This window comes from Miniopterus natalensis, chromosome 13, assembly GCF_054644295.1.
Source record: "Miniopterus natalensis isolate mMinNat1 chromosome 13, mMinNat1.hap1, whole genome shotgun sequence".
Lineage (NCBI taxonomy): Eukaryota > Metazoa > Chordata > Mammalia > Chiroptera > Miniopteridae > Miniopterus > Miniopterus natalensis.
Window position 1 is genome coordinate 58,062,493 of NC_142093.1, and position 144,179 is coordinate 58,206,671.

The window sequence follows — 144,179 nt, forward strand, 5'->3', positions numbered from 1 at the left end:
AAAAAATTTCTCTCCAAAAACACTTCTTAGTTTTTGGTGCTTGTTTTATTTTTGCTCCAGGGTGGGGTGAGGGACATAAAAGTAAACATACCCAAAATGGTCAGTGGGAAAGGAGCCCTCCGTGTTAATAAGCTTTGTGTTTCTAAATCAGGGAGACCACTTCAGGTGATTAAAAGGGGCTAAAGAAAAAAAAAATCATTGCATGTATTTCAATTTTTCTCAAGTTGCCGTTTCTTCCCTCCACCCAAAGGGGCGCGGGGCGGGGGGTGGCCTCGCAGCTTTCAGGAAAGTCCTGGCTCTGATCCCATCGGTGCAGAGAGCTCCGGGATTGCCCTGCGTCTTGTTGAAGGGAGGCTGCTGGGCCACCGCCACCCAGAGGGCAGGGGCCCTGCTCTGCAGCCCAGGCGCAAACCCCAGCTGCTCAGCCACTAACTGACTTAGCCATCAGGGCAGCTTATCTCGCCTCCCGTTTTCCTCGGGTTTGAACGGTCACAGGTCACACCGCCGCTGGGCAAACCCGGGCGATTGCACAGGTCCAAGCGCTCGGGGAAAAGGCCGCCGCCGCGCGCCCCGCGCTGCGCCCGGGCGCAAGGACGCGCGCCCCCGGGTGGCGCGGCGGCTCCGGCGCTGCGACGCGCCCCCTGCCGCCCAGACCTTGGACCCGGGGGCGCCCAGCTTCTCGCTCTTTTTAGAAACTGGTCTCGGTCCGCGCCCTGCGCCGACGCCTGCTTCTCCTTCGCGTCTCCGCCTCGCAGGAGCCCCCCGAAGCCGTCCTTTACCCCGAATTCACCGCCGCTCCTCCCGCGAAGGCTCCTGAACCTTAGGCTTCGCTACTTCACTGGGGGGCGAGTGCGGTGGTTTGATAGCTAAACGCCGCTCTAGTTGGATCGTAAATTCCGGCGGGAGGGACACTGCCTCTCCCGCCCACGGCTGCACCTGTGTGTGTGGCACACAGTAGGTCCCGCGTGCGCATGTGTGACCAGAATGTGCAGCCCCTGGAGAGCATGCGGGGTTTCGCAGAACCTCCCAGCGGAGCCGCGGCCCACCCTGTGGGCAGTGAGCTGGGGGAGGCCGGAGCTGGGGGGGGCCGGAGCTGGGGGGGGCCGGAGCTGGGGGTGGCGGAGCTGGGGGGGGCCGGGGCTGGGGGAGGGCGGGGCTGGGGGGGGCCGGAGCTGGGGGTGGCCGGAGCTGGGGGTGGCGGAGCTGGGGGGGGCCGGAGCTGGGGGAGGCCGGAGCTGGGGGGGGGCCGGAGCTGGGGGGGGGCCGGGGGGGCTACACGCAGAGCTGCGAGACGGGCGGGAGCCAGCAGCGGCTGCGTGCCCCGGACCTGCGCAGGGCGCCCCGCGCTGCTCTCAGATGCGCGAGTCGTCGGCCTTACTGCAACCCCCAGGCATTAGGAATTAAGGTCACTGCCGCTCTACAGACGAAAAAGAGAGAGAAGTGCAATGAATGTCCAAGGTGTCCCCCCCCCCCCCCCCGCTAGTGAGCCACGGAGCCGTTCACGGGCAAACTTAGGGGACCGCTCTCCTTGTGCGACACCGCCCAGCCCAGGACCCGCAGGGGTGCCCGCATCCGCCGGGCACCTGCAGCTGTGGGCACCTCAGCCACAGGCAGGTAACAGGCCAGAGAACAGGTCCTTTTTCCCTGCGCTGCACTGTGATGCGCGCTCTCTCCCCCTCCTCCCTCTCTCCCCCCCCTCCCTCTCTCTCTCCCCCCCTCTCTCTCTCCCCCCCTCTCTCCCCCCCTCCCCCTCCCTCTCTCCTCTCAGCTTGTAGAACAGGGCTACATGTGGATAAATAATTGTAATGACCAAGCGTAGGCTGCCATCTAATATGCTGGTCAACTGGTTCCTAAAATACATAGGTCCTGGGAAAGATTTCATTAGTTTGAGTACTTCCAGGAGTCCTCTTCTTATCTAATAATAATTCTTATAATTCTTGTAAGAACACTTACTATAAAAATGAAAACAATGCAGCTTTGGAAAAGTTATTTAACTCGTGCGTGCCTCGGTTTCGGCCCCTGGAGAGCGGGGTTCATGAGAGGACCTGCCTCGGCGGTTGCTGTGAGGGGTAAGAGAGAAACTCTTCGAGCGACACTGATTTATGTGCATGTTCACTAAGACGGGCGCTTTAGGACCAGTACCCCAGTGGCCCCCACGGGCCAGGACTCTGAGGACAGGAGAAGGAGGCCCTGTGGCTTTCTAGGGAGCACAGTGTTTGAATGTTCCAGTTCAAAGCCACCCTTCCTCTGCTCACAGAGTGTAAAGCTTCCCTCCTTGGCTCCGAGACCTTGCAGTTTTCCTCCTGGGGGAAGTCGCTGCTCTCCACTTGGTGAGCTGAGCAGCTGTAGCCCAGAGTAACTTTGGGGTCTCCAAAGAAGAGAAACAAGGGCACTCAGAGCAGCAGCATGAGGGTGTAACCGTCAGGGTGGGACACCCTTTTGGTGACTGGACCCTAAGTTAATACCTGAAGAATGGGAAACCCCTATGCCCATCTTCCTCTGCACCCCCACAAAGTCCCCCCAACATGGCAACCAGTGAGAGGGCCTCAGCCTGAGAGGTCAGCAGAAGGCGAGGCAGGCCCACGCTGGAGACAGCCACGAGGAGGAAAAGGAAAAGGCGTTTGTCCCAGGGCCAGGCTGGCTCCAGCCGGAGGGACAGTTCCACCTCCCAGGCAGGAAGGCCTGGTAAGCAAAGCAGGCCTCCCGCCTGGATGCAATTAGCTACCAACTGGCTCTGGGAATCTGTATGCAAATGTTTCCATAATTCAACCTTAGTGATTTTCCATAGCCATAATTTTGTTTTTTAAAAAAACCTCATGCAAGGATAGAAATATCTGAGACAAGGTGGCCTCTGCTGACCACCAGGTCACCATCGAGGTTCCTGGTCACAAACCGCGATTCATTAATCATCCTGACAGGAGCAATTACAAAGCGGACATTCTAGAAAGGAAATTTTGCATTTCCCTCTACATGTGAGCCGATGAGGGAATGGATAATTGGAAGCGTTTTTGGAAAAACAAATACTATACTCCCGAGTTCCCTTTAATTATAAGTATAAGCAGGTAGTACTTCCTTCATTCATTCAATAAATATTTATAAGACATGATATCGTAAGGGACAGACACTTAAACAATGAGAATTTAGTAATAAGAGTGGTAGACAAAGATTTAAGCATTAAGCATTTAACAGAAAAACATTACCAAATTCAAAATGTTTTCTCTGCTTGCAAGTGGGTTGCAACTTTGGGGAGATGTACTAAATACAAGTGAAAAAATAAATGGCACTACAGCCCTCAGTGTGATAACCATTCAGTGAATAGTTTATAGCAACTTGAAGCAAGGAGATGTCATTCACAACCAAAGAACTCTCTGGAAGGGGCTGCTGGGCCATTGGGTTTTGAGACAAACGTAACAAAGAGGAGAGGAAATTCCATGTAGAAAAGGTTGAAATTTATTAGGAGAATCACTTAGTTTTAAAGAAGAAATTTCTCAGGGAATTGTGAGAAATAACATGAATTAGGTATTTGAACTATACCATAAACAGACTAAATCTCCAGTATTTTATCAGATTATGTTCTGTCACTTATTAGCAAGAGGGTTTGACTGGGCAACTTGGATAGAAAGGAAAGAAAGAGTGTCTCTGATGGGGTAGACCTGAGAAGCCAAGGCTCAGGATGGGCAGAACCTGCTTTGTCTGGGACCCTCAGCAACGAGAGTTCTTAAGGGGAGGGGTTACCATTCATGGGACTCAGTTTCCATGACTTCAAATCTTAATGTCTCTCCATTTCAGATTCTTTGGAAATAGCCTTTGTCTGCATGCATTGATCAGAAGCCTGCATTCAACTACGGCCAAGGGACAGTGCCAGTGGCCCTTCTGTTTATCAAGACAGGTCCTAGAGAAGGGGACATTGTTGTGAGCCATACTTATACACAACCTTATTTATACATGGTGGTGATAAATACTTACCAGCTCACAGGCACTTTGCTATGTGATGATGTAGCCTGGCTCTGAAGTTAAATCCATTCCCTGTGAACTGGAAATCAGGAAGACTGCAGCAGGAAAGGGGCCAAATTGAAGTACGACTTTAAGAAGAGCACCCTATCAGTGCCGTGCACTTTTCATTCAAGGACAGAACTGAGTGAGGTCAGAAAAGTATGTGCTGACTCCCGAGTATGTTAAAGCCATGTCGTCCTGCCCCTTCACCCCCAATGTTGATGGTGTGGACCTAGGGTGGGTCCTGGAATTGTGTTTAGGGAAAGCCCCCAGCATACTCAGCAGCCACTGAGGTAGGACACCAGACTTGTAATCCTACCAACAAGATGGGACTGCAGCAGGCCGACAAAGGAGATGGTGCGACATTTGAAGATGACATTGCCAGTTCAGGGGTCTGTTTGGATATAGAAGATGACAAAGCAGAATTTGAGGTGATCCCAACATTTCAAGGCTCAGAGAAAGGGGACAGCACCATCAAACGGAATAAAGAAAGAAGGTGACATTGGACCATAGAGATAATGGTTTTGCTTTTGAGTCCCAGCAGGACATCTGAGCAGAGATGGTTAGTGGGCATTGGGGCCCCGGTAAGATAAGCGGGTTACCGTCCTAGAGGTTATAATTTACACGTGGCCAATAATGTATGAACAGAATCTATTCAAAATGAAATTAAAATATTAAGATAATAATGAAATCTACTGGCATCTCAGTGATGCATCTGGATTTGGATTTAACTAAGCGTTTGAGGTGCTTTCATGACTGCTCCTTTATTTAACCTTAGCAATTACCCCGTCATGGAGCTGAGCTGCAAAGCTCTCAATTATGTAAATTATCTAAAGTAACGTATGCGTGGGGATGGAGAAGGGAGGCTCTCAAGCCAGTTTTTTGGATTCCTGAGTTCTTCCATGACATCATTACCTCCTTAATTAAAAAACAAACAAAAGTTCCTATCCAAACAGTCAGCAAGTAGGACAAAAATTTACATTGCTGTCGACCCTGTGAAATGTAGCTATCCAGCTTCTGAATGCCCCTGTGTATAAAGGTTCTGCTTCTCAAACCTTGAAAATCCAAGTGAACTAGAGTTCAAAGACAGCAGCCCCAGCATGGGAGTCAGCGGAGAGAGCGGTTTTTAATTCCTCCAGGTCACCGCTGCGTAGCCCGTGTGCAGTTTTAATTCAAGGTCTGTTATTTGGGGCTCAGCTACCAAAACGCAGCTCCTTTTTCTCCTTTCCTTGTTGATAATTCCACAGTGACACCTGCTGGGAAGGGGGAGCTGCTCAGCGCGGGGCCCTGCGGGAGAGCGCCACCTGGCGGTGGACAGCGGGGCGCGCGGGCGGCGACGGGCTGCTGGAGGCTGGTGGCTGCCTGTGTGTCACAGGACAGTGGAGCTCTACCAGGATGATCAATCGCCAGACTCCCAGCTCCCCTCCAGCCAGGTCTCTTTTTTTTTAATTATATCTTTATTGATTTCAGAGAGAGGAAAGGAGAGGGAAAGAGAGATAGAAACATCAATGATGAGAGAGCCATTGATCGGCTGCAGACTGCAACCCGGGCATGTGCCCTGACGGGGAATTGAACCCCTATCGCCTGGATCCCAGGTAGACGCTCAATGGCTGAGCCACACCCGGCCAGGCTCCAGCCAGCTCTCAAAGCAGCAAGACCCCCGAGGGACTGGCAGGTGAAGGGGACAGCCACATCCTCCCGTCCCTCTGTGACTCCTCTAGCTCCCTTTTCTGCCCGGGCTTGTGGCCACCAGTTCCCTCCTCCGCAGCGCGTCCCCGACACGCCGTTGGTTTCTCCATGATCTCTGCGACGCTGCTTAATCACAAAGCAAAATTGCAAAAGGTCCCCTGGTGGAACTGAGGAGAAGACGACTTCCGCGGAAAGTGCCAAAATGTTTTAGGAGTAACCGGCAGACGCCGGCGGGGTTGCATAGTTCACGAGGCAGGATAGTCATTTACGTGATGTATTTGTACCTATGAGGCCTGAGTGGGGAACCGCTTGACTAGAACGTGAATGGAAGATTTGTGAGCGATGGGGTCGTGCAGCGAACGATCTGGAAGCTGTTGGGTTGAAGGGCACCAGCCCAGAAAGCCCAAGGTCAGAGCTCTTGGGTTCTGGCGCCCCCTGGCGGTGGGAATTTCCGCTTGCTGGGAATAGTTTGGTTTCTGTGGAAAGAACTGGAGTTCCGCATTGTCTGTCAAATGTGTGTTGTTTTTAATCACTTTTCTTCATTTTTGTCTTTAGCCCTCAGCTCTCTGTTTCAGCCTCTCTGTGATGTTGAAACGGCCCCTATTCTCTGGGCCCAAATATCATTTACCTGACCCAGAAATATCCCAATGGTTACTTTGGTCTCTGCCCCGTTTTAGGTGGACCGGCCCTTGGGAACACAATGGGGCGTTTGTTAAACCTGGATCCCCTCCACAGGAGAGCTGTATGGAGACAAATCATCTCTCATTTCTCTCTGGAATATGTGCTGTGTGTGCTGAGGCCACAGGATCAAAAAAACAGTGTCTTAATCTGTGGGGACTTCACACTTAGTCACACACCTTCCCCTAGCGTTATCCAAAGATACAACTGTCTACCTCATGCCACCTCCCTTCACCCCCTGACCCCCCTAACGCCCCCACCCCCCTCCGGCCCCTCAGTCCCCACCACCCTTTCAGATATGTTCAAAAAAGCCTTTTGGAAAGTTTTCAAGAAACATTTTCTTTATAGGTGGAATGAGCCCTCTGGTGGCCACTTTTGAAGTTACCGCCTCCAGTTTCAGGATTTGAGGACGCTGGTTCAGTTTCCTCTCTCTTCTAAAGACGCACCCAGAGCTAGTAATTCTCACTATGAATTGATGTCAGTCCCACTCCTTGTCTCATCTTTTCCCCAAAAACAATTGTACACTCCTTTTCTCGGTTGGCAGCATCGTGAGGGTCTTTCTCTTGTCGATTGTAATTCGTGCAATTCATTCTCACCGGTTGGCTGCCGGAGAGCCAGTCTCGAGTCTTCATCCTGCTCTCCGGTGGCGGACTTGCTGCCCCCCGACTTCAGCAGCTCCGTGCTGAGAACAGTCTCAGGACACTGGCGGTGGGCAGGGGGACTAGCAAACATCTCTCTCTGAACAGAACTGTAATGCAAACATGGTCCTCCCTACGGGGGGCCCGCTTCACAGTTTGGCCAGGAACTACATCTAGATATAGCTAGAACTATATCTAAATATAGGAACTATATCTGAGTTTCATGGTGTTTCAATATTTACCCAAAAAGTCCTATTGTCTGCCGGGTCTGTCATATGTAACACCTACATCTCTGCTTTTGTAGTGCTCCAAACGAACTAAAAAGGCCATTTTTGACTATTTGTAGGGTGCTGGGAGGGGTGGTAGTTTCCACCTTCACCATGGGCCTCACGTGAAAGGGCTAAACGCAGCCAGAAGCCAGCGCTAACCGCACGCGGGCCGCAGCTGCTGCACGTGGCTCTGGCTCTGTCTCCTCCAAGTGTTTGAGTCAACAGAGAAAACCCACAGCCTTTTAAACAGCTTCAGTGTTCCCTCTGGGATCCTAATCAGCGAGAAGATGGCACAGATCCAGCACCCACTGTTCACACACACATGGAACAAACATGGTTTCAAAGGCAAGACGAAGAATCCTGGTGACGGGAGTGCTCTGGTCAAAGCAAGGAGAGTAAAGCCCGCAGGTGAAAATGGGCCGAGAACCTGTCTGTCGCAAGCAGGGTCACTGCCAGCTCCACGGTGCTATCCGGGTGCCACTGATAAGGAAGGCCTGCTGCACCCTTGGGTGAAATGCAGGGCTTTGTTTGTCGCCTTGAAGAAGACAGAGGGTCCTTACCCATCCTTGGCCAATCTCTCCCCTCCCCCTCATTTTTCACACCTACCGTGTACCATAAATCCATTCCCTCGCTACCCTTCCTCTGCCAATGGCTTGACTGAGGTCTCAAGGTCTCAGCCTGAACAGCTGTGAGACCCTTAAGGGCTCAAATTCCTTACAGTCATTGCTCGTAGGTCCATTCTCCACAGAGCCCAGAACTGGTTCTAAAATGTGCATCTATTCTCTCCCGTTTTAAAGTCATCAGCGGCCTCCTGTTGTCCTCAACAACGGTTCCCAAAGTGTTTCAGGACTTGGATTCCTTGAGATGTTACTACGGGCAAATGAAAAAGGGTCATCGGTCTGGGAAATGGCAAAGGTGCCCTGGGAATTAGCAAGTGGGGGAGCAGGGCCAGATGGAGACGTGCACAGGAGGGTCCACCTGGAGTCTCCGGAGGCCCCTTCCCTGAGCACCTGCAGCTGGGTCAGGAGCCCTCCCTCCTCTTCGCAGGCACATACCACGTGGCATAACACTAGGTATGAGCTCTATACCCTTTATATTTTAAGGGTTAAAACATGAACCCTTGAGAGGAGGAACTAGGTCTAATCATATTTGTAGTCCACTCCACCAGGCAGTGAAACTAAGAAAAAAACAACATCTTTCTTTTATTTTTTTCCAACTTTAAGTTAACTTTAAAAAAAAATCTGTATTGTTGAAAGTATTACAGATGTCCCCTATTTTCCCCTTTGACCCCTTCTACCCTGCACCTCTCCACCCCCCTGCCCCGACCCAGGCCTTCACCTGTGGTCTGTGTCCATGGGGAACAACACCTTTCTTGACTCAACAAAGTTAGACCCTAAGTTCACACTATAGCTATCTGTCAAAAGTGATAACCGAGCTTCCTATTTTCTGTTTTGTAACTTAAGACTTGCCAAACCTAAGTCAAACTGGGGAGAGATAAACACAGCCCGCTTTCGGAGGCAGCACCGGGTGATTAGCTTTATCAATAAAGGGACTAAGGCTTTGTGGATGTGGACATGGCCGTCTGAAAATACTAATTAGTGTCATTAACTAATGTGAAGGGATCTGTAGCCCATGAGTGGAATTCTAGGTATTTTTCTCACTGGAACATAAGAAGCTGAATCAATGTGTCTTTTCCTTTTCACTTAATTGTATTCCGATCAAAGGAAGGGGCGGGTTGGTGAAGGACACTCTCCGCCAGGCCCAGGCGTGTGGGAAGGCAGGCAGAGGCGCCGACCGGGCGGCCGGGCCAGCTTTGGGGTGAGCAGCCTCCACAGGCACACAGGGCCCCTCGCTTAGGAGGGCCCGGATTTGACTTAGAAATTCTCTGTAATTTCCCACAAGGAGCCCTGCATTTTCCTTCTGCACTGGGCCCTGCAGATCATGCAGCCAGTCCTGCCTGGGAGCCCTCAGAAGCTGCTTAGCCTCCCTCGACCAGCAGCTTCTGTGGAAGTCCCCTGCCCAGGGCAGAGGGACCGAAGCCTGCCTGCACCCTTGGGTGTCTGTGTGCACCAAACCACCTGGGCACAAGCAGCCCATCGGCTGCTACCAGCGAGGACGCAGCTCCTGGGTGGGTTCCTCCCGTCCCCACCATTGCCTCTCGCCACCTTTCAGCCACGGGCACTGGGGACTCCTGCAAGGTGGCGTCGCCCCAGCCAGCCCTCTTGCAGCCTCTCCGCATGGGAGATACCACGAGGCCTGCACTGCCTCTTGCTCCCTCACTGTGTCCGTTTTAAGATTCTGATTCCTCAAGAGCCGACCACCCCTATTAACGAAAGCAAATCATCCTCCAGATGCCTGTAGAGGTGGTCGGTGCTATCGTCTGGGCTTTTCTCTAATTCAGGTTACAAGCAAGTCATTTTTCTGAGGCGCTTTCTACTGCTTGGCATTTTCAGAATTATATGTAACCCCTTAAGTTGAAAAAGAAAAGCCACAAACTTCGCCTTCACATGCCTAACTTTTTGTTTCCAAAATTGAATTGGGTTGGAACTTATGTTCTGAGAATTCTCTATTTTGTATGGAAAAAAATGAGAACGCCTTGGGGTTTATAGGACTGGGTGTGAGAACTGCCTAGGAGAACAGTTACCCTTGGGGAGGCCCCACAGAGCCCAGAGCTCCCACCTGCGGCGGGTGCTCCCGCACAGGGCAGGCGACATGTTGCGACTGGATGGCAAGGCCACGCTAAGCTTACATGTTGCACTCGAGAGAGGTGCACTCTGTTTCTAATATAAGCATCAAATCCAGTGAATTTAAAATAAGCACTGGGCCTGAGGAGCTTGGAGTGCCCAGGGGTACCCGGATCAGGATACCTCAGCAGGATGCCAAGGGGCGCATGGCACGCTGGAGACCAGTCCTGACATGACTGATGGCTGCGGAGCTTACGTGCAGAGGGCAAGGCTGAGGGCTCTCTCCCTGCATCTTACTCTAACCAGCATGACGTCCAGTGAGTCCTTCAACAGGTCTGGAATCGACGTCTCCCCCTTAAAAGAGGGGCGAGCATGCCGATCAGCCGCGTCTCAGGAACCTGCTCCACACCGCGAGGAGCTCGCTGAGCACTTGGCTTTGGGCTCAATACCGATGGGATCTTGGGCAAGTTCGGTCCCCCTTCTAAACTCCCCTTTGCTCCTCTGTGAAGTGGAAAGACAAAATCATAGCACCAACCTCACAGGATTTTTGTAAGGATTAAATGAGATTATTGTTTATAGTGCCTACCCCAGTGTCTGGCACACAATTAAGCACTGGAAACTTTTTGCATAATGAGATACCACTGTATACATATTAGCATGGCCCAAATCCAGAAAACCGACACCACCAAATGCTGGAGAGGAGCTGGAGCAACAGGAACACTCATTCGTCGCTGGTGGGGATGCAAAATGGGACAGCCACTGTGGAAACAGATTGGCAGTTCCTTACACAGCTAAACATACTCTTAACATATGATTCAGCAATCCTGCTCCTTGATGTTTACCCGAAGGTGTTGAAAACACGTCCACACAAAAACCTGCACACAGATGTTTATAGAAGTTTTATTCATAATTGCCAAAACTGGGAAGCAACCAAGATGCCCTTCGGTAGGCGAACAGATTAAACAAACCAACAACGTAGGTACATCAGACAAGGGAGCATTCGGTGCTGAAAAGAAATGAGCCAGCAATCTGTGAAAAGATATGGGAGAAACTTAAATGCTTATTACTCAATGAAAGGAGCCAATCTGTAAAGCTAATACTGTGTGATTACCACTATGTACGTGGCATTTTGGAAAAATTAAAACTGTGGAGAGAGTAAAAAGATCTATAGCTGCCAGGGGTTACGCAGGAGGGAGGGCTGAATCGGGGGAGCACAGAGGACTTTTCAGGCAGTGAAACTACTCTGTATGATATGATAATGGTGGATACATGTTATTTTATGTTTACCCAAATCCACAGAGTGTGCAACACCAAGAGTGAACCGTATAGCCCTGGCCGATGTGGCTCAGTTGGTTGGGCATTGCACCAAAAGGTCACCCTGGTCAGGGCACATGCCCAGGTTGCCCGCTTGATCCCCAGTAGGGGGCGTGCGAGAGGCAGCCAATCAATGTTTCTCTCTCTCCCTCTCCCTTCCTCTCTCTCTCAAGTTAATAAAAACATTTTTTTTTTAATGTAAACTACGGACACTGGGTGATGATGATGCATCGATGTAGGTTTATCAGTTGTAGCAAATGTACCATCTGGTGTAAGATGCTGATAACAGGGGGGGCCGGGGGACAAGGGCATATGGGAAAGAAATTTCTGTAGCTCCTGCTTAATAATATTGCTGGGAACCTAAAACTGCTCCAAAAAAAATAAAGTCTATTAAAAATGTTAGCTGTGGTTATTGTTATCTAAAATCCCTCTAGCCTTAGATTCTGACTTATGCAGCCAATATGTATTTGTTGAGTGAAGTTAATGTTTACGGAGCGATTGTGTTACCCTGGCCTCCGGTGGTGAGTGTGCAGAGAAGCTGTAACTCTCCTTCTGCGTTTAGCCTTTCCACAGCACTCTCCCTGGTCTCGGTTTTCCCTACGCGGCTATATTTATCGAGCCTTTTGCACCTCACCCCCCATAACTGCTTTGTGTGCAGCTGGTTACTATTATTACCCTTAATTTCTGAAGGAGGAAACAGGCACAAGGCGCCCTCCTCTGGGAGGTGTTATTTGGGCACAAATGACACCTCAGGTCAGACAGGTGAAGCACAATTTGCATGTTGGCATTAAATCAGAAATAGAGCCCAGGAGGGTTTTATTCCTGAAATCGCCACCACCAAGTGGAAAACCAGAGTGATTAACAAATGTTCCTAGGCTTTTAGAATAACGATAATAAATTCAGAGTTAGAGCCACCTGCTTATAGATCCAACTGCTCTCAGCCAGCAAGGGCCTGAGTCTCTGGGATGAGCCGAGCGTCCAGGCAGTTCAGTGGGCTCAGCATCAGAGAACCTGGACCCTCTAGTGGACTCTGCACTGCCATAGCCATATGACCTTGCCAGTCCTTGAACCTTTCTCAGCATCAGTTCACCCGTTGTTGTTGTTGTTTTGTTTTGTTTTCAATTTGTGGAGATGACACTCTTTCTGATTTTCCCACCTCCAAGGCTAAAGAGACGGAAACATTAATGTGACATATGCAGATAAAAAGACAGCCCCTAAGGCGGCACCTGGGCCAGTGCTTCTTTCTTTAGGTCTCCTCGTGTACAGGCTTCACCAATGGGTGGTCCTTCGGCCTTAGAGTAAGGGCCGAGGCAAAGTGGGGCCTGGGGTTGACTCACTGAGCAAAAGCTACGGTATTGGCAGAGACTTACGTAGACCTTTATATGTCACGATGGCCACAAATGACAGGGCACAGAACTTGAAAACATAAGCCTAATTTTAATCAGTGACTCAAAGGATTGAGTACTTACTCAAAGCACATGCGTAACAGGAGGTCAGCTGTGATGGATTGCTAACTCAGGCCCCACTCCCAAGTGGAATAAGTTGCATGGCACTGACTTAGGAGACCACACAGTGGTCAAGGCCACCGTCACCATTCGTGGACACTGGAATGTCCTGAGCCTCATGATGTGATGCTCTGAGAAGGGTACCTCATTCTTTCCCAAAACCCACATGTCCAATCTGCCCAAACACAGACAAAAACTAAACGAGAGACATTTGACAGGTACTTGATCGGTACTCTTCAAGCGCCAGCATCATGGGGGGCAAGGAAAGACCCAGGGGGTCATGAACTGGAGGAGGCCGAGGGGACATTGCAACTAAATGCAGTGTGGGCTCTTGCATCAGCCCCGGAAACAGAGAAGGGCACTGTAGGAAAGACTGGTGAGATCCAAAGAAGGCGTGTACTTCTAGTTGGAGGTATTGTCCCTGGTTAACATCTTACAAGTCACACTGTAGTTTTATGAGATGTTAACTTTAGAGAAAGCGGGTAGGGGATGGGTGAAAATTCTCTATTTTATCTTTCAACTCTTCTGTAAGTTTAAATTTATTTAAAAATAAAAAATTAAAAAAAAAAAAAAAAAAAGCTTGGTGTGTGATTTTCCAGTCCTGTGCACAGCAACACCAGGGCGATACTAGAGCCAGGGTTAGATGGGTGGGGGGTTATATGTATAGCTCTGCTCTTTGAATTGAGGCAAAGAGCCAAATATAACATGGTTGCTATTCCTACAAAATGTATATCCATAATTGGTCTGATAAGCCCCCACCAGCGCCTCTTTTATCCCTAACCCACCCGTTCCCTCCACCCGCCTGGGAAAGGCGCGCTCCTCTGTGAAATCATCGCTTGCTCCAATTTTTGTGTCAACCCCGCAAAGGCGCCAACTCTCCCTTTCTCTCTTTTACATTGTTCTCGTGACGTCTGCCATTGGGGGTGAAGAATAATGAAACCGCTGTCATAGGCAGGCTCCGGGGTGGGTCTCGGAGACTGGCAGGCCTCGGGGATGCGACAGACCCTGCAGGCCACGCCTGTCTCCCCGCCAGCGCGGAGGGCCCCGTGCGATGAGGCAGATCTGTTGTCAGCTACAAACATTTAAACTATTCAAAGATCACATTGTATAAATTATGATAAAAAGTTTACCTTATTACTGGGCGATTCTTGAGTGGGGAGGGGGGAGTAAGTCATGAATAGCTTCCTAAAAACAGTTACTCTCCTACTTAGAATATATTTTCCAAGGTGCAATGCGGTTATTTCCATTCAGTGTGACAGCCCTGCTGATTGTTATACAAGAGCTGTCTCTCTGCGTCTGATCATTGAAAATTAGCACTGACCCCAGCTGTCCCTCAAATGATATTGTAAATGTGGTTTGCAATAGTTCCAACTGCTTTTGGCTTGTATTCCAGAGCTGGTCCTGAACACAGTTGCAGCGTATGACTGTCTTCGGCTCAGGTATCTAACCCCAAGTCTACGCTCCCCAAGAATGATGCTAGAACAGAACCCTCTAGGCCTTCAAAGTACGAAGCTCAAGCCGTGGTACCTTATGCCGGGTGAGGCCTTTTCCATTCAGGATTGTGAAATGTCCCCGTGTACATATGGATGCATAAACGCGTAAAAATGGCAGCGACAGCTAGAACAATAACAAAGGCGGGAAATACTTTCACTGAGAGGAACTTGGAGGAAGATTGGGGAGAATCATTGAAATGGAAGGGTTAATTCAGAGCCCAGAAATGCATCCTTGGAATATGTTTTGATTATGTACAGAGTGAAAGTTTGGGGGACCACAGGATGTAGGCAGATCTGTCCAGCGAAAGGCATGACAACTGTGCCCATCAGGACCAAGTGCCCACCTGTCACTCCCACGCCCGGGGAACCTGGCCAGGAAGATAAAATGTCAGCATTCTCCACTTTTCTTGAGTTTCTCTACTTGGCATAGACATTTTACTTTTATGTAATACGTAGAAAACGTAGGACTGTGCAAAGAACACTGCAGCGAGACGTGTGCCCAGCCCCTCTGTACAAGCACATCGGGTCTGCAGTAAGTCAGGGCAGAAACTCCTATTAAGGAGCATATCCCAGGAACCAAAAGTTCTGCAACTGAAATTCTTCATCACTCTTCTTTTAACGTGACTGTGTGAAAAATGTATGCAGGCAGGACGCGGTTTATAAATGGGTTGTGTTCCAAAATTTTATCTGTCCGTTGGTTAAGACTCAAATGTACTTCCCCAGAGCTCCAGTGTGGTAAACAACAGCTTACTTCCCAGGGTATCTCACAGTAGCCCCAATATCAGAGCCGTTGTCATGGCCTTGACCACCTCTGGGCACTGAGAGCCCACAGTTCACACACCACCAGGGCCGAGGCCAGCAGGCCGCACTCTGAGTCCAGAGTCTACGGGGTAAGAATGATCATTTGTGTGAAACGGTTGTGAAAAATTGATTATTCATTACATCTGAGGATTATGATGCTGGAAATAATAGGTAAAGGGTCAGACGTGTGAAATTAATAATGGTAACAAGACATCTATGTAATTATAACAACAAATGGGAGGGGCCGATTAGCAATCGAATATTCTGCAAAAGAGAAGAACCTTCGGGCGGAGCGGGGTGGAAGGTAAATTCTCAGCTGCTGCGGCGCTTTTGATTCCCCCAACGGTATACAAGCAGCGGGAACATATGTCTGGTTGCCCTTCAACTAATGACTCTGCAGGTAACATGGGCGCTGATCTATTGGCCTGGAGGGAACTGCCCCTGAATTTTCCTTTTCTGTTTTGGTTTGGCTTTTGGGTTCCAGAGTGTGGACAGCTTCAGTCTAGTTTAAATGGGAGAGGAGGGTGTTCCAACACAGCACATGGCGCAGAGAGGGTCTCACAGAAGCCAAGGACAGGACATATGGAGACCTAGGACCCCTGGTTCCCGGAGCCGGAGGCCACAGCAGCAAAGCCCCTGGGTCTCACGACGGCCACCTGGTACTGATGGGACTCCCTTACACTCTCAGTGGGGTGGCTTTCTGACCTGCTGGCAGAAATCTTCCTGTGCTTTCCAATGGGCTCCGTCTCCCCTTCTTCCTGGCACCTCTGATATATCCCCAATATAAACACTGGGAGGGCAGGAGCCGGAGGAGAGGGGACAATCAAGGAGGAAAGAGGGGAAGGAGCCCGTCTGCCCTGCTTTGCCCTGTGCTATACAGGTCAGAAGCCGTGAGGAGCTGGGTAGACTGGATTGGCTTGGAGTGAATTAGCAACTCTACCTGGTGAGAAACATTAGCTATCCCATCACGTCAGCCTTGCCCTTAAACTTCTCTGCTGGAATTGAAGGACTGACCGGCCCACTGTGTACCTTAGAAGAAAAAGGCAGAATCTAGTATATTCGCTAACTTCTGCTCTGTTGCAACTCCCTAAGGGAATGACTTTTACTTTTCTAAATGACCAGGATACCTGTTTAATATACGCTTTTACATGCTGCTTCAGTTTCTTCTACACCATTAATAAAAGCAATCTTGCTCTGGGCCAAGGCTTCGCAGCAGCTGGATCCAGTCGCTCCATTCAGGCGCCCTGTTAGCCAATGTTCACGAGTAGCTACTGTGGAGACTCAGTCAGAGAGGGGTTCCCAGCAACATCCCCCTTACCCGGGAGATCACTCCTGAGACTGACCGGCAGGTCACCTTGCACCAGAACCAGTGGGGATGTCGAAATCAAGACCAGTTTTCCTGTTGGCTTTTTTTTTTGCAAAGATTACCTGGGGAATGAACTGGCTACCTTGTTTTCCAAGCTCTCTAATTGATTCTTTCAATTTTACAAATAAAAAAATTAAGTGATGTCTTTCCCAAGATTATGACACAGAACAGCCATGAGTGAAGGATATGTCCTCACCACCGCTCTCCTGTACCTACCAGCAATCCTAGCAGTTTACTCCGCCAGGGACTCCCCTACAAGTGACCTGGACACATTTAACAGCTGCGGTCATTGGTAAGGCGGGGATGCGATTCCTCCTCTCTGGTTAAGGCCTGCACGGTCACATTCCAAAGCACTTCCCTGCTCCAATCCTGAAACCACGAGTCACTGTTATCCGGTGTGTGCATCAGCCACATCTTTCTGGGAGTTGCTTGTTTGTCTGCCAAGACTCTTCTGTGAAATGTAAATACTGTGTGATAGTGAGGGGGCGACTTAAGCCTGCTCTTCTGGTGCTCAGCACTCAGCCGCAACTCCCAAACCTTGTCTGGGGCTTCTGAGGTGGGGAGAACGGTTTCCTGCAAGACACAGTCTTCTAAGATCAATGACACACAAAGTACTTTGGTTCAAAAAGAGGAGAAGAGAGGAAAGCAAAGGAAAAAGCTCAGGCTGGAGGGCCTTGAAGCTAGAAAAAAAAAATGTAATCCTCACTCGAGGTTATGTTTAGAGAGAGGAAGGGAGAGAGAGAAAGAGATGTGATAGAGACCCGAGTGCCCTGACTGGGAATCGAACCCGCAACCTTTTGGTGTATGGAATGATGTTCCACCCACTGAGCACCCCGGCCAGAAAGAACCTAGGGGATTTTTTGCCCGCCCTTCAAGCATCTGCCCCCGGGCCATTGCTCTCCACTTAGCACTTTCTGTTCTCTGCACCTAGAAGCTCTTAAGCAACTGGAAAAGGTAGAAAAAGCTAAAACGCCTGATAACAGAGCACAGCAGGCTGACACCCTAACTGAGCTTCCCTGTGTGCGCCCCCCACCCCCCCCAAAAAAAGAAGGAAGGCCTAGGGGCGCACATCTTCACAGTGAATTTCAAAGAGGGCCTGCAGCTGGCGTCTGTTTGAGGCAGTTGTCAGCAGCTGGCACCTGCGGTTTACGTAGCTGGCGGTGGCTGGCGCCTGCCGCTGTGGCCACAAGAGAGACCTGCTTCTGCGTGCGGCCCTGCGACGGGCCGGTGGGGCTGAGGCGCGGGAGCCACTGTTCGTTGTCTCCGCGTTTTCCCTCGTTTACACGTGCACGTGTATTTAAAGGTACTCCCCATTTTAAGGGGCTCTAGTTCCGTTTTTTTGGTTGGCCACCCACATTTGGAATCCCACCTGCATAGTTTCTGAGATCACTCCACGTCGTTGGGGGTCCGTTTTCTCTAAAGGGGACATAATGTTGCTACTGCCACCCATTGCCCTGTTTGTCACACTCTGGGGCAGTGCCACGGGCAGAGGCAGTGCCACGCAAGATGTCCCTAGGATGGGCCTAGGGATGAGGAGAGGGTCCTGGGAAAACCGTACCCACTCATCTTCGACAAAATACGAAATCCTGAATCAGAAGTTATAGAAGCGTGGCAAGTCAGAACGGTGACAGGCACAATAGTAGCAGCAGCGGGGACCACCCATGAGCGCTCGCTCCGTGGCGGGCACCGTCCTGGACATCCGACGGACACTGCGCTGTCCTCGCTCCGTGACCGAGGCACAGAGGAGTTACGTCACTGCTCGGGCCCAAGCGGCTAACGCGGGAACTCGGCTCCCGCCCCTGGCTGTCCCGGCCTCTCTCCCCGGAGCCCTCGCCCTTAACGGGAAGGCCTCCACCCCGCTCCTCCAGCTGCTGTTTCTGGAAACTGCTGACGCCGCGGCAGGAAAGAAGTGAGGACGCTCGGTGGCCAGCTGGAGGGTCTGCAGGTGGGCGTCAGGCGTGGAAGCCCTCTGTCCCTCTGCAAGCGCATGCCTGCGTGTCCTCGCTGACACTGCGGCCCACGGCTCCCAGCCACACCAGCAGGAGCCACTGCTACCAGGCAACGCCTGCTTTCTAGACAGTACGTCTCCTATTTGCCCCCAGAGTGGCACAGCCATTAAAGTGGCTTCAGACGTCTATTGTCTCACAGCAGATTCTGGGTTGCTGGGGTCACTGAGCCCGTCACAGGGACCCTGACATACTGCACCATCCACCCCATTTTATGCCTGAAGCCCAAAGGCCACCTCAAAGTGAGAGTAGTCAATGGAGGATTTTTTGTGTGCAATTTGGTTATTCTTTCATGCGACTAATTCAACATGTAGCCACACACCTATATTATTGTTTTTACTCAAATGTGTTCAAAATATGTTCCCTCCACTGATACGAAGAAGCCAATTGTTATTACAGAAAGAGCATGAATTTTCGAACACTTAGGTGCCCATCTCCAGCCCCTGCTAGCAGTGTAGCCTTACGCAGGGTGCCCGCCCCCGGGTGTCAGCTCCTGGTGGGGCACTGAGGCAGGGTGCCCGCCCCCGGGTGTCAGCTCCTGGTGGGGCGCTGAGGCAGGGTGCCCGCCCCCGGGTGTCAGCTCCTGGTGGGGCGCTGAGGCAGGGTGCCCGCCCCCGGGTGTCAACTCCTGGTGGGGCACTGAGGCAGGGTGCCCGCCCCCGGAGTCAGCTCCTGGTGGGGCACTGAGGCAGGGTGCCCGCCCCTGGGGGTCAGCTCCTGGTGGGGCACTGAGGCAGGGTGCCCGCCCCTGGGGGTCAGCTCCTGGTGGGGCACTGAGGCAGGGTGCCCGCCCCCGGGTGTCAACTCCTGGTGGGGCACTGAGGCAGGGTGCCCGCCCCCGGGGTCAGCTCCTGGTGGGGCACTGAGGCAGGGTGCCCGCCCCTGGGGGTCAGCTCCTGGTGGGGCACTGAGGCAGGGTGCCCGCCCCCGGGTGTCAACTCCTGGTGGGGCACTGAGGCAGGGTGCCCGCCCCCGGGGTCAGCTCCTGGTGGGGCGCTGAGGCAGGGTGCCCGCCCCCGGGGGTCAGCTCCTGGTGGGGCGCTGAGGCAGGGTGCCCGCCCCTGGGGGTCAGCTCCTGGTGGGGCACTGAGGCAGGGTGCCCGCCCCCGGGGTCAGCTCCTGGTGGGGCACTGAGGCAGGGTGCCCGCCCCCGGGGGTCAGCTCCTGGTGGGGCGCTGAGGCAGGGTGCCCGCCCCTGGGGGTCAGCTCCTGGTGGGGCGCTGAGGCAGGGTGCCCGCCCCTGGGGGTCAGCTCCTGGTGGGGCGCTGAGGCAGGGTGCCCGCCCCCGGGTGTCAGCTCCCTCGCCTGCACAGTGGGAATGGAGCCACTGGACAACTGGGAAAAGCTGCTGCACAGAAAGTGCTCACAAGTCAGTCACCACCCTTGTTAGTCTCGTCTTCATTTTCATTCAGTAAAATTTGGAGATCACTCTCGATTATTTTAATATGATTTTCAATGGTCCATAATTATCTAACTCACAATGACCGAGGGGGGGTGGTCACGGGTATTTCTGCACCTAAAAGCATGTCCCCGTGGAGGCCAGCAGTGCCAGCTAAGCCAGCGGGCTCTCTAGAGGACGCGCACAGACCAGCGGCGCTCCGGCTGTGTGGTGTGGCTGCCAGTGAAAGGTTGTAGATATTCTTTGAAATATTTAAAGACACAAAACTCTTAAAGCTATAGTATTACGTAAAATAATTAAGTTTACAAAACTTTGTTCAGGGTGACCCTCTGCTGTTACCTGTTAGAACGATTTATGCTGCGTGACTCTCGGTGGGATTATGGGTGAAATGTGTGTCTTCCTTTCTACCCATTTGTACCTTCTGAATTGTCTAATGAATATGTATTGATTTTGTAAAGAAAAAAACAAAACAGCTTGGAGCATTAAAAGATTTCTTTAACATCTGTTTTTCTGTCCTATTGCGTCTGTGAAGAAGCCTTGGAGACTGTCTTTTTCTGAGTCTGGTAGGTAGTAAAATTGTAGGGTTTGAGGTTCACCATTTTATGATTAAAACCACCACCTTATGAAGCAACCAGTGGTTTCTAGGCACTATCAGGAGCACTGGTAAAAGTATCAGAAATTGAAAGTGTATTGAAAATGTTGTCAATAGATCAAAAACCACAGTATCTACAAAAATATGATGTAGCCCCTATCCCCAGGGCCCTGAGATATTTCACTGGTGGCGCAAGTAGTCACTCAGGCTCATGATACAGAGAGTAAGTAGCAAAGACAGCTCTTCTCTGCATTCCCTTTAAAAACCAAATTCCTCTAACTTTACTACTGATGAATTAATATAAAAATTTTTTAGAATCTAAATGAAGCCAATTTAAAATCCTCTTTCTGGTCATTTTACTTCAACCCCCTCTTTCAAATGCTGTCCTTTTACTTTTATCTTAGGGTATTTCCAAGGTCAGAAATGGATGACTTAAAACAAATAATGCAGAATCCAGACCCAGGGCTCTAGTGCAGCATCTGGTGTCTTCTAATTGTCCTGAAACAGGAAGCTGATGGCTTTCTGACAGTTACGGGGACTGTACTAGGTAGAAAGAAAACTGATGTCGTCAGATATAAGCAAGAAATCTCCTTCTCAAATTCTTCTCTGGGGAAGCAAGTCGGGGAGCATTGACCTTCACTGGCAAGGTGGGATCTTCCAGATAGGCAGGAGCGTCCTGACATCCTGGGTCTGCTGTCATTTTCTATCCTACTCAAAACTGTGTCCGATCTATCTTTCAACTGTGTTGGCTCCCCGGAGTCTTATTTATATGCTCACTTATAAGCAATATATCTGACCTATACAAGGGGACTCGCCAAACTTTCTGTAACCCCAACACCCAGTGTTGGAGCTAGTACATGGTAAATGTACCACAGAATTTTTGTTTGTTTTTGTCACATTTAATGTAACGAGAGCTTTCTGCATTCTGGGTATTTTCAAGTATGTGAGACTTCCTTTAAAGCGAGGCAGGTCCCCCGTCCCTCCATGCACGCGTTAGCAAGCTCCCCCGCTCGGCTCTGGCCATGGTCCTTCTTTGACATCATTAATTCTCTCGACAGAATCATTTTCACAGCACACAAACCCGCTCTCATGTTCCCAGGCCTTACAAATGCCTTCTCTGGACCTCACACCCTCTTCTATCCAGATCCATGGCTCCTTGCGGTCCTTCAGAGACAGCCTTCGTCTAGAAGCTGCGAGAGCTTCCTCCACTTTCTTGCCTCTCATTGACCCCTCAAGCCAATCGAAGCCAACGTCCGTCCTCACCACCGGGCCAAGGCTTCTGTTGTCACCGTAACCAACGGCCTCCAAGCTTCCACAGCCAAGGCTCGCCGTCCCTGCCTGTCTTCCCATCGTCACAGCGGAGCTGGTAAAGATCAAGACTCAGCCCCTCGCCTAAACACGCTCTTCCCTTCCTATGGCATTTCCCGTCAACCCTCCTATGTGTGCTTTTGGCCTCTCTTCAGGCTCCGTCTTCTACTCATCGGCTAAACGCTGGGCGTTCCAGTGCAGAGAGTGCCCCTCTCTGGCCACCCTCCAAAGGTAGCTGGATATTAACAGGAGGGGGGCACAGGGAATCAGACATTAAGGAGCCTAAAAAAGTGGGAGGTGGACCCCACCACCGGGCCTGCTTCTCTGGGAAGCTGCAGCTTCACATGCACCCCAGGGAGCCACTGTCCGTGGGCAGATTACTGGGGGGACGGACAGGACACTGAAGGGGAAACTCCTCTGCTGGGCACATGCCCAGTGGAAGCCAAGACGGGGGGGAGGTGCTTCCACTTTGAGGCCTGCGCAGCGGGACCTGAGATGCGCCTGCAGGCGCGCAGGCTGGCCTGGAAAAAGGATCCCACTGCATGAGGGACACAGGCCTGAAGGTCTGGGGAATGGGGTGGTTGGGAGAATGACCCCTGGGCAGTCCCTGGCGTGTGCTCCGGCCCCCAACAAATCTTACCCTGGAATCTCCGCCTCCCATGAGCGAGGCTCCCCAGTGCTCGCCTCAGGACTCCGGGAAACGACTCCGTTCCCACCGGCAAGCCCCCCCTTCTTCCCCGCGCCTGTAGACTGAGTGTCCAGCTCAGACTGCTCCTGACGGCCCTATCCAGCTGTCTGCCGGATTTCAACTTGGACATTTTAGAGGCATCTCAAATGTGACGTCGTCAAAGGTAACCAGCAGTTCCTTTCACCCCCAAGCCTGCTCCTGGCCTCGCCTACCCCAGGCTTCTCCATCTACCCCTCTGCTCGAGCCAGAGCATCTGGCGGGGGTCTTGAGCGGTCCCTCCCTTCATCCCAGATGGAGCCCACCAGCGAGTTCCCTCAGTGTTTTCCTCTGGAATACACTGTAATGGCCCGAGGGCGCTGGACGATGGGGCCTTTCTTTCTTCTCCGGCTTCCTGGGAAACGTCCCCCCTTCAGTGTCCAGCCGCACAAGCCACCCTGCTGCTCCTAGAACAGGTCAGCCCTTTTCTGTTCCAGGCCGCCGGTCCCACTGCCCCTTCCCGAACAGTTCCTGCTGCCACTTTCCGCCCAGATGCCCTTGGGGTCCCTTGTGTCATAACTCAGAGTGCTTTCCTGCAGTTCAGGACGTTCTCCTCACCCAGAACTTCCCTGACGATCCATCAGTCATGGTTTTATCTGTCCTTGTGCCTCATATTTTACTGTAGAGCACTTGTCACCGTTTATAAATTCCGTTCTCGTGTTTACTTGCTTGTGGTCCGTACCCCTTCCCTGACCCTTAGCTTAAAGAATGGAAACACCGTATCTGTCTTGTTTAGTAAAATATACCCGACACACAGCACCACCACCTGTGACGCAATTACTGCCGTTGAATAAACTGGTAAATATTTTAGACGAAGAAACTGAGCCAAAGCGAGGTGGGATAACTTGTCCAGTTAATAGGTTTAAAATCCAGGGTCAGAATGCAGGTCCTCAGCCACAGGCCTCCCACCTTCCCCACCACAGCACAGGTCCACCCTAAGGTGGCCCAACAGGACTTCGTGGGGACCCACTCGATGACTGCATCAAGCAAGGCATGCTGCTTTAGAAAATAAGAGGCAGGGCCGTTGCCAGTGGCATTCACAGGGTAAGACATGCCCAGTCCGCTGCACGCGCATCACCACATGCGCCCTGGGTGAAAAAGAGGGGCCCTGCCAGCAGTCACCGAGCCTCCCTGCACCTGGCCACCCCCGGGGCACTAGCCTTAGGCACTAGCCTCAGGACGAAATGTGCCCCCATTCGGCCAACCTTCCGAGCCCAGGCATGCCTGAGACAGGCCACTATTGGATATGTGTACATGCCCATGTAATTCAAATGCAGGCATTTCTTATATATACATATCTATAATAGATGTGCAAACTGTGTATATTCAGATGTGTATCTATTGACAATTATACATTTACAGTTTTATCCAAATCTTTATACAGATATGCATACATACCACACAGTACATACATACACACACACACAGGCGTTTGGGTATACATGGGAACACGCACACTTACACACAGAGGTTAATCTGTCTGCCATCTCTCCAAATATTTACATCCACCATACAATTCTTGAGAAAAAAGGGTTTCTTGTATTTGGGGGGGACGAAGACAATATATCGATATTCCGTGTAGTGTCTCTGTGTACACCACACCAAATGGGAGGCAGCGCTTTCTTTACATGCCACTCCGTTAAAAGCTATATTGTTTAAATACCTATTTGTTTAGATAGTTTTCAGTGTCAGTGCTAGCTGCAAGCATTGGCGAATTTTTAAACAGCGGCAGTTTCTTTTTAGGATGAATGGAAAAGAAAATGCTTAAAAGAGAGAGAAAAAAGAATTGCCATATAAAGGGGGGAACCGCCTACATTTTCAGTGAATATGTCACAGTAACTCCCGGACTCCCAGAAGAATGACAATATTAAACTTTCTGCTGTATGTCCTTATGCCAACGAGTCCTCCCCCAACCCTGAATGATCTACATACTGCTCAGGGTTGGTGCAGGACACCAACTGCTCCAGCCACGCTTATTCCAGAGGCCAGTGTAGACTATCCCTGCCATTTGTGTGACCCAGGAAAGGCATCACTACTTAAAGAATTCAACATCACTCTAGCTTACTTATAGATATCTTATAAATTACATGTACACCTATATATGTATATGCAAAATAGTTATTCGACATACCATGTGAGTCTTACATATTCCAAACAAAGTTCAGCCATCCATCTGCCCCTTCAATTTTTCACAGTCATAGTTACATGTTGGAGAGAAAAATGACCCTTCAAAAGCCAGAGTGGGCCCCAGGAGGACTTCTCTGTGGTCATTTTACCTTGTCTCACTCTGAGTTCCCAGCCGACAGGCAGGTCGGGCTGGTCTTACGCTCCTGCCAGCATTGGCCTTGGTTTGCTAGAAACTAGTGGGACATTTCTCTCTTTCCTCTTTCCATGCTAACCAAGCTAACCATTTTTTTAAATCCTCACCTAAGGATATATGTATTTTTTTCATTGCTTTTCAGAGAGTGAAGGGAGAGAGAGAGAGAGAAACATCCATGTGAGAGAGACACATCGATTGGCTGCCCCCCAGGCGGGGCGCAGGGGTCAAGCCTGCAACCAAGGTATGTGCCCTCAACTGGAATTGAACCCGAGACCCTCCAGTTCTAGGGCTGACACTCTAACCACTGAGCCAAACTGGCCAGGGCTGTCTTCCTAAATTTCTGTTGGAATTTTTCTACCTACACTTGATCACTACTGATGAAATGTCTCAATATATTTAATTCCTTCGGAGAATCAACCAAAATTCAGTTTCTACTATTATCTCTTTTGTGTGAGGCCCCAAACTGCTGTTTGAGCCCCACCAAAATCAAGCTGGGGACCCGTCTCCTTACCCATTAATCCATTTCTTGCCACAGAACCCCAACACCGCTGGCCTTTCCCCCCAACGCTCCCACCTGCACACGGGCGCCCAGCTTCCGTTACTGTCACCGCATCTGCCCCGTTCTCTGGGTCCCACTTCTCTGTGAGCCTGATGTAGTCCCTTTCGTGAACATATAAACTGAATTACGTGTTGAACTAAGCAAACCATCCTCAGGGGAGTCAAGCAGTAAAACGGCACTCAGGGAAACACAGCTGTAGCACTGTCACCCAAGAGAAACGGATTTTTAAAAATCTGCTTATCTCAAGTATATTTATCTCCATCATTCACTGCACCTCTTTTTACCCAAACTTATCATTGTAACACACACAGACATTCACGCTCACACACACACGTGCGTTGATGATAGATGACAGATAGATAATTACCAATATTGACACCTCCACCACATACCCTTATAAATGGATTTAATCTTCAAATTCAATAAATACATTTCATAGATTAGTCATAAAAATGACTAAATGACCAGTAAGAGCACACACAGTATTCTCAAGTCCAACCCTCAAGCCCCAAGTTGAACAGCATTATTTAGCTTCTCTGCTTGGTTTTCCGCAGTTCCTGCTGCCCGACCAAACAAAACTCACTGAACAAACACCATACGGGGAGATCACGGCTCTCGCCAGCTCCAGGGGCATGACTCCCTCCCTCTCACTTCACTTCTAGAACGGTCACGAAAATATCTTATTTGTCAAACTGAAAGTTTATGATGCAAAACCAACACTCTTAAGATTTTAACACTTTGCTTGGAATCTTGTGAAAATTATCAATACACCCAATAGAGAAATAAAAGGAAACATACTATCCCAAATCAGACGTAGGAGTGCTACAAGGATAGACCGCATATCTCTATTTTTAAGTATATTTTTCTATGGCAGCAGACACAGCTCACCGCCTTCCTTCGTGGTTGCTGGTGGCAGGTCAGGAAATGCTCTCGAGTTAATGTGATGGACACACTACAGCAGCAGAACACTTCCCGAGCGTGGTCCGTGTGAAAGCGTCACGCACACCAGATAGTCAGCCGTTGTCTCAGCATAAACCTATGCTAGCTGCTTAAGAACGTCAGAAAGCAGGGTGGCCATCTGAAATTTATAAATATTCAAACCCTTACTGAAAACAGCTTGTATGTGAAGTTTAAATGACATAATACACCAGCAAAGGGCTCCATCCCAAATTCCTACAGAAAGGATCTGTATTTACAGGTGATGTGAACTATGGAAATCCACCTAGCGTTGTCCGGAGAACGTAACGGCAGGCTGCAACTTAGCGTCACCGTCAACATGCACGGCAGAGCCCGTGGCTATCTTCCTAATCATCAAGCCGAAAGCAAAGAACAAAACGAAGCCGTATAAAGATGAAACAGAAGGCAAATGAAACTACCACAGCACCGTTTACGATGTCCCTGAAGTGGCCTGAGAAACCAGGTAAACTCCTGAAGCTTTGCTGTATTTTTGTTTTGTGTTTTATTTTTACTCTATGGAAGTAAACTGTCCCCAAACACCTTGCTATTCCTCCAGAAACCCTCCCACTGAAAAGAGACTAGTGGAAAACACGAGCTGTGTGGAGAAGAGCCGGGCAGCCTCTTCGTCACGGGATGGCTCCGTGGGAAGCACGGTCCCCCCATCCCGGAGCACCTCCTAGGCGGCCACTCGGTCTGCTTCCCAGCCCCTCCTTCTGTCCACAGCCGCAGCAGAGCAAACGCTGGCCTGGAGCAAAGCTCACCACCAGGCTGCACCCTGTCCCTTCCCTAACACACGCCTCCCTGGTGCAGGTTCCAAACGCCAATATGATCTAGGCATCTCAGATGGATGCGATTTCAATCAAAATCAGTGCCAAACAAACATCTTTGATATGCAAAACGTCTATGTTGGTCAATAACACAGAATTATTCCCCCACCCCTGGCAAAAAAAGCAAAAGTTTCCTTTGAAGAGATTAAAGGAAATAGGAACTCTGTAAATGTTACAATACCTGTTGTAATGAAGAAAAAATTGAGGGACAATAATTAAGGGGATCAAATGATCAGAAGGACTGCAACCCAAACGATCTTGGAAAAGGTAATATTTCAGTCTTTAATAAGCGAGTCTAGTATCATCCTCATATGGAAGCATTCTGTGCATATTAAAAGCACATTTCATCAATAAACTTTCATAAGCTGAACATATTAGCAATATCATTTTACACGGGAATTTTAAAATATCAAATAGAATTATGTAGTAAGCTAAGTTTCTTGGGTTTTTCATATTTTCAACCATATTAGATATATAATTAGCCCACCTTAAGTTCTCAAAATCCAATCTGCATTATATGCATTTTGGTGTACAGATGTGCTACTTTTAAACATAGCTGGAGGTGATGTAAGCCCGCATAATTAGGTGAGTCAAGCCAGGGAACAAACCACTGCCGATGAGAACTGGGGAGAGTGGACGGTCGTGGCCCGTTGTAGCTCATTTGACTGATGAGTGTGTGAAGCTCCTGCTTCTATTTTTAAATAATGAATAATCTATCTGCTCAAAGGAGTCAGTGAGTGTGGACATGGGTGTGTGTGTGGAGAAGAAATGGAGTAAATTCCCTGATATTTGTTTTCCATTCTTAATTATTCCCCAAAGGTGTTTTTTAAGTAGCAACAGAAGTGAAGGCCAAGAGGGAGCCTCTGAATCTGAGATTTGGCCCCGCTGATGATGTTTCGCTGTCACTGTACCTTTATATGTCCGCAGCCTGCGTGAGCTCTCACGAGTGCAATGAGAGGGGGGCCGTGTCACCTGCTCCCTAAAGAACCAGGTTCTTGAGGGCACTTCAACAGATGAAAACATGTTGGTGTCTGGAGAGATTCTAGAACCTTCTTATTAGAAAAAAAAAATCACAAGGAAAATGGTTAATTCGAATAGCAACTAGAAAGTTACATCAACTAATTCCATGCTAGGATCACTGAAACAAATAAAAATAAAATACGCTGTTTTCAAATCTCTCAAGAAAACACCGGTGGCAACAGTTTGATTAGTGATGTAGCTGTATATGCCGTCCAACAACTAGGAAGAGTAATCCGGAGAGCAAAGAGAAAAACACCCCTGCTGGGGCCAGGAAAAATGACCAGCCGTACAGAACAAAAGGCGTGAAATCCAAGCAGTCTTTCATTTTCATGTTCCTGTAGCTTTCCATGTCAGCCACGGCCTGGACCCAGATGACGTACAGCACCACCACCAGGGAGAACAGGACGCCTGAGAGGGAAGAGCAAAGACCGTGAGCCCCTCCGAAGGTGTTTGCCCAGGAACACTCTCCAATCACTTGCTAATGCTGTTTCCAGCTAAATCACCTACTTTGTGTCAGACCCTTTCTTACAGGCTTTATATGCACCTCGGTTGTGTTTATTTTCAAAGCATTGAGATGAGGGCTACAGCGGCGAGAACCAACAGCTGACGTGGCCTTATTGAGAACCTCCTGTGTGCCAGGCACCGTATTAGGCGCTTGCGAAGGTAAGAGTTAAAGGTCCCCGCCCAGTGGAACTGATTCTAGCATTTGCCCATCTTTACTGATGCGTCGTTTGGGATGAGCATCGTAATGCATCATTTCCTAACATAGGTACTATTAACCCCCAGTTTTAAGTATGTGCAAACATAGCTAGTAGTTTTCAGAGCTGATTTTCAGCTCAGGTCTTTCTAATATTGTTATATTATTATAACACAGATAACTACAGTTAAATATGGCCATGGAAATAAAAGTCAAGGTAAGTACCAGCCAAGAAACAGGTGAAACACTAAACTAATGTAAAAGAATATACATGGTTCTTTAAAACTGAAACACACATGTTGAAGGTGGATTACGGCGTAAAGATACACTGCCTTTTTTTATAACTTCCTTATAAAGTTTGGGTATTAAGCCCTTATCAGATATATCAGCGAATATGTTCTCCCACTCAGTGGGTAGTCTTTTATCTTGTTGATGGCCTCCTTTGGTTTGATGCAGTCCCATTGGCTGATTTTTCCTTGGTCTCCCTCACCTGAAGTGATATATGAGAAAAAATATTGCTACGAGAAATGTCCGAGACTTTACTACCTATGTTTTCTTCTAGGATTTTTATGGTTTAGAGTCTAACATTTAAGTCTTTAATCCACTCTGAGTTTATTCTTGTGTATGGTGTAAGAAGGGGTCTAGTTTCATTTTTTTTGCATGTATCTGTCCAATATTCCCAACACCATTTATTGAGTACACTATCTTTACCCCATTGTATGCTTTTGCCTCCTTTGCCAAAGATTAATTTACTATAAAGGCGAGGGTTTATTCCTGTTCTGTTCCACTGATCTAAACGTCTGTTTTCGTGCCAGTGCCATGCTGTTTTGATTGCTACAGCCTTGTAGTGTAGTTCGATAGCACGTAGTGTGATTTCCCCCATTTTGTTCTTCTTTCTCAAGATTGCTGTGGCTATTTGGGGTCTTTTGTGATTCCATATAAATTTTTGGAATATTTGTCCTAGTTCCATGAAAAATGCCATTTGTATTTGATAGGGACTGCAGTGAATCTATAGGTCGCTTTGGGTGGTATGGACATTGTAATGGTGTGAATTCTCCCTGTCTGTGAGCACGGAATATGCTTCCACTGACTTGTATCTCCTTCCGTTTCTTTCCTCAGTGTCTTACAACTTTCCAAGTACAGGTCTTTTACCTCCTTGGTTATATTTCTTCTTAGGTTTTTTTTTTTTTTTTTTTAAAGCATTGTAAATGGGATTGTTTTCTTAGATTCCTTTTTTAATAGTTTATTATTAGTAGATAAAAATGCAACTGATTTCTGGATATTTATTTGGTATCCTGATACTTTACTGAATTCATTTATCAGTTCTAGTAGAAGTGGAATTGCTGGGTCACTGGGCAGTTGCATTTTAATTTTTTGAGGTAACTCCACACTGCTTTCCACAGGGGCTACACCAGTCTGCATTCCCACCAACAGTTCCCTTTTCACCACACCCCCGCCAACACATGTTACTTGTTGATTTATTGATGATAGCCATTCTGACAGGTGTCAGGTGATACCTTATTATGGTTTTTATTTTCATTTATCTGATGATTAGTAATGATAAACATCCTTTCATGTGTCTGTTGACCATCTGTATGTCCTCTTTGGAGAAGTACCTATTCAGGTCCTCTGCCCATTTTTTAATTGGTTTGGGAATGCAGATTGGTGCAACCACTGTGGAAAGCAGTATGCAGTTACCTGAAAAAATGAAAAATGGAACTGCCTTATGACCCAGCAATTCCACTTCTGAGAATATGTCCAAAGAAACTCACAACACTAATTCAAAAGCATATATGCACCCCTTATGTTCACTGCAATATTCTTTACAGTAGCCAAGATTTGGAAGCTGCCCAAGTGTCCATCAGTAGATGAGTGGATAAAAAAGCTGTGGGACATTTACACAACGGAATACTACTCAGCAGTAAAAAAAGAAGAAAATCTTACCTTTTGCTACAGCATGGATGAACCTGGAGAATATTATGCTAAGTGAAATAAGCCACTCAGAGAAAGACAAGTACCATATGATTTCACTTATATGTGGAATCTAATGAACAAAATAAACTAACAAACAAAGTGGAGACAGACTCATGGATACAGAGAACAGACTGACAGCTGTCAGGGGGGCGGGGTTGGGACTGGATGAGAAGGATGTTGGGATTAAGCAAAGAAAAAACAGAGACTCCAGGACACAGACACAGTATGGTGATTGCCAGAGGGAAGGGGGGTGGGGGAGTTAGAAGAAAGTAAAGGGGGGATAAATGGTGATGGAAGGAGACTTGACTTGGGCAATAAACACACAATACAATATACAGATGATGTACTGTTGAATTGTACACCTGAAACCTATATGATTTTATTAACCAATGTCACTCCAATAAATTCAAATGAACTAAAAGAAAGAAACACTGCCTTGAAAAAATGAGGGAGGGGACTGAAAAGAAAAGATTCTATGGAAGAGAAAACCATAGGTTTGAGATCAAAAGCCTATTAAAGAAAGAAAAGGAGGGAAGGGGAGGGGAGGGGAGGGGAGGGGAGGGGAGGGGAGGGGAGGGGAGGGGAGGGGAGGGGAGGGGAGGGGAGGGGAGGGGAGGGGAGGGAGAAGGGAAAGGAAGGGGGAAGTAAGGTAGGTAAGGTAAAAGGTAAGGTAAGGTAAGGTAAGGTAAGGGGAGGAAGAGAGGGAAGGGGGGAGGAAGGGAAGGGAAGGGGGAGGAAGGGAAGGGGAGAAGATAGGAAGGAAAATGCTTAACCACTGGCTGGAAGGCAACATCAATTATCACAATTTATCAACAATTTCAATGTAACTGTAACCCACCCTGTTCAAAAATACTGTTGGAATCATGAGAGGAGAGAAAATATTAGTGTTGGACACTTGATCTTAACAAGAAATGTGACAGAAGAACTGCATGAACGCTAGAAATGGAGGATACCGCCAGGCACATGCATTTCCATGGCACTGTGACTGCAGTGACAGGAGCGGCAGGGCCACAGATGCAGATCCAGGAGTATCTGCCGAGCTGATTCCCCAGCGAGTGAGTGACAGGTCCCACACACAAACCACACGTCCTGAGGGGATTCAAATTTGTCCTGAAGCAAAAGACACTCGAGGTCACTTGCTATTGGTCCAAAAGTTCAAGCCAAACATGCCAAGGACCTACTTACTCTTTGGTTGAAGGAACTGACCCATCAGGTATCCAGTCTCCATATTCTAAATGCTGGGACGTGTGACAGGGAAACAGAACTCTGTGACCAGGAGTGACTGAGGCGAACTGGCCGGAGAGGGTTGCTTTTAAGAGCCTAGGCCTCAATCTCCCTTCTTGAGCTGATTGTGCTCCTACGGTATTTAGGATGTCCTCTCTCTCGGGCCATCAATTTCGTAACTGATCTTAACAAGTAAATGGAAAGAAAGGCTCCTGAAAACGTCCAGGTGCGTCGGGATCGGAGCTCAGCCTTTGTCGCAGTCAGGGCAGGAGTTGCAGAGCAGGGAGGAGGCCCAGAGATGCTTCCCTAATAAGCAGCATCCTCCACACAGTGGTCTGCGGTCTGTGATGTAAATGCAGACACCGGAGCCCAGAATGGAGCAATTTTCCCACCGAACAACAACACATCACCTGGAAGCAGTGAAGCCGCAGCCTGCGAGGCAACTCCTGCAAAGCCACCTCAGGTTGTGACAACAGGGCCACGCCATGTGTTGTCTGGCAACTCTGTGCCCTCCCATAGGTTTTTTTCAGCAAATACGGAGACAGTGTTCTCTGCTACTGTAGAGGCTGACTTAGTGATTTGCTCTGATTTGCAATGCAAACACATTGCAGACCTTTGTTATCAGTTGTTGACAAGCTTTTTCTCTTCCTTGCGCCACGTGAACCTCCTGAGCTTGCAGATATTTTTATAAAAAGAGAAAACTGTCTCTGTGAAAAACTAGTAGCCTGATACACAGTTTTTTCGAAAGTTGCAAACCCCACTTGTTAATTTGGAGCGTTTAAAAAAACGTGTTGCTGGTAACCACGTAGATGGTTCTCAATAAGGAGGAAGCGCTGATATTTAAACCCTGCTGTTATCTGCAGAGCAAGTACACCCTGGAATCGATGTATCAGTATGACATTTAACTTGTTCACTAACTGAAGATGGAGTCATTTAATTCACTTCAGATCAGCTTATGATTATAGCTTATACACAGGGTAAACCGGTGCGGCCCTGCCTAGGAAACTGTCAGTGTTTTATACATGTGTGTGGGGGTGAGGGGTTCACACAGAGACGGAGAGACATAAAATGAACTAACAAATATAGGGAAGTATCTGCGTCAAAGGCCAGTGGTTTAGCTGACATAGCAGCAAGGTTTCATGACAGGGTCCTGCAAGAGGTATGTGGCCAAGAGAGCAGTCGGGAGACTTAAAGTACAGGAAAACTGATCAAATAGAAGTATACTGAGGTTCACTGGAGCCAGGTTTTTCACTGTCTGAAAAAGGAGTCACAGATTTAAAAGGGGGAAAGCTAGAACCAACTCCATGGTGTTTATTTGGAACTGAATGTATCAGTGTGAGTTTATGGAGATGGATAGATGGGTGAATATAGAAGTGTGTGCGTGTGTGTGTGTGTGTGCGTGTGCGTGTGCGTGTGTGTGTGTGTGTGTGTGTGTGTGTGTGTGTGTGCTGGAACATATCTGTGTGTATATACTAGATACATTTCCTGACTCTGTTCCCTGAGAGGGTCTAGGATCAACAACACCCCAGTAGCATACTGCACATTAGGTGTCCAGATCTTGGCTTCTAAGTACCGGGAACCAGGGCATCTCAAAGAAATAGTTGGATTCAGGTTGGAACAGAAAGTACTAGGTGAATCTGGAACATCTTGTTTTACCAAAAATTAAGATGTGCTCAAAGAACGATGGAGGTGTTTAGGAAGCCAGGTTGATGGGGCCTCCCATAGCCAATCTGAGACAAGCTGTTATCAAACAGATGACAAAAGTGGAACATTATATGTCACTGAATTAAATAAGATCCTGTGCCCACAGTGATATAAGTAAATGAGTGAGAAAACAAGTGGGGAGAAGGGAAAGCACTTCCTTACGAAATGCTAACTTATAAACGTTGACAGAATAGTTGAATTTGAAATCACGACTTGGCATTTATTTAAGTAATAATTCATAATTGAGAAACTAAAAGGGATGCTAAAACGAATGGATGAAATTTAGATGAGTAATAAATATTTACACAGGCTCCAAGTTTCTTCCCACAAAACACTTAATAATTGTAGAGAGAAAAATAGTAACTTTATGCTGAAGAAACCTAGCAAATACCACCTTGGTCAAGTGATCAAGGTTAACATCACCAGTGATATGACAAATTGATGCCACCACCTCATGAGATACAATGAAAAGAACCCAGCATCCCTGCTAGGATATTACAGCCAAAACTAAGAGCCTAAATCCAGCCACGAGGAAATATCAGACAAACCAATTCAAGACATTCTAGAAAATCACAGGCCTGCATGCTTCAAAAGAGTCAAGGTCATGAAGGTCAAAGGCCTTATTCTGGTTTGACGGAGAATCAAATGACACAACAACCAAATGCAGAGCATGTTCCAGGACTGCATCCTTCGGTTACAAAAGACATTCCTGGCACAGCCAGTGAAACTTGAGTGGGTCTGGGCAAAGGGACTTGCAGCTTCTATGTAAATCGGAAAAGATTTCCAAACAAGAAAATCAGAGTGTGGTGGAAGTCTGCGGCCTGTGTTGGGGGATGGGAAGAGGGTGTGTGTGTTCAGACACCTAGAAAGACAGGTCTTCTTTTGGTGGGATACTGTGACTCCTAATGAACAATAATATTATTGACTTGGTCCACCTGCCAAATGGAGAGTCTCTTCTGGAGCAATCTTAACCCTGTGGGAAAATACTAATTATCATCCCAGCAAAAATTCATAAAATAGCTCACTGGAGGCATAATCAAAATGTGGCCCCCAATCCCATGAAGATCTGTGATCATTAAAGAACCACAGATATAGTTACGTCACACCCAAGACACGGTGGGGCTTTGCCTGGTGGCCGTGGTTGGAGAGTCTGGGAGCTGATGGCTGCACTCAGGTTTTCATAGAGTGGAAAACGTTTCCCTCTGAATATCACCAGCTCCATTTGGAAAGCCTTTTTCTGGGACAAAGGTCACATAAAATTCATCCATGAATGGCCATTAGGAACGCAACAGCTAATAATAAACAATATGGAAACAATCACAATATGAAAGCAAAAGTGAGAGAATTTCTCCAATGCCAAGTCAGACTGAGAAATGAAACTGCAGGGCCTTGATAGAAGAAGGCACACCATAAAGATCTTTCACACTATATTTTAAAAGAACAGATTTAAATATGCATTCCTAGGGAAAGTTAGCCACAGAAATGAAAACTTTCTTCTTGAAAAAAACAGTCAAATGTCAAACCTCTCTATTCTTGCCTCTCTATTCTTGTACATATACGTGTATTAAAAATCAAAAACTTTTGGAGCAATAAACTTGATCTTTAACTGCTTGGAAGTAATTGCATTGCCTCTGAAATGTGCTTTAACACCTGGGAGCACAGGCAGTCACTGGGGCAGGCTCCTAAAGCAAGAGGAATCAGTGGCCTCCGTTAGTCAGGCTTCCACAGGAATCCAGCGGCAACTCATTTCAGCTTTCGATGGGTGTGGGAAAGGCCAAAGAATCCCACGGTCCAAAAACTGCATTGCGAGGGCCGTTAAGGTGAATGGCAAATTAGAATCAGAAAAAGTGTCTTTTCTCTATCTGGAGGACACACACTCTAGACACAGGGCGCTAGTCAGCAAGGGCACCTACATAGGCTAGAAAGTGAGTCACAAGATGTCAGGGATCGTAGCTTCACTGCGTCTACTTTCAGAGGATGCAAGTGAGGTCTGCAGTAGGTAACTGTCTACCAAAGCCAAAAGGTTTAGACATAAACTGAAACTGATAGTACGTGTAACACCAGAGGCTGAAGGCATTTAAAAACATGGGACAACGGGATGTATTCCGAGGCAGGGAGGAGACTCGTTTGCATCCCCAGGCCGAGCTCCCCGAAGGCAGGGGGAGAGTTCATGCTAACTAGGGAAAGGAGACCCCGTCTGCAGCCTGCTTGGGAGAGCTAAGGGTGGCAGCAGGGCTGGACTGCTCAGCCTAGATCCCCTACGCCCAGAAGAAAGAACAGAAGGGAAGCTTGATGAACTCTGTATTTGCTATCATTTTCTGAAAGGAAACATAACAATGTCTTCTGCAGATGACAGTGGGCAGCAAGACTGACAGCATCCCCTCGAGGGCTTCTGCGGAAGATACAGACATAGTCTGCAAATAAACGCTCCTTATATTAGACCGCGCAGCAGTAATACGCAACAGTAGCACGTTCAGCTCCAAACGTTTGGAAATTTTCCTAATGGGTAAAAGGCATTCAGGTTTCTCATCCCTTTAAATGAGATAGATTTTACATAAAGCAAAATCTAAGTTTTAAGTGAACGTGTTCATGAGTTTTGAAATATGTAAACATCAGTGTAGCCACAGCCCGTGAGAAACAGAACATACTGATCCCTGCCGCTCCAGAGAGGTTCCCCACGGCCTCCCTCCCCACCCGGAGCACCTGGCGCTGTAGCAGTTCCCTCAGCGCTCCAAGGAAGGGAACTGTACCCACGCAGGCCCTGCTCCGCAGTGCTGCAGGCGCTGGCAGCTTCCTTCCTTTGGCTGCCGAGCAGTATTTCACTGCACGGATACACCACAGCCAGCCTCTCTACTCTTCCATTGTGAATATTGGGGCTCTTTCTAGGTCTTGGCTGTTATGAATTAAGCTACTATGTATGAATAGTTTAATTTGTGATGTTCTAACTCAAATATAGAGTCTTGAAATTATGGATGCCTTTCCTTAGGCAAATGGCAACGAAGTCTTTTTACAAAACATGATCTTGTATCAAACGGATAAAATGGAGCTGGCTGACCACTGAGCCACGCCGGCCAGGGCAGGCAGTGACCTGCTCAAGCTAAGCCGCCAACACCCAGCAGACCTACTAAGAATACAGTTAAACTTAAAAAACCACTGCCCTGCATTATCTTCCTCAAACATCAATTTGTCAACAGACCTTTTGACAGTCACCCAGCAGTGCTCACTGAGCAGTGCTCGCCGAGTGCCCAGAGCACAGGGATTTTTGTGACTGGTTATTTTCATTTCCTTGGTTCTCTTTTTAACCTTCACTAGGTAATATCTGAAGCATATGAAATATGGCAAATAAAGGAATGTTATGAACTCTCATTATAAAATGAACCGCCAACCTAGGAACCAGAACCCCACCCTCGAACCAGTTTTTTCTGGAATTCCTTTGCCAAGAGAGCTGCTCCTCAGATCCTCAGGAAGCACCTCTAGGCTTTAAATCCAAGGACAAAGTTTAGAGGCCTGGAAGAGCTAGCCTCTGAGAGCCGGCAAGGGTGACTCCTTGAGGTGGAGTCACAGTGGCCTCAAGTGATGGATGACACTGGAGTCCATTGGAACTATTTGATCTGAGCCCTACATTCATATGAGGCTTTGGACAACATCTGGAAATTAAGTTATCTATAGGGTCATTACCTTCATGTAGTATTTTAAAAGTACAGAACATTAATGTATTAAATGTAAACACAAAAATGCCACAATATTTGCAGACCAGTTTTGACATGTACTAACTTTCTTTAAATGTATTTTTATTGATTTTTAGAGAGAGAGAGAAAGACAGAAACATCGATGAGAGAAAAACCTCATCGATATCCCGCCTCCCATATGTGCCCTACTGGGGACTGAGCCCGCAACCAGGGCATGTGCCTTGACCGGGAATTGAACCAGCGACCTCTTGATTCTTGGGTCAACACTCAACCACTGAGCCACACCAGCAGGGCAACATGTACTCACTTTTAATAGAGTAGGAATCTTGAAAATGGCAGCATTTGAGGCCTTTCTCAGCTTCCAAGGCGCCCTGCGTGTCATGCTGAAGGAAGGAGCATGGGCGTTCGCGCAGGCTAAATTCACACAGAGGCTAACTTGTATACTTTTTTCCTAAATGTTATATGAAGGGGAACAAAAAATTTGCCAATTCTACATTTCCTAAAGAGTAATACTTGTCCTTATATTATGATATATGTTTTTAAGAAAACAAAAACATTTTTTGTTTAATAAAATTGATGTTATAATTTTTAAAAGTTCTTCTTATGTGAAAAACTGCATTAGGTGACTCATTATGTTCTCTCTTTGTTCCTATAAAAACAATATAAGAATTAATCTAAAAGATGAAAAAAAGCTATTTACTCAAAACCTGTCTTTTTTGACAAAACATTTGAAGTGGCTTACAGGAAATATATATAATAGAAATATAAAATAAAATCTGTTTGAATAGCCACTGAAGTGGGATAAATCTCAAAATACAGATTTATAGGCTTTCTGGACTATGTAATTGCTTAAGGTGGGCAATAAAGTTTGTCCTGAGACTCCCAGCAGACAAAGTTTAAAGAAATACAACAAAAAAAGAAATATTTTTAAAGTTGTTAAATATTTTTATCTCTAGATGAGTGATGACTTCTTTTGAACTTAAAATCAATAGATGAAATCACAATGGAAAATAGATTTGACTACATATAATTTAAATCCATTTTATCGCAAAAATAATAAAAATACAATCCATCTTTAAGGAAACATAACAGGCTCAGAGGACTATTTCTAAAAAATGACAATTGTGGGATTTTTTTTTTTTTTTTTGAGTTTGCAAAAGCTGCTTAAGAACTCAGAAGGATTGTCCTCAGCAGGTTTGGAAGTCTTATCTTTCAAATATTTCAGGTGTTTGACAGAACAGACTTACAACTTACTAAGTGACCCACTTAATTTTTTCCAGGTCCCCTCCCCATTCTGAAGCTTTGTCCTACCATTATTTGGATAAAGTTCTACTTTATACAGAAATATAAAAATCACACTAATATACTTTAAAAGTAGCCTTGTATTTATTCTTTCTTTCATTACAAATTTAGTTTCTCTACGAAAATAAGCTGGAACTACTTAAAAATAATTTAAATTGTGTTTTTGTAATAGTTCTTTTTTCTTTAAATTAATATGCTATTACTTTTTCTTATAGTTAAATCATGCTGTTTTACGTATGGTATTTCAGAAACCTAAAACTAATGCATGCAGCCAACTGTAAGCACACTCAGCTTATCTCCATTCTTCACTTGCTCAGAACCACTTCCCACTAATTTTTCTTCAGTTTTCTAAGATAGCTTGAAGAGTTTATATAGTTATAATTTTATAACTATATATTTTCATTACATTTATCTAATTCTCAAATATTCATTGCTGCCCATACATCATCATTTTACTTTGCAAATATATTAAATGCCTCTTCCCTTTCATTTCCTGGCCTCATGTTCTTACTTAGTCACCAAACCTATATAATATCTACTGGATTTCTCAAATATTCATTATTTTCTTAGATGGGAATAATAATTTTAGGCATTAAATATCCTGTACACTCAATACTCTGTACTCTCTTGAGAAACAATTACTGACAGAGAATGATCATGAGAGTTTATCCATGTCTACAAGTGATGGGATTTAACCTGAAAAGCAGAGTCCCTTTAATGCCAAGGAAGGGTTTGCTCTCAACACTGAGTTTCAAGAAATAGGAGTGGCTGGAGATCACAGGCCTGCCTGGGTTCCGACTGCCCTGGCTCTAGGTTTACTATCTGGAAAGCTGGATACTTCATTGGCTGAAGGACCTTAAGCAAGTTGTTTACTTCTGTTTTTTACTGGAAAAATAGAGCTAGTGCAAGCGCCCACCACAGAAAGCAGCCATGAGGAATTAATGGAAGTAAAGCGCTTCTTAGATGCCTGGCGCCTGGGAGCACATAGTCAACGTTGGCCAGTGTTGTCAACATTGTTATTATTAAGCTTTGGCATGAGAGCCTGCTAATGGCTAGCAAATAGTGTTACCTGAAATATTTTAAAGCATCAGAACTTCTCATTTGACTGGCCTATTTCACGACTGGCCAAGAGGTAAGAGAATAAACTTGCCACTCTGTCTTCCAGTTCTGAGCTTTCATGACAGATGTGCAGGAAAATCTGCTTCGACAGCTGCCAGTGTCTTACTGGAATCCTCCATCAGGTGGCACCAGTCGCCACACAGTCCCATTACTGAACATTTTGGAAAGAGGAACATCAGGTGATTCCAGGCTTGTGCTTACTCATATTAAGGACATTTTCTGCTTCAGGTGTCCAGTCAAGCAAACCTCCTGCCCCTCCCCAACAGCCCCATAGCTACGGGGAGTCAGCGTTCTTTCTAGGATTCAGCTCATGCTGATCTGACCATCCAGATAATCTGCACTTTCTACATGAGAAAGCGTAAAAAGAAAAAAAAGCCCTCAGAAAATGTATAACAAAATTTAGTAAAGAGACCCATGTGCTTTAGCCACTCACTAACAGTTATTTTTGAGCACAGTGACTATCTGGGGGGAGGGTGCGGAATGAAGCGGAGTATTTACAAAGAAACGAAACCCCTCCGTACTGAGCAGGTAGTAGGTGCTCTGGAAAACGCGGGGGCACAAATAGGAGCGCAGGCTGCCTCTTCCCGGACAACCCAGTCCCAACCCAGGGGTCCTATTTATAGGCCAGAAGGAATCTCGTCCCCGCCCAGGCCTGCGAGCTCCCTGGGGCGGAATCAGTTATACCCCTGACGAAGCGAAAGGGCGTGGAAGTAAAAGCATCCCCTTTCCAGGCCTGTCCCTCTAGTTCTCAGAGTGGCGCAGGTACGTTTTTTTAAAAGGGGCAGAGAACGTATTATTCAAGTCGGAAGCTCAAGTTTCTCCAGGGAAGTTCCACCAAGGCTGTTACCGGGCTGGCCTCTCGCTCGCTGGATCTGTCCAGGCAGCAGCTGCACATGACCCAGGATGCCTCCGACAAGGACACACCCGAGGCCAGCAGGGCGGAGGCGCAGGGGGGCCTCCCCCACGGAGGAGCTGCTCTGTCTCCCCTTCCCCTCGCACTGTGGCCTTCATCTGGCTCAGATGCCGAGGACCCGAAGAACTGGGTTGGAAACGTCCCTTTTGATCCCTCCCCCGGGGACATGTCACCTTGTTCTAGTGTCATACATCTGCCATATGGGTGCCCCACTCGACACCATGTCAGGACAAGTCTGAGTCTAACAGCCTGCTCCACGCATTTCCACTGGGCGTTGTGAGGGAGAAGAAACTTGCAAAGATGTATTTGATTAAGAAAGTCATAAGGCTTTAAAATATTTCTGAGACTGAAAACCCTTCACAGCTCCTTCCTATTTACTATTAACCAAGGTTGACTACTCTGCACTTGACCTTTATCTGAATGTCAGGGGAAGGACATTAAAGCTCCGCATGAAAACCCGAAGGAGGGCCTGCCCACATTCCAACACAGCAGCATCCAAAGCAGTCATTTTCCGGGACAAACGCCTAAATGTGACAGCCGGAGGCACAGAGTGCGTGTCGGAAGCCGGCAGGTTCAGAACCCCAGGGGTGGCTGGCCCTCCTGGTCCTGCGTGGAAAGCGGCCGGGGCATGCTCAGCGTGTCCCCAAGCCCACGGGCGCCCAGCCGCCGCTCTCCGGATCATAAAGTCGGACACACTGATTCTGCTACGAGAAGGGCATCTGCTGGTATCTAAGTACCCCGAGTTTGCATGAATCACTCCTTTCTCCCCACTCCCACCTCCAAGGAGCCAGAGAGCTCAGTCCCGGGTGTTGGTGAAATATTCTGGTCCCTACTGGGAGGTTATGCTAGAGATTTTCTTGGGGAAACTTCCTTCCTGCACACAAAGAAAGTCACAGAAGCTTTAGAAAAGCCATTCTGGCCAGAACTCCCTGGGCCTCCAGGCCTGTTGTCCTCGCTCATGTGCCCCTTTGCTCTCCGGGAGCGGCTGTTTATAGCCGGATCTTTCACTTCTGCACAGCAGGTGCAAGCAGGGAGGCGGCTGTAAGTTTAGACCAGACCGCCTGCCTCTGGGCCGTCAGCAGTTCTTTCCTGACCCCTCCAGCTCCTGGTCCCTGCTTCCTCCACACGCTTCCCCTGCTCTCACTGCTGTCCTTCTGCTTCACCTGGAGGAAGAGGGAGGGGCCAGCATGACTCGGGTGCCTCCTGTCGCCTTGTGCTCGGGCTCGGCCAAAGGAAAACGCACGTGGGAAATGCGTCCCTTGGCTCCCGGGAGCTTTTTCTCTGTTGGGAGGGGGCTCTTGTGGTACTCACCCATCCCGTCTGTCTAACTCATGCAGAGATAAATGTGGTTTACTGATGAGCTGCTACTAATTCCATGGGTCTGATCTTTTAAAAGGAAAACGAGAGTAAATTTGATTTACTTCTAAGTCAGTACTACCTGCTAGACAGGAGAATATTCTGTTCCCTTCAGAGCCACTCACCTTTAGGACACTACCTTTTTACGAGGGTTTAGTCTCTATGCTTTTACGAGCAGTGCCCTCTGGGCCAGAAGGGGGCAGCAGTGGCCACAGAAGGATGTGTTTCAGGCTGTTTGTCCCAGGGCAGAGGACTTACAGACTTACGCAGCTCACACCAACTCACTCACGTGTCCCTGGTGACCAACAGTAGCTTGGAAAACAGCCATCTGGGCGAGGAGCACACCCTGCAGACCCAGACGGGGCAGCAGTCAAGCCATGACTTTGCCTGCACCACGCTGGAAGGGCTGATCACACCCCAGAGGCCTGTTCCTCCCACTAATGCATCTGGGGCCCAGAACAAGAGCTGCTGCATCCCCTGACTCACAGACGTCTGTGCAGCCTCAGCAGCCTGAAGGCCTAGCAAGGGAGTTAGCTGAGATTCGGGCTCCTCCTTCCAGACGAGGCTGTCCAGCTGTGCACTCATCGGAGAAGTCTGACCCCAGTTTGTCATTCAGGGGGAGGTGATTTCAGATGTGGAAGAAAAATCTTTCTACCCCGATAGCTGGTAAATAACGATTTCTAGTGTTCGCACCATATCATCCAATGCCAGTGCTCCAAGGGTCCAGACCATGTCGTTACTGTTTCTTGTAACTTAGAATTCCTACTGCACACTAACTCCTACAGATGGCTCTTTGCATAGACGTTAGAAATATTCAGCTTCATAATGACGTTCTCCATATAACTCTCATGCTCTGTAATGCAATGTCCACATTCTACTCCTCCTGCATCTTTCCAATCGCCTCCAAGATCATAGGGTTAGACGACAAGAGTCACCCCCTCTGTACCTAAGACTTCTCCAGGAGTCCACATTAAAATAAATTTGAGGGTAAAGGGGGGATGAATGGAGATGGAAGGAGACGGCTTGGGTGGTAAACACAATATAATATATATATGATGTATTATGAAATTTTAAAAAATTAAAAATGAAAAAAAAAGTCACTAATTGTTTAGGCATTGTGGAGGCGGGTGATGAGACTGACGGGAATGCAGGCTTGGCATCATAGTGCCCTGACAACTCCACACACTCGGTCAGAACTGAACCTCCCCGGGGAGCCGGTGGCCTGGCCTGCCCGAGGAGGCATCCGCCCCGTGCAGGGAGTGGCATCCCACACCCCCCAGAGCCTGCTGTCGGAGCAAGCAGGACACCATGGCCCCCCCTGCACCACCGCTGGAGCACGGGCGTGTCCCCAACATGCATGGAATGCCCCAACAACCTTCTTGCCGATGCCAAAGAGCCATTCTGTGTGTGCTCGCCCCACGGTGCCATCTGGAATCTAGTTCTGCCCTGTCCTAAGGCCATCTGTCCAAATAAAGAGAGAGTGTCCAATCCTGTTTGTGGCATTGACAAAGCAGCCACAGCAACCACGGCCCAGGCTGCACCTGTTCCTAGCTGCCCGTCAGGGCACAGCGCAGTGACACAGGGCGGCGTGGAGGCTCGGTTAGGCAGGGATGACAAAGCAAGGCCCAACACAAGAGCGATTCACTGGGTGCATGGAATGAAACCTCTTCGCTTTTCAAATATAAAATCTGACCAAGAAAAGTATTATAAGTTCAACTTAACTAGCAGTAAATGACTATATGCATGGTGCCGTATTAAATGTGGTACAGCAGAAATTTGGCAGGGCTTAGTCCTAGTGTTTATTTCACGCTTTCCTATTTCACGCTTTGTATAGCATAGCATGTAAGTTCCATTTCCAACTCTGGAAAATGTAAGCTGCCTTTCATCTTATCTGGGCATGTAAATAATAGAGAACCGAAAGATTTTAAAGATTCCTCTGTCAATAATTACTCAAGCTTAAGGCTGAGGTATTGGCCCTAAAACTGCTTTAAAAGTTTGTGTTTTGTGATGAAACTAGACAGTAAACTAGTTACTCCTGAGAACATCATTTTTCCTGTCTGAACTGATAAGATGAACAGTAATATTTTATCTCATCCAGCAGAATACCTCTCTCTGTTCTCGGGAAACAAAGTCCTACATAATCAATAGAGAATTGGGCCATGAAGGAAATAAAGTCAAATTTTAAAGGAACTACTCATAATCATAGTTCGGTGCTTTCAGAATGGGCTCCCAGAACACCCTGAACACCTCTCAGCTCCCAGGGCCTTTTGTATGAAGACCTGAGCAAGGAGGACTTCAGCCCTGTACCCACGTGCAAGAAGATCCACTGAAAATGAAATCCGCTTGTCCCAGGCATATGAGTTCATATCAAATGCTTCTACAAGGTTTCTGGCCAAATGTAATTCTTTTCAAAATTTCTTATTAAAGTATGGTTGGCACATAATATTATATTAGTTTCAGGTGTACAATACAGTGATTTGACATTTATATACCTTATGAAGTAATCACCCGAAAAAGTCTAGTTGGATATACTACTTTCTCACTCAAATATAAAATGACTAAATTTTTTTGAAAGCACTAAACATAAACACACACACACACAATTCCCTAAGACCAAACTCGGGACCAGAATGTTCCTGAGTTTAAATCACTAAACTACTCTATTACACACTACCTTTACTAACAGACTAAAAAAGAAAAATCACAGAATGAGAGCAAATATTTACATATTTTAGCAGGGAGCTGTTATTTCTGCGAAGACCAGGGAAAATGTGCACCTTAACTACAACTTTGAATGAAATGAGGGTAGGTTGTGGTTTGCGGGAGAAAAAATATATAGTAAAAAGATGCTCAGTCTTAAGTCATAAGGAGTTTGGTCTTAAGGGATTGTGAATTAGAGAAATGATGAATTATGAGATCCAAGTGAAAGAAGCCAGACACAAAGGGCCACACATTGTGATTCCATTTACATGAAATATCCAGAAAAGGCAAATCCATAGAGACAGGCAGCAGATTAGTGGTTACTGGGAGTTGCGGGGAGCAGAGGAGAAGATGAAGTTTCTCTGTGGGGTAACAGAAATGTTCTAGAATCAGATTCTGGTGATATTTGAATTACCCTGTAAATGTACTAAAACGCACAGCATTATCCTTTTAAATGGTAAATTCTGTAGTATGTGAATTATATCTTAATTTTTTAACATTATTTTTAAAATTATGAGCTCAAATGGGTAAATGTGGGCCCGATGCGGCCCTTGAAACCCCGTGAAGGAGAGAGTTGAAATGAAACAGGTTGTGCTGGCTCCTGATCTCAGCACTTGCTTTCAGCTCCTGGAGCAGAGGGTCCTTATCTGACTAACCCTTTGATTCCCTGGGCAGAATTCAGCACAATGTCGTTATGTACAATGTGTGATGACACTATTTCTTACCCGGGCACTGATTAAACATGGCCAAGCTCACGAGCTGCCTGCAATGACGATAAAGACCATCAGGCTCTCCATGCTGCTCCCGCCCTTCCCTGGCACCACCATCCCCTGTGGAAACCCTGCCCTGATCCGATGGCACAGTTCAGCACAGCCATGGAAGCTCAGCCTGAGTCACACCGAAGTTCCTCTAATTTTCTGGTATCGTCATCTTTACAGATAACCTTGGGCTCATGTTTTCAAGTTCATGTTCTGGCTTTTACTTCCTCATGAAATGAAAAAGGCCTAAAATTCACAAGACTCGCCTATTCGGCTATGTTTTTATGTGTACTATGATCGTTTCAGTAGGAATTAGAAAGACTAGTTGGAAAGCCGGCTAAAATAACTGTAGGTTTTACAATGAGGGGTCTGTGTTCAGACAATGCACACAAACCACAACCGAGAAAAACGGGATGGGCCGTTGTAGGAGAAGATGCTCTTCTCCTACGGGTGGCTTAGTCAGGGAGCATCATTGGGGGCTGCCCTCGTCAGAGCACACAGGAAAGCTCACCTGCATTCTGCTCTCACAGGGAGACATGCCATGACCCGTTTACAGACAGGACATTAATAGGGTAAGAGATGCTAAGGGCTCTCCAGCAGATTCCCCCTCTATCGTACGATGCACACGCAATGAGCAAGGACAGCTTGCTGACTGTGGCAGCGCATGGCAAACGCAGTCCCTCGACGCGTGTCTGAAGCATAGTTAGCACTCAGAACGATTATATGTGAATATAATTGCATTCCTGAGGCCGGAAGCCTGAGACCTGACACTCTAAATTGGAAATACAATGAGATGAGAAAATCCACGGCTAGAAAGCACACCCGTAGCTCTGTACGTACCTGCAGCAACGTAGAAGCTTCCCCCGGCCTTATAGAGAAGGTGGCTGGCGAAGGGGGCCGCGCAGATGATCAGGAAGCTCGCGGTCACCACGGTGACCACCCCCAGGAGCATCAGGACGGCCCAGAAACCGCGGTAAACTGGAGACCCAGGAGAAAGGGAGAAAAGAAAACACACTGAGATGCGAGCACGGCAGACTGTGACACTCATCTGTTGAACTTCAGCCAAGGCGCTGCGAGGTGGGACCTGGCTGTGGGGCCTGACTTCTCTCCAGGTGGAACCTCCCCAGGTGACCCTGGACTCAGTGAAGTCAGCCCTCACCATGCTCGGGATTTGCACCCTCACGGGCTTCATGTACTCTGGGAGCTCAATTTCCTGACCAGCTGGTCCATTTGGCAGTGGGAACACCTACAGTTCTAGGGAATTCTCTTAAGTGGGTACCCATCGGGTCACACATAGGTGTTACATACCAAATGTACAAAAGACAGGAAAGGGATTCGCAGGTGTAAACTCTGCCAGTTACTTCCTGCTAAGATAATGTTTATAATAAAAACGACAGGCAAAGTCAAAAAGAAACGTTTGTAAACAGACTGAGATTTTAAGTTAGATATATCTAAAGCTTATTACTTTCTATTAATCTTTGTTCTTAAAAAGATTCCAAATGAGAAGTTGTAATGCTCTCTCATTTAAGGACCAGAAAGTCTGAATTAATGGATGCGGCTGGTGACAAATAGATTGTGGGTTTGGTGATGTGTTCACAGTAATCAAATAAACAGGAGTCCTAATGATCAATTTTGAACAGAATAATTACCAATCTATTAAACAAATTTATCACTTCCCAAAGCCTAAGACACTAAAATAAATTCATTTTGGTGTAAACAAAGGAAAGCACAGTGAAACATATTAAAATTTTAATTTTTATGGAAATATAAAAACTTTATAATGAAGCAAAGAATGTTTTTTCTCAACAAGCCCACATGGCAAAGAAATAAACTATGTCTGTCAACTGGAATCTTAGAGAAAAATGGATGGGAAGAGGTGGCTTTGAAGAGTCACTGCAGTGTAATGGGAAAGGAAGCTGGGATGTTCGTGCGAATAATTACCTCACGTACCAACACTGTTGCTTTTCATTCACGTTATTTATTTCATCATCTATCACATGGTAGGTTCTGTGGCAAGTGCTGGGGGTAAAAACATTCAGAAGAGACAGCCCAGGGGATAAGGAGCCCGTTCTGCTCCTCCCCTGATCACACTCAAACTGGACAGATACGGCAAACCACCAGCAGAGACCCCAGGGAGCAAACGGCAGCCAGCGGAGGAAGGAGGGAGCTCCAATCTGGAGCTGAGATCACTCAGCTGCAAAGTCTCTTCCAAGTTTTTCCTTTCTTTCTCTTCCTGGATTTGGCCTGAAGGCAAGTCAAGTTGGGAACTTTGTAAAGGTGCAAACAGAAAAAAAAAAATACCCTAGTTATTCATCACTCTGGTTATAGAAGCAGGGTGAAGGGCCCCTTCAAGGAAAGTATGGGGGAAACCCCCATGTTTGCTTTTCTCCTTGTATTTTCCAGTCCTGCCTCAAGGCCAGCTTCAGAAGTAGGTCTGCACTGCAGCCCCAGGGGAGACTCGGACATTTATGATCCCAAATGATGATTCGATCCCCCAGGCAGAAGAATTTGACACCCATTGTGCAAAGTGGGGGAATAGCTGTTGGGTGTTTTCTCTTTTCCCTGCTGCTTTGCACTGTGGTGAGACTGCATGGAACTGTGCCACAGCAAAGGAGGCCAACTCTGACAGGGCCCACACTTTCTTGCCAGAAACACTGGGTAAAGGGGTCCTAGAAGCCAGAGGATGTGGGGAAAATCCCACAGATAAGAGAGAGCTGGAGACAAGAGTCTGTAATCCTGTGTTTGAACCTACACAAGCTGCTCATTCCTCATGTGTAGAAAATGCCCAGAGAAGTATGACAAAAGCTTTAAGAAAACTGAATTATAGTTCTTGGGTGATAAAATCCTCCAAGTACCAGAGCAAGCCTTGAGTGGTGCATGCCCCCACAGACCCAGAGAGCATAAAAGCAACTGAAAATTGAATTTACATTGAAACTAGTTCCACAGAAGAAAAGAACAGACCATGCAGGTTGATTTCCTCTTCAAACAATAAACCAATATTTGCCAGAGGATTTTAACAGTATGCCTAGTCTGACAATGTAATCTTCAAAATGTCCAGGACACAATCCAAAATCACTCGATATACCAACAACCATGAAAATCTGACCAGTCTTCAAAGGAAGAAGAAATCAGCAGATGCCAACCCAAAGATTCAGATGTGTGAATTAGTAGGCTTTAAATTAGCTATTAGAACCACTTTCTATAAACTAAGGTGAACACTGTTGAAATGCGCAAAAAAGAGAAATTCTTAGCAGGTAAACAGAGTTTATAAAAAAGATTTAAATTAGATTTTAGAGTTGAAATATACAATATCTGAAATTAAACATCTATTATACAAGCTCAATGGCTGACTGGAGATGAGAGAGGAAAGAGCAGGTGAACTTCAAGAATGAGAGACAGAGTTTATCCAATCTGAACAGAAAGAAAAGAGATTGAAAACAAAAATGACTGGAGTCTCAGAGACTTATGGGACCACATCAAGTGATCTCATGTTTGTGTCACTGGAGTCCCTAAAGCACAGGCAAAAGATGTTGGTGCAGAAAGAGTATTCAAAAATAATTCCTACAACTTCCCAAATTTGGTGAAAGATAAATTCACATATACGAGAAATTCAGCAAACTCCAAAGAGGATAAACTTAAAAAAAATCAGCCCAGACACATAATAAAATTACTGAAAACCATGGACAAAGAAAAAGTCCTGAAAGCAGCCAGACTGAGGGTGGGGTGGGGGCGGGGATGCCATATTAAATGTATGGACCAGCAGTGCCAAGGACTGAAAGTGTCTTGTGAGTTAAGGTGCCAGAAGAAAAGGCCTATCAACCTAAACTTCTGCTTCTAGTAAAAATGCCTTTGAGTGGTGAAGGTGAAAGAAAGTCATTTCTTAGGTAGGAAAATAGGGTCTGTCACAGCAGGCCTGCTCTCCAAAGACATGTGAAAGGAACTCTTTTAGGCTGAAGGGAAACGACACCAGAGTTCACTTGAAACTTCAAGAATGAAGTAAGAGATAACAGAAAAGGTGACTATCCGCTAGATATAGTAGACTATTTTCCTCATCTTAATTTAAAATATATTTGGCTGTTGAAATATAAAAATGCACTGTTAGCATAATACAGTAAAGAAATATAGGTTTTGGAATCCGAGTACTCCACGTATTTAACGTTTATTTGTGCATGTAATCTTGAACCAGCTAGGTCCAAAAGAGCCATGGTAAGCCAAGACGCAGGCAAGAGGGCAGGAATTATGAATCAGGCTGTAGAGAAGGCAGAAAAAGCAGGAGGGGCCTCTCCACAGAGAGAAGTAGAGAGACCATAAGGAAGAGAGAAAAGCCCTGGCGAGGGAGAGCAAAAAAGAAAGCCAGACAGAAAGGGGGATACATGTTCCCCGGAGCTGCTGCCACCCCTGCCAGATGCTAATCCGCCCTTTCATTCGCTCTAACAAAATAGTCGGACTCGATTCTGAGTCCCCTGTAAAACGAAGGAGCAGCAGATTTGTGTTTAAGGGAAAGGGGGATCTGGCTGCCTGGAGAGTTGTGACGATACAGAAATAGGTCCCAAGTGAGATTCCTACTGCAGTCACCAAACGTGTGCTTTATTTTCCTGCCTGTGCTTCCGCATTCAAAATTGTATAACTTCAAGGCTACTGAAAAATTTCTTGGAACTTCCTGTTCCTAAGCCAATGATATCTGGTTTGCACATGGGCACGCCTTGATTCGAGAATAAAATGTTCAGTCGTAATGAAAAATCACTGTGGAATTGGGTAGAGTTATTTCACTGTGTGAAGTGAGACTGGGGCCATCAGAGAGTCTTAAGCATGAAGTGAATTATATGATACTGGGGCCCCTCCACTGACTAATTTGTGACTCAGATGCACATCAGTTTTCTAATATGGGAGACAATAGTCTTCATCTAAGTTTATAGTAAGGATTGAGAAAATATATGAAAAGTAGCACGCAGTAAGCACTCAAGTATATTTGCTGTTATTATTACATATCTGCTAATAACATTTTTTTGTTAACAATGCAGTTGACGCTTAAAAGATATCTATTGACCAATCTCATGGATCTAGAATGGGAACAAGGGTTCAGTTCTAACTTATAGAACTGTAAAATCTTGGTGGGAAGAATGTTTTTGTGGTTTATATTTTTTAAGACTCTTAGGTATTAAATGTGTCTCAGAAAACAGTTTCCTTGTTCCTTATGTGAGCCCACTAAAACGGAAAGGCTTTCCCTTTGAAAGCTTTGGACTGTGCCAAGTGAAGCCATCTCTAAAAATCCATTTGTACTATTAAATACAAGTCGATGCTTGACTTATACGATATTGAATTTCTATAGTTCCTATTAGAACATGGAGGAAGATTTACAATCGAAGTGGATTTACATGTACTCTGTATCATCGCAATTTGTATTAATAAAAAGAAAGCGTCATCTGAATCCGTGAAAGGCCAGAACTGATGGCTGTTTTCAAAGAAATGAAGTTCTGTTGATTATCGATAAATTGGTGACTTGACTTAACAAAGTGTTCCTGGGTCAAGTGTGTAAACCTTGAGAAAAAGACATCTACTAAGAAGGGCTCCTGGTTGCTAACCGGGCTCAAACTTGAAACAAGGTTAGCAGCCATTTCTGCACAGAGGCCTCTCCGCCACACTGCACCTCACAGAGAAGCTTGCGCTCACCTGCTGGCCTGCAGCCTTGCTGCCGGCTGAGCCAGCTTACAGCTCCCGCCAATCAGAGCGGCTCTATTCTGACCAATCAGGACAGTGCCTTTTGGACCAATCAAACTTCAAGGATTTGCAGTCCTCATTTGCATGAGGACAGATGAGTCAAGGACCAAGGACAGGAGCTTCTGTCCATATAAACCACCTCCCCTCTGGCCCTGGGAGCACAGATTCCCTTTCCACTTAGGACTAAGGACTGCCTCTCCCTGGCTGAGCCGAACCACTGAAGATGTCTCACCAGAGCAGAGCCATCTAGGCGGAGAGGGGCCTGGCCCCAGGGCTGCCTCACAGCCCTGCTATATCGCAATTGAGCTGTTTTGCACTGAGTAAACCTTCCTTCTTCACCGCACCCCAAATTGGAGATTCCTGTTGGTGTTAAATTGGTGCCAACAACCATTGATTGACAAATGTTGTAACGAGGATGACGACTAGTAATTAGTCTAACGTGCTATAGAAATGGTTATTCCAGAGTCTTGTTTATTTTCCTGAATAAATTTTCATCCTTACAGCATCACTTTTACTACCAATTTGCTTAGTAATTTCATTCTAGTAGATCTAGAATCATCATCCCAAAGCATGCTGAAATTTTGTAACAGTGTATTCCATATAATTATATCATTTCATATTATAATATTTACACTTCTATGCAGTATTTTCTAGTTTTCACTTGAGGACTATCCTGTTGCATTTTTAGTAGAGAAAGACATCAAGTAATTAGAGATTGTCTAGTTGTTAAATAAGTGTGTGTATGGAATGCAAACTATGTTCCTGATGTCTCCACTTTTTGTTTGTTTTTAAATCTTCATTCAAGGATATATTTACTGATTTTTTTAGAGAAAGAGAGAGAGAAAAGCATGGATGTGAAAGAGAAACATTGACGGGTCGCCTCTCATACATTCCCTGACCAGGGATCTAAGCCACAACAACTTAGGTATGTGCCCCAACTGGGAATCAAGCGTGCAACCTTTTGGAGTACGTGACGTTGCTCCAGCCAACTGAGCCACCCAGCCAGGGCCTGATGTCATAGTTTTATTTATAAAATGTACGTAACATAGAGTATTAACTGCACTGCAAATTCAAATTTCAGATTCAAATATATATCAAAGGAGCTCATACCTGGGGTGTACCTAAAAGGTTAAATTCCGAAGTGGCATAAATAGGAAGTGTAGGAAGATGTCCATTAAAAATCCTTCAGGGAAGAAACATAAAAATCATCCCAAACTTCAGGGCTGTGAAGGCCATGAAATAAAGTGGACTGGTAATTATGCACATTATGTGCATGTCTTTGTGTAAATCTGTGCATGTGTGCGGACCACAGACGGAAAGCTAATGCCAGGATTGGCATCTGTTCTTAATTTCATGTAAAGGGCAAAAAAAATAAAACCCAACTGTATTTCTTTTTCCAGCAGAAATGTAATAAGCAAGCAAACACCAAGACCTCATTAATTTAGACAATGGCAAAAGCAGCCTGAAAGTTTAACTGTGGATTATTTGAGAATAAGTTCCATTGCAAACCATTCGCTTCCAGCCAATAGCTCCAACTTGTGTCTCACAAAGGACATCGGAGGGGCCCCCACCAGCTTGCTTGTGAATGGGCACATTGCTGACCACCAGAAGCCATTTAATTTAGCAGACATATATCGATGTCTCTCCAGGTGCCAGGCAGCAAACACTGCTACAGTAAGATGCAATCCTTGCCCCCCAAGCTCAGTCCAGTGAGGGAAAAGCAATAACTTGAACACTGTGCGACAGGTGCCCTAGCAGAGGGATGCACAGAGGAGCATGGAGCCCGATGGCCTGCTGCACAGGGGCCACTATTTGAGGGCTGGTGGGGAGGGGGTGGAGCTGGTCTTACGTCTGCTAGTATTTCACTGGGCAGGAGGCAGAGGAAGGTCATTCCAATCAGAGGAAAGAGTCCCGTGGATGGGGAAGAGAAGTGGCTCCCTGCAACTGTTCCCCAGGTAGATGAGGGGAGGGAAAAACAGGGAACCTAGAAAGGTAGTCAGGGCCTTCTATGCCACCTCTTTATCATTCAGGTCTTCCAGGTATGCTGAAGGTCAGTGATCAGAAATTGTAGCCAATAACCCTCATATAGCCACGTTTGTATCAGAATGTCATTCTTGCAGCTGTGTAAAGAATGAACTGGCAGGAATGAGCACAGGAGGAGGAACACTAGTGAGGCAGTTAGCACAGCACCCACGTGGGGCCTGACACCGGGCATCGAGATACAGAGGAATAAGCTTTAGTGATACTGCTGCTACGGGTGCTGAGAATCCCCAAGAACAAAGCCCGTCTTCATGGGTTTTCATCTGTATGCCAGTTTGTCCCATTAAGATATTAACAACTCTCTTGATTTCATAATAGTATAATTTATGTAACAAACCCTCTTTCATACAAAGTAAAAAAGTCAACCCAAATGATCACAATTCCAAATTCATAGTTTTTGATAAATTATTTTGTTGTGTATATAGCATGTAAATATGACATTAGCAATTTAAAGATAAACTTTATAACATTTTCAAAATGTGTGTCTCCCTGAGACACCTCACAAAGCTAGTTCACGAAGCTAATCCTATTATGTCTCCACACACCCTCAGGCGCACACAGCGTGAAGGGCTAGAAAATGTCCTTAAGAAGCCAAAGCAGAGCAGCCACCCCGCCCCAGCACCTGCTGCTTCAGCTTAGGGGAGGCCTTTCTGCTTCAGGCCAGCGAGCCTGCCCTGCGCCCGCTGCTGGTCCCAGCAGTGCTGGGCAGGTCTCAAAATACATAAGTGCCAACCCAGAGTGACTCCCTGTCCCAGCTCCGTGACTAGGGACGCGCCAAGTCACGTGCCCTGCACAGTCCACCAGTTTTTCAGGACCAAGAGCTCGGAGGAGCAGGATGGAGGTTGCTCACCTCCCACTGTAAACACAGGGGAGTAACTGGAGGAGGAGGGCCCTGGGCAGGGGGCCTGGGCCTTCACCGGCCCTGCTGGCTGTGACCTTGGGAAAGTCCCTGAAGTGGAAAGAGTGGTTTCTTCTCAGGGTAGAGAACTTCCACGGTTTGAGAGGAAACCCATGGTCATGCTCTCCTTTGCTCCATCTGGAGGTGTTGGGGGCTAGGAAGGGAGGTCCAGCAGGTGCTGGGTGGTGCCTTGCAGAGCCCAGGTAGGGGAGGTGGAGGCAGGGAGGTGGGGCAGGGGAGGTGGGGGCTGCCATGGGAGCAGTTTGGCGGGATGCAGCTTGCTGGCAGCAACAGCCAGCATCCTCAAGGTCAAGTAAAGGAGAGAAGGGGGTCTCAGAGTGAGGGGCGGTGGATCAGAACATGCCATTCCAACACTTGCCACTTTGGCCTAAGAATTACCTTAATCTGCTCTAGAAATAGAGTGAATGAGAATCAGCAGGTGCAGAGGACCCCTCCTAGGAGCTCTCCTTAGCTAACCCAAAGCAGAAAATTGAGAGAAAGGAGAAAGCCATACATTTCCTCTTCCGGGAGCTTATGGCTTGAAGACAGAAAGTCGGCATCCAGACAGGTCTGCAAATCACCCTTGTGTGCTCCTCCATGTGTATTTGTAATAACTGCAGGGCCCCAGTCACTGAAACTAAGAGCAGAGGAAAAAGCCCCTTCCTTCCTCACTGGGTTATTGTGTACAGAGCAGCTCGGGTCCTGGTCTAGGGGAGGGGAGACTAGGATGTGGAACCAGGTGAGAACCTCTGCACCCGGGTCTCTCTGGTGCTCCTGGGTTATTGAGAAGGGGCTGTGCCTGTGCCCTGGCTCAGCCCTCACAGGGAGTCTGTGCTCTCTCCACAGCAATCCCTAGTGTGTATTTTACAAATGAAGCTCAAAGAAGTTAAGTTCAAAAATTAAATAGCCAGTAAATGGCTAGGGCAAAACTGGAACTCAGGGCTGTCTGTGCTCAGTCTCAGACACCATCTGTTTGCTGTGTTTCTTCAAATAAACTGTCACTGTTCCATCTGAGTGTTCTATTTTTTTTTTTTTTTATGTCTTTCTAGATTTCAAAGAGAGGCAGAAGGAGAGAGATAAAAACATCAGTGATGAGTGAATCATTGATCTGCTGCCTCCTGCTTGCCCCTTACTGGGGACTGAGCCCGAAACCCGGGCATGTCCCCTGACGGGGAATCGAACCTCGATCTCCTGGATCCTACCTAGGTTGAGGCTCAACTGCTGAGCCACTCCAACAGGGCCCATACGAGTGTTCTAGGCTCACACCCTCTCCTCCAGCTGCTCCTGCTTCATCCTCCTGAGATGCTGACAGCTGCTGAGGGGAAAGGCTGCCATCAGGCTTCTGGCTTCTGCAACATTCTTCTCCTGACTAGAATAAGCAGCCTTCTCACTGTCCTTCAGTGTCCAACCAAGCACCCTTCCCTCCTTGAAGGGACAGAGTGCAGCCAGCCCAGCATCTCCTCCAAAAGGCAGGAGAGCATAGGATGAATGGCAATATAGACTCAAGAGCTAGAATACCTCTTACCAGGCATGTGACCTTGGGGAAGTTACTTAGCTATCTGTGCCTCACCCTAACCTTCCTTAAAATGTGACAATACCATCTTGTAGTGTTGATAAGAGGATCAGAATAGTTAAGGCAGGCCAGCACTGAGCAGAATCCCTGGTCTGCAGACTCAGTCAGTGCTCCAGCTCCCCAGGCCTGGGGCCTAGCTCTCTGGGTTGCCTTTCCTTCTGTACACCCCCCCCCACCTCCACCTCTTCACTCCGAATTCCTTCAGGCAAACACTCGGTCTTGTCCATGCGTCTAACCCCAGGGGCAGTTTTATCCCTGGCATAGAACAGATGCTCAGTAAAATACGAATGAGTGAATAACCGATCATTTATCACTCAGCTCCCACTGAAATCTCAAGGTATACAGCCCAGGTGGGTGGAAGAGTTAATAGACATGGAACAGAATGAATCTAGCTCATTCAAAACAGAAGCAAACCCACAGTCTTGGCCTCATTACTGTAATAGTTGGAGAGTCTTTACCACTTAAATCCTTACTGGGGAAAACCAGGCACTTAGAAGAGAAGAGCTGAGGAACCAAGTGGTGAAGTGCTATCACTGAGTAAGAGTGCCCAGGACAGTCCACACTCCTGAATACCAGCACATGGAAGTGAATTAAGAGCACCAAGGATTTCTGTAAGTGTTCCTGCCCAACTCTGAAATGCCCGAAGACAGACATATTTCCTCATTAACAGGGAATTTTAAGATTCCCTCTGAAAAATCTTATCAGTGCCTGAGAAGACTTGTTATCCTTTATATCAGCCAATGAAAAGAACATTTTGAGGACCATTTTATTTGTATACTTCTTTCACATTAGATTTGAACCTGCTTACCCAAAGCTTTTTTATTTTTATTATTTTTTAATATTTTAATTCATTTTTTTAAAGAAAAAGGGAGAGGGGGAGAGAGACAGAGAGAGACAGACATCAATGTGAGAGTGAAACATCCATTGGCTGCCTCCTCCATACTATGTACCAGGGATCAAGCCGCAACCCAGGCATGTGCCCTGACCGGGAATCGAACCAGCAACTTTTCGGTGCACAGGATGACACCCAACCAACTGGGCTACACTGGTCGGGCTTACCCAAAGCTTTTTTAGAAACCATTGAAAGTAAATACAGCAAAGTCTTGCTCACTTAGTTGTAAGTATTCTATTGTAAGTATTCAAGGCCCCTGAATCTTCATTTTTATATTATTCAAATGATTTGTCTCTGTAAGTTTCTAACACCCTAGAAATCACATTTCTCTGGGGAATTTTATGGTGTTTTATTACAACCCTGCATCCAAGAGTCTTTCTGGTAGGGATGGGACCAAAAGTAGGTTCTACTATTTCTGCATCAGAAAAGTTAGTTTAGGAATTCCATCACATCAACATGATTTGATATTTCTCCCTCTATTTATCGTAAAACACCCAACAAAAGGATGATTAACAACTAAATTGAATTCTACTCTTTCATCTACTTACGTTCAAGTTGGTGGTTGACTGAAAAACATCTACTTTATATCAGGCACTGTGCTAGGTAAGCACTCGCTGGTGATGTGACATAAAAAGTACAATGTGCCCTCAAACAGTCTAATAGGAGAGAAATGAATACAGTCAGATGGCGATCGGCTGTGCCAAGCACAAGGAGAAACTCTATGGTGTATGGCCCAAAAACAGAGAAAGGGCACTTGACCCAGTCTTGGCTTACTACAAAGGCTTCTTGGAGGAGGTGATTCTTAAAATGGAGAACAGAAATGGAGGAAACGCAGGCAGAGCGCAGAGAGCACAGCAGGGACACCAAGGAGGGAAGCAGCGTGTGCGAGCTGCTCAGGGAGGAGGCCCAGCGAGAGCGGAAGCTTTTGAGGGAAAATAAGGGGCAGATCCTGATGGTCCTTGTAGGTCATTTCCCACTGGAACAATTCGCCCGGGTTGTATGAAGCTTTCCCCATAAAACATGAAAAAATCACTGAATAACTGGAGTTAATATTGGCTTTTGATCCACATGGATCTTCAATGTATCAATATTCAAACCACTGGCGAAATGTTTGCAGTCTGATTTGGGGACGGGGGTATTTTCAATGAGAAAGAAATACAAATTAAAATCAGAAAAACACATATTCCGTTTTTTCTTACAGAAATTTACATTTTCCTAATATCGTTTTAAAGGGGTAAAATACTATGAGATAAAGTTACCCAAAAAATCGGACAGAACTTCATAGTTAACTACCCTGCCTTGTGGGGAAAATGAACCGGGCAAAGAAACCTCATCAAACAATAAAAAAGAAAGGAACCAAAGAAGTTTCTAGGGAGCAAATAAAGGCATTAGGATGAGAACAAGCGTGAGCGGCTGGGTGGGAGGGTCCACTGGCGAGCGCTGGCCTGTCCCTGACAAACGCCTTGGGAGGAGGCGGACCTGCGTAATCACACATGCAAGGAGTGCTAGCTCAGCCCACGTGGGGACAGACAGGAGAGCTGGGACATAGCTGGCATCTCTGGCAGGGCAAGCACGCCCCACTTAATCCAGAACAGACATTCTCACTTTGCTTACTCACAAACAGATAGAGAGTCACAGTTTCCCACTTTGCAGGAAACGGCCCTGCTGCTCGGAGTCAGTATTCACCAAGTACAGCCCCTGAAGCCTTCCTGGGCATCTCCATTCACCTGGCCTCTGCTCAGGACAATCTGAAAGTCTGCGGTAGAAATGCCTCCTGGCAGCCTGGAGTTCTCACTGACCTGCCAGCTGTTTGCTGTGAGTTTTAGTTTCTGTTTGTTTCTTGACAAAAAGGTAGAACCAGAAGTCTCAGGAGTAACTGAGACTCTAACTCTTCTGGTTAGAGTCCCAGCAAGTGCATGGTCAATATTTCCCTTTGAAAATGAACTGAACTTCCAGGTCTCTGCTCGAAAGAAGCAGCCTCCTAAAGCTGCCCATTTTAACCGTAAAATCACTGACGAGGTCAAACAGCATTCCCATGGCTACTCTGTACATGGTCTAGTGGGTGATTTGTTTTTGTTGGTGGTGGTGGTTTAATCCCCACCCAAGGGTATGTTTTATTAATTTTTAGAGAGAGGAAGGGGGAGAGAGGGAGAGAGAGAGAAACATCATTGATGTGAGCGAGAACATCAATCAGTTGCCTCCCATGCATGCCCCAACTGGGATCAAACCCGCAGCCTCGGTATGCACCCTGGCCGGAATGGAACCGCAACCTTTTGGTGCACAGGACAATGCTCCAATCCCCTGAGCCACCTGGCCAGGGCAGTGATTTGGTTTTATTTCTTTATTTGCAGTGACAGGAGGCCTCTTTTGAAGACTTCCCTCTCTAGCTACTCAACACAGCAAGTGCTACAGCAAATAGCTGCCATATTCCATAATAACAGCTGTTGCTCTGGAAACAAGTTAACATTCTGACTTCCACAAAATGCTTCACTCCCCTTAACAATAGGGATCCAGTACTTCATTGATGTGAATAACAGCCTGGGCCACTCACAAACCTGAAGCAATGGATTTGAGTACTTGGGAAAAGCCCTAGTAAAATCTATCATTTTAAAATAACTATATTTAAGTCACTGTAATTTTATTTCTATACCCCCAAACTTGTCTTTAAAGAGTAATAAGTAGTAAAAGAAAAGCTGATCTTGACTCATCATACCAAAACGAAAAAGTAAAATAATAGAACTCACCAATTCTTCTCTAATTAACAAATGGATTTTGTTTTAAAGTACATGTTGCTTGTTGGGAACGTGAAACAATTTCCCCTATAGTGTTATCAGGAAGGTGATTATGGAAATACAGACAGCTCACTGCAGGCGATGATCTTTGTGTTGAGAAATTTAAACATTCTCAGATTCACCATCTTTCAACAGGCAGCAATAAATCCTACCTCACAGTGCTGTCACCAAGACCCAAGGGGGCGATATGTGTAAAGTAGGTGGGCCCGCACACTGGCTGCCACGATAGGAGCCCAGCATGTGTTCCCATCAATCCATTTAATTTTGAATAAGAAATGAAAGAAGCCACTTTGTTGTGACATTAGTGATTTTGTAAGATAAAAAATAAAATGTCTCTTTTTATACATTTGCAGAAAGATTAGCAGGTTTCGATCCAAAAGCCTACACACCACATTCACTAGGTGCCTGCAACTTCACATGTCCAAAAACCACCGGAGCTTCCTCTTTAAGGTCAGCCTTCCCCATCTCTAATTACAGCAACTTCCCCCCTCCAGCTGCTAAGGCCAAAAAGGGCCGCCACTGACTGTTCTGCAGTCACACCCTACACCCAATCCATTAGCAAATCCGGTCAACTGCTCTTCAGAATATAGCCAGACACGGAACTTCTGCTTCCAGGAAAAAGCAACAGACATACTTTCCCCTAATTTCCTTTTATTCACAACTAAAATCCCCGGAGATTATCTATGAAAGAAACAGAAGAAGATTTAGAGAGACGAAGAGAAGAGGCAGATCAGCGAGGGACCTCGGACACAAGGAATGATGCAGTAGTGAGTTGCCTGGGGCTGCTTTTGGCCTCATTTATCTCATACTGAAGTTAGAGGCATCAACCGGATGCTGACAATGAAAACCCGGTCCATTTAGACCAAGTACCAGGAAAGGGGCAGCATAGCAAGACAGAAACATTCATATAATAACTGCTCAACTGCAAACACCCCAGAAAAACTTCAAAGTCTAAGTGGAGGGTCTAGATTCCACCCTCGGTGGACCATAAGGAACACTCCAGCCCCCCCCTACTGGGGGTTGTCAGAAAAGGAAGGGTGGTGAGCTTTTCATCACACCAGGTGTCAGTGGAGACGAAAAAGCCAGCGACCAAGAAATGCCAACAGTTACATACAGCAAAAGCCCGGACAAAACTGTTTAACCAAAGGGCCACCTAAGGGGTCACCTAGCAAGGCAGGAACCTTTTAGAAAAGAACCCCTCTATACCAGTCAAGCATCACAGAATAAAGCACTAGCCCTCAATTGCACTCTGATCAGACCAAGAGGGGAGCCTAGACTTCAGCCCTTGACAGGCTGTAACAAGGTGTGCCTCCACCATCAACATACATGAGCACAAGGATATGGCAGAAAAGACTGAAGAAGGAGTCAAGACTGTCATCTCTGCAGGAGTAATGAAGCCACCATTCACAGACACAGGAGAAACCATGTGGGGGCCTGGTGGACTCCACCCCTACAAAATGGAAATGAGACATCCCTCCCATGCAGGGTGGTATCAGGAGAAGCCTAGTGGAGAATCAAAACTTTCCCTACCACCCAGGAGTGAGGCCACCCCTGCATACTCACGATGTCAGTGGAAGCCATGGCAGAAGCTGTAATGATCCAAACCTGAGCCCCTGGCCAGGATGGTATCGACGGAACCACAGTAGGAAGCAAAACTCTCATTACTGCCCAGCAGTACCAAGAAGGGCTCCTCGTCATGTCAACACAGACCAAGTGGGGAACCTGGAATCCCATTCCCACCTGATTTTTATTGAGGTAGTATCCATTCTTCCTAGGATCAGTATCAAAAAAGCCAACCAAAACAGAAGATCCAGAGTCTCATAACATAATACCTCCAAATTCCAGGTTTTAATTGGAAAACAAAGAGACTATTCATACCAAGAATCAGAAAAATGTCAACTTCAATGAAAAATATCATGCAACAAATGCCAACAGACAAAGAAGTGTTAATATTACTTAACAAAGATTGTAAATAAGCCATGACAAAAATGTCTCAAATAGAAAGATGAACATTCTTGAACCAAATTAAAGTCTTGGCACATAAATAGAAGATATAAAGAAGAACCAAAAGGAAATTTTAGAAATAAAAAAATATAAGAACCAAAAAAAAAACAGAACACAGTTGATTTTCTGAACAGCTATAGAATATAGAGAAAGGAGGTATACTCAAAAACACTAGATAAATCAAAATTAAATGGAATTCTAAAAAAAAAAAAATCAAGTAATTTATTGTAACAGAGGAGAAAAAACACAGAGAATTAAAAGCAGAACAAAGAGAAAACAGAGATTAAAATATCAGGGTTAAGTCCTAACATACCGATTATGAAATTAAATGTAAATAGTATTAATACACCAATTAAAGAAATTTGCTTTAATGTTTATGTATCTAACAAGAGAGTATCAAACTATGTGAGACAAAACCTGATCGAACTGAAAGTGATATCACTGTAATTAGCTAATTATAAATGATAGAAAAGGAGCAAAGGGAGAAGCCAGACATTATAGGCATGTCATTTGGGCAGCTTCACCAGGAAACAGCAACTCTGCACTCCCTAGGGAACCACTGGCCTATTCCTTGCAAAACACTTGGAGAAGGGATATAACAAAGGAAAGATATATGCATGCCCAGGAAAGTTGGGGTGACATAGGAAAGGTACTTGCCTGTCAATCATACCTGGGAACAAAGATTATTAGCCAGAATGGGCATGGCCACTGAAAATGGTTGAAAATTTGGGAATACATACTCTCCTAAACAAAGAAATTCACTCTCTTGTGGCTCTTGTTGCTCTTGCGCTCTTGGCTCATCTTTGGCTTCCTTGCATTCACCTGTGTTTCCTCCACTGCCACGTGGCCCTGCAGACCCCTCATGCAATGGACTAAAGGACTACAGTGGGAAACCCAGACTATTCTAGCCTGATGCTGGGTTGGACTCTGCTCCAACATGGAAAGGAAACTGGTCCCTGGCTCTGATTTTAGCTCTAGTGAAGCCCCAGCTACACTTCTGTGACTGGACAAAGGAAAATGGGGCTTAGAAAACTTAGGGGTTTGATTCCACAGAAATAAACCTTTATGCAGTATTGCATCCTCCAGTGCAAGTCTCAAAAAATTCTTTTTCTTGAGATATCAGAAAAAATTCACCCCCATTAGCAACCAGATGAGGACCGCTCCTCTCCGTTAACAAAAGGAGAAAAAAAAAAATTGTTGCCAGTGGTAGTGAGGGGATCCTTGTGCCCACCTGTTGCTCATGGGAGTGCAATTCTTACACTATCCCAAGAAAAAGAAATTTCTGAGACTCTCATGGAAGGATAAAATATTGTAGAAAGCTTTATTTCTGTGGAATCAAATCCCTGAGTTTCCAAGGTCCCCTCTCCCTCAGTTCCACCATAGAAGTATAGCTGGGGCTTCGGTAGAGCTAAAATCAGAGTCAGTGTCCAGAGTGTCCACTCCATATTGGAGCAGTATTGAATCCGGCATCCATTACATGTGGTGTCTTCGGAGCTATGTGGCTATTGAGGAAACATGGGTAAATGCAAAGAAGCAGGAACAAGAGAGCCCCACAAGCCAAGACCAACAACAGAGAGAATTCCTTTGTTTGGGGGATTATGTATTCCCCCAATTTTTGTGGGCTTGCAGTGGCCTACCCATTCTGGCCAACCAACTCTGTCCCCACATTTGACTGACAGGCAAGTTCCTTCCCTATGTCACCCCAACTTCACCAGGCATGCATCTATCTCCCCTTTGTTGGACCCCTTTCCCCAGTGATCTGCAGGGAATGGACTGGTGTTCCCTAGGGAGAGTGAAATTGCAGCTTCCTGGTGAAGCTGCCCAAATGACATGCCTATAATGTCTGGCCTCCTCTCTTGTTCCTTTCCTATTATTAATAACTAGCTAATTACAATGGTATCAAATTCCCTATCATAGCTGGAGAGTTCAACAACTCTCATTTTAGAAATGGACAGATCTAGCAGGCAGAAAATCAGTAAGGACATAGCTGGACTCAGTAACACTATCAATCAACTATATACAACTGGAATCTATGGACTACTTCACTCAACAAAAGCAGAATACACATTCTTCTCAAGCTCACATGAAACATTCACTAAGGTAGACCACATTCTGGCTATAAAGCACACCTTAACAAATTTAAAAGATTAGAGTTCAAACAATGTCTGCTCCTAGACCACAGTAGAGTTAAATTAGAAATCAATAACAGAAAGATAACCAGAAAACCGAAAAATAGCTGGAAAACTCAAACAAGAAGAAATAGACAATGTAAAAAGAGGCCTATATTTATTAAATAAATTGAATCTATCATTAATAACCTCCCAAACAAAAAGGACCAGATCTATGTGGGTTCACTGGTGAATTACATCAAACATTTAAGGAAAAAGTATGCCAATTCTCTATAATATTTCAGAGGATAGAAGCAGAGGAAAGAATTATACACCATGATCAAGAGGGAGTTGTCCTTGGTATACAAAGTTGTTTTAACAAACAAAAATCAGTTAATGCAACCATGACAAGCTAAACAAGAAAAATCACATGATCCTATTAATACATCTGGAAAAAAATTTCTGACAAAGTCCAACACCCATTCATAATAACAAACTCAGGAAACTATAAATAGAGGAGAAATTCCTCCAATTGGTGATGCATATATACAAAAACTCTACAGCTAATATCATACTAAATAGTAAGAAACTCAAAGCTTTTTTACTAAGATCAGGAACAAAGCAAGGATGTCCCCTATCATCCTTTAAACATCTCACTGGAAGTCTTTGCTAATGCAATTAGAGAAGAAAAAGAAATAAAAGCTATATAGATCGTGAAAAAATAAAAGTATCTTTGTTCACTTGGTGACATGATTTTCTACATAGAAAATCTTAAAAATTTATGCAGAAAAAACCCTCAGGGAACTAATAATAGCAAGGTTTGTAAGATACAAGATTAATATGCAAAAGTCAACTGGTTTTCTATACACCAGCAATGAACAAACGGAATTTGAAATTAAAAACACAATACCATTTACATTATGGTATATGTAATGTACCCCCCCCCCAAATGAAATATTTAGGTCTAAATCTAACAAAATATGTAAAGTTCTAAACGAGAAAAACCACAAAACTCTGATGAACAAAAACAAAGAACTAAATAAATGGAGAGATTTTCCAAGTTTGAAAGTAGGAAGATTCAATATTTCCAAGCTGTCACCTCTTTCTAACTTGATATATAGATTCAATACATCTCAATCAAAATTCCAGAAAAGTTATTTTGTGACTATCAACAAACTGATTGGAAAGTTGATATGAAAACCCAGAATGGCCAACACAATATGAAACGTAAAGAACAAGGTTGGCAGACGGATACTACCTGACTTCAAGACTTACTAGACAGCTGCATTAACCAAGACAGTGTGGTATTTGCAAAATAATATACATATATAGATCAATTAAACATAATAGAGAGCCAAGAAATAGATGCATATAAATACAGTCAACTGATCTTTGACAAAGGAACAAAGACAATAAAATGGAGCTAAGAAAATGCTGCATGGACATCTCCATGCAATAAAGTGACACTAGATGCAGACCTTAGACCCTTCACAAAAATTAACTCAAAATACATCAGAGACCTAAAACTACAACACAAAATGAAAAACTCCTAGAATATAATGTAGGAGAAAACTTGGACGTCCATGTAATATGGTGATGACTTTTAGATAATGACACTAAAGGAACAATCCATGAAAGAAATAATTGATAAGCTGGACTTTACTAAAATTAAAAACTTCTCTGCAAAAGACAACGTCAAAGAGAATAAGAATATAAGCTACAGACCAGGACAAATATTGGCAAAAGATACATCTGATAAAGGACTATGATCCAAAATATGCAAAGAACCCTTAAAAATAAAAAAAATGAGAAAACAAACAGCCCAATTAAAAAATGGGCCAAGGATCTTACTTAACAGACACTTCACCAAAGACAGAAAGGTGGTAAGTAAGCATAGGAAAAGATGCTCCACATCACATGTCATCGGGGATGGTCCTGCAATCACTTTCCCTGGTATTCACCCAAAGGAGTTGCAAACTTGTGAACTTGAGTCCACACAAAATTACCTGCACACACGTGTCTATAGCAGCTTTATTTATAATCGACAAAACTTGCAGGCAACCAAGTTGTCCTTCATTAGGTGAGTGGGTAAATAAGCTGTGGTACAACCACCCAGTGGAATATTATTCAGTGCTAAAAAGAAATGAGCTAACAAGCCATGAGAAGACATGGGGATAACTTAAATGCATATCTGAAAAGGCAAAATACTGTGGGATTCCTTCAATATGACATTCTAGAAAAGGCAAAACTGTGGGGACAGTAAAAAGCACAGTGGTTGAGGTGAAAGGGAAGTATAAATAGGCAGAGCACAGAGGAGTTTTAAGTGGTAAAACTACTACGATACTGTAATAACAGATACATGTCATTATATATTCGTCCAAATCCACAATGCCAAGAGTGAGCCCTAAGGTAAAATATAAACTTTGGGTGATTATAATGTGTCAGTGTAGGTTCATCAGTCATAACAAATGTACCAATCTGGTTTGGGATTGATAGTAGGGAGACCTGCATGTGTGGGGGCGGCAGATATATGAGAAATCTCTGTGCCTTTCTCTCATTTTTTCTGTGAGCCTAAAACTGTTTTTAAAATTTTATATTAAAATTAAAAAAAAAAAAAAAAAGAAGTTTAGCAGGTTTGATTTAAAAATTCATCCAACTATATGCTGTCTGTATGACACTCCAAAGCAAAAACTGATGGAACAAAAAAGAGAAAAAGGTAAATCCACAATTATTTTGGAGGCTTTAATAGATGAAGAAAATATACCATCTCTCAACAATTAATAGAACAACTGGGCAGAAAACCAGCCAGGACACAGAAGAGGTCAACAGTGCCACAGCCAGTAGTTCTCACTGGCATTCCTAGTCCATTCCATCCAACAACAGCTATAAGAAGCATACAGTGCAACAGACCATACCCTGGACCAAAAAACCAGCCTCATTAAATTTAAAATAATTTAAATCATGTAGAATATGGCCTTTCATCACAATGGAATCAAACTAAAAATTAATAACAGAAAGAATAAAGAAAAATCTTTAAACTCTTGGAAACTAAACAACACACTTCTAAATAATCTAATAATTACAGAAAAAGCCTCAAGGAAAGTTTGAAAAATAATTAAATTAAAATTAAACAGATCAAAAGTATGGGAAACTGCTACAGCAGTACTGGGTATAAAATCTATACCAATAAATGCTTACAATAGAAAAGAGCAAAAAAGTAAGCAACCTAATCTTTTACCTCAAGAAACTGTGATTATACATCAATTGATGCAGAAAAACATTTAACAAAAGTCAACATCCATTCGTAACAGAACCTCACAGGAAACTAGTAATAAAGGGGACCATCCTCAATTTAATAAAGCACATCTATAAAAAACCCACAACAAATATCCTACTTAATGAAAAAAGACTGAATGATTTTTCAAGACTAGAAACAAGGCAAAGATGTTTTCTCTCACTGCTGTTACTCAAAGTGCTACTGGAAGTTATAGCCAGTGCAGTAGGGCAATAAAATAAAATAAAGGGCATATAAAAAGTCAAGGAAGAAATAAAACATTCCCTATATGCCAATGGCATGACTATCTATGTAGAAAATCCCAAGTAATCTATTAAAAAAGAAAAAAACTTCCTAGAACTACTAAGTGAATTCAGTATGGTCTCAGGTTACAAAATAAATATCAATTATATTTCTATATATACACATGCAAACCACAATTAAAAATACAATACCAGCTATAATTCCTCAAAAAATGAGATACTTATATACAAATTTAACAAAGCACATTAGGCCTTGTACGCTTAAAAGCTACAAAATGCTGATGAAAGAAAATAAATAAGATCTAAATAAACTGAAAGATATATTACATTCACATATTGGAAGACTCAACATAATAAAAATTCTCCCTAAACTGATATACAGATAACTCTATCATTCAAGAAAGAATTTTTTGTATAGCTACAGACAAGACTACTCTAAAATTTATATGGAAAGGCAAAGGATCTAGAATAGTTAGAATAATTTTTTAAAAAAAGAACCTTGTCGGAGAAATCACTCAACCAAATTTCAAGACACATACACAGCTAAAGTAATCAAGATGGTGTGGGACTGGCAGTGGGACAGACACATAGGTCACTGGGACAGAATACACAATCCAGAAATAGTCCCATACAAGTATGACCAACGATGCTTGTGCAACGATAGGTGCACAAGCATTCCAATGAAGGAAAGATTGTTTCTTCAACAAATGATGTTAGAGCAATGGGATATACATTTGAAAAATGATAAATCTTGTACCTTATACAAAAAGTAACTCAAATGGATCATAGATTTAAATCTAAAACATAAAACTATAAAACTTTTGGAAGAAAACAGGAGAAAATCTGCAGGACCTAAGGCTTGGTCCTGCAGATATGACACCAAAGGTATGATTCATAAAAGAAAAACTCCATAAACGGACTTCAACAAAATTCACAACTTTTATTATGTTAAAGGCCTTAGGGTGATGAAAATACAGAGTGGGAGAAAATATTTGGAAACCACGTATCCAGGAATGACTCAGCCAGAATATATAAAGAACTCTCCAACTCACAGTAATGAAACTCAGTAAGAAAATACGTGGATGATCATTAAGGCTGGGTGATGACCACATGGGTTTACTATACTCTTGTCTCCATTTCTATAAATGTTTGAAAATGTCTATAATAAAATAGTTTGAAACAATTAAAATAGGAACTAAGTGGAATGTAGGACTGATATTGTAAGGTATATAGTAGCCTGGACTTAAGAGTTTTTGTTTTGTTTTCTTGTGTTACAGGTGTTGCCCATTTGATAATTTCCTTACTGGTTGTAAAATAATTTTTTAAAAAGTCATTCTAGAATCAGACAGATATTCCCATCCTAATACCCTTACCTTCCTCATCTAAAATAAAGCAAACATCCTGGGCTCCCTAGTCCCACCCTTGCCTTTCTGTAGTCTGTTGAGATTCTTGTACAATATAAATCAGATCTCCCCTCCCAGCCTCCTCTCGATCCCACTCAGGATAAAAGCCAGTCCCTCCACTGGGCCAACTTCTCCGGACACCCTCTGTCTCTCTGACCATCTCCTCGGCTCCTCCCTCCCTCGCTCTTCTGCTGTGTGGACTTCTCTGTCCTCCGCACACAGCAGGCGTCCCAGTCCCTAGGCCTTGGTACCTGATGTTCCCTCTGGAACACTCCTCTTCTGGTCGTCAGATGGCTCACTCTCTCACTTTCATGTCTCCGCTCAAATGTCACTTTCTCTGAGGCCTGTTTTCCTCTGACCACATTAAAGACTTCTTATCACCCCCACTCATGCCACCTCAGGCCCTTAGTCTCCAGCCTCCGTCCATGTTTCATGTTTTACCAGAGCACGTGTCATCTTCCAATTTACTATAAAATTGACTTACTTTGTGTTCCTTTGTCTTTCTACTCTCACTAAAATGTCAGCTCCACAAGTGCAGGGATGTCCTTCCGTTTTGTTCACTGCTGTTCCCTAAAACCTAGAAAAGTCTCTGGCACATAGTATGTGCTCAATAAATATTTGTTGAATTTAATCAATATTACCAGATAAATTGTGGTCGATCTTGGCCAGTACAGATGGTAATATTAACTATCTTGTACTAGGAAGGTGGTGATCATGATCATGATCGTGAACATTACTTTTGAAGCCTTTCCGTTTTGCCAGAAACTCTGCCAAACACTTGATGTGACTGCCCATGTGTGTACACGCACACACACACCACACACGTTCAGAGAGCAGGAAGCATTCACAGGGAGAAGCCGTGATGCATTCGTGAGCCCGGAGGATGGCTTATTCCCAGGGCTCTGAATTGGAACACTGTCATAAAAATAGCTGACATTTGTCGAATACCGACTACATGGCCGCCACTCTGCTAAGCCTTTATGTTATTGTCTCTTTTCTTCCAACAACTGGGTGAGATTGATACTTATCTTCCTTTTACAAAGGAGTGCAGTGAATTTCACCGAGATCACCAGCCAGACCCAGGCAGCGGTGTATTTTCATCAGGTGAACAGGCGCCCTGACTGAACGCTCAGCCGGGCCCGGGAAGCCTACAGTGAGCCAGGCCTGCGCTCGACCCTGCACAGCGCCCATCCAGCCCCTAAAAGAGAAGTAGGGGAACTGTGACCGCTTAGCACAGCGATTTTCAACCCTTTTCATCTTATGGCACATAAACTAACGACGAAAATTCTGCGGCACACCAAAAGATATATTTTTGCCAATCTGACAAAAAAATAGATATAATTTTTTATTCATTCACACTGGATGGCTATTGATGTGTTGGCTGTTGTCGTGTTTTTTATCTGACAATCTAAGGGAAAAGAGGTCAGTGCCCTTGACTCAATACTCAGGAACTTCATGTTCTAAAAAGCCTTGTGGCACACAGGTTGAAAATCTCTGGCTTAGCTGGATGGCAGTGCCCCATTTAACCCAGGGCCGACCAACTACAAACGGACATTGTCTTTCCCATGAGACCTCCTTAGTCTCTCTACTTAATACTGGCAACCTCTCCACACACACTCCAGACTGTTCTATTTCTCTACAAATACTTGACTGGCATTTTATTTTCTGTCTCCCCACTACAGTGAAAACTCAACGAGGGCAAGAATTTAGGGATAACTCTGAAGCACTGAAACAGTGCACAACACACAGTAGGTATTCGATATTTTTTTCATTTCATCTAATTAATACTCTCTTCTAAGAAAGATCCAAATCTTGGAGTAGAAACAATAATATTTAAAGATAACAGACCTTAGGCCAGCTCCTTTTTGGTTTGAATATTCTGCATGAAAAAAGGCAGAAGGAGCCGGCCGGGCGTGGCTCAGCGGTTGAGAGTCGACCTAGGATCCAGGAGATCCAGGTTTGATTCCCGGTCAGGGCACATGCCCGGGTTGCGGGCTGCAGCCGATCAATGACTCTCTCATCGTTGATGTTTCTATCTCTGTCTCTTCCTCTCCCTTCCTCTCTCTGAAATCAATAAAGATATATTTTTTAAAAAAAAAAAGGCAGAAGGAAACTAGCCATTATTTATGTGCTTTGGGGCTCAGAACTGGAGCTGGGTACGGAGTTGAGGCAGTAAAAATAAAATTCTGAAGAAGAGCTTGGGCCCTGGGTCAGAAGTGCTAGGAATAAAAGTCTAGAATACCCAGTGTTTCTCATCAGAGGTAATATTGGAGACATTTTTGATTGTCATGACTGAGGGGTGCTACTGGCATCTATTGGGTAGATGCCAGGGATGCTGCTAAACAGCCTACAGGGCACGGGACAGTCCCACAACACATAATGATATGGCCCAAAACATCAACACTTTTGAAGTGAAGAAACCCTGGTCTAGAGCACCAAGAGGTACCCTATCACTAGAGGAGATTTTTCCTTTTGAGTGTGGCCATCATCTTCACAGATGTCCCCGAAGTCTCGGAGGAGGCTAGATCTGTGTTTCATGAAGGGAATCAGTCCACACTGTCATCAATAAGCACATGGTCTTGTTTACAGAAAGCGACTGCCTTCTTTATTGGGAGGATGTTACATAAACTGCCCACCGATCCTTAAATGTCCATGAACAAATTAGAAAACACAAAATAACGTCGTCCTCTGAATAAGTGGTGTTTAATTACAGCTTTGATGTTGGCCCTGGAGCTGAAAAGCCAACTGTGTATGGTGAACTTCAGCACTGGGAATGGGCGAGCCACCTGTGAGCGGTGCTCCGGCCTGGATGGGAGGGAGCCTGTGCTGGGACAGGATGAAACGGCAGCCAGTCAGAAATTGCTGTGTCTGTTTCCATGGCCACCTGACCCAAATGTCTGAACAAATAGTGGGAAATTAAGTGGGTGTTAAGGCATTTCTAAATATCTAGGTACTTGAATTTATGACCCCCCCCAAAAAGACTGAAATGTATTTTCTGTTACATATTGCAATGCATGTCCTTTTCTATACAACTAAAGCTGAGTGGAGTAAAGTATTTTAAGCTCTTTGGTAAATTTAAGACAGTGTCCAGATTCCCTATATCTGAACATTGCAAAAATGATAACACCCAGCTACGCCAGTGAATCGATCTGGAAGCAAAGGGCTGTCCCAACAAAATTGGATATCTTTCCTCAATTACTTACATATTTAATTTACTTCAGACTCAAAGTTTAATTCATTTCTGTGCTGTTTAAAACTGTCTAATATAATTCACTTTTACATTTGATCTTATTGTGCCTTATATAGTAAAGCAAGATGTTGTGTGTGTGTAATGATCATTTTATAAGGACTTTGTACTCTGTAATGCTGTGCTCTTTTGGTAGCTATTCCAAGTCCAAATGTTGGCTAATTGCAAAGGTCTCACATTTCTCACTGCCCACTCCCTGAGTGTCCCAGTGTGAGGTTTCACATTCCCAGCATTCTGTGGGCCCGCCCCTTTCAGATCACTTCTTTCTGACCTCTCCTCTTGGGGAAAGAGAAAGAAGAGGACACCTGGGGTAGGGCTTGGCTCTCAGGAGGAGACTCGGGAGACAGAATGGGCAGAAAAATAAAATGGTTTCCTGGGGGAGGAAGGGCATTACCCAAAAAGACAGCAGGGCCCTGCAGTCCAACCCAAGGGAACTGGCAGTGAGCAGGAGTGGGATACAGAGCAAAGGCCTGGAAGCCTCCGCCACCAGCAGGGCATGTGGGTTTTTGTGGAAGAGCTGCTCTATGAGCCTGCATCGCTGAGCCTTTGCTGGGAGCGAGCTCTCAGGGGCCACCAGAACTGTTGCATTACCAGCCTATTATCCAGTTCCTTTCTGCTCCCTCCTCATTTTCATCCACTCTGCGTGTCATTGAGGACCAGCATCTCCTTCCCGAGACTCTCCCTCCATCAGCCCCTGTGACAGCACCAGCCTGCTGACCAGCCTGCTTCCCAATGGCCCATTCCCTTTCTCTTCTACAGGCCGTCTTCTTCCTTCTTGAAGCACTATTGATATTTGACTGCCTTCATTTATATTATATTTTTCTTCAAGATTATGTCTGATATCAAAAACCACTTGGGAAATTCCTCACCAGTGTCTGCTGTGCTAATCAACGTCTTTCAGGAAATTCAGTTTTGCACGTCAAGCTACTTGCTGAGTTATTTCAAACTGGTGTTCCGCCATCAACCCAAAGTGCATGTTTCTAAATCCAAACTAAATCCCATCCCTCACTTCAAAGCAAGGGCCCTTCTCTCGAGCTCACATTTCTGTCCTTACCAGCTTCCCTCAGCTGAAGGCTTTCAGTGCCGCACCATTTGGCAAACGGGTTGGTAATGCGGCACCGTAACCACCACAACAAAACCCCACTCCTGTCTTTAGATTCTCCACTCACACTTCTGGAAAGAAATAATCCAAACAATTAATACAAATTATGAAAAATGTTCCATGCATGTAATTATTTTTAACGTGGAAGAAGCATCTAACACGCAAAATTTAAGAAACCATTAGGGAAAGAGATGGAGACATGTGGGCTATCTTAAAAATAGAAAAGTGAGATATACATTTGTATTCCCAATGATTAAAACTATATACAATATGCACACAAAAAGGACTGAAAAATACGCTACAATAGCTACAATAGTATTTATTGTTTGGAAAGTAACCATATTACCTGTTATTGTGAATTGTTTAAACTGAATTACACCTTCCTTAAAAGGAAATTTCTTTACCATCCAAGATCCCTCCAGCTTTCTACTGTCTACTAAGTTTTATACGTTAGCTCGTTAAGTGTCATTTCTGTCCGTTATTTTACTTTCACCTTTGCTGTCCCACCCTCACCCCAGCCCGGTGGAGTCCCCTGAGGAGGACCCGCTCCCTCCCTCCCCGGCCTTCTCCCTTCTGCTCTACTCTAGCTGCTAGAAAGCCAAGGACTCCATGCCCAGCTCAACGGAGACCTGGGACAGGGCTCCGATGAGAGCAGCATGGCAGGAACCTTCTGGAGGCTTCCAAAGAACAAGGTGGTGACTGTCCACCTCCAAGGACGGCGGGAGAGGGCGAAAGGGCCTGGTCCCTGACAGTATCATCTGAACTTCTTTTCATGGGAGAGAAATAGCCCTTGTGTCGCAGCCTCTGTCTGTGTTCTGTTGCTTAAGGCTTAGTGTGTGGCTCACAAATTTCGTGCCTGGCTGCCTACCTGACCCTAGTCTCGCATCAGTCACTTCACCCTACATTTATTGTGTAAGGACGAAGGAAAAGGAGACCAGGGAGAAGACTAAATACATAAACTCTGACAATAAAAGCAAAGGACAAGCTGACATGTGAAAACAATTTGGGAGACCTCAGAACTAAAACCGTATCAATAAAAAAATTTGAAGAGTAATCTAGGTCCATTTAGTAAAGTTTTTAAAAATTCCTGCATATATCAATAGATACTTAGTACCACAGCACAGTATAGTAATGAAGACTCCCAAGAAATAGTCATTCTACAAAATATTCAGCCTACCTGGATATTATGGGGAGCCAAACACAAATGATTTCGCTGTAGGAGCTTAGAGTTAAATTGGGAAGAAAATAAATGAACAAAATAATTACAAAGTAAATAATTAAAATGTGTGCTATGGATGATCAAATGAAAGCATGAGTTTTGCAAGGGGGACCTGGCCTAGGATTAGTGGGGTGGGGGATGCAGGCTAGGAAGGCTTCCTTAGAAAACCAAGGACAAATCTGCTTTGATAGAGAAATGAGGGAGGAGGGTGCGGAGAGAGCAGTCATTTTGGGGGAGGAGGGGGGCACGTGCAAAGGCCTTGGGGCAAGAAGACAAATACTGCTTCTGGGGAACTCAAAGGAGGCCATGGCGCTGGCCCGCGTGTATGTGCTTGTTCCAACTCATCAAGAAAAGATGAAATTATGTTCAATATATTCTGCTCAAGAGAAAAGCCAAGTATGAAATTAGTTTTTAAAGTGTTCCGCTTCAAAAAAAATAAAATTAAAATAGCTGCTGAAAATACTACCTGTAATTTTTGCAGCATCACTTTTTTTCAAATATTTAAGCATCTACTAAGCACCAGGCACTATACTAAGTTCTGGTAATGTAAATATGAGTAGGTTACATTCTGTGCCTTAGAGAGTTGCAATAAATAAAGGGAAACTGAGGTAAACAGAATTACAGTTAAGTGCAATGAGGATTTTCATGCAGGTGTGGTCAAAGGCTAGAGGGACATGCAAAAGAATTATTAGTTTACTCAGGGGTTGAATTATCTTAAAAATTAATCTATGTTCATCACATCATTGTCAAATGATACTAAATAAATGAACTGTGACTGAGTTTAAGCATGAGACAAACCAGAAAATCTAAATTCTGACAGATATCAAAGGCAATGAAATTGTTTAATGGACTTCAAAGTATACAATCCTACCTGAAAAAGCAATACTTAGAATTAGATCACCCTCTATTTGCTAGGCATTCGAATAAATAGATTTGAGCATCACTGAATTTTAGGTAATATATTTGATTTAAAAAATAAAGGAAACATTGAATTAGACTGACTATACACAGGTAGAGATCAGACAGAAAGGTAGAAAAAACCAACATGAGTCTAATTTGTTCTTTCATTGAGATTCAACTAAAAGACTTACACTAATTTTAAGCACTAAAATTAGCCATTTTATTCACTGTAGTTTATAAGATTATCAGTGAACAAAATCCAGAGACTGAAGCTTTGCATCAGTCTGGCAATGGCCAGCTGTGTCAAGACAATCACGTGGTTTCTCTGAACCTCAGTCTTAGTCTCCAGATTATGAAACAAAATAATCTCATCAGTAGTATCCAATGATTCTAAAATAGTCCTTCCAGAAAAACCATACACCACTGTATTATGTTCACTGGTTTCGATATTGGGTAACCGTAACTGTAAAACCTCAGGAGAATACAAAATCATTTTACCAATAATTTGCCAACCCAGGACACATCACATTTTGTAAGCAATACTTTGAATTTACCCAAGATAAACTGGCAAATGTATAATGCCTGATAGTTATAAAGCTACATGAAGGTAAGGAGGAGCTCTGGAGTCTAGTGAAGACCCATTGACTAGGAAACACACACTTTCCGGCAGGTAGAAACCTTCTGATGAAATCTGTGCCCTTATCCCAGATAAAGAAAATAATTAAAAATCACCCAAATATAATGTCAGATATCAGTATACAATCTAATGAAGATAAACGAAATGTGTATATACTGTCTCTGTTGTAGGACATACCTCTTCCCATCTCAGTCAGTTGGACTTCAAGTATTTGATAAAGTTGGTTAAAGTGAATAAGCCAAAGAGGAGTTTGATAATTAAAAAAAAAAAAAAAAATTTGGAATATGGTTTTGTCACTAGATCTAAAACATGACACAGTAATTATATGCAGTGCCACGTAATAGTTCTAATTGTAACTGGAGTATAATTATTTTGACATGCATTTACTATCCATCTCCATCGCAATTCTTATGCATAGATTATGTTACCTTGTTTTTCAAGTTCTCCACTGTCCCCTGGCGGTGCAGACTTTTCAATTATGCAGATTCACTCTAAAACACATGATGCCTACGATACCTGTGTCATCTCAGGCCCTCAACTTATGAATATCAACAACAACAATACTAATATTTATGCAAATAGGTAATGTTCTGGAAAGCCAACCCTACACTACTTCTTAGTTTACTTTATAAAAGTAAAAATGTTGGGGAAGGAAGGCCTTTTTGTAACTTTTTGTAATATAAAATGGTTTACCTTACTCTTCCCTATGCCATCTCTTCTCTTAGCAGTGAGAAGATCCCCATCATACAAGAGGCTGTGACAAATGTAAATGAGATTCCTCATGCAGTTGTGTCTTTACATTTTTAGAGAGAGAGAAAGGGTGAGGGAGAGAGGGAGAGAAACATCGAAGTGAAAGCAAAACATCACCCTCAGAGCGAAACATCAATCGGCTGCCTCCTGCACGCACGCTACCAGGGATCGAGCCCACAACCTGAGCGTGTGCCCTGACCAGGAACTGAACCTGGCAACCTTTCAGTGCTCAGGATGAAGCCCTTCCAGCTGAGCCACACTGGCCAAGGAACCTCATGCAGTTTTAATGGGAAAGAGTATCCACACCACACACATTTGCTAGACCAACAGTCACAATCCTTTCGACTATGTTGTGACAAGCAACTCAGGTAGACAAGCACAGCTGTGGCTCAGCTCAGCTCTTTTCCTATGCAGACCCCATTCCACTCCATAAAATGCCATGTTAATAATGTGACAAAACCAATGCTACCACCTTTGACAAACTTAAAACAAAATTATAATGTATAGGAATACGTAATTTTATAGAAAGATAAAAAGTAGATGAATAATGGAAGTTCTGTGATGGTTAATTTTATGTGTCAACTTGGTTATACTATGATACCCAGCTGTTTGGTCAAACACTCATTTAGGTGTTGCTGTAAAGGTACTAGATGGATGTGATTACCATTTATAATCAGTAGACTATAAGAAAAGCCGAGTACCCTCCATAATGAGGGTGGGCCTCAGTCAATCAGTTGAAGGCTTTAAGAACAAGGACTGAGGTTTTCTGAAGAAGAAGGGATTCTCCTCAAGACTGAAACATAGAAATTTCACCAGGGTTTCCAGCCTCCAGCTCAAGACTGCAACATCAACTCATCTGAATCTCCAAGCCTACAGGCTTGACCTACGGATTTCAGACTTGCCACCCTCCACAACTGCACAAGCCAACTCCTTAAAGTCTCTTCCTCAATATCTTTCTTATGTATCTCCTATTGATTCTCTGGAAAATCCTGACTTATATACATTTATTCAGAATATTAAATATATTATGTATTCTCTTTGAAAAACAAATATTTTTGGCTCTGTTTATGACATTAGCAAATTATGTACCAACTCTTAGTTTTTTGTGGGGGTTTTCTGGTTTGTTCTTTTAATTTTGGAGACATTTATTTACTTTCCAATGTCACAAATCATGGATAGAAGCGATTAGATCTTTTCTTTCCTCAGTAAAATACAGCATTATTGAGTGACAGTTACATCCTATGGAGAAATTCAGTCTTTGGTCACAGTGTTAAGAGCTCCTGGGTTTGGTTCCACAAGTTCTCTTTGAAATGACCTACCAACCCTTAGTTTTAAAATTAGGATGAACATTCTTTATTTAAAACTTCATGAAACCAACTGAGAATAAAGTTGACATATTAAACTTATGTACTTTCTGTAAAACTAAATTTATGTACAGCATATTATGTACTTTCCATAGAAACTATGCTTATGTACTTTCAATAGAACAAATAGTATGAAAATACAACAACAAGAAGGTAGATAGTCAGAACTCCCAGTTGATGACACCTGACTCTTCTTCAGCGGGCTGTCCCAGAAGCAAGTGCACCTACTTTGTAGGAACACAGGAACAAAATCAGATTCTTATGTGTAGCAACTGCAAAAAAAAATGTCCTACAAGCAGAGTGTATACTATAGTATTTTCTACCGTAAGACATTGTAGTTCAGTTAAACCTTTAAGAAGCAGTTCTCCCTAACAAACATTACTATTTCTATATCAGAAAACACACTTTTAAAAAGTTATCTTTATAAATGGCAAGTAAGTGATAATTAACTTTTACACTAAGGTTATAGTCTATTAGGATTATAAATAGTGTGTTAAAAATGACATCTTATGCTTTTGTATATAACAGATTGATGTAGGAGAAAATGTTGAAATTACAGATATTAAATTATTTTTTCATTGCCCACAAAAGTGTTGTGGTGGCATTTTCCAGGGAGACATGTTTTCTCAGAGACATTCTGTGGACATTCTACTTACTAACTGCAGAGTCGTAGGAGGTGGAGTTGTGCTCGCCTCTCATGAAGGGGTACGGCGACAGGTAGGCATGTGCGCAGTTCTTGGATGCTGGCTGATTGCCTAGGAAGGCGACAAAACCAATGGTATGTTACTGAGCACCTGGTGAGGACTCGTTCCTAACAGAAGAGAAATAGGGAGTCTGCGGATACATATGCTAAATAAAACTGTGGGATAGGTGAACAAACCCAGAGAACGGCTGGGTGAAGGGGAGGCTTTCTAAAACTCTCGTACAGAGAAGAGGATGCATCCCAAACATCCAGCTCACGACACGTCTCAATGCAGAGAACCCCTTTTCTCCATCACCTTATAGTTGAAGGCGCTGCATTTCATTTCTTTGCCCAGCCATAGTCTTCAGCTCCTTACATAATGCCTAGCATGGCATTATTCAAAAAGGAATTGTTTTGAAAATCTAATAAGCTTAGATTTAACCTTGATCAGTACCAATCAATATAAAATTTCTTCTTTAACTTTTTTTTAGGGGAAAGATGGAAATGATAGATCATATGACTTAATGATTCAATATGTTTCTAGCATTTGAAGAAACCACGAGAAAGAACTTGTATGTTGTTTGAAAACTTGGAGATTTCACTGCATACATTTTAAGGGGGTAAAATAATCTGTTTCTCTAAGTCCCTGGCAAAAGCCTCCTCTTGCACAGTCTGATACACCCCACTTTACCAAAGTCTCAAGAATTTGTAATATATCACTTGCCTATTTTCCTTCCTGAAATGACTATAAGATGGTCTGTAAAATTTCTCAAAATGCCATTTCATCACTACTCTGGTCCTTTAACATACGCAACGTGCCATCGGCTTGCTCAAGTCTTCCGTGATCGTATATTTTTACTACATAGTCCATCATCTTCACTGTTCTGTAAATATCGTATTTGGGCTCATCACAGGAGTATTTCATAAGGAAACTAATAATTTCAAGCACAATAGGCTTTAGGGTAATACACCGTTCGTTCTTCCCTTTGTTTGCTGCAATAAGCTAAAGGCTAGCTATTTTCAATAAAATGATTTTCAAAGACGAATACAATATAAGAAGCACAGTTGAAAGAATGCATCGTATTTTTAAGAAGCTGTTCAACTTCAAAGAAACCTTAAAGTCCCTCTGACAGAATGCGAACATCAGAAGCGAGGCGCTGCGAGCCTGGTGGAAGCCCAGGTCGAGCGCGCTTTCCTCTGCCAGAGGCGGGGGTTGAGCTTCATTACAAAAAAGGGGTTTTTTAACTTTGAATCCATGAATATGAAATAATGCATCTCTATGTCTGGATTTTTAAAAAATAAAAACATTTATTTACAATATAGCAATGGACGCTCGGAAAAAATACTATAAATTATACCTGTTTGTTTGTTAGGGTTGGTGTATTTTAAATATGAACAAGGAAACAGCAGATAACTCGGTTTTTCCACAAAGGTCAACCTCCCATTTATATGTTAGGATAAAATAATTGTTGCTACAGCCATTTCTACTTACTGAGCAGCAATCACTTGATGAACCTTTTGAAGAGACCCTACTGAAATTCTGCAACTAAGAATCCAACCCTATTTTGTTAGGGACAGGTACTAAATAAGAAGCTGCTCGTTTTTATTTTAAAGACAAAGGAGAAAATGAAACAAAAGTGCACTTACCGTACCAGAACTTCCAGATATTGGAACTGTTTTCTTCCGCAATCCCATTATACCAACATCTCCAGAAGAATCCCTCGTGGTGAAAGGTGACGTTCTCCATCTGCAGGGAACACAAATGAAGTACCTTGTCAACACAAGGAACGTCACCTAAAGGCTCATATCCATGAAATTTCCAAAGCACTGCCTTTTATCCCAATAATGACGACCAGTAGCTTTCTGCCAATCTCTTCTACGAAGAAACAGACACTCCCCTACTATTCTCCAGGGTCAAATGGAAACCAAGGCCACCCTCACCACCACCTCACACAGGAATACTTTGAAAAAGAAACGCACATTCTGGTCACTGGAACACTTCCCCACTTCAGTCACGAGAAGCCAATAGTCCGATCCAAAAGCCACCAAGAAGAGTAAAACCCCTAGGGCCCCAAAGAGAGCCCCAAAGAAGATGGCGACGTTTAGTCTCATTTTCAATTCCCTGGCTTCCCTTTAAGTACAACAAGAAATTGAAAAGAATGGCAGCCGCCTAGCTTCTCAACAAAAAATAAATGAAGATTCTGAGTAGGCAGAATCGTCTCGAGAAGCCTCTCCTAGCTCATGTTTTGGTGGCTTCTCCCTCACGGCCAGCAGGCAGACTGTATTCCCTTTGCTCGCCCCTGGAGGGCCTCCAGCCCAGCAGCTGGGAATGGCCAGCTATTTTAGGAAACTGATTGAGGAGCTCTCTCTCCCCTGGGGATCAAAAAATAGCTGACCTTCCCCTGACTGTACAGAGGGGCATCAAGAGCTGGCTGGAGTGATCATTATTGCTATTGGGTAATCCATAGACGCGGAAAGAAGAGGGATGGTAAGAGGTCATTGACAGTATTGGCCCCGTGCTACGTGTCTGAGCAAGCTCCTCTTAGTCTAGGGTGGCCCAGAGACACTTAAGGCTGCCTCTGAAAATACATAAATGGCAGCTCTAAAGAACCACAGAGGTTTCTCTTGAATACCATTGAAATTGTGATTAATTTCTTAATTCATTTTGGACATGTTGGGGATAGACAATAGTTTGGGGGTCGAATGGTCTAACATAAAACTGAATATAGTTCAGGTTTATAACCTAGACATTCAGATGTGTACTGGAAAGATCCAAGGATATGGTAACATAAACTATTTAAAGTATTAAAATGTACTCATAGAGAGCAGACAGACAGCTCTGGTGGGAGGGGTGTTGGGGAGTGGGTGGAGGGATTGAGCAGAAAAGAAAGAATTCATAGATGTGGACGACAGTGTGGCGACTGTGGTGGGGTGGAGGTGGAAGAGGGTATGGGGGGGATCAATGGTGATGGAAAAAAAATAAAATGTGCTTTACAGCAGCTCCCAGATCTCATACAAGTCATTCCAAATAATCATCCCAAAAGTGGACTGATGAAATAATTCTCAAAACTATATTGCTTTCTGGATTAAGAGGAAAGGATCTGGTCCACTCTCTCGTTTTCTTCATTAGAAGTATCCAATTTCCTCAAAAGATGAGTCATACTTAATACCCAAACAAGCCACCTCATAGCAATGAATCGACACTTCCTTTATGCCTTGACTCTATGGTTTCTTTCCATGTCTGAATATGCCAGAGAAAATTTTTAACTATTTGTATAATATTTTTAAATCCGTGCTGCCTCTGTGGCTATTGGTTTTATATTCTCAATGGCAATGAGTCACTGCATCTCTAAGAGGCACCTGAACTCTACCAGCTTCCTTCCCCACTTCTTGTTTTGGCATCTCTAGATGTCTATTTGGCAAGGACACAAAGATGCCTCCTCAGGAAGGATGTAGGGCTTTGGCCAGCTCCAGCTCTATGCAACTGGAGGTGCCCAAAGGTCATGAATGGAAGTCTAAGTCACAGAATCAGTGACTGTGAAGGTTAAGTGGAATTTGAGAGTTCACCTCAGCTGATCCCTTACCTAATGCTTAAATCTCCTTTAAAAGACTCCCCACGTCATCAAGCCATGCCATTTCCAGCCTGTTGGACGTAAGACATCAATAATGTCTGCCTCAACACTGCTCTGCCTCAACACTGCTCTGCCTCAATTTCTACCAAAAGCTGTTTCCCTAAATGTAATCCACCCGATTCTGTCCCCTGTCTGCGCATATGACAGAGCTCTCTGATATCCTAAGGAAATGATCGTCCTGCTCCCCTGGAAGTGCAACCCCCAGTCCACCCCTGAATATAGGTCTTCTTTTCCTCTAAGGTAAACATTCTGCTCCCTTAAGCACCCCTTAGGCTGGCACACCCCCAAGTGTCCTTGCCGCTCTGCTTCTTTACTACAGACTTCAAGGTTAAAGAGAAGTGGAGTTGAAATGTTCTGGGCACAGTGGAGACCTTGGGACCACCGCTTTCCTTGGGACCACTTGGATGCTGCGTAATAGGCTCTCAGCAGGCCCTGAGCTGCACCCTAACCCTAATCCCATACGCTGTGAATGCGACACCCACATGCGATTCCCTGGGCCACAGCAGGCCCTGTCCAAATGCACGGGCCCTTAAAGCAAGTGCATCTTCCCAGGCTGAGTGCTCAGAGAAAGAAATGTAGCCGGGAAACGGGTCAGAGTGTTGCTGCTGAAGGCGAAGGAGGGAGACCACAGCCAAGGAATGTGGGTCTACTAGGAGCTGGAAGAGGTAAAAACGACAGATTTTCCCCGAGAGCCTCTAGGAAGGAGCGCAGCCCTGCCAACGCCTCGATTTGGGGGATTTCTGACATCTGGACCCGTAGGGTCATGAATTTGTGTTGTGTTAAGCCACTATCTTTGTGTTAATTTGATATAGCAGCAGTAAGAAAAGAATACAGATGCGATCCTGTAATCAATGCAATATTAGATCAACCTAAGGATTTTGGGGGAAGAAAGATACATTATCAAAAAAGAGCTTATTGAGAACTTGTGAGGGTCCCGGCATTTTATCAGATTTTAAGGTTATAATACACAGTCCTTGACCTGAGGAGTTTGTGAGCTGGGTGACGACAATGGTCCCTTAGAATGAAGTACACACAGGCTGTAATAACGGACACGTTCTCCTGCTCACCCACACACCGCCTCCCAGGGTCAGGAACTGCGTTTGTGGTTGTGCAGCAGTGGTTGTAGGTGATAACGTTGCTGTGGGGAGAGGAAGGAGAGTCTTTTTAGGAAGGTTTTTACTTATTTTATTTCTATCCCAATGGTTTGTCATAAAAATCTCTGCATTAGTATTAAATCTTTAATACACACATCACACACTCGTACATATACAACTAGATTTTTTAAATAAGTAGGAAAGAGTGTAAAACTTTGTTAGTGTCACAATTCATCTCAATTTGTGTCTTTGTCACACAAAAAATAGATATATCTTCTGGACTAGGCTCATCACTGACTAAGATTTTCTCACCATATCCTAGAATGCATAAGCATCATTATAAAAATGTATATTTACTAAACCAGTTATTAATGTGACCTATCTGATTATTCCAACCATTCCATTGTAGGCATCTTTCTGAGAAAGATATACAATACTCTGACATCATAAAACTGAAATCCTCTAGCTCAGTCATCCCCAATGCTTCTTATAGTGCTTAGCACATATCAGGCACTAAAATAAAATAAAAATCGATGTATATCGGGACTCTTGGCTGAGATGCAAATGTGTGACCTCCTGAGATATCCACTGGTGACCCATCCCAGGAGAGATGGCCCGATCTGGCCTGGCTTGCTCTTTGTGAAATTCCTCAGCAGATGCCCACAAACCATCTTTTAAAAATCTATGTTAGTCCAGTCAGCGTGGCTCAGGGGTTAAGCATCAACCTAGGATCCAGAAAATCAAGGTTCAATTCCCACTCAGGGCACATGCCCCGGTTGAGGGCTCGATCCCCACCAGGGGGTGTGCAGGAGGCAGGAGATCAATGACTCATCATTGATGTTCCTCTCTCTCTCTCCCCCTCTCCCTTCCTCTCTCTGAAATCAATAAAGACATATTTTAAAAAAAATAAATCTATGTTAGACTCTTACGGAGAAATGAAGTGGAACCTACAATCAGGGATCAAAAAGTGTCTTCTTCAGAATATTAGATCCTTTGCCAGTCATTTAAAGCTCCTCTAATTTTCCATGATTCTACAATATTTCTAACAGCCATTCAGTGTCTCTTCCCCAAGTTCTTTCAGTAGCCTAGAAAGCTGTCTATGCCCCAGGAAGACTGTTAAACAGTTGTGTTCTCACAATCTCTTTACAAATCTGTGCATGGGTTCTCCTTTCACTTCCTCCCTCCCTTCTAGTGAAAGGCCAGGAGACAAGGAGACACAGACATACTGGGCACCAGCCTCAACACACAATAACCCTATAATAAAGCAACTGCACTGCTATTGTGCATACCTGTCCCTATGTGAATACAGAATCCACTTTGTGTTGATATGACCGTCACACTGGATGTGCAAGGCCACAAGCATAAGCATGGTGTCTCAGGGTCCAACCTGTGGGAGAGCGTGATGATCAAAAATGAAAACCAAGGAGAATGATAATAACTAATACTCATGAGCATCCACCATGTGGCAGACACCATACTAAGCACATTAAGTACTTTGGATACAACTAAGTCTTCAATACGCAGAACACAAAATGACCAGTTTCTGTGAGTGTCCACTCTCTTGGTCGGAAATTTTAGCATCTAAAAGTCTTTTTGATCCTAGGAATTAAAGATTTTCTTGGTCACATGAAGAAGTCCAGATGTTTCATTCTTTTTTATGGCCAAGCAAGATTCCATTGTACACATGTACCATCATTTTCTTCATCTAATCGTCTGTCAACAGGCACTTAGGCTGCTTCCTATCTTGGCTACTGTAAATAATGCCACAATGAACACAGGGCTGCATGTATCTTTTTTAATTACTGTTTTGGATTTCTTCAGGTAAATACCCAGAGGTGGGATTGCTGGGTCATATGGTAGTTCTAGTTTTAATTTTTTAAGAAATCTCCATACTGTGTGGCTGCACCAATTTGCAATCCCACCAACAGTGCACGAGGGTTCCCTTTTCTGCATATCCTCGCTGACACTTGTTGTTTGTTGATTTACTGATGATAGCCATTATAAAATCTTACCATTTGTGACAACATGGATGGACCTAAAAGGTATTATGCTAAAGGAAATAAGTCAGACAGAAAAGGGCAATCTAAAAACAAAATAAGCAAACAAAACAGAAACATACCCATAAATGTATAGAATAAGCTGATAGTGCCAGGTGGGTACTAGACTTATCAGGGGAATCACATGGTAAGTTATATAAACGTCTAAGCACTGTGCTATATACCTTGAACTAACATAATATTGAATCTCAATGGTAATTGAAAAAGTTTTTAAAGATTAAAAAAAAAAAAAAAGGCCAGAGGTAAGCAAAGAGAGATCTATATGGAGTCCCACTGCCAAAGGTAATTCACAGTAGTTTACGGGTTATGTTCCTATGTTTGCATCCCCAGTGTTAGTCATGGCTTTGTTACAGCTTTCAACCTGGAGTTCCCTGTACCCCCGAAGCTAAGTGAAGAGGCAAGGTGCTGAGTGGGGACTAGTGAGGGACCCCCCCTGACCCGGTGAACCTGGCAACTGTGGGCACCAGCTCCCTTGCCTGTGTTGTCCCTCATGGACAGTCTTTTAGAACGAGGATTTCATGGAGTTAAGAGTGAGTTTTCTGTCTAGATGAGTGATCTTGGGCAAATTGTTCAACTCTTGAGGGTCTGTTTTTATAGGGAAAATGGGAACAGTGCTTCAGAGGGTGCCTGGGGCCTTGAGGCGGGATGAAGCGTGTCAAAGAAGTTGGCACATCAGAAATCAGGCTTCTTTCTATCCTGCCAGTAGCTGGTCATTCTTTATGAAAATGTTTAAAAAGGAATAAAAGGAAGCCCCCCCCATCAGCATTCCAGACCATCTCAGGCTCAGTTTCCTTCACCAGAGTGATTTCTCACCTGGTGCCACAGCCATGCACGCTGTCCTCCCTCCTGGGCAGCAAGCAGCCCCCAAATCTTTGCCTAACTCTGCTCCCCTCTAGTTATACGCTGTCCTCTTCCATCTGTCCAATGAACTTTTCATTAACCCTTTCAACAGATATTTACCACGTCCCTACTATGTGCTGCATCTTCCAGGTGTTGAGCTACCATGAGTGTTCTCCAACGAGACTGTACTAGACAACCTGTAACACTTTCCCATATTTTTTTAATTACACACTTGCCCTGCTAGACAGTTTCTGAATCCCTGCCTCTTGGAAAAAATAGGTCAAGAAATATTTGGTTAATTAGCAAATTACTATAATAATGAACAAATGAATCCAAGTCCCATAAAAAATCTGCCCCGTTGTGTTTAAGATATTACTGGGGATGCTGTTTCCTTCACCTACAGTGTCCCCTATGAAGACCAGTAGTAAATTTCTGAGTCCTATAAAGTGTTTTCAAGGAGCACTGCTGTCACTTTTAATCTCAGAGACAGTCAATTTCTCAAACAGTTATCACCTGCCCGTTCTAAGACAGAGTGCTGTGTCGCAGAAGAGAGACAGTGAACACCATGTGCTCTCTGACCTCAACGAGCGTCTCTGCTGGGGCACTGAGTGCTCCTCGTCACTTTGGTACCTAGAAAGCTCAGGAGCAAATGGATAAAAGGCAATGTCCCCTTCCCAGCCCTGACTTCCTTAGTTTCCCTTTCCCTTTCCCTTTCCCTTTCCCTTTCCCTTTTCCTTCCCCTCATACACACTTTTTAACCTGTTATTAGTATGCATTTATGTAAGAGTCTTCAAATACTTTTGAGGACAACATAAAAATTAAACAATGAGGCAAAACAAACAGACATTTTGTGAAATCAGGTATTAGAAGGTGCGCGTCTAGCTAAGAGGGCTGGTGTGGTTTAGTTTTCCGTTCTGCAAGTTCCTTGAGCTCCTTGGTCACCCCTTTCTTTCCCTCATCCCGCTTACTTCTCCTATCACAATCTCATTTGGAGATCCTCCTGACTTCCTGCGGACTCCCTTTTGGAGTCGCTTGTCACTTAGAGAAATTGTGGCCAAAATGTTTTTAACTTAATTGTTTAATTAAAACAAAGTTTAAAAATGAATCATTTAAAATCTAGAGTGTATGAAGGTTGTTAGCATTCCAAGATACTGTGGTGAATTCCCCCCTTGCTATTTTTACAAGTTAAGTGAAACTTGACGACCAAAGGCTGAATGACTGTAAACAATGAAAGGCTTTGCCTGTTTTTATCTAATGTCCTTTTATTTAGTTAATTGTGTGTGTATACCCCTCTCCCCCAGGTAATAATTTCCGATCCTGATATTGCAAATGTCTCAATTATCTCAAAATAGCTAATGAAACTTTTTAAACATTCTCAAAACAAAATTAATTCCAGTTCACTTTAGCGTAAAAAAAAATAAGAGCATCTAACAATGCTGAACAAATTTGTAAACAAATGTATGAATCAAACTCTCAAGGCTTTTACAGTGTAGGAATCATTTTCCAGAAACCAGAATGGGTTTTTGGAGATGGTTAGGATAGATTCATCTTCATTATGAAATAGTATATTATAGATCCCCAATACTTATATCTGCCATTTCAATATCTAAAATCTCTGGAAACCAAAAGCTTTAGGCAGAGCAGCCCTGCCTGGCAGAGCATGTGTATAAACTATAGTGTGAGCTTTCATGTGTTTGATGGCTTAAGTATGAGTAGGTTTGATTACAATGCTCCCCAAGTTCCATTGGGAGTGTCAGGCAACGCACAGTATATGCATAAAGTTACTTTTCCAAAATCCTCAAAATTCTGAGTTCTAAACACATCTGTTCCTAAAGGCTACAGATTGTGGTCACATAGTCCTACGTGTAAGACAGTAAACTGAGTGATGAGCTTAAAATCAATTGTTTCCCTATGATCATTATTGAAACAGATTTTTACTCCCGGTGAACCATCACCGTATGTCTCCACCACTCTAATGAACTTTTATTTTATTTTTATTTTAAATATATCTTTATTGATTTCAGAGAGAGGAAAGGAGAGGGAGACAGACAGAAACGTCAATGATGAGAGTCATTGATCGGCTGCAGCCCGCAACCCAGGCATGTGCCCTGATCAGGAATCGAACCCGGATCGCCTGGATCCTAGGTCGACGCTCAACCGCTGAGCCATGCCTGGCCGGGCTCTAATGAACTTTTAAATCTCTGTTTTGTATTACAGTTCCTGGTTCTTGTGTATCATCCTCCCTGCTACCTCCCTCATCAATATGACAACAGGACCACAATGTACATTAAAAGATTACTCACAAGTCCTCTCATCTTACACATAGTACAAGAACAACAAATAAACTCTATAGCGGCAGTAAACTCTAATTGATTCTGTTTTTGTTTATGGCTACATAACTCCTAGCACAGTGCTTTAGGGAGGTGCTCAGTAAAAACTTAGCTGACCAAATATTGCTTACTGCCTTGAACTGACCTGCGTTGAACACTGCCATCTGCTGGCCACGGGTAAAATTGGCATTCCATGGGATACTATGATCAGTTATTGGAATTTTGATATAATGCAAACACTGTAGTCAAGGATTTATTATTTTCACAGCATTTGATGCTATATATATTTAATTAATATGGTGCCATCAAAGTACCCAGGCCCTGAGGAATAACTTGCACTGAACACAACTGTTACAAGATTCAGATGCTCACTCCCCTCATTAATTTAGGCAGTTTACAATCCATTCAATTGAGATCTAGGTACACAAGTAACTCACACAGAAGCAGCTATATTACAAAAATATAATTCACTTTGAAAAAGGTTTGCTGCCCAACTCTGGGTTCAGGTCCATAAAGAACTCTTACTAGTGCACTTAAGTGCATGAACTCCTGAAAGGGCAAAAAACTCGGAACATATTTCTTAAAAATCTGCCCTCATTTTCAATCAATCTACAATAAGACATTCCACATAAAAAAACTGGGACCAAAGGGAAATTCTTTGATTCATAAAACTGGAAATGAAAACGATGTCACTTGCAGGAATGTGTCCATTATGTAAACAAATAGACATTTTAAACAATTACAATTTTGATATCATTTGCTCATTGTTTTGTTGTAATTCTTTCTGAGGGGACATGTTACATTCCATCTGCCAGAAGCCTCATAAATGAAAAGATTCCCTTCTCCTGCCCCTTGGTTGTGAAAGGCTTTTCATTAATCTGAGTGCAGGACTTCAGTCTTAATTTAAAGAAAGACATTTTTATTTAACCTTGGCTCTGGAGTATACTACCCTCTCCTTAAATGCCTTTGCCACTGGGTCCTTTTTTGTTGGTAAAGATGAGGATGGGCTTTTAATTTCCATTCCCACCTACTTTCCCAAGGAGAGAGGCTCAAACGAGCCCAGGGTCTCTGAGCCAGTTCACGTCCAGTGCCCCAAAGGAAAGACAATCTAATCAATGAGAAAGAGACTGGGAGAGGTGGGGAGACACATTCGTGGGAGCTCAGTGCCCCAGGCCTCCCTGCGGAGAAAATAGCTGGTGTTTGGGTGGAAACGCAGGCAGAAGCAGTAGAGGAGAGGGAGAGGGCCTTGTCATCAGGATCTTGGAAGGTGGCCCCACAGGTCCTACACACATGGCTCCGCAGCCTTCTCTTCTTGTTCCGCTCAGCCAGGTCCTTTAAGCTCTGTTTAATTTAGTTGCACAAATGGTATGGGGTAAGTGCTTAGGATACTCTAATAACACAACAGCTAAATGCCAAAAATGACAGCAGCAACAAATAACAACACCCGCACTTACAGCAGTCACTTTGTCCCAAACATTATTTTAAGTGCTCTGGGTTTGTCAACTCATTTAACTTCCATAATAACCCACTGCAGTAAGTGCTACAATTTCCTCCACATTCTCAGTGAGGAAATGGAGGCAATTCTAAATCTCTGTGTGGCAAGGTTTCTTATTTTGGAGTGTTTTGTGTACCCCAAAATTCATACCTTGAATCCCTAACCCCCAATGTGACTGTATTTGGAAATAAGGCCCATTAGAAGGTAACTCAGGTTAAGTGAAGACTTGAGGTTGGGCCCTCATGTGTCACCAGAACATGGGACTAAGGCCAGGAGTTATAGATGCTCCAGGCAGATTTCACTTCAACTTCAGTTCTCAAAGAATTATTATAAAAGGAGAAAAATAAGGTTTCCATTTTCATCTTGGAGGTGTAGCGAGCTGCAAAGAGCGCTCTGCCCACATTTTCCACAAACAAAATGTGAGACAAACTTCAAATTAATGACTTTTCTTGAACCCACGAGAGAATGGAGTTCTCAGGTAAACAGCCAACCAACCTGACTTGCTGGGAAAAACAAGGGCCTGTAGGGAGAAGCAGGGCCCAAGTGTTTGCCAACCTACAGTGGAAAATGATGAAAGGCTATAAGCTCCTATGACTATTCAGCTAAAAATTTCTAATGACTCCTTATAGACCAAGTTTGACTGGTGTGAAGACCCCACAGGTCCCATTAAAGGGGTTTGCATCAACTTGCTTTTCTTCAACAAAACCTACCAAGTGCTTACACAGAAGACGGAGAACCTCGAGATTCATCTTCCATCTCCTTACTGACTGGGGCAGTGGAAAAGTAGCCACTGCCAAACTCTACCAACCTATCTCCCCTATGGAAGAAAAGCCTTAACATGTAAGGTGAAGAGCAACAAAATTGTCATGTGGTGGAAACCTTTGTAGCTGAGTAAGACAAGAGGTTGGGTGGGGGGAGGAGAGAGAAAGGAGGGAGAAAGGAAAGAAGGAAGGAACATTTCCCCCGGAGAGAGAAGCAGGAATATGTTCAGACCATCCAGAATTTTAAAGCAGTAAACTACTCTGTATGATACCATAATGGTGGATATGTGTCATTACTCATTTGTCCAAACTCACAGAATTTACAACACCAAGAGTGAACCCTAATATAAACTATGGATTGGGGTGACAATGACCTGTGAATGTAGATCCATCGATTATAATAAATGTGCCCCTATATTGGGGGTGTTGATAAAGGCAGAAGCTATGCATGTGTAGAGTCAGGGAGTATATGAAAACTCTCTGTACTTTATGCACAATTTTTCTGTGAACCCCAAGCTCTAAAATATAAAGTCTATTAAACAAATAAACGAAAAAACCTTTCTACCTTAGAGAGGAACTGGAATATCTGATGTCACTACAACTGAAACAGGGATGGGAGCATTGTGAAGGCCACACCCCAAGACTCAGGTTCACAGTACCTGTGTAACACAGTGTCTGTCTGAGACCATGCCTGGCTGAGACACCGTCAGATCAAAAATGCTCCTCCCCTGCCAACCACCGACCTGCACACAAGTCTCAAGTAGAAATAACAATGGAATCTGTCTAGAACTATAGGAGGAAGACTGTCTCTGATTCGCAGTGCATAGGGAGGACCCAAAGCCAAGAGGGGAGCAGATAGAATGACAAATGCTCTAACAGACCAGCCCACACCTTAAACACAGGGAGACTAGAGCACAGTTTCTTACCCTTGGTACTACAGTCATTGTGTACAAGATGACTCTCTGTTGTGGGGATAGGGTGCTATCCCGTGAATTGCAGAATGATCAGCAGTATCTCTAATCTCTACTCACTAGATGCTAGTAGCACATCTCTAGTTGTGACAATCGAAAATGTCTTAGGGCCCGGTAGGGCATGGCTCAGTGGTTGAGCCTCCACCTATGATCCAGGAGATCACAGTTTAATTCCAGGTTATGCCCAGGTTGCAGGCTCAATCCCCAGTGTGCAGCAAGCAGGAGGCAGTGGACCAATGACTCTCTCATTATTGATGTTTTTGTCTCTCTCTTCCTCTCCCTTCCTTGCTCTGAAATCAATAAAGATATATATATTTTTTAAAAAGTATTAGGCAAAAGGAGGGTACTAGATGACATCTGAACTCGCCCCCCCCCCCCCCAACAAATATACATCCACATATAGAACAATTCCTCCTGAGACACACGGAGGGGTGGTAAAACAGCTTTTGTACAGTAAACAAAAGAGCGACTACATACAGAAGGAACCACGGGAGCTCTCTGGGATCTGTGGGCACTCTCCAGGACTGGAGGTACCAGTGACCACCGTTTTACACTCCCCTCCACCTACATAATGCAAGCCAACTGTCCCCAGGTGCTCTGGCCAACACACAAGGCCGCCGCAGCACATTCCCCTTTGCCTGAGCAAAGCCAGCTCCAACCTAGACAGCAAGGACACCTCTGTGCACACACAGAGTTTGCTGCATGGCCCAAAGCCCACCTTGGCCCCAGCTGGGCCTATATGACACCACCACACACTCACATGCACTGGACTGCCCTATCCCAAGCCTGCTGGGCCCCCCAGGTGCCACACACACCCCAGCTCCAACCAGCCTGCCCAAACCACCCAGCACTATGTAGAAGAGAGGCATCTTCTACAAAGAGCCATTTTTTCAAGATTGGATGGGAGAGCTATTTATCAATCCACAGAAACAAACATGGAGAGTAAAACAAAATTAGAAGACTAAGGTATATGTTTCAAATGAAAAAACAATAAAAAAAAAAAAAAAAAAAAAAAACAGAAAAAGACCCTAATGAGATGAAGATAAATAATTTGGCTGGTAAGGAATTCAGAGTAACAGTCATAAGGATGCTCACCTAACTTGAGAGTAGAAAAGAGGACCTTGTGAGAACTTCAACGAAGAGTCATTAATGTAATAAAGAACCAATCAGGGCGGTGGCGCTGGCTTACTGCACCGGTGGAAGCTGTGGCAGGAGCAGGGAGCATGGCCTGTAGGTCCTAGAGGCAGCCAGGCACCTGACAAGTGAGGAGAGCCTGTCAGGTGATTGCTGCTAGCAGGAGCTAACAGCAAGACTGCAGGACAGGTGGTCTCTGGGGAGCAGGGATGGGCAGGGTAGCCTCTGAGTCCGGACCAGCAGCACCAGGAAGGAGGCCTGGGCCCCCGTGGGAGATTGGCACATGCTCTTCTGACCCAGACTGCGTTCAAAGCAGCATCCAGCTGAGCAGCAGCTGTGCCCAGGCCTGAGGACTGCACTGCGGCAGGAGCTTTACAGCCCCTTAGGAAATAGCAGTTGGGCCTGTTACCATCGAGAGAAGGGACCTGTATCTCGAAGGGATGCGGAAGGGCAGAACCTAACACAAGGAGGATCTTGGTCTCTGCAGCAGAGTTTTGTGACACCCACAGAGCATCCTGGCTTCTTCTCTCAGGGTTGCAGCCTGGTTCCCCTCCCCTGGCAGAGACCTTGGGCAGAAGGACCATTAGAGGGGTGGGAGCTTCTTGCATGGAATCAAGGCTGCTTGAAGCCCATGTGTTAAATATTGATTGGGGTTCAAGGGCTTCCCTGCTACAGGGAAGAAGGGGCTGCCTCTACCTCTTCTCATGAACCACAAGGTCCTTGGGTTATTCCAAACTGAACCATTTCAAGCTGCCAAAGAGGGGGGCTCACAGAGCTGGCTGCCAGCAACCCCAATGGACTAGAAGGCTGGAATGGACTGACCTACCCCTTGCCAGGGCAGCGGGAGAGGCAGAGCATCTGTGGCCCAGCTAGTGACGGAGAGGCCCAATGAGGCCATAAACAGGGGCCCAAGTGGCTCAGGGACAGGGTTGCAGCTCCTGCCCACGTGCTTTCTCCTTGCCTTGAGGACGTGGCCTAGACTCCTGCCCCTGTCCCCTCTGCAGCACATGTCCTTATGCCTTTTGTACCCACAGTCAGAAGAGGCAGGCTAGCTGTGTCTAGCCCCCCAGTGGGCCAGGAAAGGAGTGGCCACAGTGACACACAGCTGCCCACCGGGCTGGTGGTCCAGACTCCTGGGCTTCCCACCGTGAAGCAGCCCCTGCGGGTGTGGTTCCTCTTGGGGGCCTTCCTGCATGTGTTCATCATGTCACTGCTCTTCACCGACTCCCACAGCATGGCCAGCCACCCTCCTTGGACTCGGGGACCCTGGGGGAACCCACAGGGTGTAGGTGGTGCCCAGCTGTGCTGGCCCGAAGCGCCTGGGCAAGGAGGGCTCGCTGCCAGGAGCTGTGCCCGGCGCCCTGAGAGGGTGAGGCCAGCGCCTCCAACGGGGATGGCGGCCACTTGGAAAGTGACATTTCCCCTGTCGTGAGAGAAGGTGGGTCTGCCCCCTGATGTCCAGAGGTGGTGGATGGTGCTCCCCCAGTTCAAGTAACACACCACCAGCGAGGTGCTGGAGAAGCTGCTGCAGATAGTGGGAGGCAGGAAGCGCCGTTCCGGGCGCGCGTGACTCCGGCCGCATGCGGACGTGCACAGCTTCATCCTGGGGACACATCGGGCGCCACCTGTGGGCAGCCGAGCCTCCCCAGGTCACATCCCCCGAGTGCCGGGAACCTGCCCCCCGCACACACGCCAGCTTTGTGTGGCGCCCGCCAAGGCCCTGATCCTGCTGCCGAGGCCGGTGCCCTGTGTACGGGGCGATCCCATCCCCCGGGCCGGGGCAGTCGCTCCTTCCAGGGGCCAGAGAAAGGGTCCAGGTCTGCACCCTCTTCAAGCGCATCCGCGACAGGAGGGCAGCGCACCACAGCGACCCCTCCTGGGGGCGCTGGTGCTCTTCTGTGCCCCCTGGGATGGGGTGAACGCGGACGGGTCGTTCCGCGACCGCGGGGCAACGGGCACCACTCCCGGGAGAATAACCGGTGCGCCCGCGTTCCGGAGACCGGCATGCCCGACGCTGACTTGCAGGCTCACATCATCGACGGGCCATGGCAGCAGGAGGAAGGCCTACCAGGCCCAGGCCGCGGGCAGCTCTCTGCCGCTGACCCTTCCCGCGGGGCGCTGGGCCGCGGGGCGGGAATAGCCTTTCTGACCCCGACATTGAGGGTCTCCCCTGACCCCTGGCGACGCCAGGTCGCCTTCTGGACCAATCATGCTGCAGTCCAAGCGAGCGCCGGGCTGTTCCCTGCCAATCACAAGACTCTGGGGCTTCGCACCAATCAACGCCATAGTCGGGCGGACCCTATGTTTCTCTCAACCAATCATGCGACTCAACTCTGGCCTTGGGCCTGTCTCCTCCAATCACAGGCCTTCGGAGGCGAGCTGGCGGCCTCCCCAGGGTGGGGTTCTAGGGAGTGGAGGTGGCTTCTGGCCTCGGCGAAATACTGTCCTCAGGCCGGGTGGGAGCTGTGGCAGCTGCTTGTGGGCCTGACCCCTCCAGGGACACCGAGGAGGATCGGAGGGGAGGGCGTGGGGTCCCCTCCCCGGTGTCCCTCGCGGCCTCAGGCTGGTCTGGGCGGCCCAGGCGGTGTCCAGGGAGGTGCTCTCCGCGCACAAAGAGCCAGAGGCCTTCCAAGCGGCTCCCGCCTACAACAGAATTTCAGAACCTACATTTCTTGTGTCCGCCAGGCCGAGGTGGGTGTCAACCCACCAAAGAAACGCGGTGAGAGTCAGAGGGCGCGTGGCTCCCCTCGTCCTCCCGCCCTGTCCCCGCTTTCGGCTGCCTCGTCGCACAGCCTGCTGACCAAGGCCTGGGGCGGCTCACCGGAAAGCCGACGGTGCTCACCGGAAGGCCGAACGTGCTCACCGGAAAGCCGAGTGTGCTCACCGGAAAGCCGACGGTGCTCACCGGAAGGCCGAACGTGCTCACCGGAAAGCCGAGCGTGCTCACTGGAAAGCCGACCGCGCTCACCGGAAGGCCAAATGTGCTCACCCCGCGCCTGGGGGCTCAGTTCGCCTCGCTGGATGATGGGACATCGATGTAAGGAGCTGGGGCGGAGACAAGGAAGCCCCTCACAGCGAAGGTAGAGTGCTTCTCGCTCACGTGCCCCCTGAGCCCCCTGTTCGCTACACCCTTGGGCGTCTCTCCTTAGGCCCTGGGCCTCCTCACCAGCCTACTCGCTCTGGCGACAAAATAAACGTGCCCTGGGATTGATTGGGGCACTTCTTTACTCGCTCACTCGCTCGCCCTCTCACACACACATGCACGCACACTTGCTGTACTCGCTCTCTGTCCCTCTGTCTCTCACACACACATCGTTGGCTGGTTCAAGGGATAGGGAGCAACCCGCGGGAAAGAAGCCTGCAGATGGGGAGCCCAGCTGCCTGGTGCATGCACTAGCGTGCACCCATCACCACAAGAGGAGAAGGAAACCTCTTGCTTGGGAGTGGAATTTGCTTTGGGCTCATAATTTAGTTAACCCGAAGTTACCAGGTATGGCTGACCAACAAAGACTCTTTAAGCATTCTAAGCTGGCCATGGAAATAGCTGGGAGCCTAGCTCGGGAGTAGACTTGCCCTTCTGCTGGTCCACTCCCCCATGCTCACATCTGGCCTCCTAACTTTCCATTTCCAGCTCTGGAATGGGCTGGGAAGTTACCAACCAGGGGTAAAACTGGAAACTTCTTGCTGACTAAACCCAGCTTAAGTCCGTACAGGAAGCTGCTGATGGTTTTCACCCTTCAATCTTAGGAAAGCTTAGGAGGGCAAAAGAGCCTGTGTGAAGCTTACAAAGCACTAAAAGAACCCCCATTCCCAACAGTGACAACACAAATACCACCCCCCTTTTTCTTAGTGAGCTGGTACCACCAAGCAGCCTCCTGGCCATTGGTGTAGCTCCTGCAGCTGGCTGGGGGAACAGTAACCAGGGGGGTATTAGAGGACAGTTAGGGTGGGGCAGTGGGCACCCCCAAAATTTAATATATTGAGAATTTAGCTTTAGTCTGTTTATTCATAATTCCAAAAGTAGGTGGAATAAAAAATGGGGGTGGATTTGGGGGGCCTTTCGTGGATTGCCTCTAAGGGCTTCACCCCACAATTTTAGAGAGCCAAGGCACCAGCAGCCATTCTTCCTGGCCTCATCTCAGTGCTTCCTGAAGTGGCTGTTTTGAGTGTTTAGAGCATGAAAAAACAATGCAATTATGCCAAACAGTGTGTGTGTGTGTGTGTGTGTGTGTGTATGTGTGTGTATATATATATATATATATATATATGTATGTATGTATATATATATATTTTAACATATCTTCATTGATTTCAGAGAGAGGAATGGAGGAGAGAGATAGAAACATCAGTGATGAGAGAGTTGTCATTGATCGGCTGCCTCCTGCATGCCACCGACTGGGGATTGAGCCTGCAACCCAGGCATGTGCCCTGACTCGGAATTGAACTGTAACCTCCTGGATCCTAGGTCAATGCTTATCTGCTGGGCCACGCCCAGCTGCACCCGAACAGTATTAAACAAAATAATTATTTCCTTTTTTGTTTTGTTTAAAACATTAATAAATCCCCATTCTAAAAGTAGTAGGTCCCAGCATTTAGCCCAGATCTCCTTTTCTTCAATTTTTCATTTTTCTTTAACTTATTGGGGTGACATTGGTTAATTAAATTATATAGTTTTCAAGTGTACAATTCTATAATACATCATCTGAATATTGTATTATGTTTTTAGCTATTTAAACATGTTTTATTTTCTTTCTGAATTTAAAAAAAAAAGGGCACTAAAAAAAAGAACCAATTATAGCTAAAAAATATAATTGAAATGAAAAATAGAAGCAATCAATAGCAGATTAGATTGTACAGAAGAACAGACTAGCAGCCTGGAAGACAGAATAGTGGAAATCACTCAAACAGAACAGCAAATGGTAAAAGGATAATAATGAAAATGAGGGCAGTTTAAGGGACTGCTGGGACAACATCAAGCACACTAACATTCACATTACAGGCATTCCAGAAAGAGCAGAGAACAAATGGGGCAGGGGCAGAAAGTTTAATTGAAGAAATAATGGTTGAAAACTTTCTTAACCCAGGGAAGAAAACAGATACCCAGGATGCACACAGAGTTCCAAACAAGATGAAGCCAAAGAGATTCAAACCAAGACATAATACAATTAAAATGGCAAAAGTTAAAGAGACAATCGAAGGGAGCAAGAGAAAAACATCTGGTCACTTACAGGGGAAACCCCATAAGACTATCAGCTGATTTCTCTGCAGAAACATAGGCCAGAAGGGAGTGGCAGGTTATATTTAAAGTGCTAAAAGAAAGGAACCGACAACCTAGAATACTCTACTTGACAAGGTTTTCATTCAGAATTGGAGAGATAAAGAGTTCCTCAGATAAGCAAAACCTCAAGGAGTTCATCACCACTAAACTGGCTTTACAAAAAATGGTAAGAGGTTTTTTTTTTTTAGCAGAAAAGGTCATAAAAGTCATATACGAGACAATTCTGTTTGCTTCATATCCACCCAACAAGTATCATCAGGCTTTGAATGTCAGTTGCCACAGCAGCTATTCCAGTTATTCCCCTCATGCCTCTGTTGGTGATGTTCTTGCCTGTGCCACTGCCCCTTGGAAACAGTGAGTCCAGAATTTCTCTTGCCAGTAACCTCCCTTGAGTGCTTATCATGGTGTAGCTTATTATTAGCAAGGCTGGGTGTTCTCCAGGCACAGTTCTTTACCAGGACTCACAGTTTCCTGTCAGCTGGGTGCAATACCCATCAGATTGGGAAATCATAGCATCTGCACCACGGGCTTTCTGATCACTCACATCCAAACATTTATTTTTACCCAAGCATCAAATACCTGCTTCAGTACTGGCAGGCTGCCCTCCAGACAAAGTGCACCATTTTCTGCTCCTGCTATTGGGAACATGCCCTGGCCACAATCAATGGAAACTGGCAGTCTTTTCATTTTTTTCCAGTCTGATATGGGAAGTGACATTTTGTGCTAATTGATATTGATTTGATTATTAGTGAGGTTGAACGATGTTTTCTCTATATACAATATATCCACCTCTTCTTTTGTGAATTGGCTGTTCATTTCTTCCTCCCTCTTTTCTCATTTTAATCCTCGCCTAAGGATAGTTTTTCCATTGCTTTTCAGAGAAAGTAGAGTGGGGAGAGAGACATCAATGTGAGAGAGACACATCAATTAGTTGCTCCCGCACCTGCCTGGACCGGGGCCAGGGATCAAGCCTGCAACAGAGGCATGTGCCCTTGTCTGAAATTGAACCTGGGACCCTTCAGTTCAGGGCTGATGATCTAACCACTGAGTCAAACCAACCAGGGCTACCTGTTCATTTCTTTCACTCATTTTTCTGTTGGGAGACCATTTGTTGATTAATTTTTATAATAGCTTTATTAAGGTTTTCACTTTCTGTACAATTCACCCTTTGAAAGTACACAATTCAATGGCTTTTAGTGTATTCGCAGAGTTGTGTAACCATCACAATATCTAATTTCAGAACATTTTATTATCCCAAAAAGAAACCCACCACCCATTAGGGAGTCACTCCTCATTTACCTCTGTCTCCACCAGCCCCAGAAAACCACTTTCTATCTTTATGGATTTGCCTATTCTGGAAATTTCATATAAATGGAATCATACCAAAAAAAAAAAAAAAAGTGAAAAGAAAAACCTCACCAGTAAAGGCAAGGCAAATATATAATAAACACGGTGAATCAAACACTTAAAAGACTGGTATGGAGGTTAAAAGACAAAAGCAGCAAAATCAGTAACTACAATAAGTAGCTAGGGGGTACCCAAAACAAAAAGATCTAAAATATAACATTAAAAACATAAATCATGGTCTCATCTTCTAATTCAATAGAGCCTTTGCTGTACCACCTGGTAGACACACTGCCCTCTTGGGATCAAAGTCCTCAAAACAAGAGCACTCAATGTTGCCAAGATGGGAAGCATATGGTCTATAAATGAGTTATTAGGTATAATAGTGAGAGAATCCACTACCACTTCTACCCTTTGATTCCCAAACTATATCTTCTGGATGTGAGGGAGACAGCACCATATAATGTTCTCTAATTCAAAGAATATGCCATATGCTTTAAGACAGAACTCCATTCTTTTAGGGTGTTGTCTCCCATTTAGCACTGAAACAGCCTGCAGTTAAATCATTTCTCCATTTAATTGGGCCAGCCTCTTCTGGATGATGTGTGACATGATAAGATCAGTTAATTCAATAAGGATGATCCTATTGCTTTTATTTCCTTTGCAGTGAAATGAGTACATTGATCAGGAGCAGTGCGATGTCAAAATGCTACAGTGGTAGGTAAGCTATTTTGTGAGTTCATGACTATTTTGGTCATAAGTATTAGGGATAGAGAAGGCAAATATATATGCAGAATATTTGGGTTTTTTCTACTAAGGATGAATCTCTGCCCCTTCCATAGTAATAGAGGTCCAAAGCAATCAACCTTCCATTAGGTTGCTTCCCCAGAGAATGGTGGCATAGCAGGAACTAAATGTTGGTCTCTGCTGTTAGTAGACTAGAAATTAAGCTGTACCATTGATAAAAGGCCATGCTGTTGAGTCCACATATAGCTACTACAGCTATTTTGTTCATGGGCCCATTGAGAAACCCTGGTGTGGTTGGGGATATCCAAAGAGCACAGCATTTTGTCTACTTGATTATCAAGAGCCTCCTCTCCAGGAGATACCTATTGGCAAACATTCACATGGGACAAAAGTAGCTTCTACATCCTGTGCCCTTTTGAGACATCCATCCACCTATCTCTTCTCCAGACTTGTCATTAATCTTCCAAATCTGTTACATCTAGCCTGTTAGACACTGGCCATGAATAATGTGGTTTCTTTTTGGCCACCTCTCACTCCAGACAAAATGAACAACCAAAATGCCACTTGGAGTTCCAGCCAACAGATTTTCCTTCACTGTTCTTCAGACTCAGCCCTATGTCGCACTCTAGTGCTACAGCTGTCCACTTTCAGGTGACACCAGAATATTATGCAGATCTATTTGTACACCCGTCTCAAGTATTTTCTTCTTTAGTCGACTGGTTGTAAGGAACTTTCCAGGAAGCCAAGAGACCTCCAAGGTCTGTACTGATTACAAATTAGCAGAGTCTTTCAATTATTTTGATGTGTAAGCCATTTCCTTCAAGGTCACTTAGTGTGTACCTGCTCCCTGGAGCATACTGAGATTTTACCCTAGCTATTTACCAAGTAACCACAGAAGGTGGTTTTGATAGGTCTTGAGGAACATGAGCATCCCCCTTCAAGGCATCTACCCCAGACAGGAAATCACAAAATTTTCAAGCACAAGGAGGCTACTTTCCTCAGATATCCAAGGACAAACTACTACTGGCAAAGAGTGACTTGGGGGTTCAAGATTATCAGTCTCATCTGGATCCAACCACGTGTCTTCATTCTAAATTCATGATCTCATTCTTTCCTAAACGGCACCCTAACTTTCACGAGAGACTCTGCAAGATTGAATTCAACAACAATTGTAATTCAGGAACCTGCACAACTAAGATTTTCATCAAAATCTTAGTAAAAACGGACGCTTCTTGATACCAGAGCAAGAGAGGAGGAAGTAATGAAATAAAATAGGGACTACTGCTCATAGTTAATATTTATTAAGTACTTACGATGTGTCAGGCACTGTGTTAAGTGGTTTATACACACCATTTGGTATCATGCACCACTTCATTCTTTTCACTGCACTCAGAGTAAAACCCTAAAGCTCTTCCATGGCCTTTTAGGTCTTGAATGATCTGCTTCCATGCCTACTGATCTCTGAGTTTGTTCAGAAATTTTCAGCCACATATATTTCATTTCAACTCTTCTCAGCTTACATGTGATCTCCAAGCTGCCTTTCTAAAACAGCTCACTTCATTAGTCTCCACACTGAGACTGTGCTTTTGTACATCATTTGTCTTGTTACAATATTTTATTTATTGTTTTTTTCTTTTACTTATTGTACGTTTATTATTTTTATTTATCATGTTTATTTATTATTACTCCAGGAAACGATGCCCTCATCTCATGTGAAGACCACGTGTCTTGTTCACATTTGTACAGCACCAGGGGAAGTGTTCTGTAAGCATTAGAATTCTCACAACTTGGTCTATGTTATTTCCTCCTGGTTTCAAATAGGCAAACTGAAGCTTGGAGGGGCTAAATTAACTTACACCAGGTCACTCACAGCCAACTAGTCCCTAAATCTTGGTGTCTTCCAGCTGAAGCTAGTCACCACCAAGGACGAGCCTGTGAACAAAAGAGGGGCTCTGTAATAAACCTGGCAAGCTGTCGGGGGGCTACATGGCAGGCCTGACAAGCTCAGTGACTAAAAGTATCCACACAGGATGACTGGATCATAAATTCCTAACTGGACAGGTCATAGTGGGTAGTCGCATCCCAGGCCTATACCTTCCTTAGCAAAGGTCAGTCTTGACCTTAACTGAGCCTTGTCCATTGTTCTTATGCATATAGGATAATATACCTTTGCAATGTCAATGTAATTTTCTTTTCCAGACGCCCTCTCTGGCACAATCACAGGTACCAGTGCAGGAGACCAGAGAAGCCTTCATTGGTTGTCCTGTCCACCCCCAGACCATCTCTATGAGCTGTAAGCGCTAATTATTAACTGTCCTGGACCTACCAATGTAAATGGATCTCCATTTTACTTCCTAGAGACACGCCTCCCCTTCCTCCGGCCTCCTGAATCTACCACCAGTGGATTTCATGCACCTTCCTTACATCTCCTTTGAGTCTAACGTGTAAAATAAGCTGCAAAATTGCCAACCTGCAGAGCCCTTTTCTCAGTCCATTGGGATTCTGCTTCCAGCTTTGTCCTCAAAACTGGGCTCAAATAACTCATAAAACTTTTCTACAAGTTTGGATACTTCCTTTGACAACCGCATACTCTGAGGAGAAGCTCATCACAACCCCCTCCCACCGTCCAAACGCGGGGACAGTAGGGTTGTTACCCCAAGAAAGCAGCATCATCACCACCATCACAGAAACCCGCGCGTCGGCCGCCGGCCGCGGGGCGCGGGGGGGCGGGGCGCGGGGGGGCGGGCGGCGGGCGGGGCCCACTTCCGGCCTGGGGCCAGTCGCCCTCGGCCGAGCCCTGCCTCCCGGCGCCGCCGGCCGCGCTGCCCTCTGCGCAGGCGCAAGCCCACGTCCGCTGGAGGCGGGGCTGGGCGGGGCGTGGGCGGAGCTGCTCGCGGGGCGCTGGTGGGCGGCGTCCGCGCCCCCGGGTCCCGTCCGCATGGAGCTGGGGGCCGCGGCGCCCCGGGCTCGTCCCGGGGCTGGCCGGAGGGACACCAGAGCCGAGCGGCCGGAGCCGAAGCCAGGGGCGACGGCGGGGGCGCCCGGCGCCGGGCGAGGCCGCCTCCTCCTGCTCTGCCTCTACCTGGTGGGCTTCCTGGTGAGTGCGGCGGGGCGCCCTGCAGACCGCTCGCCCCGGCCGGGGAGTGTTTTCTTGAGCTCAGCGGTGGCTGTGTGAACCGCGAAAGGCACCAGGTGTTACATCTCTGTCTTGGAGTTTTGGCTAAGAAGAAATTCAGAGCCAAGACTAAAATTATTCTTATTATTGTTTTAATGACCAGCGACAGGCCAGAGGGAGGAAGGGTTGGGGAAGAGGTCTGAACTGTGACCAGCGATAGGAGAGGTCAGGGAGACCAAACCGCTTGACCAGTGATATGCTAGGGGAGGAAAAGGTCACGGTGGGGGCAGGTCCCACCCTATGATACTTGCCCTTTGCTGGGCGGGCCCTGGTGACCTTCCCTGCCTGGCCCACTGCTCCTGCTCTGCACAAGTGTAGCTGCCTGCTCTGTCACTTGAAAGGCCCAGCCAGGGCTGCGAAGCTATTCCACATGGTGGTGCTCCCTACCAGTCAAGCCTTCTCTTGCCCCATAAGCCCCTTCATTCTGTACTGGGCCCTGTGGCTTTATGGTCCTGGAGCTTTCACTTCCGCCTGATCCCTCCCTGCTGGTTAGACTCCCTGGCCTTTGGTGTGGCTGCTGGACCAGGCTCCTTAGAGGTTGATCCTAGGTGTTAGTCAATGTGGCAGGTGCAGCATGCAGGGTGGAGAGCAGGGTTTCCCCGAAAGCTTGGGTGAGCCCAGCTGTGCAGTGGCTGTCCCAGGAACGCCGGTCTTTTTACCAGGCCGGGCCTGGGAAGTTGCTGTTGATGACCCACTTGGGCACATTTTAGGCACATTGTCATTAGGGTTCCTCATGTCCTGGAATGTTTAAAAATGCAGGTCATAGTGAGTTATACACTTCTCCCCTTGACAAGCTGTTTATATGTTGTGGGATGCAGGGTTTTGTCATAATTTGTCTGTGTGTCCTGGTTTAATAAGGACAGTTAACAGTTTCCCATGCCTAATGGAAAGCTTAGAAAGCTGAGTATATGGTAAGGTATTTCATTCATCCACCTACTCATTTATTATTCATGGAATTTCTGCAAACCTGTGTGGTAGGTGCTGTGGAGCTACCATCATGTCATACACAGCCTGTGACTGGGAGAATTCAGAACCTTACTAGGAAACTTGTGTTCGTAGTTAGTGGACCACTATCTGTAGGAACCTTAGATCCACTTCTTATTCCTCTGTTTCCAAGTTTAGGCCTAGTTCAGCTGCCCTGGTTGTCAGCTAATCCAGGTTGGGACAGAGACCCAGTAAGCAGGATTTTCTATTTCTGGGCCCGAGACTGTCTTAATTAATGAATTATTATTTTTTTAATCCTCACCTGAGGATATTTTTTCCATTGCTTTCCAGAATGGGGGTTGGGGGACAGAGAAACATCAATGTGGGAGAGACGCATTGATTGGTTGCCTCAGGCACATGCCCTGACCAGGGCTGGGGATTGAACCTGTAACTGAGATACATGTCCTTGGCTGGAATCCAACCTGAGACCCTTCAGTCTGAGAACTGACACTGTAACCACTGAACCAAACCAGCTAGGGCCAGAGTCTGTGTCCTGACAACAAAAGGGTGCCTGCCTCACTTGAGTTAGGACAGTGAGTCACATTGAGCTAGGAGAGGAGCAGGAAGGCAGTATTCCTTGCCCGCCTCAGTACAAGGTATTCAACAGTCCCTAAAGGTTTAATGTTGAATTAATAGTTGTTAAGACAACAATGGAAGCATGTTTACCATATTGCTGTAAACACAGAATCGTGAGACAGGGAGGGCAGCTTTCCGGAGGGAATCTCAGTCTCCTGTTAACATTGCACATTGCAGCCACCCCCAGGCTTAATGCCTGTGAGTTCAGAGCCTGGCACTTCTTCTGTTCCAGTTTCTTTAATCGTAGTTGACACTCGGGATGCAGGTTCCTCTCCCACCTTCTCCAGTCACCAATGTTCAAAACCATTGAATGTGAGTAGCTCTGCAAATTTGGAAAGGGGGTTGGCTACCATCCACTTCTGGTAGAAGATGGGGACCCCAAGCTACTGCTGCCCTACCTCAGATGGCATTCCGATCTGGCTCTGCCAGGTGAAGAGGATCTGGACCCTCACTTAGAAAGTCCACGCCCGAGTTCAGGGAATTGTGGAAACCAATATAACCTAGTATTCAAAATCGTTTGAGTTGTTTACAATATGTCTGCAGATTATTCCTGACAGTGGCTGTCTGATACAGATTTGATTTTCAGAGCTCCTCACATGTTGTCCATGTGCTATGGACCTGGTGAGCCTAATCTGGCAAACATGATGTAAAATTTTAATTTTGATAATTTACTCCAGAGCATTATCAGGTCTCTAATATCTTCAGGAAGAAATCTAAGACTTCCCAAAAGTTAAAGAGAGTAGGGATTTCTTTAATGGAAAATGTTGTTAACAAAATACATGCAGCTTTGGGTCTTCTTGAAGCATCTAATGGCTGTGTTAGGTAACAGCTAAGAAATATTACACATAACTTAGTTATGATTTTTAATATAGAGATGTGAAGACCCCTAACACTTTTGGGAAAATGGTTTCCAATTAGGAGAAGAAAGGAACAAGATTAAAGAATTCATTTGCCCAAATATTCTGTTTTTAGCTATCTGTTCTCCTAGGTTTTAATTGGTTTAGAAAGGAAGTCTAAGACGAGATCCTTTTTGGTCACCATACTAAGGTGCTGCTAAGCTCTATGATTTCAGTCTCTTCTTTTCTCCAGGTACCTGGCGAGATTTGTATTTCATTTCATCACCTTTAGTCAGGTGAGAATTCATTTTTAAAAGATCCCCAAACTCTTTAATGTATTAATCATTTTGCACTGAGAGATGTGGATGTTTTGTGAAAGGGTTAAGTGACCCCTTCTCACCTGGTTTCCAGGTGCCAACTTTGAAGTTGCCTTTTATATTAAACTAGAAGATAATTTGAGAACAGAACTTCCTCAGAGGAAAGAGCTAGCAGCCAGCCTCCTTGGAAAAAGATAATATTTTTCAGTACTAAAATAATACTGATCATCGTTATTACTTATGAGTCTGTGTTTTTATATTTATCTTCCATAGATGTCGGCCTATCTACTGAAATATTTATCTCCCAACCCTTACTTTGGATAACCATTTCAATATTAAATGGCAAGCAGTACTGGGAATTCTTTTCAAAAAAATATCTTGTTGGGTAGTTGAGTTTCCTTGTATTAAAGATCTGGAAAATACAATAGGTAGTTTATGGATTTTGAGGCTTTAAAATAATATAAAACATCAGTAGGCTGATGGGACAAAGCTGACAGTAAAGCCCTCAAAACTTGGTTCAAACACAAAAGAAATTTTAAGTGCAGTAGTTCCCCCTTACCCGAGGTCTTGCTTTCCGTGATTTCAGTTATCTGTGGTCAGCCTTGGTCCAAAAAAATTAAGTGAAAAAAATCCAGAAGTAAACTGCATGCCATTTAAAATCTCACGCTGCCCCTTTTCATCCAGGCCTAGGCGTGAATCATCCCATTGTGCTGTGTATCCACGCTGTACACAGTGCTTTCCCATTAGTCACTTGGTAGCCTTCTCGGTTATCAGATTGACACAGTGCTTATGTTTAGGTCACCGTCATAGTAGCCCAACACTATGTCACAATGCCTACATCACTCACCTCCCTTCATCTCATATATGCAATGTACCATCTCATACCAGCACAGGAAGAAGACTAGTACAGTACACTGAGATATTTATAGGGAGAGACCACATCACATAACTTTTATTATAATGTATTGATATAATTGTTCTATTTTATTAGTTATTTTTGTTAATCTCTTACTGTGCCTAATTTATGCATTAAACTTTATCATGTATAGGAAAAAACGTGTGTGTGTGTGTGTGTGTATGTTTTGGTACTTGGGTTTCAGTCATCCACTAGGGTTCTTGGAGCATACTCCTATAAGTAAGGGAGGACTACTATAATCTTAAAATCAGTGAGCTATTTTAGATCACCGGATATTAAATATACGGCCATCTAAAGATATAACCATGGTAGGAAAACACTGAAAGTGTATCGGGAAGTTTATATTTCTATAATTAGGCGAATGTACTGCTACCAAGAGAAGCAGGGAGCAAAAGATTAATTGTTGGCTGAAAAAATATATATTTTTCAAGTATTTCTGTTAACCAGGATTATAAGAAAATAAATTCAGGTTGACTATGAAAAACCTGTGTGCTATATGGTTTTCTCTCCTAAACCAGTTGGAGCAAGTAACCAAGCGAAGTAGGAATGAGAACAACACTTAAAGGGAAAATTAACAATGTGTTAAAAAAGTAAATAAATAAAGGATTAGTACTTATTCTCAGAACTGAAGAGAAGAAATGTTTGAGCTTCTATTGTGTGTCAGACTCTTTTCAGCCGCTGTCTCTTAATGTGCATCCTGTTTCTGCCAGGCGGGTATTACCCTCATGTTTTACAGGTGGCAGCACTGATAATTGGTAACATTAAATAGCTGCCCAAGGACACACACTTCTTAGTAAATGGTGGAGCTGGAATTGGGAACCATCCTTCTGATCCTAAAGCACATGCACTTTCTATGACTTAGCTGCAGGGTACGGCCTTCCGTTAACAAACCAGCCTTCCTGCTCTGCTGACTTTCTTTTTGGGTAGTACCTGTAAGACTGAAAACTACAGATCACTTCCTTCCCTAACTGCAGGAGGACATTCATGTTATTAAGCCAGTGCTACTTTGTCAAGAAATGCACCTCATCCCTACCACCTTTCCCCCTTCATTGGCCACAGAAGTTATTTTGTTTTTTATGGGAGGAGCTTCTGGTAGCACATCCTTCTCGAATATTAAAGATTAACTGCAAAGACGCAAGTGAAAATGAGTTCTAGGTCAGGGCAGCCCATGAATTTACAGGTCGCTGATGCTGTAGTATATTGTATTTGGATCCTTGATGACTTTAACCTGATGAGTTAGCGTAGCATAGAATACAATCATAACTTCTTATTTATTCAAAGCTTTGAATAGTGGTTTTATTTGGAAAATTAGTTTATAATTAGGATCACCACTTTAAAAACACCTGGGCTCATTTCTCATTTGGGCTCATCAGTGTTTGTTGTTTAGGACTTGTTTGGTGTCAGCATGGTTGTCCCTTTATTGAGCCTTCATGTCAAGTCTCTTGGAGCAAGTCCAACAGTTGCAGGAATAGCAGGTGAGTGATTGTACTGCACACTTTCAGAGCATAGAACTTAAATCCCTGAACTAAGTACCTGAAAACAAATCAGTCTTATAGCTAAATGCTATCCAAATTTAAAGTGAAAATGCTATGAAATGGATTTTTGGAATATTTGATTAATCTTTTCCTAGACTGCCGATGTTCTGAGAAGCTTTGAGACATGCAGGAAAGGGAGTTGGGGTAACCTTCCCAAATCAGTTGCAAACTTCTCGCAGCACCACCACCATTCCTTAGAGTGCTATAAGGTGTTGCGACCTGTGCAGCATAAAGTCTCCATCCAGGAGCTGTTGATTTACCAAAGAGGCAGGAGCTAGTAGGGCCTAGGGCTGTGCTAATTATGAAAATTAAGACTTACAGTGCTTGATCATTCACAAGCTCTGTAAGCAGACATTCTGGGACATTTTGTACATAATATTCAATAAGCCCTGGTTCATGCCAGATTTGCGTTTCCCTCGAAAGGGCACTTGGAATTATACTGGACCCCTGCAGCTTAAAGGTTTACAAAGAGCAGAGGAGACATGTTCTGTGGAGAATGGAGGTCAAGCACTCTATAAAGCTTTGCAAGTTCTTTATAAAACTAAGGCATTTTGAGAAAGCTGTGAAGTGTTAGAGATGTATGATAATGTTAAAATTTAAGATTTAGTAGAATGTGTCCAGGATCTGATTTCTGCTCCCCTGTGCAGTCTGCATCTTCGTCGGGACTTCACGTCCTCGCCTAGTGGAAGGACTGTCTCTCAAGTTTCCTAAGGGCAGCCTTGCCTTTAGTCTCTCTTCTCCTTACCTTTCATTTTATGTTGAAGGCCTTTTATTAATAATTATATTACAGGGAAGGCTTGGGAAGGGGGTGGGAGTGGGATGGAGGGGACCAACGGGAACAAAAGGTGGACATCTATAATACTTTCAACAATAAAGATTAAACCTATTAATAGTAATAACAATAATAATAATATTATTATTTATACTCTTCCAATTGAAAAAATTTGTGGGGTAATTCCTTTTTTCAAAAATGATTTTTTTTTTCCTAATGTGTTTCTATTAGTTTCTGTATGGTTGTTCCCCCATTAATCCAGTTCTGTGATGGGCCTTGCTGACTGTATTGATGGTGCTGATGTGTTTTGCAGGCTCCTCCTATGGCATTTTGCAGCTCTTTTCTAGCACATTGGTGGTAAGTACTCTTCCATCTGGCAGCGTGTCTTGCAAGCAGGCTCGTGCACTATGGGTGCCACCCAGCATGGCAGTGGTGAAATCAGACTGGAGGACTACAAAAGTAGCTGATTGGGGTATCCCGTGTTGTTAGATCAAGAAGGTTCCTTCAGTCATCTCTCTTCCTCATTCCACATCCTAGAAGCCCTTGGCTTTTTTAAAGGAGTCAGGTGGCTTCTTCTGAAAGGAACACACCGAGTCAGAATGAGAGTCCACCTTTTAAACTGTACCATGTTCTTCCCATAATTCCCTGCTGACTTTTGACTTGGGGGGGGGGTAAATGGTCATTACCAATTTTATCATTTGTTTCAATTTATTGACAATAATCAAAACCAGTGCTTCTAGGATTTTGTTTGAAGCTATACATTTTGAACTACGTGGCTTATTAATTCTAAAACTTAAATGTGTAGACAGGATGAGCAATTGGAGTGGTTGGTTGTATATCTACACCATGGGGTAGAAAGACCCAGGGCTGAGCTTGTCAGTCCCACTTCTGCCCACTCAGTTGTTTGAAATTCAGAATTCTTAACTGATCCTCCCCTGCCCTCTCCTTTCTGAACTTCGGTGTGCCACTCTGGTCTTAGCCCTCAGCGGTGTCCAGTGGTCCATGCAGGCAAACAGAACAGCCAGTCTAGTCCCACAGATTGGTCAGCCGTGACCTTGGTTAGTGAACGCAGTGTACAGTACTGTGCTTCCCAAGAGTGGCCTGCATGTAAAATATGTTTCAGAAAAGAAAAGAAATCCGGTTAGATTTTGTATGAATTCTTAGGTAAGTAAATAGCTACTACCTGATTTATCTTATTTTCAAGTCTTTCATAAATTAAATTTGTATAACAATTTTATTCCCATTTAACCTTTATAATGACCCAGCAAAGCAATTACCTCCTTTTATTATACAGGAGGAAATTAAGATTCACAAACTTGAAAGAATTTCACAAGTCACCTCATCTCAGTATCCAGGGTAGACTCTAAGCCTGAGTTATTTTCCCCTAAAAGTCATTGCCTTAAAGATCTAAGAAAGTAAAGAAATAATGAGCAGGTTGCACAGGGGACCAGGCACTTGCCTGTTGGGCGGCAGGTCCTAGTTCACATGCGTCCCTGTGAGAGAATTTGCTTATGCTTAGTAAGTGGCTTTTCTCTTTTATTTGGAAACCCAGGACCCAAATGCTTGCTTTGTGTGTGTTAGATCATGAGCCGGAGTGTGCTGTAGCCAGTCCAGTGCCCTCCTGCTTGACTTGGGCGCTCTGTAGAGTGAAGCCAGGACTGGTTTATCACGAGCTTGTCAGAGCGCTGGCACATGGGAGCAGTTTGCGACTGAATTTTTACCCCAGCTGTGGCCCGACCCTCTTTTTCAAATAATCCTTTGCTTTATCATATCTGCGCTTACAAAGCACATTGCATATACCTAATAGCTATAATTTCACAGGAGGACCTCCTTAGAGACCCTTAACATAAAATACCAAGTAAAAATTCTCTCTTCAACCAATGCTTTTATAAATGTTTTAATTATGTTTTATAAAAGCATTTTAAAACCAAATCTTTATGAAGAAAAATTGTGCTGTGTCAGACTTGACTAATCATTTTAATAATTTTAATATATTTACTATGTGTCAGACCCTGTTCTGAGCATTTTATTTCATTCTGTCCTCATGCTCACTGTGTCTTTAAGAACTGATTTGTATAAAGCATGGAGCAAGTGTTGAGGGGAAAAGAATCTCCGAGGCAGACACTGTTGTTGTTGCTGTTTTACAGATAGAAAAGCATGTGTGACTGTGGTGACTGATATGTCTGTGGCATGTGGAATAGTGAGTTCAGAGCTGTAACCAGAGAGCCTAGCCCAGGGCCCAGGTGAACCTGCCATATCACACCACTGCCCTATGACACAGGAGGCCAGTGACTTCGAGACGAGGTGCAAAGAGTGGAGAATTTCTAAATCCACTGAAATGAAAACTGGGAAAAGGGCTGATTCTATTTATATAAGGCTGACAGTATTTTGGAAGATTTACCCTCAAATTTCTTATAAAGAATTTTATAGCCATATATATCCTCTGTAAAGTGATCTTTTGGGGTTTTAAGAAAAACAGAAACACATCTATAAAAATGAGGAAAGGCACGAACAGAGGTGGTTGGCTTTGGCAAGGCAGAGAGGCAGGTCCAGAGGTCGCTGTTAGTGGGAGAGGGTGGAGGAGGTCCCCAAGCAGCACTGAGGCGCGGAGGAGCAGGATGCCCACTCACCACCTCTAGCCAGGCCCAGGACACACCGCTGGACGCCTGCGCTTGACCTTTCTCAGATGGGGCCCTGTTGCTCTGACAGTGTTTAGTGGTTTTTATTTGGACACTTCTTTCAAACAAAGCTTCACCCAGAACCTCGGTATATAGATCAGCTGGGAGCAGAGGCGCTGGAGTTGGGCTGGGCTGCTCAGGCCGGCTCGTGGGTCCACGTGCACGATGGTCCAACGTGGAGAGGAAAGCATGCAGCTCACCGCGAGGCTGTCCGCGTGTCCAGGGGCTGCTGGAGACCAGGGCCTGCGTGGCCTGCCCAGCGCAGCCGGCCTTAGGAGACATGGGCAGCCTCGTGCATGGTGGGAAGGTTCTCAGCAGGACAGGGAAAGAGGAGGGGAGGCTGATGGCTGTACCCTCCCCACCTCTAAAGAACTTCCTTGGCAGCCTCCCCAGCAACTTCTGGCTGCATCCCTGAAGGCCCAAACTTTAGCCTGCAGGGGAGGAAGTTTTGGCTGAGCAGTTGCTGTGGAGTACTGAAGATAGACATAAAGAATGAGCTGAGAAGGCGGCCTTTTGTCCCTGAGGTGTCTGTGACCTGCCCCTACCACCAGACTCCACACAGCACCTTCCTCTGTCCTTTACTCCTTGCTGCCTCCTGCTGAGGTCTTCCCTGTGCACCTCTCAACTTCTCCCTGTGGGCTTGCGTCCTCTATGTGTCCTCACAGTCAGACTTCATACAGCGGCATTGGGGGCTCAGCTAGTCTCCCACTGGGCCACTGTCACCTTGGGCCACCTTAACCCTGAGCCACTGTCACCCTGGGCCACCTTCACCCTGGACCACCTCTGTGGTGTCACCAAAGCTCCTCACTTGCAGCAAGAGTGGTTCAGAAGGGATCCCATGCCTGGCAGGGCTCTGAGGCTTCCCATATGTGGGACTGTAACTGCCAGACGTAAATGTAAGATCTGAGACCACAACACTCCTAGTAAAACACAGGGAAAAAGGCAGTGATTTTTTGGATATGATACCCTAAAGCACAAGCAACAAAATTAAAAATAAACCAGTGGGACTACATCACACTAAAAAGCCTCTATGCAGGAAAAGAAACAATCATGAATGGAAAGGCTACTCCAGAATGGAAAAAAATATTTGCACACCGTGTATCTGATAAGGAGTCATATCCAAAATATATAAAGAACTCATACAACTGAATAGCAGAAAAAGAAATAATCCAATTAAAAAATTGGCAAAGGACCTGAATGAACAGTAAAGGTGCTCAGCATCACTAATCATCAGGGAAATGCAAATCAGAACCACAGTGAGATACCACCTCACACCTGCTAGGGTGGCTATCACCAAAAACAAGGTAAATGAAGGGAAGGTGTGGAGAAAGGGAGCCTCATGTACTGCTGGTGGGAGTGCAGACTGGTGCAGCTGCTGTGGGAGTTGCTATGGAGGTTGCTCAAAAAATTGGGTGAAGGTGTTCAAGAGGGACAAACTTGCAGTTACAAGTAAGCCCTGGGGACATAATGTACAGCGTGGTGATATAGTTAACACTGCTGAATAGTGTGTTTGAAAGTTCTTAAAAGGGTAAATTCTAAAAGTTCTTTACACAGGGAAAAAACATTTTTTTTTTTTTTATTTATATGAGATGATGGGTGCTAATTAAATTTATTGTAATCATTTTGCAGTATATGTAAGTCAAGTCACCTGTACACCTTATACAGTGCTTCGTGTAAGTTATATGTATATAAAACTGAAAGAAAAAAACGTGGGAAATGTTGCATATCAATAGTAGTCAAAGAAATTCACACTGGAGCAATGAGAAGTCATTTTAATCTATTGGGTTGACAAAATTAATGATAAGCCCTGGTCAGTGTGGCTCCGTGGTTTCAGCATCCGCCCAGGTACCAAAGGGTCATGGGTTTGATTCCTGGTCAAGGGCACATACTTGGGTTGCAGGTTTGCTCTCCACCCCCAGTTGTGGCACATGCAGGAAGCAACCAGTTGATGTGTCTCTCTCACATTGATGTCTCTCTCTTTCTCTCTCTTCCTTTCTTCCTTTCTTCCTCTCCTTCCCCCTCCCTCCCTTCCACTCTCTCTGAAAGGCAATGGGAAAAATATCCTCTGCCTGGCTTGTGTAGCTTAGTGGTTGAACCATGAACCAGGAGGTCATGGTTGAGTTCCTGGTCAGGGCACATACCTGGGTTGCAGGTTCAGTCCCTGGTTGGCACATACAGAGGCAGCCAATTGATGTGTGTCTCTCTCTTCCTCCCTTCCCCCTCCCTCCCTCTCTAAAAATCAGTGAAACACATCCTTGGGTGAGGATTTAAAAAAAAAAATGTTGTATTTCCCACTCAACTTGTAGAAGACCAGAGAAAATACTCTGACGAATGGCATAATGGAATTGAGCATCTAAGGATCTTAGCCCAGATTCCCTGCTGTTTTCCACTGGGTCATATTTGAGGGGATTTCCAAAATGGTGATTTTATAGTGAGTCAAAGGACTTTTTGTGTTTCTGCTTCCTCAGGGCTGCTGGAGCGATGTGGTTGGAAGACGGTTCTCCTTGCTGGTGTGCATTCTCTGCAGTGCCCTGGGTTATCTCATTCTTGGAGTATCTACCAACGTGTTCCTGTTTGTCCTTGCTAGAGTCCCTGTGGGTGAGTTCTTTCCCTGTGTGTATTTTCTTTCAACATAAGTCACTTACATGTATATGTATAGAGAAAGCCTGACCCTGCTTGTCAATGCCTCTTTGATTAGAGCTTATGTAAAGCAAACATAATGACAATATAAATTAGAACTGTTACACCAGCATCAGCCAGGCTCTGCTGACCTGTCCGGAGCTTCAGTCCCTGGATGTGACGGAGCCTGGAGCTTGCAGTGTCTATCAGGGTGCACAGCTCTGCTGCTGCGGCACCACCTATCTCCCTCCTGTTCATCTTTCTCTGCATTCAGTCAGGAAGAATTTGTCAGATGTCTATGACCAGCACTGTGGTTACTATCCTGTCCCTCAGCGAGCTTATAGTTTTGAAATTGGGCTTCCTGACTTCAGATTGATACCACTGTAGCTTTCCTACAACCTCCTGTAAGGCTGGCTGTGGCCTTGTGGGGGTGGTACTAAGGTTATGATATAGTGGCTCAGAGGTTCGTTTTGTTTCCAGACTGCTCTTGAATGTCTCTACCATTTTTGGAATAGCTTTTATTTTGTCCATTCATTAAAATATTTTCCCTTTCTTTGAAATACTACCTGTGAATGTGGGGTGCTGAGGTGGGTAGGTAGTTACTGTGGAAGCTCTTTAGTCCCTCTTTGCCTCTCTTAGTGATTAGAGCCCTGGAGTTTCTGTTTCTTTCTCACCTTACTCATGAGAGCACTGACAGATTCTGCTACCCTGATGGACAAGTCTTCTGCATTCACCCTCCAAAATTCATGCTGTGGTGTGTGTTTTTATTGTTGTTTACTTAAGAAAATGGTTTATGAATGTCTTGATCAAAATAGTGCGCAAGCTGTGTCACCAGAATTCAGCAGTCTGTTTATCAGTGTGTTTATTCAGTGTGTGGGTGCATACAAGTCAAGTACATCAGCAGAAGTATGAGGAATGTAAAGTTGTTACATACACCTTAATCTCTTATTAAGTCATATCACAGCTTTCAGTTTGTTTAGTCAATTTCATAAGCCTCTTGCTAGTAGAAAATCAGTGGTATTGGTTAGATGACTACTACATCATCATATCTTAATATTTTCACTCTCTGTCTGTTTTCCCTGCTCTGTTTCCATAGCACTTATCACTTTCATAGAGATCTGCAGGCTCTGGGAGGACAGGATATTTGTCTTTCTTCCCCCTTCTCTGTTCCTTGCATTACCCTCATGGTCACGGTTTGTGCTGGACATACAGTAGGCATGCAGAAAATGTTTGTTCCCTGAGTTAATGAATAATGAAGGATAAATTTCTATGTAGAAACCACCATGAATTGTACTTGGATAGCAGAGAGGACTGGAGACACCAGGACTTCATGATGGGAGGTGGGCAAGGTGAGGTTTCAGGACCATGGTTGCCAGAGACAAGGTGGCCAGCCAGGATGGTGGGCTCAATCAGCAGTCCGTCACAGTGTCATGGAACCTGTGGCCTTAAAGGTTCAAAGAAAATAGATCAGAACAACATCAGGGGTAGAGGTAAAGTGCTGGATCACAAGCGAGATTCTTTTAATGTGGACAGTGTTACAGAACAGATTTCTTGTCTCCTTGCAGGTATTTTTAAACATACACTCTCCATCTCAAGGGCTCTGATTTCTGACCTGGTTCCAGAGAAGGAGCGGCCGTTAGTCATCGGACAGTTAAATACAGCGTCCAGTGTGGGCTTCATCTTGGGCCCCATGGTTGGTGGCTATCTTAGTGAACTAGATGGTGGATTTTGTCTTACATGCTTCACCTGTTTCTCTGTCTTCATTCTCAATGCTGGTAAGTTGCCATTTAATCATGAAAAAAATCAGTTTATTCATTCATACTGACCAATCTGCCTACTTTTATCTCCTTGTAATAATTTGTTTTTCTTAGAATAGGCACAACTGAGAGACCACGCCACCCCTGCTGCAGCCTCCCGTGGGCTCCGTCATGCTAAAGCACTGCTTATCCCCCAACCTGCTCAGCGTCAGGCTGGCACTGCCCCCTGCTTTCCCGTGCGTGCCTCCCACACTGGCTTCCTGGTTGACCACACGTCAGCTTTATTTCCACAGGTGGCACTGCAGTTTGCTCTTTCTTCCAGCTGCGGCACTCTTCCCACCTTTCTTCACTGGCTCTTCCTTCTTATCATTCAAGTCTCAAATGTTTGCTTCCTCAGAGAAGCCTTCTTTAATCATTCTGTTTAAAATCGCTATTTCTTTATAGCTCTTCTGAAACTGTGTTATTAATGTGTTTTCTCCCCTCCCCCAACACACTTGATTATAAAGTAAACTCCACAAGGGTTTGGACTTGCACACTGCTGTCACCCTGCCCAGAAGAGGCCAGGCACGTACAGCCGACGTTCAATGATATTTGATGAGTAAAAGAATACATACTGGCCTGGGAGCTCGGTGGATGCAGGGCCAGTTGCTTAAAGCAGAGAGGATGACCTCTTTGCCCAGAGACGGTTGCATGGCCGGCCCTTAGATAAACAGCTTTATTCACAAGAGGATTCATGCTATTCAGTTGCCCTAAATTTAATGATGTTCCACTTTACTGCAGCTTTTTGAAGATTCCTATTCTAGGCTTCAGGCTGAGGGATGAATCCCATGCTGGGGTAGTATGATTTTCTGCCCAAAATTTAACCTATAACCTCAGCCAGGAGGAGAGGTCTGATCAGCGTGACTCTAGATGCAAGGGCTTCAAGCCCATGACTGGGTTGGCGTGAGCAGGTACCTTCCCGTGTAAAGGAAGGTACATACATGTGTTTGCTCGAAGCCAGAAGTCAGTGTTTAAACAGAGAACATGAGTTTGGAGCTCTGTTTTGGATTCTCCGATGATAGTGCTATTTAATATTTTCCCTAACCTAAGCCTTTGAATGGATCGAGTCAGTTAGGAATACATTCAGCTGCAAGTTTCCCACCTCCAGTTGCGTAAAGTAATAGGTGTTTATTTTCCCCACTTATACCTGTGGGGTGGACATGCTGAGGTGGATGCGGAGACTAGCTGGGGAGGAGCCAGGGAGCGAAGGGGGCTAGACGGCCAGCAGTGTCGCAGAGTGCGGGGCCCTCAGTGCAGTGAGCACAGCGTATGGAGCTGTCTCATCCCCGTTGTCATACTTTCCTCCCCAACAACACAGCTGTTTTCCTCAACCCACCCACCCCTTCAGCTTATTTCCTTGCTCTGATCTGCCACTTTGCCTGAAAAAGGCCTTTCATATCTTTTTATCAATAATTTGTTTTTTCATGGTTAAAAACTCAAACTCCAGTCTCACAGACTTGGTTGGATTCAAATCCCTGCTCTGCCACTGTTCAGTGTGGGCCTTAGGTGAGCTGTCTCAGCTTCCTCATCGGTAAGCTGGAGTAACAAAACTCAGAGACTTAGGAGAGCTATTTGAGGTTTTGCATAGAAGCAGGCTACCCCACTGTGTGCATGTGGTAACAATTCAATAGATGTCAGTTGCTGTCAAAGTTACCACTTTTTAATTATTTAATTATGCTTCTGTTTTAATCCATCAGCAATAGTCCGTTCACATTTTATCAAGATTCTGTGGCCTGTCCAGGGTCCTTCATAGATAAGAGCAAGTGATATGTCCAGGTCTGCTTTCCCATGTGATCAGCTTCCTGTCCTAAATTAGTGCCTGGCTAGTAGCTCACGTACACTGTGTTTGGAGAATCCACAGGTGCAGACATAGCTGTGGGAACAGCAGGAAACAGCCCTGACCGGCTGGTCACAGGTCCAGGTGGGACTTGTGCTGAAGGACTGAAAACCACAAGGATGAGTTGGGAAACAGATCCTAGGTGGTTCAGTTTGAGTTCAGTTTTAAGAAAATTTGGGCCCAGCCTAAGTGTCTCAGTGGTTGAGCGTCAACCTGTGAACCAGGAGGTCACAGTCCGATTCCGAGTCAGGGCACATGCCTGGGTTGTGGGCTCAATCCCCAATAGGGAGCTTGCAGGAGGCAGCCCATCAATGACTCTCATCATTGATGTTTCTTTCTCTGTCTCCCTCTCCCTTCCTCTCTCTGAAATCAATAAAAACATATTTTAAAAAAAAGAAAAGAAAATTTGGGGTGGGGATTGGCAAGAAGTCATGCTGCTTGGATAGCATGGGATCAATAAAACCATGGAGGCAGGAATGTGCCTGTCACATGGGGGCAGAGGTGGGATTGTCTGAACAGGAATAGAGCTGCTGGATAAGGGGTGTGTCTTGGGTGATGAGAATGGCGCCCCCAGAGGTTTTGATAAGAGACTTGTAAAGTTGCAGATCCAAGCAGGCGCTTCCTGACTGGCCACTGGTGTCAGGCTACCCCTAGCCACCCCTGCCAAGGCTGCCTCCGTCCACAGCATCCTGTGCTTCCCCCAGCATAGCGCTTACCCTGGAATCTAACAGCCTGTTTGCATGTCCGCACCCCCCCTTAGGTTTAAGTTCCTTGGGGACAAGGATTGGATAGGCCTTGCCTTGTTTGTTAATGTACTATTTCTAGTGTTTAGCATGGGATTTGGCATTTAGAAAGCATAAATATTCAGTGTTTGGATGGGTGATGAATGGATGGGTGGATAGATGGTGGATAGTCAGAGAATTAGCAAAATTATGAGGGAAGAATTTAAATGTAAAGCCTAATAATTTAGATATGAAATGTGGGATATAGGAAGCCCTCATAGGGCTTGAACTAGGGAAAAATTGTGACTATTATGTAGGTAAAGATTTTTTTTCTTAAGGTGAATTGCAGAATTCTGATATCGAAATGGAATAGCTGTAGGAATGGTTAAGAACTGGATTCATAAATACAGATTAGTAAATCTTCTAATGAAAAAGTGCTGTAGTAATCTAATACCAGTAACTGCCTATCCCCCATGGAAGCGCTGTATGACTTCATTGAACTCACCTGCTTTAACAGATGTGCCCTTTTAACAGGTCTCGTTTGGCTGTTTCCATGGAGTGAAGTAAGTGTCAGCAGTACAAAGAGCAGCCTGCGACTGGGTAAGAACGATGCACGCTTGGGAAAGACAGACCTCGGAGTACAGGAGGCCAGTCCCAGCCCTGGGAGTATGGTGGGTGAGAAGGCCCGCAGGGCACCCTGGACAGAAGTCACAGCCACGCTGCAGGACATGAAGAGCTTGGTGTTTTCTGAGATGTGGGACATATTCCTAGTGCGCTTGCTGATGGCCTTGGCGGTCATGCTGTATTACAGTAACTTTGTCTTGGCCCTGGAGGAGCGCTTTGGGGTGAAGCCCAAGGTGACAGGCTACCTTATCAGCTACAGCAGCGCCCTTGGGGCCCTGGCTGGCTTGGTCCTGGGGCCCGTCCTGCGGCTGTACAGGCACAACTCCCACAGGGTCCTGCTGCACTCCAACGTGCTCACCTTCCTGCTCCTGCTGCTCTACTCCGTGGCCCCCACCATGGGCGCCGTCGTGGTCTCCTCCACGTTACTGTCCTTCTCCACGGCCATTGGCAGGACTTGCATCACAGATCTCCAGCTATCGGCGGGCGGGGCCCAGACCAGGGGCGCCCTCATTGGCATGGGGCAGTCGGTGACGGCAGTGGGCCGGATCATCGCCCCCCTTCTCTCCGGCGTTGCCCAGGAGGTCAGCCCCTGTGGACCCCCTAGCCTAGGGGCTGCGTTAGCCTTGGTGGCTATTTTCATAATGTCACTGAACAAGCCTCGCTGTGGTGGTGACCAGAGTGACAGATTAAAAAGTGAATAGAATGGATTTGAAGAGCACAAGGAAGCAAATCCCAGGCGTGTGAACGAGGGACAGAGTCCAGGGGAGAGGGTGTTTGGAAAGGTTGAGCGTCTAAGTGAAAAGACTTGTTTCCAGGTGGTTCATCCGGGTCATCCTCCAGCTCTGCATGTGGGCCCATGGGAAGGTCAGGAGTCAGAGCCCTGCCAAAGGGGCAGGTGTCAAACATGCACCTAAATGTCTTCTCTTCCAGCTTGGGGGGAAGAGCCACCAGCCACAGGACAGGAAAAGAGTGATGGGATAAGAGCATGACCTGTGCAAAGGAGGGCAGAGACCCAAGGACTTCCTTCTAAATAAAAACAGGGTAATGCATTAATAGAGTGCTATCAGCGGGTACAGGTTCCTATCCAAATGTACAGGTGAAGAGGGAGCTTTCCTATGGTCACACCCTAGAGATGGAAGATGCTGCTTTATTAAAACCAGCATGACACTTTCTCAAGTTACAGCAAGGTTATGAATGCTAGTTCCAGCCCACCCCAGAGACGGATTCCATGGGCTGAGGTGAGGCTCAGGCATCTATTGTATTTGGTGAGGACCACTTGCAACTCCTCATGGAGGTAGAAAAGGGTTCGCTCTGAGACATGCTGGTTTCAATTAGAATAAAGCCCAGAGAGAGACTTGTTTGTCCTTACTAGTCACTAACTCAGTCTGGACTATACCCTCCCCAGCTCTCAGCATTGTACCCTTAACATTTTGTGCAGAATAAGAGTGTCAGGTGCCATGCCTTCCCCAAGAAACTTAATTCTGCAGTGTCTTGTGTTGAAAGTCATTTATTTTACTCTCATCTGTGAACGGAAGAGCTGTGTAGTCTACACGGACACATTTTGGTGTGCCTTTTCCTGGGCCTAGGATGAGCTGCATTCCAAGATTAGTGCCCAAGGGGTGAGGGGCCCAGAGTGAGGTTAGCAAGGCTCGCAGGAAGGCGCTTGTGAGGCACTTCCTGCGCCTCACAATGGATGACTTCATTACTAATAAAAATCCTTTAGCAGCGCCCTCTCTTCCTCGCACGAACTACCCAAGTGCACATTCCATTCCGGCCATTCTTCTCAATTAGCCCACCAGGAGGTTAGTCCTGCTTTCACCCCAGTGCACATAGAGGACCGTGAATAACCGAGGGTTCTTATAATAACGAAGAGTTTCAGGAGAATTTCTCTAAAGATTGTCTTTCCTTCACTCTCAGAAGTAGACAGGTTTCTTAGAAGCTCTCAAATACAGCCTAGTTTTTATTTTTTAAATCACAGCACTTTATTTTTGAAGTTAAATACAAGCCTATAAACTTGATGAGGCTTTTCAGTTAATCAGATATGTGGAAATACTCAGAGCCAAAGACTGGCCTTAGTAGAGAGAGTAGGAAACACTGTTGCACTGGTGATGTCAGTGTTTTGGTCACGTGATTCTTTTTTAGATAAGTGTTTCCTCACTGCTCCTCTTCAATAGTCTAATGTGCTGCTGCTGTTGAGGGCGTTCTGGGGACCAGCAGGGCCAGGACCCCGGGACAGACACACCCACCTCCAACCAGCTGGGCCATTCCCACAGGACGCCCACCTGCTTTGTGTGCTCTGTAAAGTTTACAACCACTGTGTGTTGGACAGAATTTGTATAATTTATGGAATACAACCTCAGGGAAATTAAATCTGCTCAATTAAAGTCCGTGTTGATTTTTTTTTAATGCTTTTGAGTAACTTCTGTAATACCTTTCCAAAGTATTAGGTTGAGCCACACGAAATTGTACTTTTGTAAGTCAAAAATATCTGCAGTTTCATGTGGCTCAACTTAATTTTTATATGGAGCCATATACTCTAGAGGCATTGAACTTGCCTACACAGTTTATAAAGGAGGTGGCAGTGTTTCAACATGCCAACCACAGTTGGTAAGTGCTGTGAAATAGCCGCAGGCTCAGGGTTCTGGAAGGGTTGACCTTTTCCAATGAAAGGGAAGGGAGAGTGTATCTGTGCCCTCACATCCAGAGGTATGAGCTGAATCCAGAAAGGGGCAGGCTAAGCCCTGCTGGGAGAGTACCATGCAGGGCTCCAAGTCTCAGGCCTTGGGCCCCCTGGACAAGTGAAGTCCAGCAGATAGGCCTGGAGCAAATGAGGGGGCCAGAATCAATGGTTCTCTACCCTGGCGGCATATTAGTCATCAGCACCCAGGTTCTGCCCTGGACCCAGGGAACTAGGCTCTGAGGTGCCCCTTGTTTTGAATGCACACCGGGAATGGAGAGTCACAAGGTAGGAGCTGAAGGGGCTCATCCTCCATGCTCAGCAGTGAGCTTTGTTGACAGGTAAGGGAGGGCCACAGAGGAATTCAGCTGAGTGTACTCCCTCCCTGCATCTTGATGTTTTTAGAAGATGCAGCAAGGAGGGTTCATGGGAGGCCAAGAAGGGAGCAGCCCAGAGTGTGGAGCAGTAACCCAGAGGAGCATGAGGGGAGGTGGTCCTGGGCACTGAGAGAAGGAAGCGGGTAGGGGGCAAAATCCCAAAGGCCCAGGGACATTCTGGAAGGGGCATGAGTGGCACCCAGGCGCCTGGTTGGGAAAGAGCTCAGGTGAGGTTAGAAAGGCCTTGAGTGGGCCTGGGGCATGTTCCACCTGCCCTGTGCTAGCTGGCAGCGAGCGTGCGGCACTGATGGGCGGGCTCTCTCTGGAGAACTCAGAACACTTAGAAGGTGTCTTTTCCTGAGGACATTCAGACATCTGCCAGGAGTGGGGGGGCGTTTCACAAGAGGGGACATTTCAGGTGGTCCGTCAGCTGCTGTAAGAGAAGAGCTTTCTGTTTGGAATGCACAGCAAGCGTCAGCACGTGGTTCCCCCTGGAAGCTCTCTGCGGCCTTTCAGTGTCCTGACCTAGTTGCCGCAGGTCCAGCCAGGAGATGCACAGATGCTGCAGCTCTGGGGCTGCGGAGCCAGGCTCTGAAGGACCTGGTGTGTGTGACGCGCCCAAGTTGAGAATCACAGAGTTTCATCAGGAAAACATTCTTCAGTTCTAAATTTTCCCCCTCCCCTTCCATGCATGTCTCTCCCAATCTCTATATTTAGTTAATATGTTTGTGAAAAATGACTTAGTATCAACCAACATTTTCTTGGCACCTACTCTGGGTCAAGTCTGTGCTGGGGTAAGAGAGATGAAAGCAGGTAAGATGCAGCGTCTCCTTTCGAGAGTTCCAAGTCACAAGAGATCATCGCGACAACCCTGCAAGTGCTCCAAGTGGGGGTGGCGGTGATGCTCTGGGACCAAGCGAAGGAACCCACCACTTCTGCCTCACGGGGAGAGAAGCGGGAAGCGAGTCAAGGGAGACAAGAGACCCCGCAGAGGCATGAGAGAGAGGCTGGCGTACTGAGGGAACTGTGGCGCGGTTGTGTTGGCTGGAGGAGAGGAGCCAGGGTGAAAGGAGTTTATGGGCCAGACAATGACGAATGACACTGCTGTATGTTGTGTTTAGGAGTTTAAAGTTTATTCTGTAGGCTGGAGGGAGAAGGAGAGGTTATATCTTTGATCATATAATTATCTATTTTTCCAGCCCAACGGAAGACTCATGAAGGAAAAAAAGTGTCATCAATGCTTAGCTAGTGTCTGGCGTGTCATGTGTTTTGAGTCAATGGCTATGTGGACACATGCATGGCTGATAGGAATGGTGGTGTGGCACGAACAGATTCGCATTTCAGAAAAAGAACTCAGAAGGACGTGTGGAGGACACATTTGGGGGGACACGGACCTAGAGGTAGGGGTCATTTGTTTCCTGCAAAGGTTTGTCATTGCATTTTCAAATCCAATGGAGCATCTGACCCATATAACACCCCAAGACGTGTCCACGTTTGACAGGCACTGGGGCCCGTCCCACGGCACCATGCGGAGGTGAGGTGTGTACAGAATTCACTGGTGCATCTGCCTCATTATCTGGCCTCACATTATGTTTTAACACGAAAGGATGGTGACTGTCACCAGCTTAGAGACAGAGAAGCTAAAGCACTATAATCAGTGGCTTTTACATTTACCAGCAATTGAGGTTTTCTTCATCACTTCGTCACTCTAAACTCAGCACAGAAAAAAGATGCGGAGCACTCCAGTCATGTACCACTATAGAAACAGGCCCACATCATGTCACCTCTCTGCTTACGCTTCCCAAGGCTCTGGGCTGCTTACAGGCCAAGACTAGGCACCACTTTTCTCACCACCCTGGCGGGTGTCCTGGGCTGTGGCCGAGCATTTCACCTTGGAGCCTCTGTCACACTCTCCGTCCCCCCAGAATCCACTTATCTTATCCTTAAGGCCGCAACTCCGGCCTCAGCAGCCTCACCACCATCCTGTGCTATGAAGAACTGAGTTTCCTCTGATAACCTGTAGTCAACATGTGTGAGGACATTTGGAGAGACTGGCTTTTAAAAGCGCTCCCTGGTCATCTTCAACAATGGACGATTAGATCTCTCTTCGGGCTTTTTGTTTTGTTCGTTGCCTGCATCAGAATCAAGTGTCTTTTTGAGCTGACCTGATAAAGCTGCTTGGAGATGACGCACCTGAGAGGCACCTGCAGGGCGTTGGTGAGGGAGGCCCCAAATTACACCATTTTATCCATTTGCTCTTAAAAAGAAGTCCATAAAGTGAATTTCACAAAATGAAACATGCTCACGGTAGCATTTATTATGAGAGCTATTTTTAATTTTTGTACTATGTTTTTAAGAACTATGAAATATTCTAGGTGCTGTTTCCTGCATTCTTAACATACCTTAAAACACCTAATTAGAAACTATGTATGACTCGTGTACCTGAGAATTCACAAGCTGTATAAATTGTGTTTCCCTCACAGACCATCACATAACTGATCTTCAGTTAGTCTACAGAGCAAATCCAGACAAAAAGAGATTAATAACATTTGTAATGTTTTACTTTTACAAAGACAAGGCAAGAAACGGGCCGGAATGTCCACGGGGAAGAAAGTCTCAGTTCACTGCGGTGTGATGACTTCAGGCATCACGTGAGGCATCTGTCAGTGTCCTCGGATAACGAGAGAGGACACGGGAGTCATCAGTGTTCTATTTCTGAGCATTTTGCTGAATGAAGCCAAAAACATGAGATGAGATGTGTTTAGCTACCTCAACAATCATTTAGCTACGTCTTTGTCCCCTACTACAGTGCTGTGAGGTTCAAAGGTGCCGATGCCACTGAGATGTGAAGTGTCCTGTTTTGGGGGACTTATGAAAACTTTCCCTTAACTCTTGCTCCAGTGCTGCAGAAATGCACCTGAAATGCACACACATGTGCACACAACACAAGTGCACATTCACACACCCACCCTCCTGGGCACATTCAAACACACACAAACACTTTCCCTACTGCAAAAAGTATCCCCCCATAGAAATGAGCAGGAGTATATTAGAAACGGAATTTCATCTACCCTCTTGGTGCCTGTAGCCAAACCCTCCTGAACACAGGGAGATGTGCGTGTCAATAATGCCTTAGTGTTAGATTAAGTTTAAATCATGAGGAGAACCCACTGAGGGAAACCAAGCCTAAGAATGCCCAAGTCAGCTTCCAGAGAACTGATCAGACAGAGGAGGCGACGGCTCTAATTCCACCTTGCATAAGTTAAGTTACTTTTGTCATTGAAAATCATATCAAACCACAATTTCATGACAAAAAAATAAACAGCCACAACAGTAACTTCGTGAATGCCCGAGGCGCACTGCTTCTGACATCTTTCTGGAGAAATTGATGCCTGAGCCTTGCTCAGCACTTTCTTACCAAAAAGACCAGTTGCCCTTTGAACCCAGACCCAAGCCTCCTGTTATGTAGAAGGACTTTCCTTCTTACCAGACTTTCGTATTAACCACCCACTCGGTAAATGACCTCCTTCTAGAACAGGCTGCCCAGGAGCCCAGAGAGCTGAAGCTGAAGCACTGGGCGGTCAGGCACCCTAAAGGCAGGCAGGGGAGGAAGGGAGAGGAAACAGAGATGGGTGGGGACAGGCGGGGGAGGGAGTCAGGGACTAGCAGGCAAAGCTCCCTAGAACACCTTTGGCTGCTCCGCATTTTAGAAATCCAGAGAGGCGTGTTGACCTTCCTCTCAGGTCACCAGTTGCCTAACCTCTGGGCCCACTTTGCTTTCCATGTGGCTGCCCATTTCTCTTAAGCCAAAAAAGGGTACCGAGCATGCTCAGCACAGCAGTCACATGCCTTCACTCCAATTCACTTTAAAATGTGTTTGCAAATTTCAAAAGAAAGTGCAATTAGCACGAGTATGATAGGAATTTCTAAACCCAGTGCCATTCAAATGTGGAAGAAATTACTAGTTCTATAAGAGGTGAGTCATTCTACTGGATTCCCTGGCCCAGCGTCCCCAAGGAAGTAAAGCGACTACAATGGGGACATGCACTCGAGATTTCAGATTTAAAATGTTCAATAATGCAGTGAAACTATGATGCAAAGATTCAAACAATTCAGAGTCCTTTATCAAAATATTTCTTTTCCAGAAAATAGCTTTTAGGTCACTTTTTCTGATGTGAAACGCCAAGAATAATCATTTCTGGATGAAGAATTTTAAATCTGTTTTGCTATTTGCAAAAGTAAAATAAAGGGCCAAGTGGTCACCATGTACCCTCTGGCTTCCTGAAGTTAAACCCCACCTCACAGCAAGTGCGTAGTGACTAGGCCATCGGAGTGCATCGTTGGTCTCTTCCCACAGAGCCAGCTCTCCCTAACCAAGCCCAGTTATGGTACATTGAAGCAACTTTCAGTCTTCTTAGAAAAATGTTTTAGAATACTTGATGGTTGTATTAACATGTTCTAGAAATGATGTTGGACATTGTCATATAGTAAGTCATTTTATTATGAACTACTGCGGAAATAGGACTTCTCAGGTTACTGAAACCTAAACAATCTTTGCCTAATAAGAGAAATTTTAAATGTTTTCCTAAAACATTCATTCTAACGGAAAGCACAAAAACCCAATGAAAATCTCAACTTTATTTTTTTGACTGTCATTTCTCCACTTAATTCCAATCTATCACCCTAGGCAATAACACAAAGAGTTTGACTGCGATCATATATTATAAATTTTTCTCTACTTGGAGACATTTTATGGTAGGTTTTCTACCCCTCAACTCTTCTAGCTCAATATTTAATTTACCATTACTTGGGATTTCACTCACCCTCTAGACTACATTTTTAATGTTAATTCTCTCTTTTAACCTTCACCCTTCTAGTAATTCATCATTTTCACTGTATACAGTATGGCCCACATATTTTTTAAAAATCATCTCCAATATGAACGAGAATTTTTTATTTAATTTTTATTTTTTTAATTTATTTTTTAAAATTGATTTTGAGAGAGAGAGGAAGGGAGAGGGAGAGAGAGAGAAACATAGATGTGAGAGCAAAACATTAATCGGCTGCCTCCTGCTTGCCCCCCACCAGGGATTGAGCCTGAAACCAGGGCCTGTGCCCTGACCAGGAGGAATTGAACTGGAGACCTTTCTGTGGATGAGATGATGCCCAACCTCTGAGCCACAGCAGCCAGGGCATGGCCCATAGTTTTTATACCTTTCTCTATTCCATGAGTTCCTTACACCTCTCCTAGAGATAAGACTAGGTGAGTGAGTCAAAAAATCTTCCATAAAACATTTCCACCTCTGTACTTTGGGGGTACTGACTAGGAGACAATTTATAATTTTCATGCCAGTTTTCTAATTCAATCCACTACTCAACCAGTTCAGTGAAAGAAATAGCTTATCCTTCAGCAGTAGGTAGGCAAACCACTGGGCAGGTCCCCTTACCTTGCAGGTGTGGATTTAAGGGTGAGCCCGGGTATGTAACCTACCAAGGAAGGCTCTGTCATGTGTGACCGTAACCGTCATTCTGACTTACAGGCATTGCCTTGTGATCAGGCCTCCACACCTAAAGAACAGCCATGCCTGCCCTTTCCCTGCCTTGCCCTCCCCCCTGCATTGGGATTGGGATGGAAGGCCTCCACGTGGCCCCTGGACCTCTCTGGGGCAGCCCCCCCACCGATAGAACCACATTTGATGGCTCTGCGTCTCTTGATGGGAAACACAGGATGTGCCTCTGGAAGGCTAGGCCTTCGCATACTTTACACAGGAGTTTAGTCTAATGGTTTCCTGAGACCTGATTCTTGACAAACTCAAAGGACCCCTGAGGCATCTGAGTGAGAAATCTCAAAAGAGAAAAGGGCATGGCCCATCCTTCTGAACTGGCCTGACTCCACTACCCTGTTTTGGAGGGAAACAGCAAGATGTGATGACTTCTTTGTAAAGTTTTCTTTACACTAAATCCAAGAATTCCACACTGAACTTCCCAAGTCTCCCTCAACACAAGGAAAATCCATATGACCAAACAGAACTACAGCATGGAACCTGATGCCTTTGGAAATTAGAACAAGCTATAAACATTGTCAGTGTTATGCAGTTTCCCCGTTAAAATCTAAGGTTGGTCGGTTAATGACTACTCACTGTCAATGACTAATGGGATAAATGGGGTAGATTTTCTTACTTGAGGTAACTTAGCTGTCTTAAAACTCTCTCAAGCAGCAAAATAGATCCAGAGACATGGAAGCAGGAATTCAGGAGAAGACAACTTGGTTCTCTTTGACAGAACCAATGGTCCTATTTCAGAATCTCCCAGGTCAGTATAATAGCCAATAGACAGGCTTTCCAGATTATGATAGAAAAGTCTGATGGTCCCTTTGAAGCTATTCACAAAGTACATTCAGGTACAAATTTAAATTTAAGTCAGAAATAGATTGCTGTAGGTACACAATATACAGCCCAATTTGTGTCTAAGTTCCAATAGTTTTCTTAAATAAGACAATGCAATTTTATATTTGGAGCAATATTGCGATTCCCAGCACATTTTCTGATGTATTATCTCATGTCATCCTCCTAAGAACCTGAAGGGCTAGACAGGCAGACACTGCCAACCCTTTTCTTATTTAAGTGGAGATAGAGGTTCAAAGAGACACAGGGTCTTGCCAAGGTGCCCAGATCACCTGCCAGCTTTCGGGTGACTGCTGCCACCTCTGGTACTGAGAAGAGTCTGTAACTGATCTAACATATTTAACTTCAGGTTCTTTCATTTGGGTGTTGAATATGTTTAATTTTTCTGATGGCTGCTCCTTCAGAGACAACCAAATCTATTCATTGAAAGAACATGGGTAACTACAATATGGGGGATGTGAACTCACACGATCTCCAATCTCAAAGAGTTTCCAGTCAAGGCAAAGCACAGACGTGTTTAGGACCTACTGTAACACAAGGCACCAGGTGCTGTGGGACAGAGCAGGAGGCAATCTGCCGAGAACACGGGGAGGAGGCTGCATCTGGAGGGATTTATTGTGGGAGAGGCGGGCATCCAGCTCACGGAGAAGGCCTGGGAGCCTCCCAGGGGGTGCAGAAGTGGAGAAAGGCACCTATGCCCTAACTGGTGGTGGGGCCGAGGTGTGGCTTTAATGCAGAGAGCACGTTAGGGAGCGGCCCACAGCAGCAAGAGAGGAGGGAAATACGGCTGCACCAGCACATGGGCCACATGGGGAGTAACTGCGCACAAGCGGGGCACCGGCAGGGCTCAGTGAGGACGCCTCTTACTTGCAAGGCAGCAGCGGGTCATCCTGAAGGCGTGTCATACATTTTAGAGTGAAAGCAGCACGTGGAAATTATCTGGGTCATAGGAAGATAATATGAAAATAAGGGAGGAAGTCCTTAAAGACTCACAATCGCAGAGTTTTAGGAAGGAAATTCTTGGAAGCCTACAAACCATTCTCTAACTCATAGCATGAAATAGTTTGTGAACCAGAAAAACCACCACAATTTGAAGAGATTTAAAGAAGTAATTTCTAAGCGATTACGTGAACATCTATTTGGTTATTCGAATCATCCCTCCAGGTTGGATTATTTCATTATTCATATTATAGCACACTTCAGTAATTGGTGGGGAATATATATATATATTCACCTGGTTCAATAGGTCTTTTCCCATCACCTCTGGCCTGTTGACCTCTCTGTCAAACAGAGAAGTTAAAGATGTCCACCGAAAACCACATCTTAGTAACCTCTCCTCATCTGACTGACTTCTGCAAGCATCTTTCCCTGTACAATCAGGATGTCCCTGTAACAGCCTCCCCAGCCCCCTAGGGTCCATGGCCCACCAGCTCCTTTCTGGGATGCAGACCTGAAGTCCCTACCTGTGTGCTGGGGCCTTTTCAGCTGCCACCAGACAGCTGCCCCTGGCCTTGGGACCTGCTCCCCCAGTCTCTGCTTGTGGCTGTGGGTAAGTTACTAACAGACTGAGGAGCAGTTTGTTCATCTGTAAAATGGGGACAAAGGCATCCGCCACATAAAGAACTGTAACAATAACTGAGCTGTGAGCTGCACAGCACTAACCCCTGTGCCCGCAATGCCAAAGATGCCCCCAAATGCTGGTTTTCTTGTACATAAAAAATCAAGAGGAAACAGCCTTACAGAAATGCAAAGCCCTGGCTGGTGTTACTCAGTGGTTAGAGCATAGGACTGCAGACTGAAGGGTCTCGGTTTGGTTCCGGGTAAGGGCACGTAGCTCAGTTGCAGGCTTGATTCCTGGTCCTGGTTGGGGCACATGTGGGAAGACAACCAGTCGATGTGTGTCTCTCACATCGATGTTTCTCTCTCTGTGTCTCTCCCTTCCACTCTCTCTGAAAAGCAATGGGAAAAGTATCCTTGACTGAGGATTAAAAAGAGAAATGCACAGAAGCCAGGAACAGGGTGCTCTGCAGGCAAACTGGGAAGTGGGGGAGGCCTGTTCTTTGGTTGGTCCTACTTTCCCTTTTCCTGCGTGCAGCCTCAGGAACCCAGTGCTCTCGTGTTGGGGTGCCATCTGTCCCTGTGTTGAAAGGAGACCCTGATTCCTAAGAATAGAGGGTGGGAAACCAGGGAGACAGAAGAAAGGAGCAGAAACTGCTTTGTTGCATCATATAGGCCAACACCTGCCACGCTCAGGTGCATCGCTGAGGCTGACCAGGAGCCCAGGGGAGCAGGACACACCAGAGGAGCGAGTGGCATGCAGCAGCATCAATGCGGGATGCGGTGACACAGAGGGGCCACGAGGAAGAGGCCTGGAGGGGGCATGAGGAAGTGAGGCAGAGAAAATCGGGGAATAGCAAACAGCAGGTAAACAGCAGAAAGAAAACAGGTAAGAAATCATGTGCTTATATTTTAAAACGCTGCTCTCCTTTCCTTCAGGAATGCACAGGCCAGTCACATTGGTCTGAGTGCCCCTTGCTTGAACTTGGACAGCAGTTTGAATCTGCCCAGCTGCTCCACAGGCAAGAAGGGATTGAATGAAGGCAGCCACAGGAGATCCCTGCTGGGTGCTTTTGGGGGAACAGAGCAGACAGTGAGTTTTATAGCGCTCTCTGCTGGCACAGACGGCTTTGCGCATGACGGTCTGTACTTTTATGAATAAAAAGCATCACATCAGCAAGATAATTATTCAAAACAAACCAAGACAGGCTTCTTAAATTTAATTGTTCACAGAATAAACAGAAAAGGACATTTATAAATAGGTATGCATTCATGGGCCTGCCCCACCCCCCCAAGTACTCCTTGAAAAGGAAATGAACTTGAATAGACAGAATTTGCTTTTCCCGGGTCATTATTCCAACTAATATTATCGAGAAGTATATCAGTTATGGGGGAAAATCAAATAAAGTTTTTCATGATTTTTCAAGGCTGAATATGAGCCACTACAGGCACCACCTGTCGTTTCATCCAGGGCCAGCGGCTGTTTTCTGGAAAGACACAGGTAGCAGGTGTGTTCAGCCCGCAGGCCGTCCTCTGCTCTGCTGTGAGTGAGCAAGGCTGTGCTCCAATAAACGTTACTTATGGGCATGGGACTAGAATACAGTTTTATGTCACAAAATATCACTCTTCTTCAAAATTTGTTTAACCATTTAAAAATATTTTAAAAGCCATTCTTGACCCACAGGCCATCAGAACCAGGCTGGGGCCATATTTGGTCCTCAGGCTCTGCTTCACCCACCCCAGATTTAATCTGTTCTTTGTATTTCCTGCTAACTTCTATTTATAATGTTCGGAGAATTTTACTTTTGTCATTCACTTCTGGCTACTAATACATTAAGTCTATGAGAATGGATGCTTTAAAATTTATGTTATTTTAATTGCAATAGAAATTCACTTGTAGGGAGGGAAACACTATTAAAGGTCTCTTGTACAAAATTCATAGTTAAAGCATTCCTCTCTTGGAGTGGATCTATTTTAATTTCTCTCTGCATATATTTCTGAAATTAAATGAGCTGACAATCTAAAGATCTACCCTGGCCAGTGTTGCTCAATGGTTAGAGTGTGGGCTCTCTCACTAAAGGATCCCTCGGGTTTGATTCCCAGTCAAGGGCACGTACCAGGGTTGCAGCTTTGTCCCCAGCAACTCCAGGCCCCAGTTTGGTCCTTGTGGGAGGCAACTGATCTATGTGTCTCTTTCACATATCTGTCTCTCTCTCTCTCTCCCCTCCCTCGCTTCGCTCTAGAAAATCAATTGAAAAAATATCCTCAGGTGAGGGTTAGCAAGAGAGAGAGAGATCTGGAAGGTTTTAGGCCAGTGAATGACAGTACCTGAATTTCCTGTCATTTCAGCCTCTTAAAGGTGCAAACTTGAAAGTGAGGCCAAAGTGGGCACTGACTTCCCCAAGACCACACGCTGGACCCAGGCCTGATTTGCAGGAGGTTCCCTGCCACGTCCCCCACATTCTTGTCCCTCTTCCACCTCTACACTGTGCAGCAGGTTCATGGGAGGCCAGGTGTTAGGGACATTGTGTCATCCACACCTGATGGTGTCCTTGGGAAATGGTGTTTAGCGTCATCCTCATTGCATGGGTTGGGAGACTGGGGAGGCCCTGAGAGGCACAGAGGCTTCCCCAGGACACGGAACTGGGGGGAAAGGAGCTGTGAGCTCAGCTTTCCCCTCCCAGCAGGGCCCTGGCCCATCCCCAGGGAGCTGCGGGAGGGCTGGGGTGCAGGTGTGGACAGGACCTGGCAAGGAGGGTGAGCTGGCAGAAGCCCAGAGGGGCTCTGGGTGGCTCTGATTGGAGGAAGGGGCCCAGGTCATGGAACCTTGAGGGGTGACCTCACTTCCTTGGTGACAGACCCCCAACAGAAATTAGAACTCCGGTAACCGGGTACCCACATTCTAGAGAAAACCGCCTTTCCTGCTCACTTGACTGGGGTCGGTCAGGAGACTAGGATGTTTCTCTGTTGCTACGCTTGCTTCCGAGGCTCTGGGCACAAAAAAGCCCAGAGTGAGAGATGTTTCTCTTTCTGTAGAAATCGGCGCAAGGGCCACAGCAGACACTCCTCGCCCTCTGGCCCGAGGCACCCTCAGGTAGCCAGGGGCAGCCCAGGGCAGGCCCATCCAGGCCAGGCCCCAACTGGGATCCCACCTGGGGGGCCCCACACATCTTCCCCCTCATCCTGGGTATGTGTGTGTGTGTGTCGGGGGTGGTAAGTGGTGCTCATCATGGGCAGGAGCAGGTTGTTAGGTGTCAGAAGCCTCGAGGGACTGTCATGTTCATGTCCCAGGTCATGGCTGACAGGAAGAGAAGCTGAGGGCTGGGGACCAAGCTCCTTTACCTACTTGTTACTCAGGAGTCCTCCAGGGGCCATCCTGTTCCCTCCCTGCCTGGAGGTCTCTGCAGATGCCCCTCTGTGCCTGATCTGGGGAGTAGCATTTGTGGTCCATCTCCCCCACTGACAGTGCCCAGGGAGGCCTCTGACTCTCCTGGCCCAGGACTGGGCCCTGTCTTTGCAGAGCTCCAAGGAGGGTGTCATAGAGGAGCTGGCTGACGGGTTCACTTATGCCATCAACCGGTACCAGCTGCAAGGGCACCAGGCCAGGAAAAGCGTCCAGTTCCAGTGCCAGTGCCGGTCTGAGGTGAGAGGTGGCCCACACCCAGGGCCCCCAGGTGACTGGGGTGGGACCAGAACCCAGGCTCAAATCAGGGGCCTCAGTATTTTCAAAGGCCCACTCCCAAAGACATCTGTGCCTCCAGCCCTCCCGACCAGGTCCCTGGTAGGGTAGAAATCCAGTCTTGATGTATCTGCTGGAATAGTGTAGAAAATATTCTTGCTGTCCTTGCATTTTGCTCCTTTCATTGTTTAACTCTCTGCCCCAGGGATCCTGAGGAGCAGTCAGCTCGACTGTCCTTGGAGACCTTCTCCGAGACTCACCCATCATCACACTTGACTGGGTGGTTTTAAATAAATGGGAAGGGATGAAGGTACTGGATACATTTCTTTGCCACTTGTCCTCTCAGAGAGCATGGCCAACCAGTGTAGGAGTCAGGTCAGGAGCTGTGGCCTCACTCACCGCCCTCTATTCCCATAAAGGAGCAAGTTTTATTCAGTGACCCAGCCTTTCACTGTGGTTGGACTGTGACATGGTTCGGTTGTGCTGCTAGCTCAGCAGGGCTGCTGGGGACATCCTCACTGTGTGCTAATTGACAGCATGCTAGTTTGCTAGGCCCCTCATAAGATAGAACCGCAGGCGGGGTGGGGGGTTCCTGATGCCTCCTGGCTCAGTACCCTGCTTGGTCTTTGCAGAACTCCCAGGAGGACATCATTGAGGTGCTGGTCCAAGGGCCCCACTACGCCACCTACCGGGTCAGGATGCAGGTGCACCTGGCCGAAAACCCCATCCAGCGCTGGTCTGAGGTGAGAGCTGGCCCAGGGTGGTCTCCTCACCCAGGACCCCAAAATGACTGGGGAGGGCCAAGAACCCAGACTCATATCTAGGGACTCCCCCGGGTCTCTCCCAGGGCTTTCCCACTCTAGTGTCCACAGTCCCATGACAAAGGAATCCCACCAGCTACCCAGGAGAGTAAAAAATCACTCCTCACATGCTTGTAGAAATGTTAGAGAGAGAAAATCTGTCGTTTCACTTTCCAGGAGGCCACGAGCACATTTACATTTGCTGTTTTCTTGTTTGAACTCTCTGCTTGGGTATCCTGGGGAGCAGTCAGCTCCACTGTCCTTGGAGACCTTCTCTGAGCCTCACACATCATCACACTTGACTGGGTGGTTTGTCAAAAAGATGGGAGGATCAAAGTATTGGATACCTTTCTCTGCAACTTGTCATCTCCCAGAGCTCAGCAAAGCTTTGTAGGCCAGCTGGTCTGGAGCGTGGCCTCGCTCATCTCCCCATCACCCCGTAAAGGACGTAGTTTTCCTCAGTGACCCAGCCTTTCAGGGCTGTTGACTGTGACATAGTTCAACGGTGCTGCTAGTTCAGCAGGGCTGAGGGGAGCATCCTCACTGTGTCCTAATGGACTGTATCAGTTTGCCAGGGCTGCTGTGAGATAGACCCACAGAGGGGGTGGAGGGTTCCTGATGCCTCCTGGCCCGGTGCTGGGCTTTGTTTCTGTAGGGCTCCAACAAGGACATTGTCGAAGAGCTGGTCGGTGGGTTCAACTCCTCCACCTCCCTAGACCAGGGGAAGGTGCATCAGGCCACAGACACCATCCAATGCCGGACTGAGGTGAGAGCTGGCCTCCAGGGTCTTGGCCCCCACAACCCCGAGATGACCTGGCAGTGCCCAGAACCCAGACTCAAATCTGGGGGCTCCCCAGGGCCTCCAAGGGTTCTCCCTAGAGTGTCCACAGCCCCATGCAAAGGAATCCGGACCTCCACTCCTCCCTCCAGCTACGCGGGAGGCTAAAAAGACACTCCTCATGCATTTGTAGGAATATTAGAGAAAACAGTATATTGTTTCACTTCACAGTAGACCACGAGCGCATTTGCATTTTGCTGACTGTGTTGTATAAACTACCTGCCCCAGTATTCCTTGGAGCAGTGAGCTCCACTGTCCTTGCTGACCTTGTCCAGTCACGGAGGTCATTTGTCACAGCGATGCGGCCTTTCAGTGCTGTGGACATCGCCCTAGTGCAGTTCAGCTGCCAGGTCAGCAGTGCTGCTGGGAACACTTCAGTGTGTCCCTGTGGACTGTGCTAGGTGCTCGGGCTGCCAGGACACAGGACACACTGGGTGGTGTGAACAGACATTCATTTTCTCACAATTGTAGAGGTTAGAAGTTAGGGCTGAGGACATCAGCAGGGCTGTTTCCCTGAGGGGTCTCTCCCCAGCTTGTAACTGGCCGTCTTCTCTCTCTGTCACATGGACTCCCCTCTGTGCTTCCATGTGTCCCCCCCTCCTCTTCTAAGGACACTGGTCATATTGGATTAAGACCCACACCACTGAACCCACTTAACCTTAACTATGTGCTCACATACAGGCACATTCTGAAGTTCCAAGGGTTCCAAAGTCATGGAATTTGGGGGACACAATTCAGGCCACAATGTGTAGTATCTCCCGCTGGAGACAGACCCCCCTGCTGGTGGAAGGACATGGACATATAAATTTTTTTTGTTAATCGTCACCAAATATATTTATTTCATTGATTTTTAGAGTGGAAGGGAGGGAGCAAGAGAGAGAGGGACAAACATCAATGTGAGAGAGACACATCGATTGGTTGCCTCCCACACATGCCCCGACCAGGGCCAGGGATCGAACTTGTAACCTAGATATGTGCCCTTTATTGGGATTTGAACCCACAACACTTTGGCTGGAGCTCCAACCACTGAGCGCACCAGCCAGGGCTCACATGTAAAATGTTAAGATCTGCAGCCAGATTCCAAATGAAAAAGGCTGTAGCCGTGAGATTGACAACGCAGTCTCTGATGGTGGCTGCCGCCTTGCTCCCGGCCTAGCCTGGGGGTTTCTCACTCACGGAAGGTTTGACCTGTCCGATGTCAAGTTGTCCAAGCCCATCGCAGTGTTCCCCATTGGCAGTTGCCTCCCGGGGACTTTGGCTCACCTGGCAGCTTTGCGCAGGCCGCCTGGGTTTGCTCCGTCCTGAGTCATCTGCTCAGATTCCTGCCTGGTGATCCGCTTCCTCCAGTCGGCGGTCTCCAGGCATTTGCCCCTTTGCAGAATCTGGGGGCTCCATAGTGAGGGTCTCACAACACCCTTTAGTGTAAAAGGAGCAAACATAAGTGTCTTTTTTGAGGTCAGTGCTTTTCATAGGCTATGTCTACCCTGTACACTGTCCAAAACTGGGGAGGGACAAGGTTCCCAGACCCTTTCCATCCATGTCAGGAGCAGGGAAGTGCCAGGTAGCTGAGAGGGAAAGTCATGCAGCCCTAGCTCTGGACAGTTCTCAGTTCTCACCTGCATGACCTTGAGCAGACATTTGACATCCCTAAGCCTCTGTGTTCTCATCTCTATAATGGGGATGTTTCTTGAGGACTCACGGGGACAATGCTCGCTTCATATGGACTATTAATACAAGGAAGTCTGATGTTCCTCAGCTAAAAAAAGAAAACATGCCCAGAATGTTAACAATTGTATGAACATCCCCCCTCCACCCACCAAACTTAAATGATAATTTTATTTTTTTTCCAAAAATTTTTATTTTTTGATTTGAGAGAGAGAGAGAAAAACTGATTTGTTGTTCCACTTATTTATGCATTTGTTGGTTGATTCTTGTATGTGCCCTGACTGGAGATTGAACCTGCAACCTTGGCATATTGGGACAATGCTCTAACCAACTGAGCTGCCAGGCCAGGGCTTTAAATGGTACTTTGAAAACCTAGAACCTCATTCAGCCTGGGCACTGCTGTCCCTCCCCTTGCACACGCCCCTGAGGGGCAGGGACTTCCTGGGTGGGCTCCAGAATCCCCCTGGGATTCACGGTGGTGCCACTGACTGAATGTCCCTCCTTGTCCCACCCAGTATGCGGCTGAGTTAACTTTTAACCTACGTGAGGCCTGCAGGATGCGGGCCCTCCAGGAAGGCTGCCTGGGGAAGGTGGCGGCGTCCATGGTACCAGCTTTCCCCGGTGGAAACATCCCCCACATCTGCAGCTTCATGCCTGTGCACCCGGCCTTCTCCAGAGCCCAGCAGGTCCTGGATGAGCTGTTTACTAGGTGAGCACACGCCCCCTCTTGTGCACACTGGTGACTCAAAGACCACTTGAGTGCTGTCCAACACAATCACAGCGTTACTTGATTGTCAGTTGTTTCAGGAGGACTTTGAATCCCCTGGCAGCTTTTCACCGGCCACATGGGTTGGCTCCTTCCCGAGTCATCTTCTCAGATTCCTGCCTGGTGATAGCCTTTCTCCACTGTTAGCTGTGTATCCTGAAAATATCACCACATCTGTCTGAGCCTCAGTTTGTTCCTCTGACAAGTGGGGCGGTAGAGGAGAAATCTCATAGGGTTCTTGTAGGGACTACCGTGGGGACAAGCCATGGCTGGCCTTACCTGCTGCCTGGCTCTGCAGAAAGGGCTGCTGGACATGCTGTGATTGTTTGTGTCAATTATTTCTCTCTGTCCCATGAATAGTCCCCTGACTCACCCATCAGCAGCCTCTGGCATCTGAGTTTGGAAAAGCACAGGGAAAACAGCCTGTCAAGCAGTTTGAGATTTCACCTAGCTGGTCCCAGTCCTGGTCCTTGGTGTAACCAGATTAGGGACCTCTGGGGATAGATAGCAGTGGGGCCCAGGCCCAGTCAGGTATCTGGGATGGTTCTGGTTGGAGTTCATTTACAATCCCTGGGCCTCAGTTCTAGTCAGAGAGTCAGACAGTCACATTGCATATCATTCGCAGGTCCTGTCCACCATCCATCAGGTCTGATGCCATCCAGGTCTTCTCCACATCTGGAGGCATGCCTCCTTATAACGACCAGGAGAACACACCGCAGAACCAAATCAAAAAGTGAGTGGCCTTTGCATCCAGAGAGAGAGCCTCCTGTGTCAGCAGAGTGGGCACTGTGGGTTGGGAGAGCCTGGCAGAGCCTTGATCTTACACATGTGCTAATTCCCAAGAGAGGCCTGAGCTCTGGTGGCTTCTCTGCAGGAGGAGAGGAGTCAAAGAGGACTGTGGATGGGGTCCCTGCCCTCGCAGAACCAAAGGGGAGGCTGGGCTGACTTGTCCGCTAGAATCCCAACCCCACTGCAGTCCCACTGTGCTGTTCCTGCCCCGCTCCACAGTCATCTCTCCTGACCACCATCACCAGGGTCAAAACAAAAGCTGTGCTTGCTCCCAGCCTGGCCAAGGGATATCTCACTCATTTACATTTATACCAATCCGATGTCAAGCTATCCAAAGGCAATCACAGAGTTCCCTCATTGGCAATTGCCTCCTGGGGACTTTGACTCACCTGGCAGCTTTCCACAGGCCACATGGATTGGCTCTGTTCCAAGTCATCTGCTCAGTTTCCTGCCTGGTGATCGCCTTTCTCCAGTCCGGGGTCTCCAGGCATTTGCCTCTTTGTGGAATCTGGGGTCTCCATAGTGAGGGTTTCACAATACCCTTTAATGTAAAAGGAAGAAACATAAGTGTCGTTTTGGAAGTCAGTGGTTTACATAGACTGTGTCAATCCTGTACACTGTCCCCAAATTGGGGAGGGACAAGGTCCCAAACCCAACACAGTCCCGTCCCGCTCTGCTTGCCCGCTCCACATGCATCCCTCCTGACGGCCATCGCCAGGCTCAGAACAGGACTGTGGTGCGCAGGCTGCTCACATGCCGGTCTCAGTCCTCAGCCAGATGCCCAGGGGCACGGAGGGCTGGGCTGGGCAGTGTACAGGGTCTTCAGCAGAGATGTCAGTGGGAGGGAGGGACTCACACAAACTCCGTGTTAAACCTGCTGGATCGCCACGCCTGCTACTCCCAGGATAGCCACACAGGGGTCAGGGGAGTCATGGGCTGGCCCCTGGTTGGGCAGGGACAGGCACAGAGACTCAGTCACAAAGAAGGGTGCCATGGGAAGGCAATGAGCAAGGAAAGACCAGGACTCTAACTCTACTGCCCACCTGACTCTCCCCAGGGCCATCACTTCTATGATGGGATCCTGCCCAGACCAGGTGCTGGGCTTCGGCCAGGCCCTCAGCTGTCCCTGGTTCGAGCTGAAGCAGGCCCTGGTGCAGGTCCGCCTCTCTGCCTCACAAGAGGTGGGCCCCACTCACCTCCTTTGGGTAGAGCTGGAGCGTCTAGAGCCCACTGAGGCAATGCCACAAGGTGAGGGGACCCCAGTCTGGGATGATAACCTGGGAGAGGAGGCTCATGGGCCGGAGTTCCCTTAAAGGCAGTGGCATCTCTCCTGTCTCTGGGAAGGCACAGCAAAGGGAGGCATGTGCTTGAATCTGTCTCTTTCTCCTGCTCCAGATCCACCTGCAGAGCTCCAGGGCACTCTGGAGCCAGAAGAAAGACCTGCTTGTGTGCCAGCGAGAGGCCTCGCCCTGGCCTGGCCTTGCCTGAAGCACTACCTGATGCCACTCTGGAGGTGGCTGCATTGTGCCCTCCAAGCCTCCTCTCTTGCTGTCCTAAGAGTTCTAGGCAATTACCCTAAATAAATAAGAGGAATACACCCCAGCAATATATTTATAATAGCAAAGTATGATAATCTCTGTTTATATAAACTATAATTCATTAAGTACTCTGGAACAAATAGAAATAAAGTTGTGCATTAAAAATATGTGTAGCCCTAGCCAGTTTGGCTCAGTGGTGAGAGTGTCAGCCTGAAGACTGACGGGTCCCAGGCTCGATTCTGGCCAAGGGCATGTACCTCGGTTGCAGGCTTGGCCCCAGTTGGGGTGCTTGCTGGAGGCAACCAATAGGTTTGTCTCTCTCACATCGATGTTTCTCTCTCTCTCCCTCTCTCTCTCTCTCTCTCTCTCTCCACTCTCTCTGAAAAGCAATGGAAAAATATCCTCAGGTAAGGATTTAAAAAAATTATAATAAAAATATATGTAGACAATACTTACTCATGTACAAATACAAAATATAATTTAATACATATATACAGTAGATTTGGAAGGATGCTCACTATACAATACATTTTAAAATAACTTCTAAAACATTTAACATTTCTGGTAATTAAATATAAAGTGATAAAATTGAGAAATAAAATTTGGAAATGGGTACGCCAGCATGTTAGTGTTAGCAAACTCCAGCAGTGGGCCTCCTAGAAGGGTGGCTGCTTTTCTTTTTACTTAGTCTAGGTTCTGGGTTTTGTAGAACGATCATATATTCATCACAAGACATTCTAAAAACTAAATACTTTTATATATTACACTTTGAGTCTTTCAAGTTCAATATTCTCGCCATTATTAATGTCTTTCTAAACTTTCCCAAGCACCATTTTATGTCTTGAAATGGTCTCACTAAAAGCAAAAATTACTTGATGGGCTACATTCTGCTTCCCTCAATGTTTAGTTTGTTATTTGAGCAGCGATAACCACTGGAGTAGCTATTAACAATATTTAAAGTTACCAGAGATAGAAAGAGCATTGCTTTGGTTGCAACTAAAATAATTCCAAAGACTCCCTCCACTAAACAGTTATTCACCCTTTTCCTTCCTCAGTGAGCCCGATTTTAACAGATGGTTTAACTCAGTTCAGGAACATGATGGTTCCACTGGCCCAGGGCGGGATGGAAACGAGGTCACATTCCCAGTCCTACGGGAAGGGCCCTCATTCCCTGGCACAACTGGAACCATCTATAATTAAAATTAAAACCAGCATGTCAAAAAATTTGAAGCAGAAATATATATATTGGAATGCGACCTGCAGGTGAGTACTTCCAAAGAAGGCTGCTTGAGAGGGATCTTGCAAAGGTGTGGCCGAGTCACCCAGAGGGGCCACTCTCCTGTTACACTCTGGCTCTGGGGGGAGACACTTCCTTCCCTTCATGGCACATTTGTGTAGAATGAAAACCAGCTGGTCTATACCAAGCCAACACTCCCCAGGTATCCAGAGAAAGAAACCTAAAGCTCTAAGTGACCTTTAAATTTTAGTTAATGTAAATTTAATTTTGAAAGCTATATGTGGATAACGGTGACCATAGTGGACAGAGTGACTCAAGGCACTAGCAAAGAGATTTGGAACAGTCGTCCCTGAATTTCAGGAACCTTCCCTCCACAAGTCCATACGGGAGAAACGGCAGGGCCATCAGTGCTCACAGCAGGCACGGGAAGGTCACGGTCAGCGTCCCGACGGCCACTCCCCTCACCGCCCCTCGTGGGCCGAGCAGCCGCCTGCAGCGGCGATTTGATGCCAAACTGCCCATGTCCCTCGCAGTTGGGACAGTTCTGGCCACGGGCTCATGAAAGAGTCTCATAGATGATTTCTGAGGTAATATTTTCCTTCCTGATGAAAAGCACAATAGTGAAGACATTTTTCCTTTTAAAAAAAACCCACACGAGTTTTTGTTGATTTCAGAGAGAGGAAGGGAGAGAGAGAGAAACATCAGTGATGAGAGTCATTGACCGGCTGCCTCCTGCACGCCCCTGACCGGGGATCGAGCCTGCAGCCCGGGCATGTGCCCTGGCCGGGAACCGAACATCGACCACTTGGTTCATAGGTCAACGTTCAACTGCTGAGCCTCACTGGCCGGGTTCTTCTCTTTTTGATGCTGGGAGCTGTTGCCACCTCTTGTTGCTCGCAGCCACCTTGTGACCTTGAGGGAACAGTGAAAAGAGAGAAGCCGACCTGACATCACGGAGCAGCTGATCAATCCTGGATCCGCCTACCTGTGGATCTGTTCTTTTGGGAGAAAAACAAATCCCTATTGTTAAAGCCCCTTTAGTCAGTATTGTGTTGCTTGCAATCCTCAGCTTCACACTGAGTGAGATCCTTAGAACTCCTGAGGGTGTGATACCCTAGTAATAGCCCAGTTATGAATGAAGGAAAGGAGCCTAAGGAAGGCCCAATAACATAGGCATTCATTTGCGCAGCTTTGCCGGGAAGCTGCAACTTACCACGGCCCAGGGAGCCACTGGTCTGGGGAAGGGACTGGGCAGGGGAAGAAGAGGCGCGTGCCCGGTAAAGTCCGGATGACACAGAGAAGCACTTGCCCGTCAGTCACACCTGGGAACAGGTCCCTGGCTAAAGTGAGTGAGGCCCCTGCTAGCAGGGGAAGATTTGAGGTACTTAATCTCCTGAACAAAGGAGTCAGCTCTCTTGGTTCCTGTGGGACTCTTAAGACCCTTGTTGCAGGGGGTTCACTCCCCTGGCTCCCCTGGATTTGCCCACATGGGCCCCACACAATGCACTGATGGACTGCAACCGGCCTGGTGTTACACCGGACTCAATCCACCATGGATTGGAAACTCTGGCCTATGATTCTGCTTCTAGCTCTACCAAATGCCCAGCTACACATCTCCTAGGACTGGATTAAGGGAAATGGGACTTTGGAAAGCCAAGGATGTAATCCCACGGCAAATAAAGCTTTCTACCACCCTCATCCTCCAGCAGGGGCCTCCAGAAATGATTATTCCAATGGCACCCAAAGAACCCCACTCCCACTAGCAATGGAGAAAGGCCACCATGCATTTCTTCGATAACAGGTGGGCAAGGTTGCGTCATTTCATAGTATTTCAGGAAATGTTGAAGTGTGGGAGCCGAGAGCACAGAGGAAAATGGGAGATGCTTGAAAGAAGGTCGGCAGTCTTCCAGCTATTCCACAGGGCAGCTTTGGGTCACAAGACATGTCACAGTCCTAAGCTGAAGGGGAGGATGATGCCAATGAGAGTCCCCAAGTGTGACCAGAGGAAAGGGGTGAGGGAGAGACAAGGCTGGAAAAATAAGCTAAGGTCAGATCATGGAGGGCCAGGAGGGACATGCTAAGGATTTTGGTCTTATTTCTAAAGGCCATCGGATATCATTGTAAGTTTTCAATAAAAGGCATGATCATATTTACATTTTCAAAAGATCCTTCAGGCTGCAGGTCGAGAATGTTTGGAATGGGGCAATACTAGAGGATGACAGATCACAGAGAACACACCTATCAAGAGCCCATGATGTCAATATGACTTAGTGCTCTCAGTGCCAACCTTGGACCCTTCAAATGAGAATCATTTTGTCAGGACAGTCAATGTTGAAAT

General features: G+C 45.7%; 2 protein-coding genes and 1 non-coding gene across 4 annotated transcripts; 1 reads left to right on the plus strand and 2 right to left on the minus strand.

The window, feature by feature from the left end:
* Positions 1-27,924: 27,924 nt before the first annotated feature.
* On the minus strand, positions 27,925-80,590 carry TMEM182 (transmembrane protein 182). Its single transcript, XM_016199483.2, has 5 exons — positions 80,425-80,590; positions 80,092-80,191; positions 78,419-78,517; positions 46,419-46,556; positions 27,925-28,550 (listed from the first exon to the last, which is right to left on the minus strand). Exons 1-5 carry the CDS (start codon positions 80,554-80,556, stop codon positions 28,330-28,332), a joined length of 690 nt encoding a protein of 229 aa, XP_016054969.1. The 5' UTR covers positions 80,557-80,590; the 3' UTR covers positions 27,925-28,329.
* LOC148091710 (small nucleolar RNA SNORA25) lies at positions 77,589-77,715 on the minus strand. Its single transcript, XR_015715575.1, has one exon. It is a non-coding gene; the product is annotated as a small nucleolar RNA SNORA25 (small nucleolar RNA).
* A 22,475-nt stretch (positions 80,591-103,065) lies between the features above and the next one.
* SLC67A2 (solute carrier family 67 member 2) lies at positions 103,066-121,898 on the plus strand. 2 transcript variants are annotated; one of them, XM_016199479.2, is made up of 6 exons: positions 103,066-103,224; positions 108,319-108,406; positions 109,552-109,595; positions 114,385-114,514; positions 116,101-116,310; positions 119,425-121,898. In XM_016199479.2, exons 1-6 carry the CDS (start codon positions 103,066-103,068, stop codon positions 120,213-120,215), a joined length of 1,422 nt encoding a protein of 473 aa, XP_016054965.2. In that variant the 3' UTR covers positions 120,216-121,898. The 2 variants fall into 2 exon arrangements, with proteins under 2 accessions (XP_016054965.2, XP_016054966.2); XM_016199480.2 differs by lacking the exon at positions 103,066-103,224 and adding an exon at positions 104,960-105,994.
* Positions 121,899-144,179: the final 22,281 nt, after the last annotated feature.

Coding starts and splice junctions, on each gene's coding strand:
- TMEM182 (XM_016199483.2), bottom strand. CDS start 80,556: ATGAGACTAAACGTCGCCATCTTCTTTGGGGCTCTCTTTGGGGCCCTA. Junction 46,557..78,418: donor CTCCTACGACTCTGCAGTTA/GTAAGTAGAATG, acceptor CTGGGTCTCCAG/TTTACCGCGGTTTCTGGGCC. Junction 28,551..46,418: donor AAGCTTCTACGTTGCTGCAG/GTACGTACAGAG, acceptor CTTCCCTCTCAG/GCGTCCTGTTCTCCCTGGTG.
- SLC67A2 (XM_016199479.2), top strand. CDS start 103,066: ATGGAGCTGGGGGCCGCGGCGCCCCGGGCTCGTCCCGGGGCTGGCCGG. Junction 103,225..108,318: donor TCTACCTGGTGGGCTTCCTG/GTGAGTGCGGCG, acceptor TTTGTTGTTTAG/GACTTGTTTGGTGTCAGCAT. Junction 114,515..116,100: donor CCTTGCTAGAGTCCCTGTGG/GTGAGTTCTTTC, acceptor GTCTCCTTGCAG/GTATTTTTAAACATACACTC.